This window comes from Neovison vison, chromosome 4, assembly GCF_020171115.1.
Source record: "Neovison vison isolate M4711 chromosome 4, ASM_NN_V1, whole genome shotgun sequence".
Taxonomy (NCBI): Eukaryota; Metazoa; Chordata; class Mammalia; order Carnivora; family Mustelidae; genus Neogale; species Neogale vison.
Genome location: NC_058094.1, coordinates 161,957,427 through 162,064,459, shown reverse-complemented (window position 1 = coordinate 162,064,459; position 107,033 = coordinate 161,957,427). Strand labels below are relative to the sequence as shown.

The window sequence follows — 107,033 nt, the reverse complement described above, 5'->3', positions numbered from 1 at the left end:
TACCCTTTTAGATTTTGTTCTCTTATTTATCTATTCTTCTCTCAACAAAATAACAGAATGGAAAAACTCACCTCAAACAATAGAATAAGAGGCAGTGCTATCAAGGACCTAATCAATATGGACATTAGTAAGATGTCAGAACTAGAGTTCAGAATAACAGTTATAAAGATACTAGCTGGGATTTAAAAAAAAAAAAAGTACAGAAGACACTAGAGAATCCCTTTCTGGAGAAATAAAATCTAACCAAGTTGAAATAAAGAAGACTATTAATGAGGTGCAATAAAAAATTAGGACTCTAACTGCTAAGATAAATGAGGCAGAAGAGAGAATTAGTGATATTGAAGACCAAATTATAGAGAATAAAGAAGCAGAGAAAAAGAGAGATAAACAACTACTGGATCTCTTGAGAATTCAAGAGATAAGTGATACCATAAAGTGAAACATTATTAGAATAATTGGGATCCCAGAAGAAGAAGAAAGTGGTGGGGGAGGGAGGGAGAAGGTATGTTGGTGCAAAATTAGAGTAGAGAACTTACCTAATATGGGAAAGGAAACAGGCATCAAAATCCAGGAGGCACAGAGAACCCCCCTCAAAATCAATAAAAACAAGTCAACACCCTGACATCTAATAGTAAAACTTACAAATCTCAGAGACAAAGAGAAAATCCTGAAAGAGGTTCAGGATAAGAGGTTTGTAACCTACAATGGTAGGAACATTAGATGGGCAGCAGACCTATGCACAGAGACCTGGTAGGCCAGAAAGGACTGGCATGATATATTCAGGGCATTAATGAGAAAAATATTCAGCCAAGAATACTAAATCCAACTAGGATGCCTTTGAAAATAGAAGGAGAGATAAAAAGCCTCCAGGAAAAATAGAAACTAAAAAAATTTGCAATCACCAAACCACCCTACAAAAAATGCTGAAAGGGGTCCTTTAAGCGAAGAGAGAGCCTAAAAGTAACAGACCAGAAAGGAGCAGAGACAATATATAGTAACAGACACCTTACAGATAATACAATGACACTAAATTCATAACTTTCAATAGTTACCCTGAATGTAAACGAGATAAATGCCCCAATCAAAGGACACTGGGTATCAGATTGCATTAAAACACAAGACCCATCGATATGCTATCTGCAAGAGACTCATTTTATTTTAGACCCAAAGACACCTCCAGATTAAAAATGAGGGGGTGGAAAACCATTTACCATGCTAACGGACATCAAAAGGAAGCTGGGTGGTAATCCTTATATCACACAAATTAGATTTTAATCCAAAGAATGTAATAAGAGATGAGGAAGGACACTATATAGTACTTAAAGGGTCTGTCCAACAAGATCTAACAACTGTGAATATTTATACACTTAACATGGGAACCAGCCAGTTATATAAGCCGATTAATAACAAAATCAAAGAAACACACCAACATTAATAAAATAATAGTGTCCCTACTAACACCACCCTCACTAAAATGGACAGATCATCTAAGTAAAAAATCAAAAAGAAAAGAAGTGTTTTAAATGACACACAGGACCAGATGGACTTCACAGATATAATCAGAGCATCTCATCCCGAAGCTACAGAATTCACATTCTTCTCGAGTGCACATGGAACATTCTCCAGAATAGACCACATAGGGTCACAAATCAGGTCTCAACCAGTACCAAAAGATTGGGATCATTCCCTGCATATTTTCAGACCACAGTACTTTGAAATGGACTCAAACAGAAGAGGAAAGTTGGAATGAACTGAAATATATGAAGGCTAAAGAGCATGCTACTAAAGAATGAATGGTTTAACTAGGAAATTAAAAAAGAATCACCATAGAAAATACAATAATAATGAAAAAATTTGAAATTTGCAAGAATTACCAAAATGTGACACAGAGACACACAGTGAACTTATGCTGTTGGGAAAAGGCACTGATAGACTTGCTTGATGCAGGGTTACCATGATCCTTCCATTAAAAAAAAAAAAAAAAAAAATACAAGGGCACCTGGGTGGCTCAGTGGGTTAAAGCCTCTGCCTTCGGCTCAGGTCATGATCCCAGGCTCCTAGAATCGAGCCCCGCATTGGGCTCTCTGCTCAGCAGGGAGCCTACTTCCTCCTCTCTCTCTGCCTGCCTCTCTGCCTACTTGTGATCTGTCTGTCAAATAAATAAATAAAAATCGTTAAAAAAATAAATAAAAATACAATATCTGTGAAGCACAGTAAGTAAAGTGAAGTACAATGGAATGAGGTTTACCTGTCTTCTTATGTGTTCTCTTGCTTGTTTTTTCAAAGGGACACATGGGAGACTGGGATTGAATCTGAGGGATTCCAAAGAATGTACCAGCATCCCTTCAGGGCCAGACAGTCCAAACGTAAGTGACCCCTACTCCGCTCAGAGGGCAGTGACATCCCATTACATAGACTGAATGAAATAAGAAAGTAGGCAGAACAAATTGTGAACTCTTATTCCAAAGGGCATTTCTTTTTGCTTTAATTTCTCCTAGAAGTAGTAGTGGGTTCACACATTCTAATGTGGCTTTCACATCATATGGATTTCTAAATTGTCAATCCAATACAATGTGTGTTTGGGGACGCATAGTTTGAGATTAAAATAATAAATGGAATGCAATTTTGGCCTCGGCTATGAAATGTTTTGGAATTAATTAACATCCTATTATGACTGATTCAGAGATTTCTGGGAATAAAAAATAAACTGTCCACCACTGGGCATAAAATAAACAAAGAAGCAGTCTGTGTTGTTGGAGAGATGCCCAAGGGTAAGTATAGGCTTACCTTGTCAAGCTACTGGTGGCCCCTTCTCCAAATGTGACAGGCAATCCATAGGTCTGACTGTTAAACCTAACCAGATAGTAGTATGAGAAGCTGGGGAAAGAAGAGGGAAACCAGTCTCCATCTTATCTCACTTCATACAGTGGCTCATCTAACAAGAACTTGCCCTCCTAGGGGCATTCAGGTGAGGAAACTCTCCCCTGTAGTATTAGAAAGATGAAGGTGACAGTTATTACTTTTTCATGACCCAACACTGAGGGCTGCCGGCAACAGAATGCTATCCATTTCTTTGCTCTAGCTCATGAATTCCAGAAGTTCACTTGCATCAAGGTGAAGAACAAGGTGGTAAAGCTGTGGGGGATTCTATCACCTGTTGTGAACTGTACTATAGATATTCCACTAGTTTTGATATAGAAATACAAACATCAACCAGAAAGAGTGTATTCATATTACTTATATTTGTTTTAGTATAATAAATACCAAATATATGCATATATTTATACTTGTTATACCTATATTTATATTATATTTACATTTATTTTAGCATTCTACATTTATATTACGATGTAGAACACATTAAATAACAATAGAATATGACACATAATACATCCTATTTAAAACACTATATTATGGGATGCCTGGGTGGCTCAGTGGGTGAAAGCCTCTGACTTTGGCTCAGGTCATGATCCCAGAGTCCTGGGATCAAGTCCCACATCAGGGTCTCTGCTCAGCAGGGAGCCTGCTTCTTCCTCTCTCTCTGCCTGCCTCTCTGCCTACTTGTGATCTCTGTCTGTCAAATAAATAAATAAAATCTTTTTTAAAAAAACACTATATTATGCTTACATTTATTATACTCTACTACTCTGTAATTATAATAAATATAAAATTTTTAAATATTAAAATTAAAAAATAATAAATAATAAATATAAAATTTATGGAACATAATATACAATATTATGTATTGTATATACAATATTATGCATTGGTCTTCGAGGGCCGCCATCACAAAATACCACAGGCTGGGTGACTTAAACACAGAAATGTATTTTTTCACAGTTCTAGAGGCTGGAAATCCAAGATGAGGGTGCCAATAGGATTTGTTGCAGATGACATCCTTCTCCCAGTCTTCACCTGGTCCTTTTCTTTATGTGTATATGCTATCTCCAAATTGGGAGTTAGGGCTTCAACATACGGATTTTGGGGGGACAAAATTCAGCCCATCACAAATATTTCAAGTAGATTATAAGGATTAGCCATTTATAGAACACATAAGTATGAAGTTAATCAACACTTTAAAAATCCATTAGCCCCTGGGGAAAAGGCTTAAATCTAATTCTCAGAATTGGGCATTATTTCAGTGTTGGACAGATGGGGTAATTTGATATGCCAATTTTGTGGTCCTAAAGCTAGTAAAATGCCATCACCCTACTGTGAGTAATCTTAAGAACTGCGGGTAGTGTTGAAACTTCGGGTGGTACTTAGATGACTCAAAGTTATAGAAATGAGCAAAACAGTCTTAAAATAAATTCTGGCATAGAATGTAGGATGTTGTGCTTTTATTGGACTTTAAAATAAGGTTGATGTAAATAAGATTTAAATAAGCTGAAACTTCTTAGTAATAGAATAGAAAAATGTTATTATTTTTAAAAAGAATTTTTAGCTATAATAAAGTTTTATGAGGATGTTTTCATGAGGTTTTTGAGTAAAACGCCCACTTATTTCTTTCATGGTTTATGACATGCAGTTTGAGAAGGACTAGCCAATAATACAAAGTTATGCAAGTGATAATTAATTTGAATTCAGTAATTTTTTTTTTAAAGATTTTATTTACTTATTTGTCAGAGACAGAGGGAGAGAGCGAGTGAGCACAGGCAGACAGAGAGGCAGGCAGAGTCAGAGGGAGAAGCAGGCTCCCTGCCGAGCAAGGAGCCTGATGTGGGACTCGATCCCAGGACCCTGGGATCATGACCTGAGCCGAAGGCAGCTGCTTAACCAACTGAGCCACCCAGGCGTCCCATGAATTCAGTAATTTTCTTATCTAAGGTCTATAAGGCCAGATATAAAAGTCATTAATGATCTTCAAGAGGTTCTCTTGCTTTCTCTTTGGGATTATTGTCATGAGTCAAAATGGTATTCTGTAAATTATACTGATTTCCTGGAAAGCAAAATTCTAGATGTACCTGTGTCACCTATATCTAGGGATTACCTGGGAATAGAATTAAGGAACTTTATTGTGTGCTAAAAGAGTTCCTTGTGTGGAAAGAGCCATTTAGCCTCCTTTTCTGTTATTGATCCTTTCTAATTCTCAAATAAACACTAATCAAAATACAGGAAACATTTCAGAAATTTGGTATAGTCCACAAAAATAACTCAAATGCCAAAATTAATAAAGATCCTTTGTTTGCACTAAACAAATATAATGTAGTGCCTGTTCACAAATGGCCTGGGCAACTATGGTGCTAAGAGGAGTTGGGGGCTTTGGGCTGGAGAACCCTTGGGTGCTCATCCTTCAGGGTATTAGTCCAAAGTCTGTGCCCAGCACTGTGTTCTCCAAATCCTAGTCTAGTGTTTGGCATAAATAAATAAATAAATAAATAAATATTCAGGCACGCAGACACACAGACTTATTTATTTATTTATATACTTACTTACTTATTTATTTCCATCCAGATTTCAGATGCTTTTCTGTGTTATACTTAAGCAGGACATCAATAAACACACATACACACGCAAACACACACACTCAGTATTTATTTATTTATTTACTTATTTCCATCCAGATTCTTTTCTACATGCTCTCGAAGAACCCAGAAATCAATACATACACACACTTATTTATTTATCTCTAGATTTTTTCTATATATTTAAAGAAGCTAGAAATCAATAAATATACAGACACACATATAGACACAGTCATGCATTTAATTAATTACTTAATTTTCACTGAGATTCTTTTTATGTATATTCAAAGGGCCCATAAGTCAATTAATAGGCAGACACAGTGGTGCTTGGGTGGGACAGTCAGTTAGGCAACAGACTTTTTTTCTGCTCAGGTTGTGATCTCAGGGTGGCAAGATCAAGTCCATGGTTGGGCTTTGTGCTCAGCATGGAATCTGCTTAAAACACTCTCTATCTCCCTGTTCCTATGCCCCTCCCCCTGCTCTCTATCTCTCTTTTAAAGAAATCCTTTAAAAAATAAATCTTTAAAAAAAAATACAGACACAGACACACAGACACATTGCACTTTCTTTTCTATATATATTTAAAGAAGCCAGAGATCAATAAATATACAGAGACACAGATGCACCCTTTATTTATTTATTTAATTTTCATATTCTTGTCTGTATATAAAGAAGACAAAAATCAATAAATATACACATAGACACACACACACACATTTATTTATTTATTTATTTTCAGATTCTTTTCTGTATATATTTGGAGAAGCTAGACATACACACACACACACACACACACACATTTATTTAATTAATTAGTTAATTAATTTCCCCATACTTTTATATATATATATATTTAAGGAAGCCAGAAATCAATACATATTCAGATATACACACAAAGACACACACACACACACACATTTATTTTTTTTACCTCCAAACAGATTTTTTACATATATTTAAAGAAGCTGGAAATCAATAAATATGTGGACACACATGCACATACACTTATTTGTTTATACCTAGATTTTTTTCTAAGTATATTCAAAAAAGATGGAAAAAGAGTTCAGGGTGGGTGTTGGGTTTGGGTATTTACTTCATTTCTTCAATAAAATATTAGATTCCTGAATAATAACTTATATCTCATATTTTATAGGTATGTACCAAATATGTCCTTATTATGTTGTACATGTTATTTATGAATCCAAAACCATTCATCTTAGTTTTGATTATTATTCCATGAATAATTTTATCTTTCCCCACCATTATCATTTCTCCCTTCTCATATTTTTGATTTATCTGGAATTTATTAGTGTATTTTTTGATGTATGGGTCAAAAGTAATTCTTCTTAACACCCATATTTAATTACTTTTATGTGTTTTTAGAAGTTGTATATTTTCCCATTGTTTTGTAACTTATTATATATTACTAATATAATTTATTCAAGAAAGTAAGAGCTTCAATCAGTGAAACATAGATCTTTCTCAGGATTGACCAGGGTACTTGGGTGGCTCAGTCATTAAGTGTCCGCCTCTTAACTTCTGCTCAGGTCGTGACCTCAGGGTCATGAGATTGAGCCCTGTATCAGGCTCCATGCTGGGCATGGAGCCTAAGATTCTCTCTCTGCCCCTCCCCTCCCCCTCCTACTACTCCCCCTCCCCCAACTCATACTCTCTCTCTCTTAAAAAAAAAAATTGACCAATGAAAGAATATTTACGAAAATAAAGTATATTTATGTGTTTTAACTTAAATAGTGTAGTCCTCATTTTAAACAATTGTTTTGATTAATTATTGGCCTCAACTATGCTGGATAAGAAGGATTCTTTATGTAATTCGTACAGCTACAAAACAGTTGCTATCTCTCTGGGAAGCACGTCTTTTGTAAAACTGTTCATGGATTTTAACAAATATTGCCATTGCTGTACAAAATAAGTTTAATGTTCTAGACTACCCTTGTGATCCAGTTGCATAATCTAATTTAATACTAACTGGAGACTCAGAACCTTTTTGTTTCCCCCAAGCTTTGTTTAATCACATGGTTTAGGGAGAGAGGTGGGGGTCAGGATGAGGAGGAGCCTAGGTGTCGCAAAATAGGGATATATAGGATATTTCCTTTTTTTTTCCAAAGTGATTTGGTTAATAGCTTTTCACCATATTGTTTAAATTATAAGTAATTCCCCATGCAGGCATTTGAGAGGCATTTGGTTGTGCCCCCACTCCCAGTTTCCCCAGTTCCACCCACCACTGTCGAAGTTTGTGTATTCTGGGCTGAATGAACAACTAGCCAGGGTCACCTGCTTCCCAGGGGAGATGATTTTTAATTGTGTATTTTCATCATTAGCTCTAGCTCTTTCCATTTAGTCACTATCTTCTACGTACCATTCCCAATAAACCATTGCGTTTCTGTGACCACTATATCATATGAATCCAGCAACTCTTTGAAACTGGCACATTAATGTCCCCTTTTCAAGTTTTCTATATGCAACCTATTACTGCTCTGATGTCGTTATGTTTTGAAATATGATATGATGAGTGCCCCACAGATCCCACATTTTGTTACTTTTCTTCATATAACTTTCATGATCACTCTTTTACTGTTAATTGGTATTTTGAAAATCCACACGCTCATTTCCAGCACATCACCATCTTACTTCAGTAGTATGTCTTCCTTTCAGCCCTTACTAATGATTGGATAATCTTTCTATTAATAAATATCAAGTAGGCCATGAAGGATTGATATTAAAGGTTTTTTTATTATGTCAATAGAACCACTATTAATTATGTGGCTTTATTTCATATGTTAAGGTTTTGCATCTCAAGGATTTTATATTGTATCAACAGAGAATTAATTGTGTTGCTTTGTTTTTATTTTATATGTAGTTTTGAAGCCAGGAATAATTTAGTTGATCCCGGAATATTTTGGATAATGGATACTCAGTTGTTTGATATGTTCTTTATACCACCCGCCACTTCCGAACGTACCCCAGACCCTCCCTTTAGACTCCCAGACCCTCCCCACTGCTCCACCCCTATTGCTCCACCCTCCTCTCTCCCACTGTCCCACCCCCATTGTTCCACCACTCCCTCTCCCTGCCTTCCTCCACCCTCCCCATTATCCCACCCTCATTGCTGACCCCCACTCCCTTCCTCCCCCAACCCTCCCTACCACCCCACCCTCACTGCTACAACCCCACTTTCCTCCCCCCACCCTTTGATGTTCCTTTGATGTTGGTGGAGGACGCGGAAATGATAATGACACAGTTTGCACTTAACCACTAAATCTTTATTAATTGAATTTTTATTATAACATCAATACAATATTAGTAAATAGAGAGAAATACAGCAACAAAATGGGGAAGGGTAGGGAGGTGGTAGGGGTAGGGAGAAAAGGCAGGGATAGGTAGGAGGACCACTGACAGGGTTCTTATTCATCACTTTTCTGTAACTTCCATGAATATTTACCATCCTTCATTATCAATTTCATTCCAGCAAGTCAAAGAGCATCTATCTCCTCATCCTGTAACTCTCCAAAGGCTCTGCTCACAATCTGGAGCCCTGGACTTAATACCCAGGGCAAAGTTAAATTATTTATTCAATCACCTTTGAACTTTTTCCCACTAGAGTTTTATTCATGTCCAATTTGCCCTAAATGGTTTGATCTCCCTGCAGTTCCCTCTGAGTTTATTTGAAATCGTTAAGGGTAGCAATCATAGGGTAAAGGATCACAAGTAAGTACACATGTCCACTTATAGAGTTATCTAATACATATCATGCTAACTTTTAAACTAACCCCACCCACTTAATTACTTAATAGCCCCTCCCACCCTAAAATACTTACGATTATATATACCCCCTATTACTTAAACTGATTACATAAAGAAATAAAAACAATGCAATTTCCACAGACCAATTCCATCAATCACACTCTACAATCTGAAACAACAAAGAACTTTCAGTCCCACTAGATGTTCACTCTTTCGATGAAAATGCAGCGTGGGTCCCACCCAGCTCTTCGTCTTGGCAGGTGGTCCTTCATTTCTGCTTAGGTCTTTCCAGCAGAGTGTTCTCTGTTGCCAATCTTGGAACTGTAGCTGACGTTCGACGTCTGTGGTGGATGACAGGCAGATCAATTCAGGAGCCCAAGAGGTACCTGCAAACTTAAACACAAACCCACACTGCACCATATAGATGTGCCCCTCTTTATTTTGTGCACCTGCAAGTTCCTTATGTCACCTCACATGATTGAATCAAACTAATTCTTCATTTTCCAACATCGAGTACAAATAACTCGTTGCTCAAACTAAATTGACTCTTCAGAGATGTATGTAAACTTCCTCCATTTCAAGATCTTAGCACAACGCCTTCACTAGTTCTCTCCAGGTTTGCCTAACAACGGGAGCTCATACCTTCTTCCTTGATTTAATTAACACTAATAATTTGGGTCAAAAGTCAATCAAAGTTGCCAATTTGTTTCAAAAAGGTTGAATACTGGCTTTAATAATTCTGATGTTTTGATATATGTCCTTTATGTTTTATTTTGCTCCCTTTCTAACTCCCTTAGAGATTTAATTTCTTTGCTCCTTCCTTTCTTATGAATGAAGGCATTTGGAGGAAAAAATGCAAAAGAAAGTTAAAGTATCCAATTAACATAATCAACAAGAACAAAATAAATTCAGTGAAAGGAAACTTATTAAATTCTGATACTATAGAATAAATTTGAAATTACTTATCCTTAACACCTACATTTATAGATAGTATATATAGCAATAAAGCATAGAGCACACTGCCAACAGTTTTTCACAAGCTTTACTAAACAGCCAAATGTGTGTCAGGGTCTTCATCCATGCGCCGCTGACCCACACCACCATGCTTTCCCTGACCGCTGCTGTCGTTGGTGGACATCTCCAGATTCTGCTTGCAGTGATGGCAAATGTCCGTGTGCTCATGCCGGGGCTGCAGACAATGACCCATTTCTAGGCCCTCTGCAGCTTGAAGATCAAGTGACAACTGTAAATTTGACACAAAACAACTTGAATTCAAATGTATGGATGATGGGTTGATTTGAGGTAAACTGAACTGACGCTTCAAAATAGTCCAGAAGCACAAACGCACCATTTTAAAGGTAATTACTCTAAAACACGTGAGTGACTGACAAGCTTTCGGATTCCATTGAAGGAAAAAAAAAAAAAAAGTGGGGGCGGGGCGCGGGGAGCGGGGAAGTCATTTAGAATTAAATAGCCAATTGGTATCTTTTTTTGAATTTGTAGATCTTTTTGTGTGATTTTTTTAAAAGGCCCAATTGATAAAATTGATGTCACATATGACATTAACCTAGCAGATTGAAGAAGAATGGGATGAACTATTACACCAATACTCCAGCTCTGAGGAGCCTCTCATTCACAGTGTTGCAAGAGAAGTTCACAGTAAAGAAAAATTTTATACTATGTTACGTATCAATTTTAATTAGTTTAACAATAAGAATGGGATCGTACTTTGTAATTCAATGGAAATAACTTCTGAAAGCAGTCACCACCTTAAAACACTGTTAAAAGACACTAGCAACCTACAGCTAAAACTTTTAAGTATTTTAAACATGCAAGAATAAGGGTGGGGGATAATGAATGGGCGAAAGGTGATGTGGATGAAAAATGAAACTTCACCATTGGACTCCTCTTCATGATACGCAATTTGAAATCTATACCATGTTGTCTACTGCTCAAACTGTTTTGGCAATCGGAGGTTGTGTACTGAAACACAAGCCCCTTGAAGCCTGCCTCTTTCTTCTCCGTGTGTGGCAGCAAAATGGAGTCTCAGCAACCAGGCAGGAACGATGACACAAACCCTGCAGCAGGGATAATGGCAGCAGTAAAGAATTAAACAGAAAGAGAGAGGTTAGACAGTTCAAGGTAGTAGCAAAAGACCAGGCTAAAGAAGTCAGGCAGTCCCAGGTTAGCACAAAGCATCCAGGAGACTAGAGGTCATCTCTGGACTGAAGACAATGCTTGTATTGTCTGTTGCTTTGAGTCATTTGAGTTGCTTTGAGGCCTTTCATTCATTGGCAGCTTCTTTTCATCTCCATCCTCTAGAGGGGACCCCTTTGCACTGTGTGAACTCTGATCCTTTTAAAGTGAGGTTACCCATCAGGTTACCCTCTGGATTTAAAGTTCACTAAAGAAGTCCGTATCTTCAAGACAGTGTCCAGTGCCCCAAGTCCTCTTCTTCAAAGATAACCCTCGCAGGCATAGGAGTGTGGGTCTGGGTGCTAAATTCATGTCCCCTCTCTAAGCATCCTAATGCTACAGTCTAGTGAGGGGACTGATGATGAAATGCCCAGATGTATATGGAGGCAGACGCATGGAGAGATGCTTCCAACACTTTAGGTGATCCTCTTCCAGCCAATTAACAACACTCCTGAACTTTCTTCCGAAGAACCAGGACAAGTTGGTAACATTAACTCAGAGTCTCTTAAGAGTTGGGTACGGGACTGCAAGGTAGTCACGCCTCATAAACATCTAACATACCTGAAGCCACCAATAGTCTCTGGTTACCAGGTTTAACTTTTTTTGTGGAAGCCATTACTGGCATGATGATGGTAAGGTGTTGTGAGAAAGCCAGAGTTCTTGGGTACATGAGATTTGCACCAGGATGTGAAGGCACACTCTAAACATGCAAGAGTCCCTTCTGAGAGAGCACTTCCTTCTGAGGCCTGAGGTGTTTCTGTTGCAGGGGTTTTGCCTGCTTCTGGGAGAACCGGTCGAGTTGCTGCTCCTTGAGAATTAACGGAACCATGAATGCAGAGTTTGAAGATGGTGAAGTTTCTAAGGGTGCAGCAAAAAGATCACGGAAGCCATTTTACACTGCACCAACAATTCTGGCTTCCTTAATAAGGCGTCGGTCCTCCAGTGATGTAAAGAGAGTACCGAGACTGCAAGAAAAGTCATGTCCTCCTCCTCCTCATCTCCCCCTCCATAAAGAAATCAGCATCTCCTGTGTTTGCATCAGCTTCTCTGTAAATGTTAAACGTGGAATCTGGCAGCCCGTTAATTTAGATGGTGACAGAGGTTTCAGCAGGTAAAACCCAGGCTTCCAGGATTTGCTGGGAAGTAAACTTGTCAGGAATTTTAGTTAAATTGGCAGTTAAGGTGGAAAACTGAGAGAGAAAATGTGTTGGTAAATATTCTGTCGCTCTCAAAAAATGGTGGAGGTCTTTTGGTGCTTTTTTAGGATGTGTGCCAGTCCAGGGTGGCCCTGACCTTTCCGTAGCCATTTCAGAGAGGGCTTGTGCCTCAGGTTGGCCTGAAGATGCAGTAGCCGAGTTTAGCACACAGTCACTGATTGAGAAGCTGAGCAGGAGTAAATCTGAGGGTAGAGATCCTGAAGGACATGACAAGTGTCTACATGGTGCTGTAAGACGGCGGCGGCGGCGGCGGCGGAGGCGGCGGCGGCGGCTGCGGCGGCGGATACTGGGGTACCGGAGGCTGGCGGTACCAATGTGGGTTCCAGGTGATCATCACGGGGACATAGAGTGATCGTCCATGTCCATCTCGCCCCACTGGGTACCAGGCAAATCCTACTGGGTAGGTCGGGTACGTGGTGTATGTGGGGTAGGTCTGGTATCCAGGTAGTTGAGGTACGTATTCAGTGTACGTTGCCAGGTGAGCCTGGTCATCCAAGTTTGGAATAGAGAGTCGAGGATACTGATTCTGAATGGTGAAGCTGTTGGGAGCTCGGCAGTCGTAGGAGACTTGCAGTTTCCATCCCCTCTTCACCTGGAGAACCTGGGCTCCATTTGGGGCGATTGTTGGAGTAATCAGCCCGTCTTTCACGTTTCTGGCCACAAAATCTCGCAGGGCTGCCATTTCGGGTTCGGACAGTGAGTACACGTGTCCGCTGGGAATACTGTGCGCTCCAGGTATCATTTCGATGGTGGGGTCAACCAGGCGGTGATCCGGGTAGACGTTTTCGTCCACTGGAGTGTACACATTCTGGACATAGTAATACCTCACTGGCTGGTAAACTCTGTATCCATCCACCGGGTAGTAAAACGACGGCTGTGCCGGTGGTGGGAGCGACGGAGGTATTGGGGAATACATCCTGCAGTGGTATCGGCAATATTCAGAATCAAAGACGATCGATCGGGTGCTCCATGTGATGTTGGGATCATGTGTGCTCAGCCAGCGCACCCCAAGGACGACGGGGAAGAACGGAGACTGAGTCACATCGAATGACAGCACCTCGCGGTGATCTCCCAGGTCGACTATCAGGTCGTGCGTTTCGTGGACAACTGGGCCCGATGCTATGGGGCGTCCATCAATCGCTTCCACCAGTATTGGCCAGTCCTTGACCCTCAGAGGAATTCCGTTCTGGGCAACATATTCGTGATCGATGAAGTTGCCAGAAGCACCAGAATCGATCATGGCTCGGACGAACAGGGTGTGTCTGCCCGGGAGATGAATCTGGAGCATCACTTGCAAGTGTGGAGATGAAGCATCATCTTGTGGGGACCTTATTAATTCTGGCCCGGTCGCTGAAGGTCCCTCTACAGCGGGGCCGGGGAGTTTCCCGCCGGCGAAGCCTTTGAGGCCTTGGCAGGACAGTTGTCGGCGTAGTGACCTCCATTTCCGCAGTAGAGGCAGAGGTTCAGCTTTCTGCGTCTTTCTTTTTCCTCCTGGGTCAGGCGCATGCGGGCGCCGCCCACAGGCTCGGTGGGATCTACCTGGTGGTGGCTCGTGATGTGCGGCAACACCAGCGCGCGCGGTGGGGAGCGCGGCTTGCGAGCGGCGGCCGCTCTGGCCAGCCTTCTCTCAATGTGGATGCACTGGCCGATCAGCGCCGACAGCGACTTGGCCACTTCGAGGCGGGACAGCTCTGCCTGAATGTGGTCGCTGAGGCCCTCGTGGTACTGGTCGATCAGGGCGGGCTCGTTCCAATCCAGGTCCTGTGCAATCATCTGGAAGGCGTTGGAGTAGTCGATGACCGACCCCATGCCCTGGCGCAGACGTCTGATCTTGCGTTTGGCCGCCTCTCGCCTCTGCGGGTCTTCGAAGACGTGCTTCATTTCGGTCATGAAGGCTGGGTAGTTGTGCATCAGGTAGTGGGATCGCTCCAGCTTCGCGGAGGCCCAGCGGGCGGCGCGACCGGTCATCATGCTGGTCACGAAGCAGACGCGGACGCGGTCGACTGAGAAATCTCTGGTGCTTTTCTCCATGAAGAGCTGGCACTGGGCCATGAAAGGAACCAGCATGTCTGGGTTGCCGTCGAACTTCTCAGGAAGGTCATCTGGGCACTCTTCCTCTAGGGGAGTGGGTGGGGCAGCCGCCGCCGCAGCACCGCGGAGCTCGAGGTCATCCTCCTCATCCTGAGGGGGGGGCTCCACTTGCTCACGGAGGGTGGTGTTCTCCTCAGTGAGCTTCTGCACCTGGTTCTGCAGGTTGTTGTTCTCCTCAGACTGCTTCATGACCTTCTCTCGGAGGTTGTTGATCTCTTCAGAGAGATCGTCCCGCCTTCGTTCGGCCAGGTTGGGGATGTACTGGCCCCTTTGGGCGCTGCGTGAGGAGGAAGAAGAGGAAGAGGAGGAGGAGCAAGAGGAAGAGGAGGAGGAGGGGCCGTTGGGGGGAGGAGGAGGAGGAGGAGGTGGGCAGTCGGGCCCCAGGGTGAGAGCTGGAGTGGGAGGAGACCTCCCAGATGTAGCTTCGCTCCTGTGGGGATGGAGGCCCGGATCCTGGCCTCCTCTTCCACCCTTTCTTCTTTTTGTTTTCAAAAGCTTTTTGTTTCTGTAAACAAAGATAAAAGTATAAATTTAACATACACATTCAAAGCAGCACATTTCAAAAAACACTTTAGCATTTTAAAGTAGCCACTAAAATACTTTAAATACATGAGTATTTAAAGTATGCCCTAAAATACTTTAAATACATGAGTATTTAAAGTATGCCCTAAAATACTTTAAATACATGAGTATTTAAAGTATCCCCTAAAATACTTTAAATACATGAGTATTTAAAGTATCTCTTTGTTCTACTTGCTTACATTAATAATTAATAAACAAACACAAAGCTTGCAAAAGGGAGAAAGAAGTTAATCAATTAAGACAATAGATAACAAAAGCATCCTACTTTTTCATGTTCAAATGACCTTTTCCTCCTCAAAGGTCACCTGTTTATTATGTATTCAACAATACATAACTATATCAACAGCAAGTTTACCTTCCCTAACTATAAAAGAATGCTGAGACATTCTAAGCAACAGTTTTGTACCAAGAGAGCATGGCAAGAAACTTTCAAGTCAAAGATAGAGACCTAATAAAAACACGCAGGTAAAGCCAGAAGGATAACTGTTATTAGACAAGTTACCTGAGAAATAGCTAATATTCCAGCCAAGAGGGAGCCAAAAAAAAGGGCGGGGGGATTAGAATCACAATGCCTATATTCATCAATATAGACACTACCTCCAAAGAGGTTGCCAAGTCATTATCAACATTAACAACTGTCACAGAGCCCACAGGATTGTCTAAATCCAACCATAATCTAACCATAATCTGATTTCCCAAAGAGAATGCCCTATGGGACAGAAGTGGCACTGAGCAGTTTCCCTCCTTATTATGCAGTCAATCCACAATTATCAATTGATGCCCCCCAGGAAGAGCTGGGCTATAAAATGGGACGTTCCAAGAGGCCCAATAACAGTACACCTCAAACTTATAATACAGATTTAATTAAATAATGTAAGTAAAGCACTGAATATTCAACAACTGTTAGCTAATATTAATAAAGTTACTAATAACGAAGGTAACTTTCTGTGTAAAGAGGCTAAAATTAAAACAGGGAGGGGCTGCAATTATGGCAATCTAGCCATGCATTTCCCACCCGAAGACATTAATTTATTTTGGATACACTGTTGGCCAAACCCAGGGCCTCATTTGATTTGCAGGTCATCAGTTTGCAACTTCTGGTTTTTAAACAAGTTTTTGTTAGCACAGTCCCACCCAAAAGTTTATAATTTAGAGCAGGACAGGGCTGTACCCCTTGCTAGGTGGTGAGTAGCTATATGGGAGGAGTTGGGGGGAGTTTGGGGGGTTGGGGATTAAAGGTCTTAATTATGGGTATGGGGACAATAAATCATACATACAATAAATCATACAACAGTGCCTATGTACTTCTTAAAAAGAGGATTAAATGTATTTATAATTATTTATTTATAGTAATTTATTTATAGTAATTAGTATAGTAATTAACTTTTTAATAATTTTTAAATGAGCATTAAATTCTCATATTTGGAAAACTTTAAGAAAGTGCTCCAAAGTTTAAAAACATAACTTAGAAAGCAGGCAGACTGCTTGTTCATCAAATTTTAACTTGGCAGTCTGGCCGCCTATTCCTCTCTGACCCATCAAGGCAAAAATGGGACACTAAATTAATTATATTAATTAAAAATCACAAAGATAAACGTGCTATTCAAAGAAGTTAGGTGAAAAATACCTAATATTTCAATCAGTAGGGTATAAGGGGGAAAAAAAGGTAATGGTAATCAAACATGATGCCTGTACACTTCACCCTTGTCTCCAGCTATAGGGAAATACCCCTTTCTCCTCCTTCCTTGAAACCCCTCATAATCTTTTAGGCCCTTCCCCTGCACCCCCACTCCCCCAACCCCCAGCCACTTAATCTCTGCTCTGTCCTTGGAGTGGCTATACAGCAAGCAGAGTCTTTAAGGGACAGAATTACTGTGCCATTTTAATAGTTTTAATTGGCATTCGAGATAAAATATTCTAAATAGTCTAAAAGTTTAGAAAATAAATCATAACCTGTGACACTGTTTCATTTCTAACTCCTTAAAGATAATTGTATTAGTGACACTCAAAAGATCACAAAATAGTACAATTTTTATTTATCAAAAAGTTTTATTTTTATTTAACAAATATTTAATAAAATAAAATTAACTACTTAATAAAAATTTTTATTTAAGAAACATCCCATTTATTAAAAGTTTTAATGGCCCATTAAAAACAACTAGTAAGCATAAGTCAGGTGACTCAGGTGCCACTTTTGTCATCTAGACATTAATAGTTTGAAAACTTAGAGAGAAGACTTCTGGAAAGGCATTCAGAGCATGGCCTGGGGCTGCCTGACCCAGGTCATGAAAGTTAACAACCTACATGTCAATCACAGTCACTGGGGTGTGCTTTATTGAGGCCCAAGTCTGAAGGTTTTAACATCTGCAAAACACAATAATAGGACAGGTATAACAACATGTTCAGAAATCAGCAAACAATCATTGTATTGTTTAGGGAATCAGAAGATCAATAAGTGTTTAAAATTCAAATGCTTTTGGTAGACAGGAAGATAACATAAAAGTGAGAAGAAACTGGAGTTAAGACAGTAAGAAGGGGGCTGTGACTATGTAATTCGGGGATGCATGTCCCCTCCCAAAGACACTGAAATCTTTAACAAATTTTTAATTCAGTGCTGGTCAAATTAAGGACCTTATCTGACCTGCAAGTTCACCAGTTTGAGACCCCTGACCCTTATCGAGATCAGGCATCAGGTACCCACCCATGGGATTTTTAATTTTGGGATGGGACTCCAAGTCCTAAAGGAGATAACTGCCCAGAGAAGAATAGTTTAATCTTTAAAAATGGTAGGATAGTGGGCAGGCAGGTTAACATTCAGTGTAAATAAAGTTTTAAAATATTTAAATAGTAACTAAAGCCCAAGTTAACTTGGAAACAGGAGCAGTGTGACTTTATTTGAATTACAGAACTCTGGCTCCTTCAATCCCCCCTTACTAGGGGCTGGACTGCAGAGGTGAGGTCAAGAGGCCCCATTCCTAAAACCTGAAAGGATGCACAGCACAGAGCCAAGCCCATGGGACAGATGTCACCTTTAGACATGGAAAAAAAAAATTCAGTGTTAATCTATATAGGAATTAAATACATTTGATTAATCTTTGACTCTTCATGATTACTTCTAAAAACTTCTATTCCCCAAACACACCAAAGAGTAACAGTAGCCAAAAACCATTGCACATTAAATATCTCATTAGAAAATGACACTTCATTAATCAACTCTTAATTGCCTTACATTTTCAAACCCAATTTCTTTTTTAGTACCTGGCGTGTTATTTGTGAAATGCAAATTATATTAATATGCACATTTTTACCATTGTTTTGAACTTTAAAAGAATGCAAAAGAAGATACCAAATTTCCAAAGGGAGTGGGGGTTAGGGTAGCAAGGTGGGCCTGGGGAGTAATTGAAAGCTGTAATTACTCTAAATATAAATATGTAAAATATATAAATTATATACTTGTTGGGGGGAGATGACAGATATTTGGGAGTTAAAGTCCTGGCTCATGGCTTATAATATAGGAAACCAGGTTTTAAAATTTCTTCCTTTAGTTAGAAACATAAACGTAGTATATCTAACTGGAGGTAAGGCATCAATTTGTTTTATATGCATGTTTTATAATGCCAGCTAAAACCCTCCAATCTATATTTTGTAATGTTGATATTATATTATACAAATTTCAAATATGACAATTATGTACCACCATTAAGTATTCCACCATTAAGTATTCACCCCAAATTTAAATAATTAGCTTTTGCTTTTCATTTTTAAAAAGCTAATTATTTTGAATATCTTAAATATAGTTTTGTCTTATAATTACAGCTTACATTACTGAAGTTTAAAAATGCACTTTTTTTTCCCCATCCTGTTAAGTGTGAGAGATAACGCAAGCAAGCAATGCCTGGGACATTCCAGGACAGCAAACACCATAGAAAACAAACCAGAAAACCCCTGCAGACTCCAAAGAAGGCAATGAATAAGCCAATTCACTCTGGTCATTTAATACATATTTAATGAATGCCCACCATGTGCCAGGCACAATTAATAAATATGTAGGCAAGTTAGCCAGGGCTAATCCCCTAGAGTTCCAAAGGAAAAAAAAAAAAAAAAACCAGCTTCACAGGCACACAGATAAACACCTCATCCTTGTCTCAAGACCAAGCCAATAGTACCAATAAACCACTCCTATGAAGCACAGTTCAAAAGTTGTTCCTTATTTTCTGTCCACCAAAGAATCTGATTTCAGTAAGCCACCACAAATGTCCATTAGTGTCTCTAAAAACCCTTACATGTGAAAGTATTTAAAACAATGTAATTTCATTTGTAGTAAAAACATTTAGCTGGATTGCCCTTAGGGGCACCAGTCATGTCTGCTCACTAGCACTTTTCATAACCCACTATCAGGAGTTTAAATTGTGGAATTATATTACTTAATATACAAAGCACTTGTAAAAAATGCTTATAAATCCCAGGTATAATTAGCATTGTTGCTAATTGTTTTTAATTATTATTCTTATATTTATTAGACACTAATGGATAAAAAGCAAAATCCGCGCTGCCAAGAAACCGCAGGAGGGAGGGGTTGTGCAGCCAGGCTCAGGCAGTGAAAGCGCGCAGGCGCAGAGGATGTGGGCCTGTAGGGAGGGGCTGGGGGCTCACACTGCGCACGCGCAAGAAGGTTCTGGGAGGCGGGGCCATAGGCCACCTCAGAAGAGGCGGGCTCAGGGAGGGGCCAAGCTTTGGAGAGGCGGTGTCTGGGCAAGCCATCTCAGAGGAGGTGGGCCTAGGGAGGGACGCTTTTTGGGTTATCGCCTCAGAGGAGGCGGGTTCAGGAGGAGGTGGGGGTTCTGAGGGGACCCACCTCAGAGGAGGAGGGCTCAGGGAGAGGCGGAGTCTGGAAGAGCAGCCTCAGAGGAAGCAGGCTCAGGGAGAGGCGGGGTCTGAGGGAGCGGCCTCAGAGGAGGCGGGCCCAGGGAGAGGCGGGGCTTGGGCGAGCGGCCTCAGAGGAGGCGGGCTCAGAGACGGGGTTTAGGGGAGCCGCCTCAGAGGAGGCGGGCTCAACGAGAGGCGGGGTTTGGGGGGGAGCAGCCTCAAAGGGGGCGGGCTTGGGGAGAGGCGGGGCCTGAGGGGGCGGCCTCAGAGGAGGCGGGCTCAGGGAGAGGTGAGGTCTGTGCGAGCCACCACAGAGGAGGGGGCTCAGGGAGAGGCGGGGCTGGGGAGAAAGTGTCTAGAAGGCGCGCTCTAGGAAGGCGCGCTGCAGAGGAGGCGCGCTCTGAGTAGGCGCTGGGAGGCGCTAAGCACGTTCCGAGCGGATACTGCAGAGAAGGCGCGCTAGAATGGGCGGGGCAGGTCTGAGACTGGCTGTTCGCCTCTCCTAGGAACCCCCTCCCCAAACCCCTCCCACCGGCCTCCCCAGCCAGATTCATTTCATGCAACAGCGCAATCACCCCCAGATCCAACACCCCCCAAACTAAGCAAACCAACAGTTTCCACAAACTGTTGCTGGACGCCAATTTGCGCCACCTTTACAACTACACCGCCACTTCGATCCAGCGCAACTAGGCAAGGCAGCCCGCTCTGCCACCACCAAAAGATTCCCTTTTGCACTCAAGTCAGCGCCCCTCCACTCCACAGCTATAGCTGGAATGGTGTGGGCAGAATGTTAAACACTAATTTTTGCCCGGGGCTCCATTTTGTCTAACAGCACCATCATGCAGACAACCGTCCTGCAGAAAAACATAGTGGGAGCCATTCCAAAAGGTGTGTTAGAGACAAAGGGTGGGGTCCCCCACTAAGACGACAGAGTAATCTTACTCTACAGCTCTTGCCCCTTTACAGCTGGTTTCTTTGTAGCGCAAAACAGTGCAGCTTGTGTACCCCTGCAGCTGTTATTACTTTGTAGCGCGTTTTAGGTGTAAATTCTCTGCAGCTCATGTACCTCTGCAGTTCCTGTGCCTTGGAGCACAATGAAGCGCTGTTGTAGTGCTAGTGGTATCATTCTTGTAGCGCTCATCTGCTGCCTCTCAGGTTTTGTAGTGCATTTAAAGCGCAAATCAGTCATCAGTCTGCAGCTCATATACTGCTGCAGTTCATAATGGTTTGTAGCGCATTGAAGCGCCCATCAGTTTGTAGCGCAACTTAAGTGCCCGTGCATCTATAGCGCATTTGACGCGCTTATCAGTTTGTAGGGCATTAAAGCGCCCATCAGTTTGTAGCGCTGTTGAAGCGCCCATCCATCTATAGCACATTTGAAGCGCTTATCCGTTTATAGCGCATTGAAGCGCCAATTAGTTTGTAGCGCCTATCACTATGTAGCGCTTTTGAAGAGCAAATTGCAGATTGGTCTGTAGCTCATGTCCGTCTGCAGCTCATGTCTGTCCGCAGCTCATGTCTGTCTACAGCCCTTATCTGGACTTGAGTCCTGGAAATCAGAGCCCTGAAGGCTTGGTTTCTCCACTCTGTTTTGGAGTACTGCCAGTGAAGGCGTGACAAGATTTGCGTGGAGACAGTCAGGGACACTACTCCATCTCCCGCAGCTCCCGAAAAGGACAGGGAAGGAATGTGATCTTAATAAAAGAAACATCCTCACCGCATACTCACCACGCGAGGACTCCTCTGCGAAGACAGGAGGACGGGGTCCCACACCTGCGCCAGGCGTGGGTTCCGCTGGGTGCTCTGCAGCCCGGAGTGGCTCCGGACGCGAGCCCGCTCAGCGGACCTTTCTCGAGGCTCGGTGGACCCTCTTCGCTGTTCTCCCCAGGTCGCAGTCAGGTTTCTTCGACACACACCAACCGAAGTTGAAGCGCGTGTACCAGGAGCGCCGACTGGGAGCCTTATATAGGCTGAACAGAGGAGGGGGGCGCCAAATCCCAGCGTGCTCCGCGGGCTAGGGGGGCGGAGGGGAGCGGGGGCGGAGGGGGGATGGGGGATGGGGGTGGGGGCGATGGCCACGCTACACTGGCCCGCCGCTAGAGGGAGTACGGGATTAAGGAGGGGGTGCAGGATGCTGATGCTGAACTGGCCAAGCTCGGAGGAAAGAAGAAAGGGAGGGGAGGGGAGAATCGAGGACGGCCGGCCTAGCCAGGCCAAGAATGCAATTGCCCCGGTGGTGGGAGCTGGGAGACCCTTGTGCTTGGACGGGACAGGGTCGGGGGACACGCAGGATGAGCCCCGCGACCACTGGCACCTTCTTGCTGACAGGTTAGTGGCCCGCGCGCGACGGGAGGTCCTGGGGCCAACAGGCCGCCGCCTCCCCATCCCCCGCCCGGGTTTTGGGTATCTGGGTGCATTCTCTGGGTGTCAGCCCCCCTTGCTGCCCCTGTCCCCAATACACCCCTCTTCCAGGACACCCCGTACCCCAATTCTCGGACCCTGTGAGTCCCTTTCCAGGCTTGACCCCTGGCCTTTTCTTTTTCTCTGCGCCCCCGCGGGCCCCTCCCTGCCCAGAGCGCGCAGAAATTCCATCTCCAATTTCCATTCCTACCCGCACCCCCCAATTCCCAGCCCTGGTGAGGGACCTCTTCCCATCTCTGCAGCAAAGATTTGGGGGTTGTCGCCCATTTTTCTGGGGTCGTTACCATACGAAGGGGGCACTGCGGCCCGGAGACAAGCCATAGGAAATGGGTGTCAAGCTGCGTCCCTTTCCACGCAAACACATCCTTTTCTTTCCTTTCCTTGAATCCGATCGGGAGAAAAAACAAAAGTGTGCGTTTGAAACACTTAATTCCCCCTCTTCCTAAGAGCATTTCTCGGCGGCGGAGATCTCGTTTTTCTTAGGGTTTATGGAGCGGGGAAGCAGAATCGTGAAATGCTGGGAGCTAAACAGGGCGTTCAGGTCAGGGTTAACCCCGGCTTGGGGCCAGAGTCGCTGCAAACAACACCGTTTGCCCCACCAACTGCACTATTTTGAAAAGCTAAAACAATTAAAAACAGCTGTGGGTGCCTCCAGTGTGCTTGGAGGCTCCGGAGCTCCCAGCTATGGCCTTTTGGTGGTGATTACAAGGTTTACACAGAGACCTAGTTCTCCCTGCAACGTTACATTTTTCTAAATCTTGTAGAGAGAATGAATGCGTTTAGTCACGGTAACCGCATGTTTAATCCTTTCAAGCGTGTTGCCGAATTCGGCCACAAATGTTTGTGTGTATTTATGCATATAAACATACATATTTTACCTTAGATAAAATTGCAGTGAGTTACAAGCCTTTAAAATACTGATGAAGGAAGTTGCTTAAAAAAAAAAAAAAAGCCATAACGAGGATTTTCACTTAAGTGCCTTAAAGTGTTAGGTTCTGAGAAAAAGGACAATTTGTTGATGATCTTAGAAAAAGAAGTTTAGTTAAAAGGGAAAACCAATTGTCTACAGCTGTGTGAGGTTCCTGAAATACGGATGAGACACATTTGTATTCGAAGGCTAAAACTGTGCATATTTTAGTAACATTGCTACAGATTATTTATACGTATGGGAGAATTAAGAATTTGGCCCATTGTAGATGATGCTGGTAGGGTGTCAGAAATTGCACGTGAAGCTGGCTTTTCTAGGAATAAACAAAACTGGAGCACATTTACTGAGATTTTACTTTTTATCAGAAATGAGATGTTGACCATCGGATATATGAAAGAATGAATGAAGTGAAGATTTCCAACAATGAAAGATATTTTTCTAGGAAGTTGGGGTGAGCACAATTATACTTTCTAGAAGTGCCTTTTGCTCTTAAGATGTTCATCCTTTCCTGCAAGTTAAAATAATTAGGGGATTCTTAGTTTGCCAGAGTACCTTTCTCCTGACCACCAAACTGTCAACCCCTTAGACTTTTTTTCCAGTTCAGAAAAGTTACTTTACCTAATTGTTAACTGATAAGATATACTTTTTCTAAAAAGTGAGAGTAAAAACCAGTATAGATGGTAGGGAAAAGGAAGGTTTAAAAATCTATCCCAAGACACTTAAAGTTTGAACCACTTTGAACCAATTTAAATTTTTTATTTCAAACTGTTAACCAGAATTTTTTTTATATAAAAACAGTTTTAGTATTATTTTTATCATACTGAATTCCTACTCACTATACAAAATTCAGGAGAAAAGAACTTCAGAAAACTGGGGAAAAAGCAAGAAAATCAAGATCACCTGTAACCCCTTCATCCTGAGTTAACCTCTGTAAACATTATAGAGTTTACTTTTTCAAACTTTCTTTATGAATGCTTATGTATCAAAATAATATATATTCTTCATAGAGCTGCATGTGTATGATTTTTAAAAATTAAAAATGAGATTAAATTAATTTTTTCAAATTAATTTTTTTCCAAAGAGAGCTGTCAAATAACATTATATTTGCCCAGGTTTTTTTAAAAACAGGAAATAATATTAATTACTTTTTCTAATTAAAATTTTAAATGAACAACATTGGTACATAAATATTTAAAACTAGAGAACTGAGAATTTCCCCTGACTTCACTATTCTAACATACACAGTTATCATTTTGGTGTATTTCCTTGTGTTTTTATTTCTCAACATATAAAATAATTTTTACTTTGTTTAAAAACAGAATTTTCTAAGAAAAAACCAATATCGATAGGTAAGTGATTATGATGAAACTTTTAAAATCTGAAACAACAAGACAATATTAAAAAACACAAAAAATCAACTGTGATAGGCAAATACTTTAGATAATATTTGTGTTAGCTAACAAAACAACATTAACTATCCCCCCATTAATAGACAAGAATTTTAAACACTTTTTTTGACATTTAGTATCCTAAGTGAATTTTGGATTTTCTCAGAGATTTCCAAGTGTTGACTGTTTCTTATCCATTTTGCACAAGATTGCATGTAAAGCAAACATGTGTGTTAATAAGCATATTTATTTTATCAGATAATAACTGGGCATTGTATTTGGATAGTTGAAAACATTTTTATGAGCATTTGCTGTGGATCTATGAAGCTGTTGATTTACCACCTGTATTTAACTTCTTATGTAGTGGGAAAAGTGTATTCAAAACAAAGTAGAATTTTCCCTTGTCAAGTAGTAACTAGACTTTCTACTTGGACTTTTACCTATTTTATGACAATTTGCCATGTTAAATGTGATAATCTTGACTTGCCTCCGGTATTCAGCCTAATTTCTAGGGTAGTAGGAAAATTGTATTTCAAAACAAAGTGGAATTTTCACTTGTCAAATAATAACTAGACTTTCTAGTTGGACATTTAATCTCTTTTAAATGAAAATTTGCTATGGACCTATGAACCTACTGATTTTCTACATGCATTTGGCTTAACTTTTAGCATGGTAGGGAAATTTATTTCTAAGCAAAGTAATATTTTCAGTTGTCAGTATTAGCTAAACTTAGTATTTGGTTATTTTATCACTATTATAAGAGTTGCCATCAATCTAAAAGCTGTTGGTTTACCTGGTGTATTTAGCTTAGCTTCTAGGACAATGGACAAAATGTATTTCTAAGCAAATTGGAATTTTCACTAGTCTTTCTATCAAACATTAAAAAGAGCGAGAGACAGGACCAGAGAGAACTAGCGAGAGACCTCAAAGAGATAAAGATAACTGTATTTCAGATTCTAACACGGATTTCCTACTGATGAAAAACCATGCTCTAAACAAAATGCTGAATCAGTGAAGAAACCCTGACATGTTAAAAAACTCCCCATCAAATTTCAGATTGTTTGAGGATTCCAGTAAAGGCAGGATTTATAGATCTTATTTTCTCCTAATTAACCAGCCATTTTGTTTCTTTTTCTCTTTTACTAACTGTAGCACACACTCACTCTTTCTGACTCCTTTTCTTGAACCTTACCCTGGCCTCAGCTCTAAACATCAGAGTGCAAATCCTATTGCTGATCTTATTTCCTGCTCTTATTGCAAAATAAGGATTCCAGGTGAATAGATGGTATGAGTTTATGTGTCCGCTAGAAATTCTTGAGATGGAGCTGTGGTTTAGTCCAAAGCTTCATAGAACTGTTAACATGATGGCTTTTTTCCCCTTTTCATCCTATTGAACTTCTCCAGCAGAGATAGAGAGACAGACATAGCAGACATATAGACAGTCATGAACAGACTCTCTCTCTTTCACACACACACACACACACCACTCAAGCTTTTTCTAAACTTCAGAATACTGTTCTCCAGTCCGCTGTCTTCCTGATTTCCAGAAATGTTAGCCAAAAACAGGAATGCAAAATTCAAAAAAAGAAGCTGGTGTTCCTGAGGATCAACAAGTCTTTTTAAATGAACATTTTTTGATCGGGGTTTTTAGTTGGTAGGATCAGATGGAGTCTCAATGCTCTTAAAGCTGTTTATATGATCTGCCTCCAAACAACATTCTCTCTAAGCAGAATTCCTAGTGTCTTCAATTTTTAAACAATGTAACTGTAGTAAAGACGTATTGAATAAAAAACAATCTCCACAGTCTGACGCTAGAACAGACATTTCCACTGATGCTCCTTTCTTTCTAGTCTTTGTTCTGTGTGCATATGTATTTTTCAAAGACTATAATTTTAATATGTGTAGCTTTGTACACTTTGTTTTGAAACATAAGTGCATCTTGCTTTCAACAAAGCATTTGTTAAGGCTTCAGATGCTCTTATGCGAGATGGTGTGTAGACTAGCCGGATTGCTTTGTGAGTATGAGGTAGGCTAAGCTAAGCACCCACCAGGTGTGTGGGTTACTGGGTTGGGGTCCAAGAGTGGTCCCCGGGGAAAGATCCAAGCCTTTGCCCTGGGTCTTCTCTTTTTCAGTGAATTTTATGAATGATTTTGATGAAGATTTAAGAGGCTTGCATTAAAATCCAGGATGACTTGCAAAGGGGTAACTGTGATAAGTAGATAACAGAATTTAGAGTGAATATTACTTAAACAGGCTGCTGTGCCATGCAAAAGATGTTTTATAGCAGTAAATACATCATAATTCATTGCTATATAAGGAAGGAGGTGACTTAATGTGGTGGCAGTTTTTCAGGGAAAAGAAGGTTAATATGAACCAGCGGCTTGATGTGTCTGTGAAAAAGAAAGAAAAATCAAATTCAGATTCTGAGAATAGTATAGTGTCCATATGTCACAAAAATTAATAGTACCCCCCTCTAATTAACCACATCTGTAGTATTGTGTCCATTTCTGGCTGTCACATTTAAAGAGAGACGTTGACAAATTAGACAACTTCCAGAACAGTCCGTGGGGATGGTGAGGGGTCTGGCAATCCTGTCACAGGAGGTATCCTCAAAGGGTCTGGAAATGTTTAGCTTGAAGACTAAAGTAGACATAAACTCTCTTCTGTTTGTTTCGGAAAGCAGAACTAGCTCCAGTGGGTGAAAGGTAGAAACGGATTTCAATTCCAGACCTTTCTAACAGTTAGTGCAGCTCAGCAAGGGAATCAACCTAATACTTTTACATGGCCTGTTCTTTCAAAATATCAAAAATATTAACCTTTATTGCAATTAATGTTTAATCTGAAGGCTGTGATAACATTTTCATGTAGGGCAGCAAAGAAGCTTGTGATGGAAACATTTCATTTGTTTCTGATAAACTGTCTAAAAAGAAGAGCCCTATGTATTGCAAGTTGATCTCTTGCAACTTGAAAGTAGCTGTAATGGGGCAATTTAACACATTCCTTCCTACCCTCTTATTCTGTTTCAAACATGAATATCTATCAGAGAAGAGAATTAAAGGGCTTTTGGCTCTATTTTGGCTCCCCGCATCCCCCTTCCCGCAGAGTGTCCCGGGCCTTAACTTGTTTCCCATAGTTCTTCCTTTCCTGATGTTTCTCGCTGGCTGGGAACAGGCTTCCCAGGCAGTGGCTGCCCGATGCTGGGGCACCCAGGGTTAAGGGGGAGCAGCCGCTGCTGGCTGCTGGTGCAGGACAGCTAAGCCCTTGGCCGCTGGATCCTCTTACCCTGGGGGAAACAGGGGGCAGTTTTCACCCCTCTCCTATGTCCTTGACATACTTGGTTATAATTTTTAGCTTTTCAGTTGAAGATAAAACCTTTCAATCAAAAGTAGCTTCCGACCCTGTGCTCTTTTAACTTCTCTCCATTTCAGGTTAGCCTGGATTCTGACGGTCCCAGGGGCACATTCTTTGTGTCTCAAACACGTTTTGTGGCAGATTTTCTTTCTCCTCCATCCACCTATTGATTGTTTATTTTGATTACTATATCTAACTTTGGAAACTTGATTGCTCAAAATTAATCTGTAGAGTGTGCAGCAGAGGACCCCATTTCTGGGGAGTGATAACCTGTAACACATCTGACTCCACAGAAACTCATTTTATGTCCTGGAGCCTTGGAGTGGGGTATGGAGGGGGACTCAGATGAGAGATGTGAAGAAAGAAGAAAACATTCTTCGGGCATCTTTTTTTCCCCAACTTTTTCCTACTTCTTTTACTCCTGCCTCCACCCCCACCCCCCCGCCCAACATACCCTCAATGTTCTCACTCAGATTGTTAGGTCAGGGATATGGTCACTCTAGCTCCGACTGTGTAAAGTATATTTTTCATGTTGAACAAGTTTCTCCTTATTTTCTCTCTCTTTTATAAAAGTGCCATGCACTTTTGTGGGATTGTAATAATGCACAGGGCAACTTGTAATGGCTCGCTTCCCAGTTGTTGAAGATGCCACAGGCGTTCCTGGGCTGAGCTCATATTTCCAAGAGAGAAATGCTCAAAGATGAGCTTCTGGCTTGTCACCGCTCGTTCACCTGATCCACAGGCAGCTAGTTGTGATTCCTTGAATGCAATGCTTGCTCCTGCTCCTGGGAAGTAAATAACCCTCAGTGGTAAATTTTAAAACTTAAAATAAGTTAAATAGGTTGTCTCAAAACACAAGTTGCTGGCGTGATTACTAACGTTTTATTCTTGAAAAAAAAAAATGTGGGTAAAGCTAAAGTGCTATTGTCTTCCAGAGTCACTTTGGTAGAAATTTTATTTTTTGGATCTTCCTTCATCTAAGAATTTTTATGCAATATTTATGCAATAGTGGTTTCAATGTGTTTTATTACGTACAAAGCACTTATCTTTAGCACGTCTCACTTTCTACTTAATTGCCTTGGACTAATAAGATTTTTAGAATAGATCTTCGGCATTTTGTACCACGGGAATTGCCACGGCATCTGTTGTGACATGGAAGGCAGACTTTTTCTTTTCTGACAAATGAAGCTGCTCATTTCAAAAAAGCTTGGGAGTTAGGCAGCTCTGGTGTAAATTCTTTCCCATTCTTTAATGTTTCACTCATTCATCTGGTCACCATTTTGATTATTATGGAGATTTGGGGTTTATTGCGAATTTGAAAGAAGAAATCACAGTTAATTTTCCTATAGTAGTGTGAGTGAAATATTTTAGTTTCCGGTTTCTTCAGCAATAGGCATAGATGTTAAGTTATTCTTTTACCTTGGAATGCAGATGAAAAGAAAAATTAGCCGCAAAGGTCTTTTTGTTGTTGTTTTTGTTTTTTCCTCTTTAGCAAATTGGTGATTCTTGTTATGCGGTAAAATGACACTGGTTTTTCCTCTCCTATGAAATAGCTCATCAGTGTAACACCTTTAACATTTTCCATTTTCTATAGCTATAGAGTTGATTCTCATCAAAGACCAGTACTGCAGAAGTGGAAACAGAACAGATTGCTACGTGTGCTTATCAAAATTTGAAATGTATGCCCTTTTTTTGTCTAGCCGGTTCCCTTCTAGGAGTTTAGCTTACAGATAGACTTGTGAAAGTGCTCAGAAGTAGAAGTATAAGGATGTTTCATGGAGCCTTGATAGCCTTAATGAAAACTTAGAAAACGTAGTAGTCATCTTTACTAAATATTCTTTTATTTATTTATTTCCTGGATGTCAACCTGTTTTGAGACTCCGTGTAGGATGCTGGGGATTGTACGGTCCCATCCGTTATGAAACTTTTACACTACAGGGGTTGACAAAGATTAATTAAATAATTACACACATAAATGTGCCCTTAGAGCTATAGTCAGTGCTACTGACACTACTAGGATTTCTAAGGAGAGGATCTGGCCGGGCAGGGGGATTAAGGAAGGTTTCTCTGAGGATGTACTGAGATCTGAAGCATGAGTAAATGTTAGTGAGGTGAAGAGGAAAGGTGTATTTGAGATTTGAGGTAAAAGGAAGTGCTCTGTAGAGGCCCTGGGGCAGGTTCACTGGTTAAATAGAAGGTGCTAGAAGAAGTCCAGTGAAGTTGGAGCAGAGAGAGAAGAGGGAAGCCATGTGAGAGGAGGTGAGATAGGAGGTCAGGTATCAAATTTTGCTGGACCTGTTAGACCACCTTAAAGAGTGTAATCTGTATCCTAAAACCTACGTTCTTCTTCGGAGGGGTTTTAAGCGGTACAAGATCAGATTTGCATTTCAAAAAGAGCATTTTGGCTGCTTTGTGAAGAAGAGGTTGGAGGGGTCAGAACTGCTTGCGCACACTATATCCAAGGCTACTTTTGTAATCCCCCATGGACATGAAGCCCTCCTGAGCAGGGACAGTGCCGAGGAGATGAAGCGCGGAGGGACTTTCTGAGGAGTGAATAGCAACAGGAGTGGGTTGTGGACGGAATTCGCCTTTGCCGTGGAGATTGGCAGGAGGAGATGTCAAGGATGATTTCTAGATTTCTGTCGTGTTCAGGAGGATGAATGGGGGTACCATTCAGGGCAGGAGGAATGCCGGAAGAGGCCCAGACTTTAAGGAAAAGAAAGATCAGGAATCCTCCTGGGGACAGGCTGAGTTTGAAGTGCGGAGAAGGAAATTATGCTTGAGCAACGCAACCTTCAAATGTGTTATCATGTAAACAAGCCCAACATAGATGCTAAGGGGAAAAAGTGTGATCATGTTAAAAAAAAAAAAAAAAAGCACAGTGTGTGTGTATGGGTATGTGCACAAACATTTGTCTGCCTATGCACACACATGGAAAGACACAAAGTGGCTCTCCTGGGCATTGGAGGGGGGGCCCCAGATAGATAAGAGAGGATCTTCATGTTTTATACCCTCCTGGTTATACTATTCGAATGCGCTACAATGAGGATATAGGGCTTCTATAATAAAAATTAAAAAAAAAAAAAGGAATGACAGCTCCAATGAACAGCCGATGTGAGAGTATTTCTCTTTCAGAGTTTTCTTAATTGGAGAAACCGTGCAAGGATTTTATTTTTTAATTTTTTTTTTTTTACTTTGAACAGAATTCTTCCGACAGTTTAACTTCCCTAACTCAGTAGTGGCTCTTACACTCTGCCTTTTAATCCTTTTCCACTAGATTGCACTATTACACTAGATTTCACATCGTCTATGTACTATTTTGTATTCTGCCTTTTGCTAATTTTATTAATTTCAAAATAGTCCAGCATTTTGCAGATCAGGACATTAAATTATAATGGTGCGTATACCTACTGCATATATCAGGGATCTCTTTTGTTAAGGGTCCCACGGGTGCTCCTTATTCATCCAACATTGCTGAGATGGAACGTAGATAGTACCGTTTCCTGGCTGTGGAAACACAGTATACGTTTTGCTCGGGCTCTTTGAGCAAAGGAACAAAGCTACCGAGAGAAGAGGATCACCATTCCTTCTCCTTTAGCTATTCTATCAAATTAACACTTTGTCTTTTACTGGACATTGAACCCCCCCCCCATTTTGAAATGTATGATGCAAAGCTGAATCTTGTCTCCATGCAGTTTTTGCTTCTGTTGCACCATTTCCTCGGGAAAAATTCCTAAGAGTTTATGAGAGTCAGAGATAGCACATATCAATATGACTCGCTTCTTTCTGCATCTGGCTTTCCTCAAAAGGATTACGCTGCAGCTCTCACCCGGCATGCCTGGCCAGTGCCATCCTCTTAGTCCTCCATGAGGCTGCGTGGACCGGGGGGTATTTGGAGCCCCTGGGCTGTTGCCTCTGCTCATTAGCAGCCTCTGGCATTTACTCCACTAAGCTATAGAAATATTATCATTTCTCATGTGTCTTAATGACTGTGAAAACAAAAAAGGGAGTACTAACGTCTTTCATGCCAACTGTAGTCACTACAGTTATTTTTTTTTCATTTAACCTTTCTACTTCAAGAAATCACATTTAAAGAAATCTAAAGTTTCCTTCATATTAGTTATAGATTAAATGTAATAAGAACTCACATTTTTTGAGACATCATCATGTGCAAAGCACTCTTCTGAAGGTTTTAACTGTATTGTCTTGTTTAGTAACTCGTAAAATGTCTCTATGAAGCAAGGCACAAGACTGTCCCTGCCAGATAAGAAAACTGAGGTACAGAGACATTGCATAACAGTGGATAAAAACAGGGATTTCAACCCAGACACTCTGTCTTCAGACACTCTGATAGAAAATACTATCTTTCTGTATTCCAACTTCATTTCACTCTGAAGTCTAATATCTTACCAAGCTTGTGCTAAAATGATAGAACTCTAATAATTTTCAAGTGTGTTTAATAATTCCTGATGTTTTGCCCTGCTGGAACTCTAATGTTTCAACAAAGTTTGAAGGCTTCTTATTTTGGCATTCTTGGGTTTAAAATCCCGCTGTTAACATTTCTCTTAGCAGTATCTTTTCCTGAGGTTGGTGTAGGCAGTCCTTCTCATCAAAGCTTTCTCCCCCTATAGTTTCCAACTTTTTAGATTTCCTATTTTAATGAAGAGTGTGTGTGTGTGTGTGTGTGTGTGTGTGTATAAATGCATTCATGCATATAATGGATGGAATTAATTTTTATGGGCATTACCTCCTTCCAGCTATTTCTAATCTATAGCCAGGGGAAACTCACTTTTTCTAGAAAGAAAACTAAGTTGAAGATGACCTACTAGGAATAACAATATTTCAAATAACATTTAAAAATATGTAGTTTACACATTGTTTTCCCATTTAACCATTTAGGGTTAGTACTGAAGAGTACTTTGCAGTAAGCCAAGAAATGTGTTCAAAATCCAACTGTGCCACTTAGTAAACACATGACCTGGGGTAAGTTCCATAATTTCCCAAGACTTCTTGTCCTCATGACAAAATAGAACTAATAATACCTTCTTCACATAGGTGATAATGTAAGGATTGAATCAGTTCCTATGTATAAAACCCTGAGTGTATGCTTCACACCTAGCATTCAAACAATGGTCGCTAACAATAATGTCAAAGACTATTTTTTGAAAGAGAAAGAAGATTTCTTAATGTAAGAGACAACTGAAAAAGTATTAAGGATGGTTTCAGAAAGGAAGAGGGCAAGGAGGCAACACAGCGACATGGGGAATGGTGAGCGAAGCGGAGAGATGTTGGGGATGTGAGCTGTATATCCACTTTATGAAAACAAAGTCCGTGTCCCCTTCCGTGAAATATGAAAAGAGACAGATGAGACAGTGGACAGAGAATGAGGTGACAGCTCGGTTCTAAGGTGAGTGCGTTAATCAGATTAAATTTCATTTGGCATTTCCTGCTGTTTACTTGGACAGTGATGTCGGAGTAAGTTATTATTTATTATTTCTTTCCTTTGACATTCTGATTAGCTCATCAGCAATCAGTCACCATTCAAAGCTCTTCAGTTGCTTTTATTAAATAACAATACCCTCCTCCCCAAGTCTGCAAATTATTCAGGTTTGGGAAAGAGTAATGTCTCTTCAGAGAGTGCTCGCCCCAGGCCAGATGAAATGTCGTCAGTCATGTTGCTACAAGACTCAGAATAAATCATGGAATCTTATGACAAACTTTAAGTATTGTATGGTTTCTAGGGAATTTTAAGGGCATGCCAGCCTCCTCTGGATTAATTCAGGCTTTGATGATTTTTCAGAGGGAGTGTTGAGCAATTGGTTAAATTGTATATGCCAGTTGATTGTGTGAATGTCTTCTTAGCTTGGGCTGTGTAAACGCAGTATGTATGTTATTCTTTGCTTTTTCTGTTGGTGAATTAGAGCAAAAATCACATCCAGGTACAACTGCAACAGAGATTACCATGAACTCAGTGAGCACAGTGGAGTTTCTTTCAAGATTTCTGGGGATGGTCTATTATCTTTGGAAAGAGTCCAAGAACCAGTCTATACACGTTGAAATTTTTTTGCACATTAGATCTAATCTTGAAAAGTTATGTATAGGGCAAATATCTTTTAAATTGAGTTACATTTTCCCATGCTAACCAAGGAAATCTGTTCTCACAGAAAAAGACAGACTCTGGTCCTTTTCTAACAAAAATCAAACTTTGAAATCATAACATTTTTTAGTGAGTATCTGCATTTGTCATTGCACAGATTATAGTAATTCTCTATACGAGAAGGTAGTGGAGTGGATCCATGGTCTTGAACACACAATTAAAAACAAATAGTTATTTTCATGTTACTGAGATTTCTTCCCCTGAGGTGCGGGACTTGAATGTTTAAGCAGACGCGCCATCCGTGATGTTGTGTCTTGTCTTTAGTGACATTGTCTGGTGAATAGAGTCATAAAAAAATTGTCTTTTCTTTTTTTTAGATTTATTGGACTGCAGTCTTCTGTGGTCAGTGGAGAGCTTTAGATGGATCACTATGGACTTTTTTTTTTTTTTAAAAGAATAATCTCAAAGCAAAGCTGGCCTTCAAGTAGAGCAGTATCAGTGGGATGTCTTATCCTGCTTCCATTTTTTAATGATTGAGAAACCAATCAGATTTGTCTTTTGAATCCTGTAAAAGCCAACTGGACTATCCTTATAGAGGACCTGGAAATTATGAGTGATGATATGCTGGCTCACCTGGCAAGGACGTGACAGAGGGTTAGACAAAAATATTTCATAGACTTGTTATCCTCGTAAATTCTTTAAATCACCCATAAAGTACAATATGTATAGTTTTGTGTATATAACTCTGAACACTGATTCTTATGCATATCTGAGAACCACTGGGCTAGAATAAAGGAGGGAACCAAAGGGGTGCTGTCTGGATACTCAAATCATTCTTTCTTTATGATAACTCCCCAATCCATGGGAGAGTCGGGGGCAGAAGTGGAGAAGGTTTTCAGCTCTAAGGTCAGCCTCCATTTGGCACATATGATGTGAGTCAGTTGAATATCCTATCTACCTTTGGGTTCTATAGTTATCCTCAGTCTTCTAGCATTCATATTTGTGTATGAGAATTGCCTGATGAAATTGTGTAACACACCTACCTAAACTCTCCGTGGTGGAGTCGTGAATATGTGTTTTAAAATTTTTTTTTGGTGATGAAGTTTTGGAGGGTATGAATATGTATTTTTAGAGAGCGGCCCATGTGATTCTTATGGGATCAGCATGTCACCTTTGGAACCCAGTGATCAAGAGAACCAGGGAGTGGGTATTTTGCCACGAGAGACTACTGTGAACATTTCTGCTCCTACCTTAGCATAAATTATTTAGGAAGTGACAACTGTATTTTTCATCTAGATTTAAAAAGGACATAATTTCAGTTGTTAAGCAAATCAGACTTTTATTAGGTGAATCATCCAGAAGATTGATCTTTTAGTAGATATAAAATTAGTACCCTTAAGTTTACATATTTTTAAAAATTACATACCCACCAAGTCATTTATTTGCTCCGGGGACTAGAACCTTTGATTTCCACTCACAGTATCACTGAAACGATCACTGAGGTTTTGTTTGCTTGTTTGTTGGTTTTTCATAACTTGGGTTTTGAATTGTATTTCTTTTTTTTAATTTTTGGAAGGGAACTTGGTATTTCTCCTCATTTTGTTAAAGCTCAGAATTTTCTACAAAATTCGGTTTAAAAAAGAATATGCGGGCGCCTGGGTGGCTCAGTTGGTTGGACGACTGCCTTCGGCTCAGGTCATGATCCTGGAGTCCGAGGATCGAGTCCCACATCAGGCTCCCAGCTCCATGGGAAGTCTGCTTCTCCCTCTGACTTTCTCCTCGCTCATGTTCTCTCTCACTGTCTCTCTCTCAAATAAATAAATAAAATCTTGTAAAAATAAATAAATAAATAAAATAAAACAAAAAAGTATGCATTTCATCTCTGATTTGCTAAGGGGAGGAGCCCTTACAACACAAACACTTCCTGTGACTCTGCCATATTTGTCTTCGCTTGTCCTTACTTTCTGAATCAGGAAGTATTTTCTTTGCTTCTATATGCTGGTCTCACCCATTCTGGTTTCTCTTGCATCGCATCTCATCGGTTTTATCCTTTTCTTATCCTCTGTCTGTTTCTCTCTCCCTTTGTCTTTTCCTCCGCTTCTGAACAAAATCTGTTTCCCCACCTCACGTCACCAGCTCTCTCTGCACCGTGTCGTGTCTCAGTCTATCTAGCGTGTCATCTCTTTCTCCCCTGTCCCAGCCAGTGTTCTTGAAACATTAACTGTATTTGCTACATTTCCATCTTGACCTTTTGCAGTCTGGCTTCTATTCTTATCCCTTTGTTGGAGCTCCACTTTGAAGGAGTCCCCTGTAACTTCTCACTTTACACATCTAGCAGTCTTTTCTAACCTCTCTCATTCTCTTTAACCTTTATGCAGTATGTGAGGGTGCACAGTCCACCCTCCTTGATAGTTCTGGTGACATATGTGACACTTCAGGCTCAGTTGTCCAAACTCTCCGACTGCCTTGTCCCTGATTTCTTTGCTGAATTATCCTCTGTGCTTGCTATATAAATATATTTATTAACATGTTCTTTTGCCTTTGCTGTCCCTCCCACTTTTTTTTTTTTTTTAAACATTCCTTCTTACTATATTTCAGCTCCAGAAGCTAGGACCAAACTGTGGGGTATATCCTGGGGGATTCTGGGACTGAGCTGAACCAAGAGAGAACACACCGGAGATGGCTAGAGGAAGGGAGAATGAGATGGAGACCCAAGGTTATAGTTGGGAAAATGGTACCCAAATCCCATGTCTAAAATGTAAGGATGAAAAATGGGGGAGTAAGCAGTCAGAGTGGTAGCTTGGTTAATGGGAAATAGGGTAGATGAATGGCTCAAGAATGTGAAGGTGTATGTTCTCCAGATCACTTTGTGTGAGACTGCCTCATACACGTTACCTGGGAATATGGTCTGTGTAAAGAATTATACTGGGGTTTGGCTTCAAACATCATTCCTCTGGGGATGAACATCCAAATCTGTATCTGAAGCCCCAGTAAGTTCTCTTACGTAGCAGAGTTCTGTTTCCATCTTTCTCTTAGATGATTTCACTGGGATATCCAAGTGGTACCCCAAATTTAAAATGGCTCAATTTTATCTTTCTCCTGATACTGACTCCTTTGGGGAGGGATTCCTAATGCATCACTGTTCTGTGTCCCCCTCCTGGATCAAATATTCAAAGTCATCTTTGCTTCTCCTTTTTAAACTAACCTCCATGCAGCAATTTGAAAACTTTGTTTGTACTCTCTCCATGATGTCATATAACTGGCCCCACCTTTATTTTCAATTTATAGGTTGACTGCTACCCTACACTCCAGAGATAGCTCCCTATTTATTACCTCCTAACACCAATTATTATGTTCATTTCTGCCAGTGTAATGTTTCCAAACTTCAACTGTGAAATTTAAAAGATACTTTAAACCTATCACAATATCCCTAGCCAGAGATAATGGCTTCCCCCCTCAGGGTTTTGTAGTACCTATGTTTTCTATCACTGTGTGTATGTGTAATTGTTACGTGTGTGTGTGTGTGTGTGTGTGTGTGTGTGTGTGTATCCATCCTTGTAGATTGTAAACTTGTTAGGGTATAGTACCCGTGTCTTGTTTACCCTGTATCCCCACATATTCCTTGTACTGACATGCAACAAATATTTATCAAATGGAATTAAGCAGCTAGTTGGGCTGGAAGGAATCTAATCTCCATTAATAGTAGGTGACCTGGGATAGTCATTTTAATTTGACATTAATTTCATTTTTGTGCATTTGTTTTATTCTGAAAAGCTTTTTTATTAAGCTGTGCTGATGGCATAAATGGAACAGTTAACTGGAAGACCAGACAGGCCAACAGTTTTATTATCAGCAGAAAAATGACTGGTGGGAAGAAAGATGGTGAGTTTAGGTGGTAAATCTAAATCCCCTTTGGGGAGTCAATTAAATGTCCGCTTCCAGTATTCTTTTTGCTTTTTTAGTCATGTGTGGATTTTGGTTTTTTTGATAAGTTAGTCTGAAAAACTCCAGTTTTGTTTTCCTAATCTTCTAAAACTTCTGATCCTTTATGTTCTTAATCCATTATTTTCTAAGTTTTTTTCCTTTGCTGTAGTTTTGCTTTTTTTTTAAACTAAAAATAATTCTTGTTTTTAACCTATTGTGACCCTAGCTTGACACTTATAAAAATTGTTACAGTGTGGTCATTATAACAATTTATTTATAACATTGAAAAACATTAAGAAGCACATTTAACATAAATTATTTTAAAAACAATATTTATACAACCTTAGAAAAATGATCATAAAATATTTTGGCTAATTGTGGATGATTTTTTGACTGATTGTTTTGTTGCAAAACCAAATTGATATGTTTTGCTATTAAGTAATTATATGGCATTTATTTTCTATTGGAAAGAGGACCTGACCCTTGGATGATTGATTATTTTTTCTAAATTTTTTTCTTCCCTATCATAAATGTGTCCATTAGCAATATGCCAGGACCTTTGAAATAATGCATTTCATCAGGGAGAAAAAGACTTAATAACGAAAAGATTAGTTGTTTTCAAAATGTCAATTATCATCATAAGTTTTCACTTAATATTTCTTGATTATTTGCCTTTAAGATCTCTCTGCCTACCACCCTCTGCCCCAAACACCCTCCCCCACCCCAACACAAAATTTTGGCTATATGTGACCATACACATTGACATGTAGCCTCATTTCTGTAACTTTGGGGCAACCAAGTGTCTATAGAAATAACAACAATGTAAAAATATTTTTAAAAGAACAGTCATTTTGTGTGCTAAAATTGCTGCCATGTAACAAATCCTGGGTACCTTGTAGGAGTGATTCCTGGCTTACCTCATTGTCTTCATACAGCCCTGAAGTTGAGGATCACTAGCTTTTTTCCAGCACACACCAAATTATACCTTATGTGGAATCATCCACTGCCATGTTTTTTTCACAATAGGATAGAGGCTTCCAATTCTCCTCTACTCTGCTGTTTTTGAAACAAACCAGCAAACACTGTTGCATTTCTAAGAAATTTTTATTGCTAATACCTATAAGAAAAAAAGGGTTTTATAACAATAACTTTCCATGAGAAGAATACAAAAATTTATTTTAAAAAGTACTAAATGTACTTACTCTAGGTCCTAAGCCCATCATCTCATGGTTTGGAGCCCCAAACCCTCCTTAGATATTCTCAAGGGGTTCTCAAGGTTTCTTCAAGGGAATTACCTGGAATGACCACCTGTGTCTGGCAGGTTCCTTAATCAAGTTGAGGGCCCTCAGCTTCTTAGACACATCCACTCTGCCTGTGTTCTAATCTTCCTAGTTATGGCCCCAGATGGCCCTCAAGGTTACCATCTGCAATGTACTAATGCTTTATCATCTCCTGAGGACTTGAGATCTGCCCTGATTTCCCGGTGCTTCACATGAGATCACCAAAAACTCTCCCTTTGGACTTCACACCATTCTGCACTATATTGACAGTCATCCTTTCTTTTTCTTCAGTTCCTTCTCTTTAACTCTGATCTCTAGAACTCCTGTCGTCTTTGAATATGTCCCTCCGTTTCCTATTTGATTTGCTAAAAAGGTGTTCCATAAGAAGCTGTTAAACCCTGTTGAGTCATTCACTCTGGTGTTTTCTTAGTGAAATGTACTATTCCAAGATCTTTGCATACAGCATTCTCCAGAATCTTCAAGAGATACTTGTCTCTTCCTCTTTTAAACTTCATGCTTCCATTGGACCCCAGATTGATTTTTCTCCTTGGAACCAGAGTGATAACCATAGTTCTCAAAATAGAAGTGATCAATACATCTTGAATCTACTGAGGTACCACATCCTCAGTTTCTTTGAACTCCTCTTTAGCTTCTTCTCCCTTCCTGGTCTCCTCATCCAATTTAAATCTTACCATTGTAGTTCTATGTACAGAGAATATTGAGAGAATAATACATTTCATTAACTGCATGAAGAGAATTGTTTCTAGTTGCTCATGTAGCAAGGCCATTTTAAGGGCTAACCACAGATATCAAATGTTCTTTGGGATGTTCTTGACCATGAGTCCCAATCATCTTTTTTTGACAATTTCGAGAGAGCACAAAAGATTATAAAACATTTATATAGTAAGGTAAGTTTAGTGATTGTATTTTTTTGGTATAACTTTCTTTTAAAATAATGTTCAATTCCAAACTTAGCAGTGGGATGTGTCTTTTCTATAAATAGGATTTTGAGGTATTTGGAGTCTCAGACAATATATTTGGCATCACCCTACCTTGATATACATTAAATACTTAAAAAAATCATAAAGAGCTCTCTAAATATGGATTTTCTTTTCTTTTTCCTCACGTAGAGATAGACAAACTTAAAATTTACCCCAGAATAATTTAAGTAAAAGAGGATGAATAAGCCTTCATATTACCAGCTTATATACTTCACTTAGATAAATGTTTCTAAATTCTCCTTTCTTACTCAAGACAACTTATTTTCCAAAATGGGTTAGCCTTAGGTTTGCTAAGCTTTCATTGTAAGAAACAAGAAATAAACTATCTCCTAAGAGAAAGTAAAAAATAATCATGTACTGATTTCCTATTTATTTTCCACTTAAATATTTAACTTGAATTTAATGTTCTTGGGAGTAAAGTCTATGTGCTTTGAATAATTTGTAGAATTCTCTTCTGCCATCATAAAGGAGCTCCTCTTAGCTCACTGACAGTCAAGGAATGGGCATGGCTTGAAGATAAAAATATCTCTCTAGATGCCTTCTGTTTCTGTGTGGTTGGAGAGGAGCAGGAAGTACTCCTAGGACTGAAAATACATGTTCTCCTTTGCCTCTGAAGGTGGTAAAGTCAGGACGAAGAATCACAGAGTTCCAGGACTTCAAAGGACCATCTATCAGGGAGATGAGTTTCTCCTTCTAGGCTCTGGTTATGCTGGCTGAAATGTCTCCTTTTAAGCTTCAGGTTTGTTTCTTGCTTTAAACAAAAGAATCTCTAGGTTTGTTTCTTTCTTGAAATTGTGGTTGTCAATGCACTTCTTCCAGTCGTCCAGTGTTATTACGATAACTTCACAAAATAAAGAGTGAACTTGGATTATCTGGTCAAATTCTGGTTTGTCATCAAACAAGAGAGATAATTAAGAAAGCAGAGGTGTTATGCAGCATAATTAGCTTGCTCTAGCAGGTCATAATAATATAATGTACAGCCACCAAATGTATTACCTTGTGTTTTCAAATCAACAAAGTAGGTGACTTCCTGGCTTCAAGTCCCCAGCTTTTCCTCTTACTATTCCTGTAGGCTGAGAACCTGCCGTTTTGTCTCTCTGGAGTCAATTTTGTTACCTATAAAATGAAGGACTGAGCTCTCCAGGAGAACAAGTGCATGCCAACTCCGATCGGTAGCATCTGTCAGGAATTCTGGGTTAAGTAGAATGCTGAGGCCATATCCAAGTAGGAAGTAATGCTATGATCTGTCTTTGGTAGAGAAATATATTTGGCTCGCTCAGACAGAATGACATCTAAAGCCCTTTTCAAGTGCAGCATTCATGAGACTAAGTTTATTGATCACCAATTAACAATGGTTTGCAACCACTTTCCAACTGACATTTAAGAAAAAAACAGGACAAAACAAAAACGTGACCATTATATGGAAAATCAAGATGTTTAACAAAATAGTTTCAGTAAGTGGCTTTGGTTGGGAGAGAGAGAAAGAAAAAAACAACCTTTTTGCTTTTTGTAGAAAAAGACGTGAATCGTGGTTTGTCTTCCACCTCACATAAAGCACAGTGCCCTTGCCTCTTAGAGGAATGAAGTTTAAAAAGGCAATGTAAAAAGGCAAATTAGAAGGGATAGAGAAGCTGCCTTCCTTGTGATGAATTCTATGGTCTAGGCAATGTTTGCGAAATAGAAGCGGTCACTGGCCACTGCCAAATGAATGGTCTACAGCACTTTGATGTTGAGTAAACTCAAAGGTGAAGGAGAGACTGCTGAGAAAAGCTTCCGATTCAAAACCAAGATTTATAAAGCGGGATGGATAAAACACCAGGTAAATCTCAGTGAGGAAAAACAACGCAACAGGTTGTGTGCTTGGCTGGAGACTAATGTCCCTCAGAATATTCTTCTACAGCAATTATCAGGTTTGGTAATTAAATTTTAACTTGACTATAGAAATGACACATTAAAAAATAGGTTGGGAAGGAAACCATAAATATGTCAGACTCTGAAAACCCTGAACTGAGTTCTCTCAATGCAGAGATAGCAGATGAGATTCATCTCTTATAACCCATTCTGATTAACTGGTAGCAGCTTCTCAGAGTGCTGTGGATACCAGGGCCCTGAGCCTCAGAAGGAGCTTGCAGATTTTAAGGCTATAAAATATAAGAAAAGGATTATTTTTTCCTGGAAGAACTTACAATTTTTAATGACCAGGGGTGATCATATAGTAAAAGAAGTTTAGGAATTATATTTTTAATGTAACTTTCTTTGAAAATAATATTCCCATTCTTAACATTAAGATTAGTGTAAGGATTCTTAATATAAAGAGGATTTTGAGGAATGGAAGTATCTTGGTGCTTGGCGAAAGTTTGGTCTTCGAAGCTATACCAGATAAATGACTGTTCGGTATTATCTTTCATCTTAAACATTTTTAAAAACCTTCTCCATCATTTTTACCCCCCACTCTTTTTTCTGGATAATACTTACTCTCAAGGCAATACTATGAAGAGTTGAGAAATAGGCATCCTCTTACTTAAGTAATTTGCACTCAGTTAAAGCACCCTTGTCATGCTTGCCATTGAACAGCTTATCTCTTAAAACTCTCTGAACATGAGAGGCAAATTAACAAAATTGAAATGCTTTTAGAAATAGGCTTTAATTTCTTATTAATAAATTACTTATTAATTATAGTGCATTATAAAATTCTTAGGCCGATTTAGCTATTGCCAAGGGTAATAGATCACTTAATCAATACATCTCTTTGTTTAAATTATGCAGTATATTTCCCACACAGCAAATATGTAAGACATTATTTTACACAACACATTAAATCCATTCATTTTGATTTGACAGTTCATGTTTACATAATGTATGGGCTGAATTAAGACTTTCTATGGTACACTTATTTATTTCTAAACGCATTTAATACATGGAGTTTATGCTGCCATCTCAAGTAATGGCTATGTCCCAATTATAGCCAGATCATCTATTCAGAATGACTGCATCAGCTAAGGACCAGGAAATACGCCACAAAAGGGTCTTCGGGTGGCCGCAATCGATGCGGCAAACGCAGGCTCCTGTTTTTCACATCTAGCAGAGCCCCGCGTGCGTTAAGACAGAACAAATGTGTTCTTACTTTAACACGCAACGCCACCTCATTTGGTAGTCTGGTTTCTAAACCTGCAGCAGATTAATAGCAGCAAATTAGAAGGGATAGAGAAGCTGCTATAGGAAACATACTGATAGCAATGAGAAATGACAGCTGACAAGTTGTCTACAGATGAGAAAACAGAAAATCTATAAAACACACAACCTTAAAAAGCATTAGCAGACTGGGACCCGCTGGCCGAGGTGTGTGATCAGTAAACGACAATGCAACCCAGCGGTCTGAAAGGGCATCGTTATATAATAGAGCAGAGTGCGGTAATTGCTATGCCAAATGATGGTCCTCTACCATCATGGAAAAACATTGATTCACTACTTGAGACGACTCAGCTCCCTGGAATGTTCCCTTCTTGGTTGGGGGGCCAGGGGGTTCGTGGTAAAGTGAGGATTTACTGTCTTAAACCTTAAAAATTAGCAGGTGATCGTATAAATGGATCTTTTGGAATGATTAATTTGTTGACAAAGCATCTATGAGAGAGACATGCACATAATAGGTACCTAACGGAGCCCACCCGGACGGACCCCGGACGGGAATACTGATGCTACTTTATGACTTTCTTCTCAAAGAGTTCTGTGGAGAGAGCTTTGAGATTTAAATCTAGCTGGAACTTGCAGGGTCTCACACTCAGCAGCTAGTTTCTTTAACAACCATGTACTCGTTCTTGGTGATGCAGGAAAAGGTCTGGTGAGTGTTCTCTGGACTTTTTTGTACAGAAGGGACTTGGTACGTGCCTGTGCACATGTCTATGCCATTAAAAATAATCATTGTGATAACTGTGAATTTATATGCTATAAATTCATTAGCAATGCACCACCATAATCCTTTCAAAATTTAATGTTTACTAAATACGTCCAAATTTGCTTTTGTTTTTAAGTAATTGTAAATAAGCACTCAAACGCACACGCTCATCACGATGTGGGTCCCTTAGGAGAAAATTTCAAATGGACTATTAATAAAGGAAGACAGGATGCTATTTAGCTAGCATGAGGCCCCACTTTATTGCTACTGCTATCTCTGTCTGTTACTGGATTCTTGGCTCTCTGCTGTCACATAATTGTTGAAATGGCCTGGAGTTTTCTGCACCTCATGACTAAAACATACAAAGAATAGTTTTCATCAAGTTTTTGGTGGCATGATAATGAAGGACATTGAACTACGTTTAGGGAGGATGACATAATCACTCTGGCCACATGCTCATATACCCTTTTGCTCTTCTCAGATATGTAATTTTTCCCTAAAAAAAAAAAATCTGTTATTTATGACTACCTGTCTTCAGTTTTTAATCTTTGCAAATCTAGCTACCCTCACTGTTTGAAGATGGTGTTTCTGACCCCCTGGGGGTTGGACTTTTGGTTTAATTGTTTTTCCCATTAATGGTGATGGATTTGCACGGGATTTAGCCACACACTGGTTTCCAGTTTCATTTGTATCCAGTGGCATGTGTTTGCAGAGGTAATGGATTTGCAGCTGTAGACAATTGCAAAACCATGCGATACACAGAGAGACCAGACCCTGTGACCTTAGCTTGATTAGCCTGACACTGTACACATGTATATTTCAGAGATGATTGGATTTTAGTACTGCGGCGTTTTTAGAGTTTAAATTTGATTGTCAAGATTTGCTTTTAAGGAAGACAATGTGCTTTAAGCTTTCTGTTTGGGAGAACTACTTAGATACATGTGAGTGCAACACGTGTTAGCCAAGTAACCGCAATTGTTGCTGTTGGTGCAGACCATACCAGCATTGTTGATACAGCTCATGTTTAGAACAAGAGCCTGTAACTTCGAATCCTGTGTCATTTGTTGTTTGCAAAAGGAAGCGAGGTGTAAATACTGCCCAAATAGCCTCTGTTGAAGAGCGATTTGTTTTGCAAGTAACAAATGGGGAAGGTAAAGGCAAAGGGTACTTCTCTAAAATGTTGTGTGGGTGCCCATAATTTAAACTGATGCTACAGAAATGAAGTATTATTTTCACAAACAAAACATAGTGGCTTAGTCATTTTCCATTTCCCGATGATGAATGTGCCATACGTCCATATCATGTTTTTCTCAAAGGGAATGGCATACTATACTTAAAGAGAAGCAGGCTTTACTGTGGAGTTGCCAAGGTAACTGACCAGCAAGGATGCAGCTCAGCAGATTGCAAAAAGGCAATTGAGTACATGTGAATAAAGAAATGTGCGTGTCATCTTAAAACCCAGGAGGGCCACGGAAAATTGTGGTTTGGCTCTGCAGATCACAGAAAGGTGTTTTATTTTTTATTTTTTTTTTACTTTTATTTTTTATGAAAGCAGAAATGGAGATGTTCTGTACTAGTCCTTGAAGTGAGGTGATAGGCAGGGGTAGGTCCTTTTAATACTGCTTCATATGAACAACCTTTCTTTTGGCTTTTTATAAGCTAGCTTTTACTACCTTATGGCAGCAAAAACTAAGGCAGACTGTTAGGAGTTTATAATGTAAATGGAGGATGATAACCCCTAAACAGCTACACACATGTGAGAATTAATTCAAGTTATAAAACTGAAATTTAAGTGAAGTACTATACACACACACACACACACACACAGAGTCCACAAACATAACACCTATGTTTACCTCTGCAGTGCTTTTTAACTAGAAGGTATGCATCCATTCAAAAGGCATCAATCAAAGTATCCAGCTGTGTCAGACACCTTCTAGGTGCCAAGAAAAAAAAACAAAGGTAAAAAAAATTCAGTGCTGGACTTCAAGGTGTTTTAATCTCTAGAAAGAATAAGTTAGATAGGGGCGCCTGGGTGGCTCAGTGGGTTAAGCCTCTGCCTTTGGCTCAGGTCATGGCTCAGGTCATGATCTCAGGGTCCTGGGATCAAGCCTGGCACTGCATCGGGGCTCTCTACTCAGCAGGGAGCCTGCTTCCCCCACATCGCTGCCTGCTTCTCTGCTTCTTGTGATCTCTGTCTGTCAAATAAATAAATAAAAAGTCTTAAAAAAAAAAAAAAAAGAATAAGTTAGATAAACTCTGAAGAGATTCCTTTAGATTGTTCAAAATGCTCCTGTGCTTTGAAATGTAGGATTGTGATCGGAATTTGAATGCCTTTACATTTAAAATGAAGTAACTTTTCAGTAGGGGTTCACAAAGCTCTGTAATTTGACCCTTCTTACCAGTTTTTCTCCTTTTACCTTAATTATACCCCAGGATGACTGACTTAATTTTTTTCCTTGGAAGGTACCCTCTTACCCCACAGTTGTATATTGTACAAGTTTTCACTGCTGAAATACCCGAATCCTCATCTATGAGTTTCACAATCTTGCTAGTTTTTTAGGAGCCATGTCAAATCTACTTCTTACGTAAATCTTTTCCAGATCTTCTCCAGCTTCCATTGCTCCTCAACATCTTACCAGGTATTGCCAGAGGAGTTTAGACCTCAGGGATCCTACCTAGTTAGGTAGGCGTTGGTCTCCTAAGCCAGAAGGAAGACAGGGACTGAGTGTCCTTCTCCAGAGAGAATGTGTCACATTCTCCACAGCACCTAGCACTCAGGGGAGGTTGTGGAGCTCAACAGGAGAAAAAAATCTCAAATTCTCATCGTCACTGTTTTTTTTGTGATTTGTTCATTCTTGTTCTTTGGAATGGGACCATTTCCACAGGTGAGTAAATTGTTCTTGAGGAGAAGAAGCTGGGTCCTCTAAATGCCTTGTACAGACTTAGGAAAACTAGCAAAGCAGGTCAAGAAAGGAGTTGTCTCTCTACATACCTAGTTGAAACGTAACTTGCAGCTTCCTTCCGTCTGTTACACAGCCTTTGAAGCTGTGTTTTTAGTAGCAAAGCTATGGATGCATGAAACTACAAGCCAAATATTTTAGTTCAGTTCCCCGTTTTTGGCAGCCATCCACAGAATGGCAGGGACAAGTTTTCACAGATAAAGAAACATTTTGTGGGAGTTCCTATTTTTATGCTGAAAAACTTACTGTCAGTGATCTTGCTATCCAGGGCTTTTAGTTAATTGTGAGCCTAGGGTGAGCAACCTTGAAGTTCTCAAAGTTAATTACTACATTTACAAATCCGTTAGTGACTTAAGAAAAAAGAACTGATCTAATAGGATTTATCTATTTAAAAATTGCAACCACTAGCCAACCAGGAAGATAGAAAAACAAGATTATAGCGGTGACAAGTGTAATGGCAGTAATGTTTTGGTGGAGATGATGATACCACAGAAAAAACAATATGTGGGAACTGATCAAACCAATTTAGCCATTTAAGTGTACACACATCACATATCTTAAGCAATCAGCAAATCATGAAATCTGCCCCATTTCATTTAACAAGATTACTTACCCTGAACTTTATTGTCCTGATTGTTTTTGTTTATTTAGAATATAGCGTATTAGAATAGATTATATCGTGTGAATTATGAAATGTCAAGATCAGGTAAAATGGAATAGAGGAGAGATATGAGGAGAGATACAAATAATAATACAGAAAACATATCCAATGCATTTTTTTAAGTGTATATGAAAGTCACCTTACGTATACTGATGGTACTATATAATACCATATGTGCTTTGCCTAGTGAATAGTTAATACAGTTTAGATTCTTACCATTTAAAAATTACTCTTCATACTTCACTTTGAAAAAAGGAAAAAGAGAAACTGTAGTAATTATGTAGTTTGTCAGTTCTCATGGTATATTTTGTTGGTAATAATGCCCATAAAAAGAAATTACTGAAAAAAATATTACGAATGTCTTCATTATTTAATAACAATTTAAATCATTAAATGTGCCTAATTTTGTTTACATAATATTTGAAAGTCTCTAAACACACCATGTTGAAAGAGTTGTTCCATGTTTTGTCCTGAAATCACTTCCCTTTAAAACAAACTTTTAACAATATCTTGCATGTTGCTTTAGTTTTCCCAAAATTTCTAAAGAAGTGAAAACCTTCTTTAGTGTAAAAATTATTGAAAGTATATCTCATTATTTATCTTTCTATCTTGTGTCTTTCTTCTTTGTTTTCAGTGTACACTATTTTCTCGAAGGTACACTCTGATCGGAATGTATACCCGTCCGCAGGTGTCCTCTTTGTTCATGTTTTGGAAAGAGAGTATTTTAAGGGGGAATTTCCACCTTACCCCAAGCCTGGTATGTTCTCAGTGGGGAAAAAAGTGGTTAATATGTTAAATTTTTCTTTTTGTTTAGTGTCCATAATTTAGATGATTTTTGATCAAATATTATTAACATTATTTGGAATGGTCCGTATATGTGACAAATTGGTTGTTGTAGGACATTTCTTAATTTTAAGATTAGAAATTTAATTACAGAAGGAAATCATTTTTGAATTTTTAAAAAAATGCTTATTTCTAGTTTTCCAGTGTTGAGTTTTGTGCATCTGACAAATGACCTACCTACCTATGTTTGCATAGAAATAATTATAGCTGTACAATTATTATTTTCTGTATTAAGACTTAGATTCTTACACAGTACATTAATTTTTGCAAGACCAAACACATGTTTTAGAAGAGAATGAAATATGGTATTAAAGAATTTTCAAGGAAGGTTTTACAATATGAGATAATTTTATATAACTTCATAATAATATAATGGAGATTAATTTTCCTTCAAAATAATACCAATTACGATGCTTTATTTAATTCACCATTGTTTTAAATTATTTTATGTTGGTTTGCCACAAATGCCATCAAATTCATGAAGATATAGAAAGAATAGCAACAAAAAATGTTGTTATTATAACTCGTAAGTAGCAAAAAGGAATTTTCTGAAAATTATAGCATAGAATTAATATAAATATTATTTTCATAGATTATATGATGAATAACATACCTGAAAACAGTAATAGAAAATAGTTAACCATGTTCTCACCAGCAGTAAGAAAAAGTAATCTTTTCAGCAGTTATTTTAAAAATGTTTTTTTATGTGTCAGTCTGTGTTTGCAAAACTATGTAGCTGAACCTTTTGAACAGTAGCTCCAACATTTGGGAAGAAAGTATGTAGGAAAGAGCACAGTTTCTGGAATCAGCTGAGATTAAATTCTAATTTCACCATTTGAGAAGTTACTTAACATGAAAAATTACATATCCCATTACTAAAATTAGGGCTAGTAATAGTACCACTTTATAGGTGTGTTTGAAAATCAGGTAAAATTGTGTCTGTCGAGGCCAGGAACATTCTAACAAATGATGCTATTGTTACTGTTTCTTAGTTACAGTTCTAAATCCAACAAGTTGGATTTAGCAACTCGTTCTCCAAAGTTTTAAAATTACATTATTTTTGTTTTGATGACTCTTTTATAATTTTGAGCTATCCCTTGAGATTAGCTCAACAGTGTCCAGAGTTTTATGAAAGAAAGTCTTCTCAAGAGAATGAATACATCAGCATGATTAAGGGATTTTCCTGAAAGATAGTTGTCTCATTGGCAGAACTTTCACACTCCTGTGTGACAAAAAAAAAAAAAGAAAGAAAGAAAGAAATAGAAGAAGAAGAAGAAAAGAAGACAAAATTTCCAAAGACATTGTAAGACTGTTTTCTTTGTTGCATGAGATTTCTAGGCAAACTAAATAACTAAAAAGATTTTTTTCTTTACTTGAGGCTCTAATCTAAATTCCCAGATGGATTTTTTTTTTTTTTTTGGTGTGTATTTAGTTTGCTACAAATGTAAGAAAAGATTTTAGAAATATTTTGATTGAAATGATGAAGGCAGCATGTGTAAAAGTAACTTTTATGTCTTAACTCTGTGCTTCTTATCTAGGTGAGATTAGTAATGATCCTATAACATTTAACACAAATTTAATGGGTTACCCAGACCGACCTGGATGGCTTCGATATATCCAAAGGACGCCATATAGTGATGGAGTCCTATATGGGTCTCCAACAGCTGAAAATGTGGGGAAACCAACAATAATTGAGGTAATTTAATTAGAAACAGCAGAATTATATTTTGGGGTTTTTGTCATTTTAATTTCAAATGTTGAAATTAAAATTATATCCCAGAGGTTTTTAGTATTTTGTGCACAGAAACATATTAGGTAACATTTGGAAGTGTACCATTCCTTTCTGTTCATCTACAAAGGTCTTTGTTTTAGTTTTTTATATATAAAAAAGAGCAATCTAAATTAGGGGAAACCATTTAAAGACATTTTGAAAAGGTAGATTATTATAATAAGAATTCCATTTAAGAAAATAAATACAAACTTAAAACACTTATTTGCTTTATATATTAATTTCACATTTTCATGTTCACTGAAATAAAGTCTTTATGCAGAGATCTGATGAGACTCTACCAGGTGCTAGGTATTATGATAACTGCTGGTGGTAGAAAGATTTGTAAGAGGTGAGCCCTGCCATGAGTCTGGTCCAGTCATTGAAGCACTGGAATGGAACTCTATTGTTAGCCAACATCGTTATAACCATTCTAATTAGAAGATACCGTTTGATGCAGATTCGTAAAAGGGTAAATAGGAATTCACTTCACACGTAGAAGGAAGGCTGTCTTAGTCAGCAAAACAACACGTCAAAATCTTGGAGGTACGAACAAAACCACATGATCTCTAAGAACTCTAATTGTGGCTGGTAGGCAGGACACACCCCAGAGGGCAAAACAGAGGTGTTGATGTTGGTAGGGGTAGATCTTTGAGGGGTTTCTAAGCCATGCTGAGAGGTTTGACCTTTATTCTGGAGGGATGGCTGGTATTAGAATTCATCAGATTCTAGCCTAGCACCTAACATCTTACCTGGAAGGTATTAGAAATTAGAAAACAATATTAATATTGAGCCTTTAATGGGAATTAATACATTTTAAAAAATAAATGGATATAAAATCTAGATGTGTTTCCTCGTCTATTCTACCCACCAAAATCAGAATTATAATGGTAGTTAATGGCAGGAGAGTCCTTTATGCTCTAATGCCTACAGGAACTTAGATTCTAATTTAACTGATCAATTTCATAAAGGTTTAGTGGTAGTGAGCAGGGCAGCACTATAGGAACTATAAATGGAATTTCCAGGAGCTTGTACAGGTCCTGAGTGGTATGTTTTCTCCCTCGTATAAATCCTTAGGGAATTACATGCGTTGAGTTTTTCTCCAGAGTTTTAATCAGCCATAGATTTCCACGTCCGCCAAGAGAACGTGTTTCTTCCTTTGAGTTGAAGTTTGTATTAACACAACTTTTTGATGATTTCTATTAATAAATCTGATTCCTTAAGACAATATATAGATACAGAAATAGAATATATAGACCCCTGCATCTATATAGATATAGAAAATATAGATAGAAGAAATAAAGTTATTTTGAGTTATTGTCAAAATAATTTTTTAAAATATTCAGTGAAGTTATATGTTATTTACCTGAAATAATAGCAAATGTCATTTTTTTAAATGAGAAAACACAGAGGAATTCTATTTAAATTGAGGAGCAAAACAAGAATGAACCCCTCCACCACATTTGTTACAGAATATATTAGAAATCCTAGCCAGTGCAGTAAAGAAAGAAAAAAATATTAAATCTCTAAGTATTTAAGAAAAGAAATAGAATAGTCAATGATACAAAGAGTCTACAGACTACTGAAATTTTAAGAAAGTCTAGCAGTCAGCTATAAGCTCAATATAAAAAATTTGGTTTAATTTCTGTACATGAAAAACAGGTATTGAGAAAATAAATGTTTCTAAAAGATACCATTTTTAATAACAACAAAATTATAAGGTACTAAGAATAAATGTAACAGAATGTATGAAAAGTTTGTATGGAGAGAGTCATAAAACATAAGTGACACTAAGATTATATAAGTGAAAAGGTAGTCATCTCTTTAGGGATAGAAATATTCGAAATCATGAAGGCATCACTTCCCCCTAATTGATCTATAGATCTGATGCAATTCCAATAAAAATTGCAATAGGATTTTTCATGAAACTAGTGTCAACTAATTCTAAAATTTGTAAAGCTGATAAATGGCCAAGAATAATCAAGCTACTTCTAAAGAAGAAAAAAAGGGGGAAAGGTTTCTTTCCTTTCTAGATATCAAGATTTACTAAATCTATAGTAATTATCATAAGGTTGTATTGATGCAGAGATAGACAAATTAACCAGTTGCTCAAATAGAGAGCCCAGAAACAGATATATCAATATAAGGAAGAACGATGTATATCAGAAGCAATGATACCACAGATGGTTAGGGAAAAGGACATCTATTGAATGGTGCTAAGAGAACTGGTTTGCCCTATGGCAAACATAAAATTAGATTCTTAACTTCATAGGAAATGCAAAACTCAAGTCCAGATAGTTTAAGGATCTGAACATGAAAAGCAAAATTTTAAACCAGTATATGAAAATGTTGAAGAATATTTTTCTGAGTTTGGGGTAGGGAAGTACTTCTTAAGTAATACCAACATATTTTTACTTGAGAAAAAAGATTGAGAAATTTTACTACATTAACCTTATCAATTGGTGTTCATCAAAACAAACCGTTTAATAAACAGACAACCTACAAACTGGGAGAAGTTATTTTAAAAGTATATAGCTGGCTAATGATGTGTATCTAAAATAGAAAAAAGGACTCCTATAATAAGACATGAAAATCAGAAACAAGACATGAACAGACATTTCACTAAAGACAAAAATGATCATAGGAAAAGACACTTACTCTCATCAGTAATGAAAAATGTTCAAATTCAGACCACAATGAGAATTTTACCCTTGGTAAAAAGTCATTGAGTGTGGAGATGAGGATTGGATAAGTATTTTGGAAAACAGTATAGTATTGAATATTTCACGTAACTGAATATCATTGTACCCTATGATTCAGCAGTCCCACTTCTAGGCATTTCCCCAAAAGAAACATTTACAAACGTCCTCTGAAGGCATGGACAATCATGCTTATTGAACAATGTTTGTATAGCAAAATGTTGGATATCCACAGAACAGTGGAGACCCAAAAGTCTCTCAGCACAAGAACAGATACAAAAATTCATCAGCAGAATAGATTTTTTTAAAATGGGGCCTTTTCAAACAGTGAATTTTTTAAAAATTTTTCTTAGTAGAGTTGACACACAATGCTACATAGTTTCAGGTGTACAACATAGTGATTTGACAATTCTCTAGTTATGCTATACTCAGCACAAGTGAACTACCATCTGTCTCCATACAACTCTATTACAAGTCATTGAATGTTTACAGCAACAATGAACGTCAGCTTGCCCAACAATATAGATAAATGTTGTAAACATAATGTTGAATAAAAAAACAAATCCCAAAAGACTACACAGAGTTAAACATTTTTCTGGAGCTCAACAAACAAACAAACTAAATAACGGATTATAAGCATACATGCATTTATAATAAGACTATATTTAAAATAAATGGGATTATAAGCATGAAACTCAAAATGGCTACTTCTGTTTGAAGAGAGGGATAGGAGAGACTCACTTGGGTTGAGCCAGGATTCTCAGGGGCTTATGATGTTTTTGTACCGTACTACTAACATAATGTTATGAATATGTCAAATAATATGCTAAAAAGATAATGATGAAAATTTAGCATCTGTTTCATTTAATGTAAGTGGTGATTTATCTGTAAAGAACATTTCTTTATTCATATATAGTAGCATATTTACAGTATTTAAAAATATTCTATTAATATAGTCAAAAAGTTTGGTATATCTTAAACTCACATTTAATCAGATAACACCCTGATTAATTTATTCAGTAGATATTTATTAAGCATCTAAAATAGATCAGCCACTGTTCTAGAAATGAGGGATCAAAAAAATGTACACACATGATACCTCTATGCTATGAAGGGCTTCATATCGTCATATAAGTAAAATTTGATTGAGAATGTTACTGTATTTAAATATCTCATTAGATGTGATAGAAGGACTGCATTCTATTATAGCTGTTAAAATTAAATTTTAAATATAAATTCAGATAATAAACTTCTCTTCCTAATTTGTGAAACATACTTCGCCCTTTTTAGTAGCCTGTGACTTTAAAAAAAATTAGAATTTATAATAACGAAATTTGTGATAATTATGGCTAGACATAAAATCTTGCCACTATCTAGAAAATGTCTGATGTTTCTGAGTTTTAGCCATGAGATCATCTAACAAATAGTAGAAAATGGATACTTCTTAACTTTGAGAGTACGATTAAATTTTCTGCAGGGTAAACCTTTAAAATGAGGAAGATTCTCAAGTCCTTTTTGCTTCGTTTCAGTTGCTTCTTGGTGAACAATAGTTCCTGATTTATTTTAATGACTAGTCTTAATTTTAGTGTTCTTGGTGACCTCGTTGATTATGTGTCCTAACAGATAGCAACAAGGAAGTCATTAAATTCAACAGAAATTTGACAAATTGTGGACAGAGAAATCCTTTTAACTTTGTGCAATAATATGCTTTTCAGAATATGTACTTTGAAATATTTGGAATATTTGAAATATTTGGAGTATTTCCAAATATTTATTTGTTTATTCCAAAATTCTGGTGTTTTATTTTTCCTTTCAAATCTTATTTCCGATAAGTGTGATTTCTTTCATTTAAAGCTCAGATATGACACTGTAAAAATCTTTGATATTTATTTTTAAATGGGGAAGATTGTTCTTTTTTATTTGAGTCAGTTTTGTCCCGCTCTCTCATCTCAGTGCTCACTCCAGCTGGAGTCACTGCCAGGAGGCTGGTGTTGGGACGCTGAGACTATTACACGGTCATTTGTTGTTTTTGAGGTACTGCAGACCTATCTGAGTGATTTAATATCTGTTATGAAGTTAATGATTCCTTAATTTTTGAAACCATATCCTGTTGTTGGCCTTTGCTTTGTTTGTTGTTTGCAGTGACTGTTTCTGAGTTGACTTTGATGTAAGTTCATTGGCTCTGCAAATGTTTACTAATATTGGACTCTACAAAGGGATTGATTTGTGTTTTGGGGCATAAGCCTTATAGACTATGATCCTTACTGCTCTACTCCCATCCTAAGGGAGATAAGATTTCTAAGGGGTCATTCATGCATATTTTGACTGGATGGTGTGCAGTTTGGTACTGAATACAAGCAACACAGAAGATAAGCTTTTTTTTTTTTTAAAGGCGCTTCTTAGCATAATCCTCAAGCTCCATTGAAAAGTACGAAAATGTATTGTGTTTTTGTTTTGTTTTTGAAATCTTAGACTGGCAGCGGTAAGTAATTTCTAATGGTTTATCCATTTACTAATGACGCATCTGCATTGCTGCTAGCACTTAACGGTCTTCCGTAAAAGGGTCTTCCTGATTTTAACTTTTTGTTTGAGCATGTTAAATAGACTTGCCTAATTATTTATTTTCCCATAACATTGCTAAAAGCTCTGAGTTGTTCTTGCCTGGAGAAGGCACATTTTGTGAGTACATAAATAATGAAAATGGAAAGAACGACCGTTTGTTTTCATTTTGTCCTTAATGAATTCTGTTTCCCAAATAACATTTCACTTCTTTAATATGATTTTCTTTTTTTAATAGATAACTGCCTACAATAGGCGTACCTTTGAGACTGCAAGGCATAATTTGATAATTAATATAATGTCAGCAGAAGGTAGGTATGGAAGATATGTGGCTGATTGTTTTCTTATTTGCAAGAAGTATTTCATTATATCTGTGCAAAATACAGTAAAGGGTTTTCAGGTACCACATACCTAATGTCACTAACAAAATGGTAATGTGTAGAAAAGAAACCCAAGCAATCTGTAACTGGTTATAAAATATCATGATGGGTGATGGCGCTGAGAAGCTCAGACTAGAGAGCCAAGCACATGGGCCACTTATCTCTGCAGGCTTTCATCTTCTGTAAAACGAGAGTAAGACTAGCATTTCTCTCCAAGTCTGGGGTAAGGAAGCAGTCCATGAGTTAAGGATTGAAATGTGCTTAACACAGGGTAGAGCACAGGGTGCACAATCAGTTCTTAGTAGCTAGTTTTATAATTTTGTTTTAAAACTGATCATTGGTAGTGGTTTAACTGTATGTGAGGACAGAGAGTTGTTGACAGAAATAAACTGGAATTTGGGTCGCAGTCTCCTTCCTAAATAGCTAATCATGCATTGTCTGAGTCCATCAGCAATTTGCAGTTACATATACGTGAATGGTAAGTGATTCCCAAGGATTTGGAAGGTTATTATATTCCAAGAATCGTGCTCTCAAATAGTCTGATCTGATTTTGGCCTTTGATTGGGAAAAATACATACTGCTAAAAACTTTGTAGTTAAAATTTATATATCACGGGATATGCCTCTCTGCCCTAGATATCATTTCTGAGGGTAACAGAAGGAGAACGGACACAGCATTTTTACCCCCAAAATTAGTAAAACAATTATGCACCCTTAACAGGTAATTCAGAGTTCTATTTGCTAGTACAATTAAATGAGCAAACATGAAACATTTTATTAGGACCTACTAATTTGGAATTTGTGGTAGTTCAGTAAAGGTTGAGTTAAAAATTGCCTTTATACTATATGAAGGAAAGTAATTTCTTTAGACTTGATACTACACAACATAACCTGGTAGATTGCTTCGAGATTTTGAACCCTTGTACATGAGTTTTTCCCCAGGTATTTTGGCATTATCAATTGCAGACCACAAATATGCCAGTTTAAAGTTTAAAATGGCCTTCGTATATGAAAAGCAAGTCAAAATGCCAGTTCTGTGGGCCTGGACAGAATATTCCCTGTCCCCTTTTCTACTTCCCAAGGGCTTTTGGTAGGTATTCCTGCTTGGAGCAGGAAGACTTTTGCCCCCACCTTCAACTGTAATTAGATGCTTGCATCCAGTATCCATAGTGGGATCCAGAGTGGGATACCACTAATGATCAGAATCATCACAAAACTCCCTCTATCCTTAGGAGTTCCTCCGTGTAATGAAACAGTTACCTGACAGTACACTTGGATCACTAATGTCACCATTATGCTCCCAAGCGGGGGAGGGTCCCTATTCTCAGGTACAGGAGCCCCTACAGACAGAAGGACAGGTTGGTCTACAGTTTGAACTTCCTCTTCGAGTTGATCTCAGTTCTGGTAGATCCAGAATACAGAATACAGGTGTTTGATATGCAGGGACCCGTGTTCAAGCAGATACTAATGGAAGACTGCTAGACCTCTGCAGGATTGGAGGTTGGCTTCACAGGCTGTTCATCTGCATCCGGGATTCTGAAGGTGGACTGGTCAGGGAGGAACACCAGATGGGATTTGGTAGCCTCTGCTTTTATCTCAAACAGAGCTGCCCTGCTGCCTTTCATATATGAAAACCAGTGAACCAGGTAGCATGCCTCTATCCGTGCTGGTCTGGATGGACCGTCTTCGGGCAGGAGGATGGACACATCTTTAAGCAGGGCCTACACACACACCATTTTCCCCAGATGAGGGTAGGAAAAGAAATAGCAAGAGTGGCGTTTCAGGATAATTATGCTCCCGTCTGACTCCCCGTCCAGCTGTCTCCTGCTCTGGGAGACCTAATGGGAAATTAGTCATGTAGCATCACAGAGCACAAAGCTCAAGGAGAGGACATAGAGTGATTCTCTAAATTGGGTTGAGAGCCTCAGAGGCCTGCCACCAATTTGTTGGCCTACTGTTCCCTTGGCCCCTGTGATGTCCAAATATAGCAGGCATGGGATTTCCCCAAAGTTAGAAAGCTCCTATGACTCATCTTTGGAAGGGTTGGCAGTAGCGCTTGGCGCAGTAGACGGCCAGCAGCTGCTCGGCCCAGAGCCTCTAAGGGTGTGGCGGCAGCGGGTCTCAGAGAGGAGCCACGAAGCAGGGTCACATGGATTAGGAAAAACCAAGTAACAGTTCTCCAAAAAGGAGCATTGAAAATAGGAAAGCTGTTTTGCATGCTTCTTTAGAAAAGTGGGTATAAAAACACTGAGTGAAATGAATGGATGATAGACTTCTAGCACACTCAAAACTATCTTTGGTATTATTTATAAATATTATTTATTGCCAGGAAACTGTTATTCATGACATATTTATGCATGGCTGTTTTTCAGTGTGGAGAAAAATGTGGCATGATTAAGCTACTGTTTATCTATATAAAACAGGAAATGTATCTGTATAAAACAGGAAACTTATCTACATAAAATAGCATAAATATATCATATTTTAGAAGACTGCAGATGGGCCATACATCAAACAAATCTAACAAAATCACAAGCAGGATAAATGGCAGTGTAGAAGATGAAGGAAGAACCTTCTGTGATTAGAGTCATGAAAAAATCTTTAGGAAGAGACACCACACTCCAGAAAACTCTCTTGAAAATTCTAAAGCCTGAACCTCTTCTCTTCCCTGACTTGAGCTCTGGCATCAGGCATCCTTTAGTATTAAGAAGGCTTCATAAGAATGAAGGTCATCATGATTTCACTTATTTATTGTGTAATTTTTAGTTTTTACTTAATTATCGAATAAGAGTGTAATACTTTACAGATCTATGAGTTTTAAGGAACTACATCAGAGGATAAATATAAGCTTTAAATATGTGTATAGCCCAGAAACAATTTCTTTTCCTTCTGAGGTAAACAACTTGTTCATATTATTTATCATAATTGCTCAAGTTTACTATTTTATAGGTTCTTATTCTAGGCTGGGAGCTCCACTGAGCACTTTGTATACAATCCCCTTTAGCTTAGATAAAAATCATCTGAGGCAAGTTCAAATGATGGTAAAATCCTGGGCCCCTCTACAGATCGGTTCCTCCTCTGAAAGTACAGGGCGAGTACCGACTCACCTTCGAGTTGTGAGTATTAAATGGGATGATTCATCGCAATCCCTTTAGCTTGGCCCACCTCATGGTAAGTATTCTAAAAAAGGTAGCCTTTATTATTATGGAAATATTATTAAAGAAACAAAGCTATTCCTTAATAGAACAATCAGAATGTAGGAAATGATTTTTTTTTTTAATTAAAGAGTAACATTTGAGAAACTGAAAACAAATAAGCTTTGAACAATGCAGGGGTAGGGGTGCTGACCGTGAGCAGTTGAAAAATCTGTGTATAACTTTTAGTTCCCAAAAAACTTAAGTACTAATAGATTACTGTTGACCAGAAGTCTTACCGATGATGACATAAGTAAGTCTAATTTTGTATGTTACATTTATATTATATACTGTATTCTTGTAACAAAGTGAGCTAGAGAAAAGAAAATTTAAGAAAATCCTAAGAGAAGATACATTTATAGTACTGCATTATATAAAAAAAATCCACATATAGGCGGTTCCAACTCTGTTGCTCAAGGTTCAACTGTAAATTGTTTCTTTTCCATCCTACTTTGTTATACCCAGAGTCTGAATTGGACATTGGTTACTTTAAAATAAATATTAATTTTAAAATTTTAGAGGGAAATTTTGATGAGATACTGAAGAGGAAAAAAGCTAAATCTCTAATGACATGAGATGTGGAATTTTGTGGGAAATTAAAAATATAATTCTCTAGAATATTTAATGATGAAGTGATCAAAAGGGTGAAATTATCGTGATTTCAGATTTCTTTTGGAACATAGTTTGTTTTAGCATGCTCTAAAAAGATCAGTAATATTTCAGATTAAAAAGAAGGTATTTCAAATTATACATAGACAACTCACAAGTAATTGCAGATATTTTATAATTGTTGAGGCACAGAGCAACATCCTTCCCAAACAGAGAAGTCTTATCTGGGAAGGATGTTGCTCTGCGCCTCAACTTTCTCCTCGGTTCAGATGAACCACAGCACTACCTAAGGTTGTAACAATTAAAAAGACAATGTCCTTGAAACAAGATCTGTCAATTTGAAAACACTACGAATACAAAATATTGTCCCTACCCATGGAGGGTTCTGGAAATGCTTCTACCTGGGTACCTTGGCAGAGGAGGAGACTGACAGGTCACTAGCAAAATGGAGACAGATTTGGCAGTTTTTTCTTTTGTGGCCAAATCCTATGATTATAAATTGCCCCACTATCCCTTGGATTTGATTACACTGTAGGTAAAATTTTGTGTTAAATGTATGTTATGTCTTTATATCCTCTGTTGTACGGAAAGCCTTTAAAGTCAATATTAATAGTGTTCTCCAAAGCCAGGATTGTGACAGAGATCAACAAATCTCAAATTGTTCTTTTGTTTCTCTTTCAAAAGACAACTTCATTAAAGATATGCATACCCTTTTTCACCAAAATTAGACTTCCCGTTACCATACCAAGCAGAATTCTTCATTAAAAACATGAATGTAGAAGAAATGTTGGCCAGCGAGGTTCTTGGAGACTTTCTTGGGGCAGTGAAGAACGTGTGGCAACCAGAGCGTCTGAACGCCATAAACATCACGTCGGCCCTAGACAGGGGCGGCAGAGTTCCGCTTCCCATTAATGACATGAAGGAGGGGTAAGCAGACCTTTATCTCATTCCCTTAAATATGCATTTTGAACTCTGGTGGTCTTATCAAATTTATTATTGATGGAAGATGGCCTATTGCATTCTTTTTAATAGGAAGTAGGTGTTGTAAAGATAGGGGAACACTAGCAATTTTCTATATTGACAAAGAGATTATATTAATGGTTCTTTATATCTGACGTTCCAGGTCCTGTGAATTCTAATTGTAGATCGGGATCAGCATCATAAATTATAGCACTGAGTCTTTTGTACCTTCCTTAGAGAAGCTGATTATTTAGGGCCCTGCATTTCAAAGGAAATTGATGCCCTAGTTATCAACTGCAGGATACTCAGGCTGCTGTAACTTTATTCTAGGAAACTATTTCTTCGCCTTTAACATTCTTTCCACCATGTGTCGGTGATGGATAGCTGGAGTGGATTTGAAACCTATTCCTGAAGCCTGGCCTTGTCACTCATAGGCTGGGTGACATTGGGCAAATGCTGCACTCCTCTGTGCCTCAATTTCCCCCTTTGCTCCAAGGGGTACTTTTTTCTACTCCATACGTTTGAGAGGGATTTGTCTGTTCTCATGTCTTACAAAGTATTGACCCTTGTAGGGTTTAAGAAACACTTTTTATGCCTGGGTACATTGAGAGGATTGAATGTCAATGTCGGATCAAACTTTGATCTTTAATTTTTAATGTGTAGGTTGAAGCAGATATGCCTTTTTTTTTTAACCCTATAAATGTATGGAATACAGAATAAATCACAGTTTATATAGCACATCCTTTTCCAATCGCTCCTTTGTCCATGTACATGGGAACATTTTTATACAGATGACATCTAGAGTACCTGGATTAGTAAGAATTAAATTTAAGGGCAACGTTCAAGGAGAAATGTGTTGGAAATGAGGGAAGATACCACAAACAGACATAGATGAAGTATGAGAGAGTACGCAGAAGAGGGATAAGGGATAAGCAGTGAGCTGTGAAGTCCAACTTACAAATTTCAGAATTAAATTGTAGCTTGTATGTTACAGTAATGGATTTTGAAGTCAGTCAAGCACGCATAGAAGTGCTTTGAGAATAAGAGTTGCTTTATCTCTTGGTCTATCTGTTGGTTGGTTTTCTATATGAAACCATAATTTTAGAGCTTACATTTATTTTTACTTCAGCTTTCCAACATGAGTCTCTGTCTCACTGAGTAATTAAAGCAGAACCGTGGGAAATGAGAAATGATGAACAGGGAATCTCCCCTGAAAACATTCTCCCAATATGAAGTCTTTTCAATAGTTTCTTAAAGTCATATATTCCACGATGATTGTTAAAACAATGACCAAAAGATGGTGGAGGAGAGAGCCTGAAAACCAGGCACTGGTAGAGTTTTGTCTTGTTGTGCTCTCTTCTGGACTTCCTCTTCCCTATTCTGTCATACAGGCTGCACCCACAGAGGCCCTTTTAGAGACAGATGAACTAAACAACTCTCAAAACCAGACTCTGACCTAAGACAGTGCTTCCCAACCATGTCTTGCCTAAAAATTGCCAGTAGTGCTTTTATAAAAATATAGCTATGGCTGCCTATCTATAATCTATCAGATAATCTATAATATATTAATGTATAATGTGTTTTTATAGGTAAGTTATAATATATAATCATCTATTAAATAAATAAATTAATTAATTAATTAAATTGGTTAAGTATCCGGTCTTCATCTCAGCTCAGGTTTTGATCTCAGGGTTGTGAGTTCAAGACTGCATTGGGCTCCACACCCAGTAATTACAAAATATAGATAGATAGATAGATAGATAGATACATACATACATACATACATACATAGGTAGGTAGGTTTGTTGGTTCCTGGCTTCTGCTTCCCCCTAGAGATTCTAAATCTTTGAGTCGAGGGCTGGGCCTGAGCATGCGACTCTAAATTAAGAACACAATTTTTGTCCTCCAAGTACTCGCTAAAGAATTCGGTCATTAGCTGATCCCCCAGCACCTGCTAGAGGGCGGCATGTGCTGTCAGATATTTGAGAGAGTCAGTCTCATGGCATTTATTTGGACCCTGTTGTCTCAGATCCCTTCCCAACTTTGAAATGCTTTCCATGAGTTTTAATTTAATGTTAAGCCATAACCTTTACAAAGTATTCATATGATAAGTCTTTTAAAATAGCATTTCTATAAACTGTACCCAATACCAACCCTACTGCTCCAATGTCCCTATATGAACACCAATGAAACAAGATCATACTTGAGTATAGTTCCAGAAGAAAAAAAATTGTCCCCGGGAATGATTTTGCACATTTCCTTCAGTTGTTATCTAATGCCATGGTAACAAAACTAACTTTTTGCCCTATCGCTTTAAACTTAGAAACAAAACGCTGTGCTTGGCTAACTAATCTCTTGTGTCATGCTTTCTTTTTGTTAACGTATATCGTAATACTTCATTTACTTAATAAACTTTTGTCTCCCTACTTTGTTTTGAAAATAACGTGGGCTATAAATCCCTTTTTAAAATGAAATCTTGAAGAAAATAAAAAGCTAGCCAGACATAGCCAAGGAATTCCATCCCTCTCTTTTCTAAGATTTTATTTTGAAAGGTTATCATATGCTTCCAAGGTATTAATGGAACACCTGAAAGAGTATCCTGCTGAACATTCAGTAACAAAAGTCTCAGGTCTCTGATAAAAAAAAACCAAATGAATAAAACCTCCATGAGTTTATCTCCTATCACTCAGGGAGGCCACAGTCTCCTAAATGAAGATTTTTTCCATAGTTGATCTATGTAGTCAAACACACAGCAGATGAATAGGAGAAACTCTCAGTGGTAGACCATCCGAGAGGGTGCCCCGGCCTTCCCCAGCCCAAGGGGCCGTTCAGTGTCCATCATCAGGAGCCCACTCCGTAGCATCCCACGTCCTCATCCCTTCCTCATGTGCGTTCATTTACCTCTGCGCTCGCTGACAGCTTTCAGACGTCTCCTAAATCTAACAGAAAACAATTACAAAGATTTACTTCAAAGTCCGTAAGCTCCTGCAAAGGAAGGCTGAGCCTCCTGAAAAGACTGGCCTTCCCCTGCCAGACCCATAACCCCGGCAACTGTGCTCCCTCTGGGCACGGTCTCTGTGCTGCTTTTGCTCCAGAGACTGCCAGAGGCTAAGGACGGTGGCTGCATTTAGCCTGGGATGAAGCCAGTGGAAAGAGGAGCAGGTTCATGTTTCATTCTAGGCACGGCATCGCTGCCAAGCCGGGGTGAGTGATGTGGTGTAAACGGCGGCTATGAAGGGAATGATGGGGTGTGAGGATTAAAGAATATACTCACTTTTCATAAGAGATTGTCAAACCTGCCACGATTTCCTCTGGTTACCAAAGCGTGTGGGTCTAGCCTCAGTCAGCAAAGAGAATCCTCGTTTATTCGTTAGACAATCTCACAAAATGCTCCCTCTAATTAATTGTTTGCTTTCTGCCCTATAAAGGCCTCCATGACAAATTAAACTTGAGGAAGAGAATATAAGTCAGTGGATGCCAAATACTGCTCTGATGCAAGGTCATGATCCTGGGCCAGGCTGTAATGCTCTGCTGAATTTGCCCCCGTGTTTGGTGACTTATAAGATTGTCCTTTATTCTTAAAGAACTTTTCTCCTACACTTCTGGTGCAAATATTCTTTTATGGAAGGATGGTGATATAGGATAGGAACTTCTAAAAAGAGCCTTTAATAATGTAAAAATTGGAAGCCCATATAAATCCACTTTTTAAAAAAAGATTATTTATTTATTTGACAGACAGAGATCATGAGCAGGCAGAGAGGCAGGCAGAGAGAGAGGAAGGGAAGCAGGCTTCCCGCTGAGCAGAGAGTCTGACGTGGAGCTCTATCCCAGGACCCTGGGATCATGACCTGAGCTGAAGGCAGAGGCTTGTACCCACTGAGCCACCCATGTGCCCCCATATAAATCCACTTTTAAAAGTATAAAAATAAACCGATACATGAAATCAGTGTGACTATATGTGTAAACTCTATTCTGTGTTCTACACATAGATTCACATATCAAGTATTTTTATTGGGGAGTAGTATATTAATCTTTGTGGTATAGTGATTTAAAAAACAATTGACCAGACAGGTAATCAGATAATTAAAAAGCTGTGTAGTACATACCACTGTCGAGGTATTCACGGAGTGTTTCTTCCTCACTTCAGGTCCATGCCTGGAAAAGGTTCATAGAGGAGATAAAGATCTGAGTTTTAAGCATACAAATTAATTTGCTCAAAAAATAACAAAGAGAGATTCTAGATAAAGGGGTCAGCTTGGGCAAAAGCCCTGAGGTAGGAACAAGCCTGATGGATTTGGAAACCTATTTCCTATGGGTTTGGGGGACAGGGATCCAGAAGTGGTAGTTACAAAGGAGGCAAACCCCAGACCAGGTAAGGCCTTGCATACCAGGAAGAATTGTTCAGATTTTATTCCAAAGCATTAGGGACATTTGCAGAAAATAGCACATGGTTGAAAGAGTAGACAAAACCCAAATGGCTTCTTTCTGCAAGCAGGAAGCTCTCTCTCTCTCTCTCTCTCTCTCTCTCTCTCTCTCACACACACACACACACACACACACACACACACAAACTAGAAGGGTCTGACCCTTGCAAGCCAATTCCCTCTTCAAATAATATATTCCTTCTCCAAGGAAGAGGAGCAAGCAAGTAGCAGAACTAGAGTCTGGAACTGTCCTCTCTTTTCTTTTTTAATTCTGCATTTGATCTTTTATTTAGTTTAACTTACTCTTTATTGTTCATCTTACCTTTGGTCGATTGATCGCAGATATGCACAGAAGTGGTGTGGGGGACAGAGGGCAGGAATCTTAGTGCATTTTCTTCTAAGAGCTCAACCGTTCCCAGGCAACAGGTAACACGTGGACACATTCTTCTCTAAACTGTCTTTTATCTTCACAAAATCAAGAATCAACCACTTTCATTGCTTGGACAATTAGGTCAAATATGCAATCATTGGATCCATTGATCTGGCAGAGATCTGGCTAAAAAAGGCAGAGTTTTGACTTAAAATTTTTTTTTCTAACCTGTGACTTAGTTTTCAACATTGTATGTATAAAGGCCACAATGAATGTGTTCTACCTCAGGGGAAGTTGAATTGTTCAAATTGGAAGAAAAGACTCCTTCGTAAGGAACAAATTCCACCTGTGTGAATTAATTCTTGGGGGTCTGCGGCACCATGTTCCGTCAACATTGCTTGAGAGCCTTGAACTCGGCAGCACGTTCCCATCTCATCTGTTTATACCTTTAAAAGTTTGAAAACACATGGCTAAGGTCCTAACGATAACAATCACCTTCGTTTCACTTTATAAAAATTTTAAGTTTCTTCATGTCAAGAAGCTAGCTAAAAGGAAAAACAGATTATGAAAAATGTGATTTCAGGGTGCATCACGTTAGGTTATTATTCACAGCCACATACAAAAATTCTTTTAAAGCCATCTTGTTGAAACTTACTGGCTCTACAAAAGAAACAGTAAATACACATTTTTTTTTTTTTAGCCTGCAAGGCAAATCTAATATCTCCTTCTCTCAAGAATGGCATTTGTAGTCTATTTGCATTTTATATATTAACTTACAGATTTTCCCAGTATTCTGGAGATATAGTTGACATATGGCATCGTACAAGTTTAAGTTGTACAACATAATGATCTGATGTATGTACATATTGCAAAACGATTACCATAATAAGTTCGGTTAACATCCATCACCTCATGTAGTTACAACTTTTTTCTTGTGATGAGAACTAAGATCTACTCTTGTAGCAACTTTCAAATGTACAGTGACTTGTGTTTTAAAACTGATATGCTTTTTATTCATTCATTTATTCTTCAAATAGGCTCCCTGAGGACAGTGAGAAAGAAAGGGTTCAAGGAGAACCCTTAAGGGGCTGTTGCTTCATGCTCTGTGGAAAGCAATGGTGATCAGAACTAGGGTTCTGGAAGGGAGATGGAACAAAGTGGACAGGTGCATGTGAGAGTTCTTTTGGGGTAAATGTCAGAAACTGATGATGGATTGAATATGTGGAAAGAAGGACAGGAGTCAAATACGATGGTGCTTGAGCATCTGGCCATGCCAGTCATGGGGAGAGAAGATGGAAAAGGAGGAACAGGTGAAGGTGGGGTGGGGTGGGGTGACGATGAGCTCAGTTCAGAACATATTAAGTTTGTGAAGCCTATGGATCATCCAAGGAGAGATGAAAGTAATTTGGCAGTATGTGTCAACTGTCATAAAAATGTTTCTACTTCTAGGCATCTCTTTTAAGATAGTAACATTAAAGAATTGCACAAAGATAGTCTTTGCAATATTATTTATAACATAAAAAAAATTGGAAGCAACTTACATGTCCCACCCTGAAGTAATTGTGAATAAATCGTGTGCACTTAAAAAATTACATTGCCATAAATCTATAATTACAAAGACTGTGCAATATGGAAAATGCTTATGATGCATTAAGGGGAAAAAGCAGGGTACAAAATTGTATTTTGGAGATGATTGCAATTAGGTTAAAATATATGCATTTGAAAAATATTTTGCAAGGTACATTGGAAAATGAAGATAGTTATCTTAGTAATATAAATTAATTCTGTTTTTTTCTTTTTTTTTCAATTTATTTATTTTCAGGAAAACATTATTCATTATTTTTTCACCACACCCAGTGCTCCATGCAAGCCGTGCCCTCTATAATACCCACCACCTGGTACCCCAACCTCCCACCCCCCCACCACTTCAAACCCCTCAGATTGTTTTTCAGAGTCCATAGTCTCTCATGGTTCACCTCCATATCCTAGGTTTTATGTAGTGTTTTTATATTGCTTTCATAATTTGAGGGAAAAAATAAAACATTTCAAAGCATCAAAACTCTAGCCCAGGGCGCCTGGGTGGCTCAGTGGGTTAAAGCTTCTGCCTTTGACTCAGGCCATGATCCCAGTGTCCTGGGATGGAGTCCTGCATCGGGCTCTCTGCTCAGCAGGGAGCCTGCTTCCTCCTCTCTCTCTGCCTACTTGTGATCTCTGTCAAATAAATAAATAAAATATTAAAAAAAAAAAAACTCTAGCCCATTTATGTTATCTTGAAGTGAATTAATTTAAAATCTTACTAGTTGTAAATGCAAATCAATGTCATGTTAAAGCAAGTTAACAGTTGTAAAAATACTCATTTCTGTATTTATAAGTATAATGTCACAATTATTAAGGAGATATGGGGTCTTGGCAAGGCAGTTAATAAGGGAATAGAATTTGACTTTATGTGAAGCTTACAATTAAGAACTTGTTTTAAATGGAATATATTTATATTCACTGATCATCTAAACACCTTACCAGTTGATTCTCATATATACTTTTGTTCTTTTATTTTTTTTAATAAAAAATTTTTGTTTTATTTTTGTTTATTTCACTTATTTTATTTTTATTTATAAAATTTTATAAAAAAATTTTTATTTTTATTTTCCTCTTTAGCTTTAGCCCATTATATACTATTTATCTACTGAAGGCACCATAGTTTTTGAAAAAAAAGTTCCTTCAATGAATCTCAAGTCAAAATATAAAATTGACATAAAGAACAACCAAATGAGTTTGTGTAGCCAAACTCTGGGACACAGTTGTCAGCTCAAGGTGTGGGTTCATACTTACGTTGACATAGCTTCGAATTTTTGTGATACACTTTTACTTACTATCAGTTTTAAAAATAATAGATTTATTGAGATGTAATTCATATACTATACAATTCACCTATTTAAATTATGTAACTCAATGGATTTTAGCTTGTTCACGAAGTTGTACAGTCATTATCACAATCAATTTTAGAATATTTATATCATCCCAACTCCTCCATCCTATACCCATTGGCAGCCACTTACCACCACCACCACTCCCCCCCCACCAGCCCTAGGCGACTACTGTTTACTTGCTATCCTTATAAATTTGCTTGCTGTGAACATTTCATATGAATGGAATCATACCATATGTGGTCTTTTGTGACTGACTTCTTTCACTTATCCACAGTATTGTTTTCAGGGTTCACCCCTATTGTAGCACGTATCAGTACTTCATTTGTTTTTATGGTTGAGCAATATTTGGTTGTTTGGATGTTCCACCTATTATTTGCTCATCAGTGAGCATTTAGATGGTGTCCACTTTCTGACTACTGTAATTCTGTTGCTATGACCACTCACAAGTCTTTGTATAGACATCTATTTTCATTTCTCTTAAAGTACATACTTAGGAGTGAATTGCTGGTTCATATGGTAATTCTGTATTCAACCTTTTGAGGAACTTCCAGACTGCTTTCCAAAGCAGAGGTACCGTTTGACATTGCCACCAACAGAGTAGGAGAGTTCCAGTCTCTCCACATCCTCTCCAGCGCTTCTTATTATCTGTGTTTTTTCTTGTAGCCATCCTAATTGATGTGAAACAGTAGTTTTGATTGTGGTTTTGATTTCTCTTTTGCTTAGGGTTGAGGGTGTTGGACATCTTTTCACACACTTATTGGACCTTGGTGTAATTCTTTGGAGAAATGTCTATTCAGGGCCCTTGCCATTTTTAAATTGGATTGTCTTTTTGTTATTGAGTTGTAGGAGTCCCTTACGTATTGTACATACAATTTCCTTATTAGATATATGATTTGCAAATATTTCTCTTATTTCATGGATTACCTTTTCACTTTCTTCATGGTGACCTTTGGAGAACACTATTTTTAATTTAGGTAAAGTCCAGCTCATCGAGCTTTTTCTATTATTGCTGAAACTTTTGGTATCATAGTTAAGAAAACACTGCCTATTTCAAGGTCATGAAAATGTACACCTTTTTTTTCCTCAGAGTTTAACAGTTTTAGCTCTTATATTTAAGTCACTCATCTATTTTGAGTTAATTTTCTCCTATGGTATGGGGTAGGGGCCCACTTTATTCTTTTGCATGTGGATACCCTGTTGTGTCAGGACCAATTGTTCTAAAGACTGTCCTTTCCTCCATTGAATTATCTTGGCACTTGTGACAAAAATTAATTTACTAAATGTAAGAGTTTATTCCTGGACTTTGAATTTTATTCCATTGATCTACTTGTCTACCCTTAGGCTGGGTTACTATTGCTGATTGTTCTGATTATTGTTGCTTTGTAGTAAGTTTTAAAATCAGTAACTGTGAGTCTTCCAACTTTGTTTGTCGTTTTCAAGAACTTTTTGTAGTTATTTTAGGTTCCTTGAATTTCCATATACATTTTCGGATCATCTTGTCAGTTTCTGCAAAGAAGACAGCTGGAATTTTGATGGATTTATTTCCTAAGTAGCTGTAGTATTGTCACTAGGAAAAGAAACATTTATTTAATTTCCTGGTTTTCTCTCTTCTTTTGAAAGACCTATGAAATTCTCTTTTCTCAAGCTGCTTCAAGATTATTCCAATACTATTATCACTAACTTCTTTTTTTGTGTGTGTGAAACTCTTCCTGACTAATTAAGTAGAGTTCTTTCCCCTTAATCACTAAGATGCACACCAAGAAAATAAGTTTTGCTTGCCTAATTTGTGCTTACCAAATAATAGTTTTTCTCTTAGATTGACGTCTTAGATAAAAGAGTGAGAGACCTTGTAGTAGGAGACCTAACAGTAGGGGTCTGTGCAGTAGAAAAGCTAATAGAACTCTTGAGCAAAATAACTAAATGCCTAAAGTTCCGGAGATGTAATTTCCCATCTTATTAAAAAGAAATCAAGGAAATTCATTACCTACAATTACTTATTGCTTTAGTCATAGTGTTATTTCTAAATAATTTACTTTCAGGGTAATCTTTAAAGGTAAGTCATCTACAAAACGTAGTAATCACAATATGGCAGACACATGCTTACTTTGAGTTAAATAGGATGAAAAAAAAATTTTTTTTAGAAATTAACCTAGAATCAAGAGAATGTCTGAAACACCAAAGCCCTCAGTAAATATTGGTTGAATAAAGGAAGGACTGGAAGGCAGCTCCTACATGAATCACTGCTTTTAAAGCCCAGGTCCCTACCTTAGGGATGATTCTAGATAATCCCTCAATTCAAAAGGATAAATCCTGCTTTCAGGGTAGATTGTTTTTCAGTGTTTCCAATTTTCTCAAAGGATAACCTGAGAGTTTCACATTTTTGCAGCGTTTATGTCATGGTTGGTGCCGATGTACCGTTTTCTTCTTGTTTACGAGAAGTTGAAAATCCACAAAATCAATTGAGATGCAGTCAAGAAATGGAGCCTGTGATAACATGTGATAAAAAGTTTCGTACTCAGTTTTACATCGACTGGTGCAAAATCTCATTGGTGAGTTTTTATTTTGTTTTTGCAAATGTAATTGGAAGTGATGGGGCTGGAGTTAACATTTGACTCAAAGCTGTATTGCTTTTAGGAACAAATCCTGGGTTTACTTTGTTAACGCAACTGACTTCCCTTGGCTTTAAGAATTTGGCAAGCTTGTTGACAGTGCATCCATTTAGGAAAGTGTATCTCCACTTTTGTCCTCAGTCAGCCCTTGATTAGTTTGGGGGGCTGCATTAGCTTGGCAGGTGGTCCGAATGACCCCTCCTGGATATCCAGGTGGTTGTTAAGCCAGGATAGAGTATGGAGTCCGTATGACATATGAAGAAAGTCTCAAATATGTTGCCATTACCCACCTTGGAAGGAGAGACTGGGGTACCATAATACATCTGAAAATAAGCAAGTGTGCTATGAGTTTCTGTCCTAAAAATGCAAATTGTAGGGCAAGTTCAAGGAATAACAAAAAACTCCAAGTGAACAAAATTAGAATCTTACCCACAGCCCCATAAATATTAAATATCTCTTTCTAAATTACTTATTAACTAGGATGCTAAAAAAACTTAAGAAAATGTAGGTAAGGTTTCATATACACTTGATATATATATATAATATTTCATATAAAATTTATATTATTTTTTGATTTTGCTTTCTGGAAGATTGGTAAGTTGTTTTACTTCTTTAGTGACCTTTAGATTTAACTTCTGTCAACTCTTGATGATTGGTGGTGAGTGAATTAGATCTAAGTTTAAAGTTGACATTTAAACAAAGTTACTGACACATAAACACAACTGTCACTTCATGGCTTGGAGAACCAACTGCAGGCCACTTTCCCAGATCTCCCAGGACAGGAGAACATAGTATTCATCTTGTAACACATGCACCTGTGGCCCTTGGCCCTAGATTCCTCTTTTGATGTGACTGTGTCTTAGGAAAATAATTTTCTTTCTTTGTCTTCTTAAATCAAGACAAATATTGAGCTGCTGTGGTTTACGTGTATTATAGATAAATGCTGAGTTTGCAAAACTTACTCTTCCCATCATCGTCCTAATCATAACAAGGATGCCAAAGACTGAGTGACTGTAGTCATAACTTGAGTAGGTACCTGTAATGGGAGTCAGCAGACAGCTGGCCCTAACACCACCATATTACTTGTGTTCATGCTGTAAATTGTTTATGTTTAGGAATATGACCTAATTTCTGAAGTTTTAAAAATGACTTATGTTTTGAAGCTTTTAGTTTCTATGGTGAGATTTTATAAATGGGAAGAGTACTGGGGTTTTCATTTTTTATTTTACATGTATTTATTTATGTGTCAAATCTTACCACAGAAGGTATCAGGAGGCATAACTGAAATAGTGAAGCAATAAACATAATAAATAAAGTAGAAAAGAAATGGATGATTGGGACCTGAACTTTATTTAAAAAATAAGCCTAAGGTCCAGTTTGACAGCTTCCTGTGTCCAGGATTAAAAGAGTTACTTAGTTCTCCTTCTTAAAAGAGTCAGAGCATTGATTCCTACGCAGAAAATGAAGGTTCACTAGCACTGTACTCTTGACAAAAATTTTCCAAGTGGGTATTTTTTGAAAGGATACTGAGAAATGCCATGAATCATTCTCCCCAACATATTTTGGGGGGAGGGAGTTCGGGGGGCAAATGTAGTGACAAATTTCACATGGACATTTTTACAGTGTCCTTCAATAAAAACCGCAACATAATTAAGTACAACTCAGTAAAACAGTTCAGTGAATGTGGAGGTAAATTAATCCAGTGCCAATGTGCATTTTTTTTATTCTGGGTTAGAATTTAATGAAACTATAGTATTGGCTGAGTTATGTGTTCCTTGGGCTGTCCTTCCCCCACATCACTTCTGTCAGCTCAACAGCAGAAAGAAAGATCAAGTTTGTAATCATTTAGTAGTTGTCTCTCATTTTATTTTTCTTTCCTCTTTCACTAACCTTAGAAACCATACCCATACACCTGGTTGTCTGCCAGTTCATGGCTTGTTAGCATCTTTTCCAGAAGTTTACCATAGGAAACAAGAAATGTACACGGTAGAATTAAGGGCTTCTGCTTTGAAGGAAGGAAACTGGAAAGAACAGCCACATACACACATACATGTATTATGTATGGATTCATGTACATGTATCTGTCTGTTGCGGAAAGGGCCCAGAAAGTGGGCCAACACAAGCCCTTTAATGTTACTTTTGTTCATTACTTCTTCCTAGCTCCCATAAACAATGGCAAGTTCAAGATGATAATGCAGTTGGAAAAAAGGGCTTTTTAGAAATGTGTCAAAGAAAGTTTTGATATATCTGGGTCTTCCACTCTCGTAATGTTTATAGTTATTAATTCAATGTGTAATTGTCTTCTTTTATATCAGGTCGATAAAACAAAGCAAGTGTCCACCTATCAGGAAGTGATTCGAGGAGAGGGGATTTTACCTGATGGTGGAGAGTACAAACCCCCTTCTGATTCTTTGAAAAGCAGAGACTATTACACGGATTTCCTAATTACACTGGCTGTGCCCTCGGCGGTAGCACTGGTCCTTTTTCTAATACTTGCTTATATCATGTGCTGCCGACGGGAAGGAGTGTGAGTACTTTAAAACACTAATAAAAAATTATTGAGCCTACTGGATAACAACATATAAGATTCCATTAAAAGCCAAGTTTCATTTGGTTCATAAAACACTTTATAAATTAATTGAAATTGTGTTCAAGTCAAACTACAGTACTTTATTCTTTTAAAATGAATTAAAATAGTTTTGAGTCTAGTAAATCAAATTAGGGGATATAATGACCTTATTCAACAATTATTAAGGCTAGATATAAATTCATGCTGGCAAAACAGTCCCAAGAATAACTGAGGTTAGCTCTTTTGGTTATCTAAGCCATTTTGTGCAGAGACTATGGAGTCTATAGACATGGTAATTGCACTTTAAGTAGATAAATTGTCTTAGTTTGATCAGAAGTAATGATCAGAATTCTCTTTGAAATCCTTGTCAAACGCGTGACATAATCTAAAGGTTTAAAAGATACGTATATATACATATAAACCTAGGAGTAAATTAGTGGAAAAAAAAAGCATAATTGGAGGAAGGAGAGTTCACTTCATGATTAGTTAGCACTTTCAGGACATCTGTGTCAATTAAAATAATCTCCCCAAATTATCTGGAAGTCAGGGCAACAAAGTGAAAGGACAAAAAATTAATAAAGCAGCAAGTAACAGATTCTTCCATTTTTTACATGTAGCCTGCTTTCATTATGTCATAGAATTTATTTCCAAGAGCTTGATGCTTAATCTCCATTTTTTTCCATTGTTCTGTGTGTTTCTCATCAGTATTCCATCTCTGTATGTGTACTCATCCAAATAATGTCATAAACCTGGTGGCAAATGCTGCCTGGTTGCATTTAATGGTAACAATGTCAGCATTTCCACATCATGCAAGATCCCATGAGCATATAGTCTTAATGTTCCAAATATCAATGCTATTATTTAATTCATAAATTTTGTTTTGTTTCTAGGGAAAAGAGAAACATGCAAACACCAGAGTAAGTGTCTTCTTTCCTGTTATTTTCTTTATCACGTTTTTTCACTTCTCAGTTGCTCCTCGTGCTGCATACATGTGTGTCATGCTTTGATTTTGTCATTCGTCATCTTTCATAGTTTATTTCATAAATGTGAAAGCTGCTTTCTAAATAGAGATATTAAGGATGGGTAGAGACTAAACATAAAAAGGGTTTGAAAACTAAGATTATGTAGATAAAAATTAAACCTAAAACTTCAGATTCAGAATATTAACTTGCCATTTATATGATGTGATTTCCCAATCTGCATTTCTATAAACCAGAGAACAGATGAAAAGACCTTTCATACACGTTTTCCTGAATCTACAGTAATAATCTACCATAAAATGAAACTTCTGTGAGTATTGATAAATGCCCCATCAGAAGAACTATATAAAAGCTATGGTAGTTTAATCTTAATCCTAGACATTAAATAGCATACTAGTTTGTTACTTAGGGCTATAATATTAACACAATGCTTTATAGCTTAGTTTTATGCAAGACACGTTTATTTTAAAAATTGGTTTACATTGTTCAGTTTTTGCTGTGTTAAAAGCATGTGAAATGTATCCCTTTCAGAGATAACCTTTAGAATGCCCAAAGTGCAATAATATCTTACTTTAAAAAGAAAAAAAATTCATAATGTTTTCAAATTTGATGACCCATGGGGCTAATATTGGATTTTAAATACGCGTGTGTTTTATTTCTTTTTGATCTAGCATCCAGCTGGTCCATCATAGTGCTATTCAGAAATCTACCAAAGAACTTCGTGACATGTCCAAGAATAGAGAGATAGCATGGCCCCTGTCAACGCTCCCTGTGTTTCACCCCGTAACTGGGGAGATCATACCGCCTCTGCACACGGATAGTTATGAGAGCACGAACATGCCACTGATGGAGACGCAGCAGTAAGTATCCACGTGCTCCTGTCATTATTAATATGCATGAAGATACCCACTTACTTTTCATAAAGACCAGAACTTTTCACTATTGCTTTCATTGTTTGTTTGTTTGTTTACAACTCTTAAGAGAAAATACCAAAAGGACATTGATAGTAGATTCCGAACCCCGTGGTGCTGACCCAAATACAAAGCATTACTTTCAGGAGATGCATCTTTTTTTTCTTCACTAATTGAAACAAGATGACATTCACCTTAATAGTTAAGAAATTGACACTGCTGATAAACTAATGTGTGCTCAAAGAGGAGGAAATTGTGAAAAGAAATGCATATCCTGAAGCATTACACATTGATTATTTTTTAGAGCTATAATTAGAGTTATTGGGTTCTGTTAACCTATTTGTTGATATTAGTACCACACATCTACTTAATGTAATTTTTTGTGCCTCAGGATAAAAGCTTTTTATGTGATTTCTTGTGATCTGCTTGTATATCAAAATGAATAGTTCTAATTTTGACTCTAAGTACAATTTATTAGTGCCCACCTTTGTAATGCTGGAAGGACTATGATCAGAAAGCCTGGAAGAAGTCTTTTGTAAGGGGTACCTATGGGGGTGGGGGGAAGGGGTTAAGGAAATTGCCCATATTATATGCCTAGAAGCTCAGTTTCAATATAAGGGAATTGTAGGTAAAATTGCCATTTATTTTTAAGAATGTGAATCTTTTCCCCCCTTATTTTAACCATATGTTAAAATGGGCTAATTTCAGTTCCCCAGTGAAGTCACAGGTTGGATTTTGAGATTCTCCTCTTTCTCATTTTACTTTTATGAATATGATGGATACAGAGAAAAATCTACCCCTCCTCACCCCATAAACTTTAGGGTATGGTATAAGGTAACCTCTTACTGATTAAAGACTTCTCTGGGAACCATAGTGGATGCAAACATTTTCCCATTGCAAAGGCTTTTTTGTAACCATGAAAAATGTATGTGGTGATTTGGAGATTAGACAGTAATTAACATGAGTAGTATAGATAGTCAGACTTGATAAATTTATCCAAAATTCTTCAGAAATCTAAAAGTATTGTATTTTCCTAAACTTCTCTAGCATCTACTTATTGTTGAGTGGCTAAGGTGTGTGTTTGCGTGTGCATGTATGTGTAAGTAATTGATTGAAGCCTGAATGACAGTGGAGAAATTTGCACACATTATCATTTTGAGTTTTTGAAACATTAATATTCTATCAGGGATGTGAATATTAAAGCCTCACAAAATTTAGTTGTACTTAATGGAAGGGATAGATTTCTATGTTCTTTGATGGCTGATGGGTCATCCTAAAACCCACTTTACCAGGATTAGATACTGATGAAAAAAATTAGTAAAATTTTAAGAATACTTTAATAGCTCACAATTTAGCAATCTCTCCTGCTTTTTAAAATTTTTAAAAAAATTTCTTTTCAGTTTTACAGAATTCATTGTTTATGCACCACACCCTGTGCTTCATGCAATATGTGCCCTCATGCTTTTTTTTTTTTAGCTGAAAATTTGAACAGCTTATCATTTATTTCTAAATGGAAAGAACTTTTAAATTCTTTTAGGTTTCCATTTCGTATTGTCTGTACCCAAGAGTACTAGTGAAATGTGGGTATATAGTCCTCAAATGTTGATATATAGTCTCCAAAATGAAATGGTCAAATACACTTGAGAAACAGTTTTTTTTTTGTTTCCTTGTTTGTTTGTTTTAAAACAGTTCCCAGAGGCCTTAACTGTTGCTATGCTTCATGAATCCATGGAAAAAGTCCAGAAGAGGTAGCTCTTCATAACAATGCTGTCAAATTTTGCAATAGAGAAATACTCATTATAATGAGTAGGGGGAACTTAAATATGTTTGTAAATCAGTAAAACTCTGTTGCTGGTGAAGTTTAAGGGAAAGAAAAAGGCTGTATCATTTAGATAAGCTTTCTAACTATATATGTTGAGAATGAAAGTCGCTCCTTAAAAAGTATTTTGATTCTCTGTGGTTAGGGTTTTGCCATGTTTCTATTTGTATACAAACACAACAAAATTTTCTATCTAGTTCACAACCAAATACATCTTCCTGGTCCTCCTGTAACCCCAACAACTCTCGTTATGTTGATGACATCTCTCTATTTGCAAATGCAATAGGTTATTCTATTGAACTTGTGACAGTTTGACCATATATGTATTTTTAAGTCCAGAAAACCTTCACATTATTCAGATTTCTGCTAATGGAAAAACTCCATTAACTAGCACTTCTATATAAATAGGGTAGATAGATAATTGAGGATGTGCACAATGATTATTCTCAGGCACTGCGAGATCATCAAGTACGTCTGACTCATCAGAGGGAAATTAAATTACATTCGGTGTAGTTTCAGTGTTGAGTGTATATTATCTTTCTTTTATTCTTGGAAATGGATAATATGTGCACTGTCTCTATGGTAACTCCCTATAAGCCAGAATATGTGATTAACCTCATTTTCCAACCATGCCAGATAATAGGGAAATTCATTGTATTAGGTTTGTCACAGCTGTCCTTTACGCAAATTCAGCTTTTACTCCTTACCTTAAAAGCATGGCCCTCTTTTTAAAGTTATATTTCAGCACCAAGTATACACATACATACATACATACACACTTTGGTCATTTGGATTGAATTGAATCCTCCACATTAAAATGAGATATTCTATTTGACAAGGCATTAGAGTACTGATAACCAAGTACGTGCTTGGAGAATGCTGCCTAGTATTTGTTAATTAACCCTTCCCAAAAGGGCATACATTTCATCTTCCCATATTCATGCTAACCTTACTGATTCATAAATGATTTGGCTAGCTACAGGATTTCATGTTTATTCTTCAGACTCAACACCAGAAATATTCAGGCATAAGGACATTGGCTTCCAAGCAAGACTCAAGGACATTTAAAGCTTTCCTTCAGAGCTACGTCTTTTAAACAAGTCAGGTCTTTTAAACAAGTCAGTCTAGGAGGTCTAGAGAACCTTGGAAAAGTGAGACGTAAAGGAAACTCGTAACAGTTGTATTATGAGGGGCTGTGACCATTATTTGTCAGTTACATAGTAACATTTTCTTCTTGGTAGGATACTTCACAGGACTTAGACTGGCACCATACCTTAGAAAGTAAAACAATATTTAATCATTTGCAGATGATAAAATTGAGGCATGGATAAGAGACAAAACTAAGTTAGGTCAAAACTGAGATTAGATTGTTTGCCTATCTTGCTATTAAGTCAAAGATAATGTAGTTATTGAACTCAGAAGGATCTCTGATCCAGGTTACAAGCAGTGGATTGAATAGGTTGTGGGAAGGGAAACTGGAGAGGGACCAGGAGATGGAGCACATGCTCAGAAGGGACAACTTCATTTTGTACAGAATTCCCTCTACATTCCAGATTGCAGAGACAATATAAACAGCCTCTTAAAATTATCATAGTATAAAAATGTAAGGTCAATTTTGTTTGATCTTTACTAATGTATTTATTAATAACTTTTATTTTGGAATTATTTTCAAGGTTCTGAGAAGTTGCAAAGATAACACAGAGGGTTTCCAGAGATTCCCTCACACACTTTTTTCCCGTTGCACATTTGTCACAACTAAGAAACCAACATTGGTGCTTTACTATTAAGCAAACTTCAGATTTTTGTTTTTAATAATTTGAGATTTCACTAGTTTTTGTTTATTTTTTTTTAAGATTTTATTTATTTATTTGAGAGAGAGAGAGACAGCATGAGTGGGAGGGGCAGAGGAGGATGGAGAGAGAGAGACTCTCAAGCAGACTCCATGCTGAGTGAGTGTGGAGCCTGACTTGGGGCTCGATTCCAGGACCCTGAGATCATGACCTGAGCCAAAACTGAGAGTCAGAGACATAACTGATTGCACCACCTAGGTGCCCTGTGAGATTCCACTAGTTTTCCCCTTTATGTCCTTCTGTTCCAGGATTTTTGTAGAAGACACAATAATTGGTGTATCTCCTTACTTTCCTCTGGCCTGGGCAGTTTTTAGATGTTCCTTGTTTCCCCATGACCTTGACAGCCTTGAAGAGCACTAGCCACATATTCTGTAGAATGTTCCCCATCTCCTAACACAGCCAGGCATTTTGTATCTTTACTTAATCCGTTATCTTTGCAATTCAGTGAGGATATATTACCATTAACAGTAAGAACTTTTCTCTGTAGGCTGTCCCCTTATTACCATTCATTGCTAGAGATTACATTATAAAATAATTATTTTTTCTTAATTAATTATTATTTTTTTTTTTTTGAGAGAGAGAGAGAGTGCATGAGCAGGGGCAGAGGAAGAGGGAATGAGAATCTTAAGCAGGCTCCATGCCCAGCAGGGCTCCATCTCCCGACCCTGAGAGAGTGACCTGAGTGGAAATCAAGAGTCGGATGCTCAACCAACTGAACCACTCAGGCGCTCCATAAATTCTTAAAAATAATTTTGTTTTGCCCAAAGAATCACTGTTGTGATTAAGGGTTATGTTTTATACCAAAGATTTAACTTAAAATATATTCTTACAGATTGACTGATGTACCTTGGAAACAAACCTTTGTAATGATCTAAATGAAGAAAATAAAATTTCCAGTCATAGAATTCTAGGTCCGAAAAGGTAGGTTGAGAGAGAGAGAGTCTAGCCTGGTTGTTTCCAAACCGAGTTGCAGAGCACCCTCACTCTCAGCGCCCTTACGACGCAGATCCCAGCGCCCTAACTCTGTGGGTTTGGAATCTGGTGGACCTGTGAGTCAGGTCCCCCAGACTGTGAGCAGGAAAAAGTGCTGAGAAATTCCTGAACAAAATACTTGAAGGAGCTGGGTTTGAGGATTTGGGAAAGCCAGTGTGGTGGTTTCTTGGGGGGTGGAGGTGGGGAAGGGATGGTTATTCACACTCCTCTAACTGGAGTTTTAAAATGGGAACACTGTCTCTGGATTCCTCCCTAAGAGGTATGTATAAAAGAAAAGTGTGAAAGGGGGTGGTCCGGGTGCTTGACCTAGACTGTGGGGACTGTTTGTGGGTTTATACTCACTGGCGTCAAGACTTTTCGCTCCTCCTTCAGCTGTCTGAGGAAAATGGTGTTAAAGAAGTGAGAGATGAGTACTGATTAGTATTGAATGCTAAGCCTCAAAAAATGAAAAACCATTGGGAAATTGTAATTTTGCTCTTTTACGGGAGGCATTGGCTGGAGGATTTCAGATTTTCAATTTTCTAAAAAAGAATTTATTCTAAAATTCGTGATGTATTATGTGTTTTTTTTAGGGAGTAGATCTGCTTTCTTGTCACTCTTTTCTCATACCAACATCCGTATCAGTTGATTTTTCCTTAGTGGGAGACATCTTCATAGAAGATTTTATGCAATGAATAATAGGGAAAAGTGCCCAAACATTTTCTAGAATGATTTTAATTGTCTATATGAAAATTTTCCTTATTCATTGTTCTAAACATGATACCTAATCCAGAGTAATTGGGTCTCCCTCAAAACAGGAGGTAGGTTGTGCTTAATCTTTTATAAATTAACGAATGTAAAACTAGAATCAAGTCTTCTAATTAAAGATATAGTAACAAATCATTTTAGCTGTTGTCTAAAGTATTTTTCCATTTGTCTTCTCCTTGTAATAATGAAAACTATGATAAAATTTCATAAATAAAAGATTAGATTTCAATGAAAGTTAGTATCAGTTAAAGAGAATGTTTTTGGGGAGGGGACCAAGATAATGGTTTTCTGTTGACAAGAAGTGTCAGGCAGACAAGGATATTTCAGATCCATTGATTTTTTTTTTTTTTCATTTAATTCAGCAATGGATGCAATATCTCTTTGATGGCTTTTGGTTCTATAGGTTTGTACAGCTTCAGTTTAAAGCCATGGTAGACTTGCTTTGGGCTTTATACAAGTAAGAGACAATAGCTGAAAGAAATAAGTGAATTATCTCCTTTCTCATTTATGTTCTATGTATGCTCTACACTGATTTCAATGAAAATTAGGTTTTGAAATTAAAAATTATAGTGACATTTTCCAATTTCTCTGTGTCCTTCCTTCCTTAATCCAAATAATGGATGGTTCTTTACTAAAACTAAGTAACGGGTTAAAATTGGCATTTTGTTAGAAAAAAAATTATAGAAAATTCAAGGGTTAGGCAGCATCAATTGTGCTGAAATAATTGGGAAATTCCAAAAAAATACTACTCTTGTTAAATATATTCCTTATTGTGAAGTGACTCCACACTAATTCAAAAGAGAAGTGTTTTATATTATGCATAGCCAAACTAATGTCATTTATTTTCAACTCTGGCACAGATTCTGTGGCTTAATGCAAATCACTTAACCTTTCTCTGCTTTTGAGTCTTCCAGCAAGTTAGAATCTAATGTGTTGATAATCATCCACCTAACTCATAGAATTACTCTACAGGAGATCCAAGAATGTCAAATTACCATAAAATGGTTGTACAAATAGTAAATAATTGTGTCCTCCCCCCGAATCACTTATTTATTAATTTGTACGTTATTACCTTTGCTTCCTTAAAAAATAAGTTTGTGCAATGGCTAATTTACATAATTGTCTATTTAAATGCATGTAATTAATGGTAGTACAATTAGAAAATAATTAATGCTAATAATTTAGAGAACTCCAGTTTTCTTAAATCTCTTTTTCTGTGTAATGTGGCTTACACATAATAATCTTTCCATTAGTCCATTAATAACATAATCATTCTAAATAGTTGTATGACTTTATAGAGGTCCTTTCGTTGAAGGATTAGTGTACCTCCATTTGAAGTCAGCCCCACTCTCCTGTGTAATTGCCTTCAGTGGTGTGTTTTCATTGAAGGTGGAAATGCTTCTTACTGTCCAGTCTGCTTGACTGCAACAGGGTTACTCCTAGGAATTGGGAGTCTCTAGTATCTCAGAAGCAGTGCTCTCATGAGGTACCTCCCTTCAATTTTTCAGTGGAATTCACACTTCAAGTATGCCTATCATGGACATTTGAACCCTCTCACATGCACAGGCTCACCTGCACTTGGTTCTGAAAACAGAACCAAGTCTGCCCACCCTGGAGATGATGGGGATGTTGCTACTCCACACATTTCTTGTCGAGCCCCTAAAAAGATAAGAAAAACAAAACCCTTTTAGGATCCCATAAGATTAAAGTCATACTGACTCGCACATACTGAGCACATAGAAGCACTTTCATAGAACTCATCCATATTGCGGTTGAAGTTGCAAATAGTGTACGTACATCGTTCAAATAAACAGTTGGGACATGCACTGCAGGTAATTTTAAATTCCTAGACCCAAGTCATACCATTGCTTTCTCATAGATCTCCAGATTTCTTGCTACCTTCTGTGTGGCACTTTCTCAACCAACACGTTCCTCAAACCTCGCCAAGCCCATTCCTGCTTAGACAGTTTAGTGGTGTAGTGGAGAGAAAGAAAATCAGGGGCTAAAGAAGAAATGACAGGGTGGAGATTGATCAGTGGTTTTCAAACTGTGTTCCACAGAAGGGTAAGTTGGGCTGGCCAATGGGAGTGAGGGGGCTTCCAACTACTGGCCAAATATTGATTTTGAATTTGGGGTGTCCTTGATTTGGGGCTATTGAAAGGCTTTCCTTGTCATCTTCAGTATTTTTGTTTTGTCAAAATGTATCAATTTAACCCATTAATCGGCTACGTAGAGCTAGAGGTGATGGCAAATGAATGTGTGTGTGTCTGTGTGTGTCTGTGTGTGTCTGTGCTTTAATAGCCTCTTAATATAGAACAGATAGGCCCACATTAGTTGTACCTGAGAAGTTAAAACAAAAACCGCCCTCCCAAATGCCCATGAAATTGCTTTTTGACTTCTGTATTAAAGATGTTTGTTTTCCCATCTTTAAATCTAGAACTTATTTCTTCTGTGGTTTATAAATTAATCTTTTTACTTCCATAATCAAAACCAGTATAAATACATCGTGTGAAGTACTGAAAGAATAAACAGGAAAATAAAACACTCCATAATTTCACACAAGGATAAGTAGGGTTGAGAGGTAATAGCAAACAAGAATGTAATTATTGGGGTGAATTATTAAGTAACTTCCTCAAATTGAATTAGAATTGATTTTGCTATTTCCTTAATAATATATTTAAAATAGAGCTGAAAGTCTAAAAAAATTACTCAGAGTCATTAACATTTCCATAGATTAATTTAAGAGTTTAAATAGTATTTAGCATATATAGCCTTTCACTTTAGATTGTTATATTTTGAACCTAATATTTGCCTGGCTGAAATGATTCAGATCAGTGGTTTTCAAACTCTGCTTTTTGGAGGTTTCTTAGAAATGCCTTAGGGGCCAGCATGTGGGGCAAAAGAAACAAAGCAGGCGGGATTCCGGCTCCCTTGTTTCAACCCAGGCAACCTCACATTTATCTCTTTTGTACATCAAGAGTTCTGCTTAGGAGTTCAATTAAAAGGAATTCCACTGCTGAAGAGAAACAACAACAACAAAAAAAACCTGAAAACTGCTGGCTTGGATCTAGCCCTACTCTGTAGCAAGGGGCTGACTCCTAGTACAGAATCTAAACTGTACTTTTTTGCAAATGAATTTTAATGCTAAAATTTGAAACTAAATGAGTATGAACATTAATAAATGTATGTATTTTATGTGAATCTTTCTAACTATCTGCAGTTGTGCATGTGTTCATTCAAAATCTATTTATTGCATGCTTACTGTTGGGGAGACTGAAAAAATAGGGGGTTCTTACTGGTAAGGCACTTTGGGGCCAAGAAACATGATGTGATGAGAAATACAACAACTATCTGCATGTGTATTAAACCATACTGTATGGTAACCTAGTAGGGAGGCAGTGCTTTGAGGGTGAGGAGGCTAGAACAAGTGGTACTTGAGATATTTTTTAATTAAAACAAATAATAAGTTAAAACTTTTTAATTAACATTCCTTGTGGGATAGTTTTAAGTTACAATAGTAACTCGTGTTTATTGTAACAAACTTTAAGCTGAGTTTGCAAGCACAAATGGGAGCAGTTGGGTACAAGAGATAGTCATGGCCATGATGCCAGTGGTTCTATTCCAGGCAGGCAGGGTTGGGGGAGCTCCATGTAGGGACCAGATATACTGATGGTCTTTTGAGCCAGACTTAATTTGCATAAGGAAGTAATGAAATGTGTGTTGCTTGAATGACATAATCGGAGTTGTGTCTTAGAAGATTATCTGAGAACAATGTGCACAGCTGATCATAAGGGAGCAAGAATGGGACTAAGGAAAAAATTCAGTTTAGTTGCAAAGTTCCAAGTAAGAAAGGGTGATGGCTTCAACTAACACAGGTGGGAAGAAGAGGACAGATACAAAGAGAGACTGAGGAGCATCGTCCAGAGTCCCCAAGATTGGGATGTAGGAAGGGAAGGAGGGGAGGGTCAATGAGGACTTCTGCATCTTCACTAGTACAGTTTGGGTGGATGGCCAGTGTCATTGCCTGGGCAGGGATAGAAGAGCATAGTTTTGGCATAATGAATGAAGATGGTATGTATGTGCTCGGGGAGAGGGTGTGAGTGTGTTTATATGTTCTAGACCTGGATCTGAAAGTGTACGTATTCTAAGTGCAAGTTCTGGGGTCCCTGGGTTCACATCTTTATCTGCCACTTCTTAGCTATGTAGCCTCGGACCTCTAAGCCTGTTTGTAAGTTGGGAAAAATAACACCTACCTCATAGGGTTGTTGTGAGGTAGAGCATAGTGTTCAGTAGGAGCTTTCTGAATGTTATCAAATATTATTATTTATCTTCCTCAGACCTTAGGTTTCTCATGCATAAACTCATGGTGGTAGGCTGGGTTAGATGATTTCTGGGATCTTAGCTATAAAATTTTTCATTCTAGTAGGTCTGCTGCTGTCTGTTTGTATGTGTATAAACAAGCACCATTTTACTCAAAAATGTCAATCATTTCTAGGAACTTGCCACATCAGACTCAGATTCCCCAACAGCAGACTACAGGTAAGTACTAAAAGTAGTAAGTTGATATTAATGTATGAAGCTAACAGATTAAGAGACTATTATAGTAGCACATAATTTATGAACCTTTAGCTGCATTGACTAAGGCAAAACAGTTGTGTCATTCCTTAATCAGAGTTAGAACCTCAGAATAATAGCTTAGATTATTGCATAGATTGGCATCAGAGTGATAAACACTGGGTAAATGATCTTAGAGCAAAAGCATCCATGGAGGTCCTGTCTAATTAAGGAAGACTGAATAAAATTCCCTTCCTTCGGCGAAGCTCCCTATTCTTCCCCTTGGTATGAAAGATTCTTAGCTTGGATGCATCCAGGATTTGTCTCAGTAAGTGAGCAGCTTGAAACTGACTCTTACAAAAGGAAACCATTGTGACTAATCACTGAGGCTTCAGGGGGATAAATGAGAAATGGTTGGCCTGGTTTTAATGCCACTTTAAAAAGCTGTTATAACATGACCGGTGACAACAAGATGGCGGACGATTCTCCCTTGACTATTCTATTTCCCTAAGACTTGCTTTCTTTAAGTTTATTTCTTTCAAGTGTCCCTAAAAAATTTCCACAGCCAATTATTTCATTCATCTAGGTACCAAGTAGATAACTTATTCATGATTGTCTTCTAATTAGTGGTTGATTCCTAGTTCTAATTGCCAGGCAACCAGTAATGCCTTTTGTGGCTCTCTTGGAAAAGCAAGAGAACTTTTAAAAATGTAAGTTGGATGTGGAATTCTGAGTGTGAATAGTGGTATTGTAGTAGGGAAGCTATTAAGTAAGTCTCTTAAAAACTTTAGGCACATATAGAAATTTATTAGATGTTTTCATTCAAAAATTATTTTCTCTATTACTGCTTTCGGGAATTTAAGGAGATTTTCGTTTGACAACTTTTCAAAGATTTGAGGCAAGTATAATAAAATTGTTCTTCAGATTTTAATTATGAGATAATGTTTATCAGAATTTTCCCCTACAGTTTTGATCACTTGTTTTAATTAAATGCTAACATGTTTCAACAAGGGTGTTCAATATATTGATGTCGTGTGATGCTACCGTGTAAGCATTTAGGAGATTGATGAAGGAACAAACTTAGTTATAAAATATCTGTTACCTAAAGAGTAAAGACAAAAAACAAATCCCTATTAGCACTAATTGCCTGTTTTTTTTTTTAAGAAGAAAACATTTAAAGGAATATTTCTACATTTCCTTCATTAAATTCATAAACTTCTAACTCTTCTAAGATGCCTTTCCTCTGATTCTTAATTGTTTCATGCAAGGCGTGAGTAGTAGGAAGACAGTTTCTAGTAAAACAGTAAATAATTTATTTGTGTGTTTAAAAAATCCAGATTTTACTTATTGGCCCTTAGAGGAAATAAGGGAGCCTGAGTGGATGATATTAGAGAGACATATTTGATAGCGGTATAGATTTTCAGCAAGTAGACTTGTTAATGTGCTAGTTTTTAGTAATAGGCAGCATTTATAACTACAAGGACAGTTTATGCTTGAGCAAATGGGGTAAGAGCCAAAGAATTTCCCTGGGGGATTTTTAGGTTGTTCCACCCAATTTTTTAGATTATTTTTCTGAAACAGATTTTGGGGAGCAGGCGTTTTTCTTGAGTCAAGGAAGCTTTGATCTCCTTTTTAGTTAATGCGATAGCCTATTACCTCCTTGTTTTCTTATATTTTTCTGTAATTTAGAGCACATTATTGACTAAAGTGCACTATCTCTTCGTGGTTGTTTTCTTCTTGTCATTGTTGTTTTTGATGAGTCCCCAAAGTATCTAAGTGCTAAAGGGAGAGAGACCACCCTAGCATTTTTTTGTTATTATGATAGATTGTTGTGTTTCTGTCTCTGATAAATGTATAACCAAGTAGAGTTTTGCTTCCTGGAGAGAAGAGCTGAATGGGCAGGTTACATTCCTTATTCCCATTCTGTTTGTTTGAATGAAAAAATAATTTGTTTTTCAGTTTCCAACTTATTCTGCTCTGTATGCACATCCATGGACTTAGTGCTTTATGTATTTTCCTGGGTACAACAGCTTTTCCTGGTCATCCCAGTACCACAAAGAGGCACCCACATTTGAAATCATAATTTGCTCTTTCCAAGTACCTCAAAGCACTATGCAAGGTCACAGTTTTCTTTATGAAGACAATTTAAACACAGGGTTTGTCTCTTGGATACCAAGTGATTTTATTTGTAGCTACTCATATGGAATTGCAGGAAGAGTATATTTTGAAGTTTGTTTTATTTAATTTTTTCTTTTCTTTTCTTTTTTCTTTTTCTTTTTTTTTTTAATGATCATCAAAAGTTTAAGAAATAAACTAGCTGCTGGTGTTGTAATCCTGGACTTAAGCTCTCGCTGGGATAATAGAGCAGTTACAGGCCAACAATAGCACTGCCTTTTGGACGAGGCCCAAGCCATTAGGTTTGATGCCCCTTCAGGTTTTCTCATTTTCTTTGCCCTTCCAGCCCACACGATATTTTCTAAAAAGCCACGATTAAAAGGTACAGTCCTACGTCCTGCAGTCAACCCCATTCTTTTTGTTTACTGTGGGAGGAATTTTCAGACCATACCTTCTGAGAGGTACAAACCATTAACGGCTTTGGCCTAAGAAGGAAAGGACTGATTTAGAATTTTTCTTTCTTTCTTTCTTTCTTTTTTTTAAATACAGAGAAAGAATGTCAACATAATTCCTTTAAATTGCATTAAGAAGATAGAAAATTATTCCTTGTCATATTTTGTTTCGCTCAAAGTCTAAAAGTGTCTGCACCCTGTCTAACTCATGCACATGTTCGTTCTTCCACACTCCAGGTAAATGGTATCCCTGAAGAAAGGAAACTGACTGAAGCAATGAATTTGTAATCAGCCAGCAAAGCAGTTATATCTCATTTCTTCTCTTTTCCACTAATGCATGAGCTTTTCCGAAATATGGTGTGCATGTCGACAGTATTAAGTCTGTAGCAAATAATACAGTATAACTTTCATTTTACTAATGTATTTTTTTTGTACTTAAAGCATTTTTGACAATTTGTAAAACATTGATGACTTTATATTTGTTACAAATAAAAAGGGACCTTTAAAATAAATATTATTAATGAAGCTTAATGTTGGGTAAAATTTATTTCAGAAAATATTTGATTGCCTTCTATATAGTAGGAATCTTCTGTTGCTAGGAACAGGTTCATGTGGTCATTCTTTATTCAGTAAGATTTTATTAAGCATATTCTATAAATACAGAACATATCTATGCTCTGGGTTCCAGGTGAGCAACCCATTTAAATAATGCTGGATCCTTATGGCATGTCTCAATATGTTCTTTTATATATTCTTTCCTGGAGTGTTTTAAGGTAGACTTGGTCTTAAGGTAGACTTGGTTATGGATCTGATGATACCTTGTTTATGAAGGATGGCTGGGCTGCATAATTACCTGGTTCCATGATCAGATACTTATTTTTATGAGCAAGCCTGGAGCTGTTACTCAAAAAGAGAATAGTTGCCTGCTGTTGGTGGCATGAATTAGATTCAAACCCCTGAGCTTACCTGTAATAACACTTCTTTCAGGAGTTTCCTCACACCATAGTGGTCTGCTTCATATATCGTGAATACTATTGGTTAAAATGCAGTTATCAGACCAACTCACAGGGCTACTCTTGTTGTAGGCTAGACCAGCTAGAAAACCTCCTACTCTGCTCTGGGCAGATTTCTGTGTTACTAGTTAGTCAAAGGATACACAAATGCTATGTTAATCTGATTCCAAAATCTAAAAAGACTCCCTGTTGCCACTGTATGCAACAAGGTGTCTTTCACTTAGGGGTAATAATCACTTAGGGGCATTGGAACCCCTTCCCCTCCAGCCCCAATGCCAAGGACATGATAACTTAACAGAAGGTATAGGAATAAAAATATAAGATAAATCTTTAGGTTCTTTGATTTCCTCAAGATTTATCTTATGTTTTTATTCCTTCCCAAACAGAGGGTTGCCACTTGCTGTTCTTCAGGACCTAACAGCTTGAGGTTGTAAATATAATAGGTGAGGTTCAAGTCCTAGCAGGAAAGGTTGCCATGACTCCAGATGACTAGATTGTGACACAGTGGCAGAGAATTAAGAAACTGTTGCTCCTTTCACTGAAATCAAGCAGGATCTGGGAAGTCCAAGTAAAAAGGAACAATAATAAGTGATGCACAAATCTAGAGACTAGAGATCAAGTGTTAGGAACTTTATTCATCTCTTCAAGGAAAGAGATCACTGTGAAGGTTGGAAAATGCAGTTGGGAGTTAGCACTGGTTTTTGCACTGACCATATTAAGGAATTGAATGGGATAAAAATTATTAGTCAGCATCTCACAAATTGGCGATTATTGCCTTAATCTCTGCAATTCTCTCTGAAAAATGATCTTGCCTCTGACTTAATATTTTGATGGGGACTAGTGATGTGTTGAACATTATTTTCATGTGTCTGTCAGCCATTTGTATGTCATCTTTGGAGAAATGTCTGTTCATGTCTTCTGCCCATTTCTTGACTGGATTATTTGTTTATGTGTTAAGTTTAATAAGTTCTTTATAGATCTTGGATAATAGTCCTTTTTTTTTTTTTTTAAAGATTTTATTTATTTATTTGACAGAGAGAGATTACAAGTAGGCAGAGAGGCAGGCAGAGAGAGGAGGAAGCAGGCTCCCCACTGAGCAGAGAGCCCGATGCGGGACTCGATCCCAGGACCCTGAGATCATGACCTGAGCCGAAGGCAGCGGCCCAACCCACTGAGCCACCCAGGCGCCCTTGGATAATAGTCCTTTATCTGAAATATCATTTGCAAGTATCTTCTCCTATTCTGTGGGTTTCCTCTAAGTTTTATTGACTGTTTCCTTTGTTGTGCAGAAGGTTTTTATCTTGATAAAGTCCCAATAGTTCATTTTTGCCTTTGTTTCCTTTGCCTTCGGAAATATGTCTAGCAAGAATTTGCTGCAGCTGAGGTGGAAGAGGTCGCTGCCTGTGTTCTCCTCTAGGATTTTGAAGGAGTCCTGTCTCACATTTAGGTCTTTCATCCATTTTAAGTCTATTTTTGTGTATGATGTAAGGAAATGGTCCAGTTTCATTCTTCTACATGTGGCTGGCCAATTTTCCTAACACCATTTGTTGACGAGACTTTTTTCCTTTGGATGTTCTTTTGTGCCTCATTAAAGAGTAGTTGACCATTGAGTTGAGGGTTCATTTCTGGGATCTCTGTTCTATCCCGTTGCTCTATGTCTCTGTATTTGTGCCAGTACCATATTGTCTTGGTGATTATAGCTTTGCAGTAGAGCTTGAAGTCTGGCATTGTGATGCCACCAACTTTGGTTTTCTTTTTCAACATTTGTCTGGCTATTCAGGATCTTTTCTGATTCCATATACATTTTAGGATTATTTATTCCAGCTCAGTGAAAAAAGTTGATGGTATTTTGACAGGGATTTCACTGAATGTGTAGATTGCTCTAGATAGCTTGGACATTTTCACAATATTTGTTCTTCCAATTCATGAGCATGGAGTGTTCTTCCATTTTTTTGTCTTCCTCAATTTCTTTCATGAGTGTTCTATAGTTTTCTGAGTATAATCCTTTGCCTCTTTGGTTAAGCTTATTCCTAGGTATTTTATAATTTTGGGTGCAATTATAAATGGGATTGACTCCTTAATTTCTCTTTCTTCTATCTTGTTGTTGGTGTATAGAAATGTATCCAATTTCTGTGCATTAATTTTATATCCTCCCTTTGCTGAATTCCTGTAGGAGTTCTAGCAATTTGGGGGTGGAGTCTTTGGGGTTTTCCAAAGAGTTTCATGTCATCTGCAAAGAAAGAGAATTTTGGACAGGTCAGGTGAGCTTGGTGGTGGGGTATTGTGGAGGGCATGTATTGCATAGAGCACTAGGTGTGGTGTACAAACAATGAATTTTGCAAATTTTAAAAAATTAAAAAAATTTTTTTTAAAAAATGAGAGTTTGAGTTCTCTGATGATTTGGATGCCTTTCATTTCTTTTGGTTGGTCTGATTGCTGAGGCTAGTACTTCTAGTACTCTGTTGAACAGTAGTGGTCATAGTGGACATCTCTGCCATGTTCCTGACCTTAGGGATAAAGCTCTCAGTTTTTCCCCACTGAGAAGGATATTCATTGTGCACTTTTCATAGATGGCTTTTATGATATTGAGGTATGCTCCCTCTATCCCTACACTGTGAAGAGTTTTAATCAAGAAAGGATGCTGTACTTTGTCAAATGTTTTTCTGCATCTATTGAGAGGATCATATGGTTCTTGTCCTTTCTTTTATTAATGTAGTATATCACACAGATTTGCAGGTGTTGAACCACCCTTGCATCCCAGGAATAAATCCCACTTGGTCTTGTTGAATAATTCATTTAATGTACTGTTGGATCCTATTGGCTAGTATCTTGGTGAGAATTTTTGCATCCATTTCACCAGGGATATTGGTCTGTAATTCTTTTCAGTGGGGTCTTTGTCTGATTTTGGGATCAAGGTAATGCTGGCCTCATAGAAGGAGTCTGCAAGTTTTCCTTGCATTTCTATTTTTTGAAACAGCTTCAGAAGAATAGGCATTAATTCTTCTTTAAATGTTAGGTATAATTCCCCTTGGGAAGCCATCTGGCCTTGGGCTCTTGTTGGGAGATTTTTTATTACTGCTTCAATTTCCTTGCTGGTTATGGATCTGTTCAGGTTTTCTATTTCTTCCTGTTTCAGTTTTGGTAGTTTATATGTTTCTGGGAATGCATCCATTTCTTCCAGATGGCCTAATTTGTTGGCATTGAGTTGCTCATATTATGTTCTTATATATTGTTTGTATTTCTTTGGTGTTGGTTGTGATCTCTCCTCTTTCAATCATGATTTTTATTTATCTAAGTCCTTTCTCTTTTCTTTTTGGTAAGTCTGGCCAGGGTTTTATCGATCTTATTAATTCTTTCAAAGAATCAGCTCCTACTTTCCTTGCTCAGTTCTACTGTTCTTTTGGTTTCTAGTTCTTCGATTTCTGCTCTAATCTTTATTAATTCTCTTCTCTTGCTGGGTTTAGGCTTTATTTGCTGTTCTTTCTCCAGCTCCTTTAGGTGTAAATTAAGGTTGTGTAATTGAGACCTTTCTTGTTCCTTGAGGAAGGCTTGTATTGCTATATACTTTCCTCTTCGGACCACTTTTGCTGCATCCCAAAGATTTTATACATTGATGTTTTCATGAATTTTTAAAACCTTTTAAATTTCCTGGTTGAATCCTTCATTCTTTAGTTGCATGCTCTTAAACTTCATGAAATACAATTAAAGTATAGAATATATCTGTAAAAATGAAAATTAAAAGAAGAATTTCTAAAGAGTTGATAAAATAAATTGGTTGAGAAAAGAAAGAGAAAAAAAATTAAATTTGAAAGACTAAAGAATCATTGGGGAAAAAATCATGAATTCTATGTACTATTTGTTCCTAGCACTGGAGTTTTGTAGTTCTCATTGATTGGTGAACTTGGTCTTGGCTGGATGTTCTTGCTGATCTTCTCGGGGAAAGGCCTATTGCAATGATTCTCAAGTGTCTTTGCCTGAGGCAGAACTGTACTGCCCTTGCCAGAGGCGAGGCTAAGTAATCTGATTAGGTTTGCTCCAGGTAGCTTTTGCTCTCTAAAAGCTTTCCGTACAACTTTGGAGGATGAGAATGAAAATGGTGTCCTCCCATTTCTGGCCCCAGAACCAAAAACTTGGGGCCCACTCCTCAGTGTACTCTCAGGGAAAAGCAGTCAATCATTCCTGCCTCCCTGGTCTCCATCAATATTCCATGCTCATTTGGCCTGTGACTGAGCATTTCTGTCTCAAACACATGACCCTGCTTTGAGTCTCCAAATCCTGTAGGCTGCTGTGGTGCACGTATGGACTTCTAAAAGTTCTGATTTTGTACACTGTTGCCCTATCATTTGCTGGTAGCCGCCTAATGAAGGCTCCATCCTCCCATGGTCTATCTTCCCATAATACTGCCTTGGATTCATTTCTCTGCACCTCCAACCTTGCAGAAAGTGGTCACTTTTCTATTTGTAGCATTGCAGCTATTCTTTTCTTAGATCTCTGATTGAGTTCACAGATATTCAGAATGATTTGATAGCTATCTAGCAAAATTCCTGGGACCAGATGAAATTAAGGTCTCCTGCTCCTCTGCCATTTTGGACTCCAACTAGATCATCTCACTTTACATTCAGTTAATAGACTGTAGTTCATCTTAGGTAATTTGCCATGTAGTTTTCATACTGGTGTTTATATTTGTAAAACTTTGGCAGCCATGGAGATGTGCTGCTTGAATCTTCCTTCATGGAAGAATTTACCATTCAACTACAAAAAGAATGGTTAACAGCCAGCTGCCAGTCGTTAGCACCTTCAGGATCTGCCATGTCCTTTGAACAGAGGAACACTTTTCCTGGGCAGCCACCCTCTTGCCATGGCTGAGCATGGTGTCAGTACTAGGGCCTAGGACTCCTCTACTGGGAAATCTTTACTCTGGAGCTCCCTGGTAGGCTGGCTGAGAGCCTCAGGTTTGCATTGCAGTTGGATGACCTCCTTGCCTAATCTTGCTTCCTCTCCACCAGCAACCCTTTTAGAGAGCTCAGATCCCCAGCATGGATTGAAGATTTCCCTTCAGTTCAAAATAATAATGAGAGCTTATTAGAGCTCCTTTACAAATATAGAAGTTTCTGTGTTTTAGAACACGATTTTTTTTTTTTTGGTGAAGATTTTATATATATATAAGAAGCCAAAATAGGAAAGTGTCAATCTTTAAAGTGGATTTTATTGAATCAGAAATCTGTTTACTAGTTACCACCTCAGTAACTAATGTATTGTTTGTTTTTGCACCATTTTCAAACAATATGTAATTCCTTTCTAATCAACTGGGAATCAAGTTGATTGCTTTTATAGAACAAATTCACAAAAGACAGCACTCAACGGAAATTTTGAATTAGTTTGGTTTCCTTAAAACAGTTTATAAATTTGGGCATGATCCCAGGAAGCCACAATGTGAAAGCAGAAAGATTGAGGAGGTGAAGAGAGGTTCCGGAAGAAAGCCAACATAGAGTATGTAATTGATCTGCTATTGTTCTAAAAAGTAGAACTCTGTTCTACTGGGGATATGCTAAGGAACTGTGTAGAATACACCTCAAAGGGGTGCCTGGGTGGCTTAGTTGGTTGAGTGGCTGCCTTCAGCTCAGGTCATGATCCCAGAGTCCCAGCATCGAGTCCTGTATCAGGCTCCCAACTCCATGGGGAATCTGCTTCTCTCTCTGATCCTCCCCCTTCTCATGCTCTCTCTTTCATTCTCTCTCTAAAATAAATAAATAAAATCTTAAAAAAAAATACACCTCAGAATTTCCCTTCAAAGTGATAAGAGATTTAGATTTTCATCCATGGACTCACCATCCTGCAGCTGAGTTGCTCCAGGGGGCATTAATTCTCCTGTACTCCTGGGCTTTTGTTGTGACTGGGCCAAACAAGATCCTGGTGCTCTGAAGTAAATCCTGGAGCAGGGAAGCTGAGACATGTTATGGAAACTCAAGGTAAGAAAAGAAAGCTAAATAAGCTGTTAGTCAGATGTCTTGAACAAGCAAGGGACACTACTGCACAATATCATTGGTATGCAATGTTAAAAGGCAATTACTATCATCTGAACTTACTGGTTAACATTTCAATTTGCAGTGGGACAAAACCATTGACACATAACCTATAAGTCAACTTGTGATATACATGATGGTCATACTTAAAAGAGAATGGCTTGATGAATATTTGCTCTATGCTAAAAACTCATGCCAGGAGAGGATGGATTTTTATTTGGGGAAGAATTATTTGGTAAGCTGTGCTGATATGACAAAAATATCCCTGAAATCACAGTGGCTTAACACAATAAAACACTATCCACTCACATCACAGGTCAGTCTTCCTCCATCCTGTATACCATATGATCTGGAACACATGGTATCCAGGATTTCTATGGGAAAGGAAATGAGAGTTGAAGTGTCACATGGGATGTTTTTCAGAGCTTGTCTTCAAAATGGCTCCCCTCATTTTCATCTATACTCTATTATCTGGCAATGTCATGTTCTCCAAAGGCAACGGCTGTGGATGCTGGGAAATATAGTCTTCCTGTGCACTTAGGAAGAGGAAATGGTATGGTAAACATGAGCATTGTTTTGCCACACATGTGGACTGGGAAAAACATGTAATTAGTGATTATGAACTAATTGATGTATATAACAATGAAGGATATAATTACACAAATAAATAGTTCTATCATTCCCAATAACCTCAATTGTGAGTTAGAACTTCCAATTGGAAATAAAAACAACAGCTACTACAAAGAAACGGACTAGATATAATAAACTAGATAAACAAATTTTGGAGAAATATTGCATTAAATTCTTGTAGAAAAACATATGATTATAGGTTCACAATCCCTTATCTGCAATTCCTAAATCCAAAGATTTCAATTTCTTCAAGAGTTCACAGCAAATCTATCTAATGGTAGAATCTGACCTGAACAAAAATGAAGTTTATTTTATCTTTCTTAATCCCACTTGGTGTGATGCTTTGCTATAAAACATTAACATTTTGCTACATAGTATTGCCCTTACCCTACTGAGTATGTTACATAATGTAAGTATTACATTTATGAAATCTGAAAATAATTAAATACCCAAATACATGTGGTCCCAAGAGTTTCCAGTAATGTGCTGTAGACTTATACTACTAGCTTTGTAAATGTTATGTTTAATTTTTATATGATGTTTATACAATAAGCTTATTTTTATTAGCTAAATTTGGGGTTCCATGTGTGTTCCTAAAGCAAATTAATGGGTAAAAATATGAAAGAAGATTGAAATAAACTGGTCTAACAGAATAATATACCTCCTACTTCTATCCACTGAGAGGACCTAGAAGCAATAATACTCCACAAAAACAAGCACTCGAATTTTGGTTTCTAGGAGACAGGGCTTCAGAAAAGAAAGTATAGATGAGCCCAGAATCCAGAAAATAAGAAAAAGAATAATGGAGATTTATCAAAAGTATTCAGGAACCAGCTAGGTGGGGCTTAGCTCACACTGGTCAAATATGGGACAATTACTAAATACAGTAATATAATCTATAGATAAAGTAAGATTCCTTAAACTATTTTGATTAAATGAATAAATTAGTAAACAAATGATTACCACTGAGGATAAACACTTTTTCCCCATAATGTTCTGGCCATCTTATTATTATTATTGTTGTGGTAAAAAAAACACATTAAGTTTACCATTTTAACCATTTTTAAGTATATATGAATGTTGTGCAACAGATCTCTAGAAATTTATCTTTCAATTGAACCCATTATATACACCGTATATACCACTAAACACTGATTTATTCTCTCCCTTTCCCCAGCCCTTGGCAAACCTCTTTCTACATTTTGTTTCTACAATTTTGGCTATTTTAGCTAATTCCTATGATGGGAGTCATATAGTATCTGTCCTTCTATGACTGGCTTATTTCACTTAGCCTAATGTCTTTGAGGTTCAACCATATTATAGCTTGTGACAGGATTTCCTTCCTTTTTGGTGGTATCATATTTAATTGTATGTCTATATTACATTTTCTTTATCCATTCATCTATTAATGGACATTTGGGTTGCTTCTACCTTTGGGCTATTAAAAGTAATGGAGCAGGGTCACCTGGGTCGCTCAATTGTTGGGCATCTGCCTTCGGCTCAGGTCATGATCTCAGGGTCCTGGGATCGAGCCCTGCATTGGGTTCCCTGCTCAGCAGAAAGCCTGCTTCTCCCTCTCCCACTCCCCATGCTTGTGCTCTCTCTCTCACTTTATATGTCTCTCTCTGTCAAATGAATAAATAAAATCTTAAAAAGTAATGGAGCAATGAACATGTGCAAATATCTCTCTGAGATCCTGTTTTTATCACTATACCTTAGCATTGGCATGGGGAAAATAGTCCCTCTACTGTAAAGATACCTGGAAAACACTTCAACCAAATGATCAAAGCTACTATCACCAGTAATGGGGCAAACTGATCTTGTGTGTCTCCTGATCTGATGTACCAATAAGAACCACCATTTCTGTGGTATTCCTGCCAAAAATGCATGCCCTGAACCTAAATCTTACTATATAAAACTTAAATATATACTACAAACTAACTGGCTAAAGTGACATTACAACCAATGCAATGTTTGATTTTGAACTAGAATTCTCAGCTTTTTTTAGAAAATAAATTGTATACATAGATGAATGGATATATTGATAGACATGATAAAGTAAGTGTGGTAAAATATTAACATCTGGTAAATTTGATTATATAGGAATAGTGGTATTATATTTAAAAGTTTTTGCAAATCTGAAATTAATCTCAAAAAATTCTTAAAAATAACATGTTAACTAAAATATGAATAATGGATAAAAAGGCAAGAAATTAATGCAGAGGAAAAAAGAGCACACGTTCAGGAATACAACGGGGAAGAGGAAACGGCTAGAAGGGTTTGTCTTTGAGAAATATTTTACACACAGGATTGATAGGATTTGCTGACAGATTGGAAATGTGGGGAAAGGAAGAATCAAGATGACTTCCAGAGTTATGGTCTTAGTTCCTGGGTCTATTTTTGATCCATTTACTGAGTTTGAGAAGTCTGGGCAAAAAATACCTCAAAGATAAAATCAAGAGTTTAGTTTTGAACTTTTTTTTTCTAGTTACAAAGGCCGTCTCTTACTAGGGCAAAGAGCAGTGTTGATGTGCCATCTCAGGAATTTCCACTGCCATGTGCCAAATTTTTGTGTATATAAGTTTGTGCCAAGCCTCTAAAACAAATTTTATTGGCTACAACAGAGAATATTAGTAAAATGTTAACTAGTATGTATACTAATGCTTGGTAATGTCTATATCAGTGCAAAGTGTTCAAAGGTCTGCCATGGATAAAGATAATGAAGTTCAGGGGTCTTGTTTCAGGTGAATGTGTAACACAGGGCTATCTTAGACAAACCTAAAGAGGAGCAAACACATTTCAAAAGTAAATAGAATTATGCCCTGATTTGTTGGTGGTGATAGCTCATCACTGAAAATGATTGGAAAATTGAAGTGAATAATTAAAATCACTTCCTCTTTGCATTCAGAGATTTGAATGTTGACATCATGAGCTCCCAGGCCAAGCCAAGAAATCAGGGTCACTGAAATAGAACTCTTTATTGATTGTCCATGGAATTCCCAGTGAGACATAGCAATGTACATTGACACCACATCTTGATAGATGATAATCATGGATTAGATACCTAAGGTCTTTGTGAAAAGAGCTCAGATCTATCATGACCACACACTGCATCAGAGTGACTCACAAGCCCATTAAGTTTATTTTCTAAGAAATGCCAAGTGCCTAAAAATAAAAAATGGGATGGAAGGTTTATCTTTCAACTAGATAGATTATGCTATATAACTTATTCATTGATATGTTATTTATCTGCTTCAACTGGGCTATGTAACATCTCCCCTGCCCAAATAATGGGGATTTAGTTTTGTTTTGTTTTTAGTTTCCTATGGGTCAACTATTTAGACAGGATTTGATTAGAAGTATTTTCTAATCTCAGCTGGCTTTCCTTTTTATGTCCAGCTAACTACTGGATCATCTTGGATGACCTCTTTTTGGATGATGGGAGAACTTGGTTTCCTCCAAGTTTATCTCATTTAATTAGGCTGGCACTGATGTGTTCTCATAGCATGGCAGAAACACAGAAGAGTAGAACTCAGTCATGCCAGAGATTAGCAGACACATGCATCTTCTTTCAGAATATTCTCTGTGACACATTTGCTGATATCCCATTAGCCAAAGCAGGTAAACTGGCTGAGTCCTAAATCAGAGTGGGAGAAAAATATAAGATAATAGGGCAGACTATGATGGTGGGGTACCTACTATACGGGGCCATTAATGCGATTGATCTACTATAGTCTGCACACTGGTCCTAATTATTTATGTTCTTTCCACACACAAAATACACTAGACTCTTTTCAAGACTCCAAATTCTCATTCAAACATGGCAACAGACTTAAAGTACTTTCTTGTGTTTTACATCAGGTTCAGATGGTTCTCCTTCGATGTGGCTTCTTTTGATATGGAGACACATACTGAAACTGTAACTGGCCCCACTCCCACAACTCAACATAGAATGGTGACATGCAAATTTGATAGATACTTGTGGTTTTTTTTTTTTTTTGAACAAATATATTTTTTTAAAGATTTTATTTATTTATTTGAGATCACAAGTAGGCAGAGAAGCAGGCAGAGAGAGAGGAGGAAGCAGGCTCCCTGCTGAGCAGAGAGCCTGATACTGGGCTCTATCCCAGGATCCTGGGATCATGACCTGAGCCAAAGGCAGAGGCTTTAACCCACTGACCCACCCAGGCGCCCCTAGATACTTGTTTTTAAAAGAGAGAGGCATTGGAGACATAGCCATTGATTGGTTTTCAATTACTGTAAATTAGAAATATTATAAAAATAAAAATGATCACAAAATGGATCAAAGACCTGAACTGATATCTAAAATTATAAAACTCTTAGAAATATAGACAATATGGACATCATTAAAATGAGAGACTTCTGTGCATCAAAGGACACCATCGAGAAGATGAAAAGACAGTACACAGAATGGGAGAAAACATTAGCAAATTATATGCCATAAGGGATTAATTTCCAAAATTGTAGAGAACTCCTACAACTTAACAACAACAAAAACAAACAGCACAATTCAGAGTGGTCAAAGGACTCAAACAGACATTTCTCCAAAGAGATATAAATGGCCAGTAAGCATATGAAAAGATGCAAGTGCACCTTCAATATTTAAAAATATTTAATGTATTTTTATATTATAAAATACTTAATATCTTAATTATGTTAACTGACTGGAGAAGAAAAATGAGATGATCATCTCCATGGAAGTTGAAAAGTCATTTGACAAAATTTTCAAGTCCAATTTTGACCCCCAAATACTCTAAATGAATATTTGATTGCTACTACCTTAATATGATATACCCAGTCCACCTTGTGGAACACTACAGGCACTCTGACTAAATCAGGAATATCTTCTTTGAAGGCTCATGACAAGACCACATAAAGACAATAAGAAACAAACCAGAATAAGATAATATAAAAGCATTAGAGGCAGAAAATAATAAAAGGAGGAGGCCCAACAATCAATATTTAGATGATATGATTGCATATCTGAAACCTTAAAGAATCAACTGAACGAACTATTACAAATGAGTAATAAAAAATTCCCCGGGGCACCTGGGTGGCTTAGTGAGTTAAGCATCTGACTTCAGCTCAGGTCCTGGTATCGTGGTCCTGGGAATAAGGCCTGGGGCTTCTTGCTTAGCAGGGAGCCTGCTTCTCCCTCTCCCTCTGCCTGCTGTTTACTCCCCATCCCACTTGTGCACTCTCTCTCTCAAATAAGTAAATAAAGTCTTTTTACAAAATTCCTTAGAATAGAGAGGATGTGGATTTAATATAGAGACATCTTCATATACAAACAATTACCAGGAGAAGCTACAGTGATAGAAAAGACCCCACTTAGAGCAGCCATCAAAAAGAGAAAACATCCAAGAATGAACTTAACTGCAAGAGAGCAAGTCTTATTGGAATAGAAACTTTAATGTGTCCCAACTGATGTAAAAGACAACTTATGCAAATGAAAAGGCACATACTAGTTTTGAACCAAAATTATAACCAAAGGATATTCTTTATCCTAAATGACTTTATGAAGTGAATATGATTCCAATATAGATACTAACAGGGTTTTTGGAAACAGACTAAGCTGATTTTGAATTTCATTTAGAAAAAAAACAAGAATAGCTTAAAATCTGATTTAAAAAAATAGCAATAGGGTACTTTCACTAGACATAAAACCATATTATAACAGACTATGACATAATAGAATATACGATAAACCTCTATAATTAAAACTGTGTGAGGCTGCTGCACGAACAGCTATTGATCCAGAGTAAAAAAGCACATAAATTGTCCCATACAAATTTATAAATTTAGTATGTGTTACAGGTAGCATGTAATGTTAATGGTGGAAAAGATGGACTCTTTAATAAATAGTATTAGCAATAGGTAGTCATCTGAAACAAAATTAAGTTGGATCCCTACCTCCCATCATAAGGTATGGAAAAAAACACAAGTGATTTCCTTTATGATTCTGGAGTGAAGAAATCTGTAACTATTCAAAAACTAGGGGTGCCTGGGTGGCTCAGTGGGTTAAAGCCTCTGCCTTCGGCTCAGGTCATGATTCCAGGGTCCTGGGATTGAGCCCCGCATCAGGCTCTCTGCTCAGCAGGGAGCCTGCTTTCCAACCCCCCTCTGCCTGCCTATCTGCCTGCTTGTGATCTCTCTGTCAAATAAATAAATAAAATCTTAAAAAAAAAAAAACTATGCAAAACCCAGAAGTCATAAATGAAAAACTTGACAAAACCTCTCTTTCTGTAAAAATAAAGCAGAACAACAACAAAAAACAAAAACTTCCACAAAGCAAAAACACCATAAGAAAGCAAAAGATAGACTGAGAACAAGTATTTGTAACTTATATCATAGACACAGGGCTAATCTCCCAAACACATAAAGAATTCTTCAGAGTTGACAAGATAAAGACCAACCATAGATAAATGGGCAGACGGTATAAGTAGAGTGTTCACAGAAATGGAAATATTAATTGCTTTTAAATATATGACCAGATGGAAGTTGATACACCCTGAGGATGTGGGGCTGCTGGAGACAAGCACAAATGCATTGCTGGTCAGGGGTAGAAACTGCTGGGGTCCCTAAGGATGGCAATTTTCCTGTAAATACCAAATTAAAAATGCATATACCCTCTGAGCCACCAACCCCATATTGGGGAACTTACATACATACTCCCATTGGTGGAAAATGACATGTAAATAGATATTACAGTATCATTTGTAATAGTAATTGGTTGGAACTAATTAAAAAGGGAATGTGAATCAATACAGGAATCAGTGAGAGGGTGGTGGCTTGACGGTGGAGCCCCAAGGTCACATAACACTATGGTAACAAAGAACGGGAGAAACTCTACATTGATGAGTAAATATCTCCAAGGAATATTGTGAAGTGGAAAAAAAAAAAAGTACACAAGCCTGAATCATATGGTATATTTTATGTTAAGGAGAGCACAAGTAGGAATGTATATTCCTATTTCTTTACACTATATAAAGGAACTTCGTAAGAACACAGAAAATGCTAATAAGTACAAGCCACAGGTAGCTGTCCTGAGAACTAGGTGGAGGAAAAGTAGAAGTTTTCTCTGCCTTTAATATTTTTTGATTTTTTGAATCATCTAAATTTGTTTCCTATTCAAAAATAAACAGATAAAAAGATTTATAGTGAAGGCAGTTGACCTTGATAGAGGAAACTCGAGGACACGGGCTGGCGCCAGTATACATTCCTATTTCTGTTATCTCCACATATCTTCCCTGGCATTTTAAAGACGACCAGAATGCTGAGAGAGACGCTTGCCAATCCTCTGGTGTCTTCTTTCTGATCTCCCCTTATAACTCCATTGGTATTTTCAAGGCTAGCACCTTGCCAAAAAAGAAGTGTGCACATGCTTCATGCGAGAAGTGATGGACCATGGCAATTCTTGTTCCAATATTATGCTTGTTCTTTTTACATGACCCCGATCAGATCATATTAGAAGCCTGAGGAGAGAATTAAAGATAACCACTGGAATGGTAGATGCAGGGGATAAAAGGTTTAAATCAGTAGAAAAAGAAAAACTGGATGACTGCAGCATGTTAGAAAAGAGAAAAACAAATCACAACAATAAAGAGTAATAAAATAAGATAAAATGAGATGGGAGGAGCAAGACTAAAAATTACAGTCAGAAAAAATATGAAAATGTCAACCCCCCTCTGACAATATCTGGACTGCAGCTGTTTTGTTTGATTTCCAGTACAAACTTAAACATGAGCTGACAGGGGAACTAGGGTGAGGGAAACATTTTCTCTACATATTAAAAATCAGAACCATCAGAGTGCCATGCTGTGGGCAGTAATGACCTGGTAAGATGCTCCTCGGGAAAAAACTTGGAAATGGCTCTTAATCACAGACAGATGGGCTATTGAGGACCCAAATTTCTGCTCCATATAGCACAGACTCAATAATTTTGTTCCGTAAAATGTTTAAGGAAGGCATAACCAAAAGCCCATGGCTCACATTAAAAAAAAAAAAAAGAGAGAGAGAGAGAAGAAAAAGAAAAAAAAAAAAGAAAGAAAGAAAGGACAAGGAAAAACTCAATAAAGCTTCCACAGAATGACCAGCTTTGAGCAGTGTTGCTTCCTGATGTACCCTCCAAGTTAAACTGTTTATGTAATGTAGTCCAAAGTAATGGAATGAAGTGATGTACTATATGGAATCGTAAACTATAAACCAGTCATAAGCTGGAGAAAATCTTGTTTAAAAAAAAAACTGTAAGACTTCTTTATATATAGATATTAAGAGTGGTTCTATTGGTTTTTAAATACTTTTTCCAATTTGCTATTTATTTATGGCCTTTCCTTCGACCAAGAGAAATATTTCTGTTATATGAGTATTAAGATTGTATGCATTTTGCTTTCCTCTTTTATTTATATGTTTAAACTATCTCTGTATCAGAGATTAGCTAAAATCAAATTGTAGGGCACCTGGGTGGCTCGTTGAGCTGCTGCCTTCTGCTCAGGTCATGATCCTGGAGTTCCGGGGTTGATCTCCACATCAGACTCCCTGCTGAGCAGCTTCTCCTGCAGACCCCTCTCCTCTCGTGCTCTCTCTCTTTCTCTCTCTCAAATAAATAAAACCTTTAAAAGGAATCAAATTGTATTTTCCTCTCCTTTCCTTGCTTATTTAAAATTCTATGTTCACCGAATTATGAATTCATATATATATGTATACACACACACACACACACATACATATGTATATAAATGACTCTATTCCCATTTCTTTCTTCTGGTCTCTTGATGTAGCACATGAATTTCATTGTAAATATCTGGGTTTCTTTATTATTATTATTATTATTGACTGCAAATACTTCCCTTGTCATTCTTTGCACTGGGTGTGGAGGTGAGCTGCCCAGATCTCACTTCAGAAAAATCGACTGTGAGGTCCAGCATGTAAGAAACAAAAAGAGTCACCACTTTGGAAGGGGCAAATGCTCCTGATTAGCAAAGGGAGGTAGGGCTGCTTGTACACAATGACATCTGTAAAGAATGTGCGTGGAACCGAGGTGATCCACATAGGTTCTGCTTCCTACTCCCTTGATCTCCTGGGACTGTGAACGAATATGTGCATCAACCTCAGCTAATGAGCGTGATCACCAAGAGCTCAGTGACCCTTCCAGAAGGAGAGTCCGGATCACAATTCTAGGTAAGCAATCAAGAGAGGCAGAGCTAAGGGCAAGAGGGATGGAAATCGAACTAATGGTGGAGGAGGGAGATAGGCCCATTGGTTGTGTCTAGAAGGCTCACAGCACAGACATGGACCGTAACTTGTCTTTTGCCCTGGTTAAGACTTATCTTCAGAAAGAGGCCCATGAAAATCATGGAGGACAAATTCCCTGAAGATGTATGGATGTGTGCCCAAGACCAGGGGTGAGTGGTGACAGGTGCAGAAGTGCCCTGTTCCCATCTCCCAGTAAGAGAAGCTGCCCTGAGAGGGGGAATAGACAGTCTGCAGATATGGCACTGTTTTATCTGCCTCACTGTTGACGTCAAAACCTCAATCTCCCTGGGCTGCTCCCAGCCAGCAATGAGGGGGGCCAGGGTCCATTGACCAGGTTATTCCTCTCCGACTCCAGACTCCTCTGAATCTGTCATTTTGCTCAAGGGCATCTCACAGCCTGCCAGAGACTTGGTCAGAATTTCACGCGAGAAGAAGCCCCTCTGGCTCAAATTTCCATCATTTCCTCTCTCCTTTCACAGGTGTCCCCAGAGTCTCATGCTTTGCGGGAAACAGAGTAATCAAAATGACCAATACATTTTGAGCTCGAACATTTTTATGTTTAAAAAAAAAAAAAACAAAACCAGGAGCACCTGGTGGCTCAGTGGGTTAAAGCCTCTGCCTTCAGCTCGGGTCATGATCTCAGGGTCCTAGGATCGAGCCCCGCATCGGGCTCTCTGCTCCGTGGGGAGCCTGCTTCCCCTTCTCTCTCTGCCTGCCTCCCTGCCTACTTGTGATCTCTGTCAAGTAAATAAATAAAATCTTAAAAAAAAAAACCCACAAATATAAGCAGTCAAAACAGAAGACAAATGGCAACTGGGGGAAGGATTTGTAACATTTGAGAAGGAGGCTAATAAAAATATTGAAGGCCAAAGTGCCCTGATTTTAGGGATGAAGCACAAATTTGGCTCTAGCTTTTTATCAGCAAATGTGTAAAGCCAGCTCACAGTGTCTGTAAGATAGTAGCAGATGAACTGTTCAGGAGAAGCACAAATATTCCAGTACTAGGGCCAGGATGAAAAAACTCTTGAGAGTCCACATAAAGAGACCATTGTGTAACATAATCAACAACATTCTTACAGTTGACACAACGATGAATTTCATGTAACTGTTTTGTAGGGTGTCCTGCAAGGCTGACCAACAGCCTCAAACTAAAGAGAGATTCTAGGGTTACATTGGGAAAATGTTGTACAGGTGGTCTTTGCTAGATACTTGCCTGACTTAGCTCTGGGGTACATTTTAAAGGATCTGAGGAGGTGACAAAGAGCAAATTCTTGATGTTCCTTTATAAATACTGTGCTGCATACCCATAGCTAACAGATATTAGGTAGCTGGGAGTTCAATGCTGCATATCCTATACGTTAAGTTAGGCTGTTCTAGGGATCTAGGAAAAAAAAGTGGTCTCGGTAGGACACTAAACTAGTGTAGGAGCGACATCTTTTGGGGAAATTTAAATCTAATGATCAGGAGTTTCTGAGGGAATACTGTAGAGTTTGGCCAAGATTCTCTTTAGGAAAGAAACAACATTGAATATGCACTCTCAGGCAGATGGGCCATTAGGTTCCAAATTCCTGCTCAATATAACCTAGTCTTAATTAATATTAGTCTGGAAAATGTGTAAAGAAGGCATAGCTAGACATCGTGTCCATTAAACCCACCCCCTGGCTCCCAAAAAGC

General features: G+C 38.0%; 2 protein-coding genes across 5 annotated transcripts; one reads left to right on the top strand and one right to left on the bottom strand.

Annotated features, from left to right (window-relative positions):
* Positions 1-8,724: 8,724 nt before the first annotated feature.
* Positions 8,725-22,139, bottom strand: PEG10 (paternally expressed 10). The gene is given in 3 exon segments (XM_044246055.1): positions 8,725-14,029; positions 14,032-15,236; positions 21,897-22,139. Coding segments are annotated over 3 exon segments (2,382 nt in total). The 5' UTR covers positions 21,902-22,139; the 3' UTR covers positions 8,725-12,857.
* A 169-nt stretch (positions 22,140-22,308) lies between these two features.
* SGCE (sarcoglycan epsilon) lies at positions 22,309-88,948 on the top strand. Of its 4 annotated transcripts, none has more exons than XM_044246050.1 (12): positions 22,310-22,507; positions 48,721-48,843; positions 50,468-50,625; positions 56,194-56,266; positions 60,866-61,064; positions 71,205-71,367; positions 73,743-73,954; positions 74,887-74,913; positions 75,648-75,836; positions 85,792-85,835; positions 86,714-86,748; positions 88,655-88,948. In XM_044246050.1, the coding sequence occupies exons 1-12, from the start codon at positions 22,399-22,401 to the stop codon at positions 88,703-88,705; spliced, it is 1,383 nt and encodes a 460-aa protein (XP_044101985.1). In that variant the 5' UTR covers positions 22,310-22,398; the 3' UTR covers positions 88,706-88,948. The 4 variants fall into 4 exon arrangements, with proteins under 4 accessions (XP_044101986.1, XP_044101985.1, XP_044101988.1 ...); XM_044246054.1 differs by lacking the exon at positions 22,310-22,507 and adding an exon at positions 38,231-38,247; XM_044246051.1 differs by lacking the exon at positions 74,887-74,913 and having other exon boundaries at positions 22,309-22,507.
* The last annotated feature ends 18,085 nt before the right edge of the window (positions 88,949-107,033 follow it).

Coding starts and splice junctions, on each gene's coding strand:
- SGCE (XM_044246050.1), top strand. CDS start 22,399: ATGCAATTGCCCCGGTGGTGGGAGCTGGGAGACCCTTGTGCTTGGACG. Junction 71,368..73,742: donor ACTGGTGCAAAATCTCATTG/GTGAGTTTTTAT, acceptor CTTTTATATCAG/GTCGATAAAACAAAGCAAGT. Junction 86,749..88,654: donor CAACTTTTCAAAGATTTGAG/GCAAGTATAATA, acceptor TCCACACTCCAG/GTAAATGGTATCCCTGAAGA.